Genomic DNA, 123,543 nt, shown 5'->3' on the forward strand with positions numbered 1-123,543 from the left:
CCGGGGGAGCAGAGGAAGGGACAGAGCACATGCAGGGGTCCTTCCCCACCACATTAGTGAATTGCTATGCCTGCATACAGTGCTATAGAAAGTAAAGGCAAACAAATACCTTGCCCAGCCTCATGCAGCAAGTCTGCACATTAGACCAGGGGACTTCACATGGAAGGCACTGCACCACTGCAACGTATTCGCTAATGACCTGCTAGATCTCCAGCCCGTAAGGCCCAAGCAGTTAAAAAAATACACAAGAGATTATAGATTCACTTCAAAAGAACTTTTTTTTTAATTTAGAAATGCAGTTATATACATAGAACAATTAAATTAAACTTTGTACAAATATTAAAATACTATCTTCACACCCACTGCAATGTACAGGATACCAGAAAATATATATAAAATAAAGCAAAATAAAACCAATTGAGTGACATCCTGCACAGCGTCAATTATGGTTTTGTTTTTAAATCCCACATATATATGGAGTACCATTCTGCAAATAATTCCATAGTGGTGCAATTCAGATAAAAAGAAAACACATACAGGAAAGAAAAGATTAATGTATAAAGGCATTCAAGCTCCCCTGGCATTTGCCTCAGCAACTACCAGCAGTCTACCCACCGCATCATAGGACATCTGCTTCACAGACAACTTCGCTTTGTTTTCTTTTGGAAGGAAACAAATTTGAGAATCGGAACTAAAACGTTTTCCAGCACAACTCAGTTGCTTCTGTCCTTGTTTACCCCAGGACAGAAGCAAAAGCACAGCTTATGGAACGCATATGCAGAGCATCAGTAAAACCCGTTCTGGTGGGCACAAATATCCGTACATCATTTGCAGAGGGCTGAGTTTGGAAGCAGTGCTGAACACAGGACCCTGAAGAGAAGTGCGGGAAGTGGCGTGCTCTGTCCTGGTGTGGAAGGGCAGGAGGAGGGGATGAAGGATTGAAAGGGGGCTTATTTCCTGTATAAAAATATGCCTTAAAATTAAGCCTGCTCTAGGAAACCTCTCTGCGCTTTCAAAGCGTATCATAGAGAATAAATGTTTTCTAATGAAGTTCTTCTGCAAACAAAAGTGTTCACAAAGAGCAAGTTCAATCTGCAGTTCCCTGGTAAGGACTGAAGGGTGAGGATGGGGTGAGGCAGGATGTGCAAAATGGATAGGATTTATTGCATTTATATACAGAAACCAGAAAGTGAAATTGATTTAATTAGTTATCTGGATAGAGTAATAAGGCAGATTTTATTTTTTTAAACAACTGCTATCGGAACAGTAAAACCAGGTTTTGCAAATATGCTCCAAAAAGGTCAACAAGGAAATCTCAGTGTGTCCAACCAGTTGTACGTTAATATATTTTTATACAGCAAGCCTGCTGGTGTCTGCTAAACCATCTAAACAAAGCACAAGCTTCCTTACAACCCAGTCATGAATGCATTGGCCCATTAGCCTGCAGCATACCTCTGTTTTCTGTCACAGCTCTTCCTTACCCCCCACCTTGTGTTCCCTTTTCCATGCTGCAAATGACTTAACCATCCCAGATTGTTTCCAATGGCTGAGCCTGTTGCTCTCTTAGCCCCACTCCTCGGTATTGACCCAAGTCATCCACCTCTGGGAGCATCTCAGGATGTTTCCTCCCAAAACAAGTGGAACAGATTTCTTCCTAACACACCTGACTTCTCTGTGTGCTCAAAGGCCAAATAAAGGCTTCAGATGCATTGAAAGAATCACCACACCAGAGCTGAAAGGCCAAGGAGAAACCTCAGGGGAGACATCCAAGGAGTGAACAACAAGCAGCATGCCTGCTGAGTAAGCATTCTTCTACACAGCAAGTTCCCAGGTGGTTAAGAATAAAAATGCATTAAGCTCTTCTCCCTCCCAGTCTCATGAGCTCACACGCTGCAGCACGTCCCTCCTCCCGACTTCATTTTTTACCTCTTCTACAGTTAATGATGGGGAGGTGTGAGCTATTTAAAACCCGAACACACAAAACCATCTCTCTCACCAATGCCGCTGACCTCCTTCAAGGTGGCAGGAGGCTCTGACACAAATCGTTTGAGCTGAGCTTCATGATGCAGGTCCTGACAGGAGACTGCCCCGCTTCCCCACGGGTTACTGTCAGCTTCACTTTCTGGTTCTCTCAGACTGGTCCAAGGTCTGCAACGCTTGGGCTGTAAACACTGCAGGAGGTTGCATTTTATTTATTTTTTTAAAAAACTATGCCACTGAAAGGGAGCAAGGAGGTTTTTTCTATGGCACATAGTACTTTGAATTTCTGAAATGCCCTTTTAATTTTTTAACCTATCAGACTCCAAAAATAACAGTGCTATTTTTATTGTTCCAAAGTAATTAAACAATTTTAATGTCCTGGAATATCACAGGATCCAGCATGTATGACAGAACATGAGATGATTATGGTCCGGAGCGTTAAATAAGGAAAAAAGCCTCCCTTTGAATTCTTCTGCCAGACATAGGTGGGAAAAAAGGGTAAGGAGGCTGAAAAACCCCAAAACAAAATAAAAGAAAAAAAATCATTTGCTGTGTTACATCTTGCAAGGCTGAGTCCCTGTGCTCCCCATCCACCACGGCGAGATCCAGGCTGCATCCACCTATGGCAACAGCCAAAGAGGGCACACTCTTTGCTCAGAGGTAACGAACACTCCTGAGATAGAGCAGAGCTCACGACTGAGGGATCTTTAAGCCTCAGCCCTCGCTCCCGTAAGTACAGGACTGTGCAATTTAGTTTTTCCTAAATCTCTGCCCAAAAGACTTCCCAATCCTTCAGCCTCCACAGAATTAAAACATGAATGAGTAACAATCACTTGATGATCAGTAGTGAGGCCTTGCTCCCCCTCCCCCTTGAAAAAAATTGTCAAGCAGACATCTCTCAGGTTCCTCCCCAGCCATTCTACCTCATTTTATATGAAAAGAAATTCTAAAGCTGAGGACGTGGGCAAGAGGAATGTGATGCCCCCAAACTGTTTTCCATGTTCTGGCTTGCACGGGTCCTTGGGGCCTGTTCCCACGAGTGCTGCTGCAGGGGACAGGCTCTTCTGCAAGCACTGGAAGCATCAGCTGGTATTACCAGCCAGCACAGCAGAGACTGGCCTGGGAGCTGCTGGTTTACCCTCTCAGCAAGCCAACAGAAGCTGCCTGTTTATGCCTGATCACAAGATCTATGCTTGCATATTTCCCTCCACCTCCGCATTTCCCCCCCTCCTTAGTAAAGCCATTTCCCACAATTTCTATAAATGAAACAGAATTAAAGCACTCCCTCTTCTGTGCAGCTTGCTTCCTTCTCTTCCCCACCCAAATTGAATTTTCTCTCCCAAACTGGCAGCTGCTTGCTCTACAATAGCAGAGAGAGGAGGCAGGGCCACACGGTACGTGCTTTCTGCTGGCGGAGCAGGCACTCGTCCAGGGCAAGGTCAGGCCTCGGGATCAGCTTCCAGCTTCGTTGTGGGATTCTCCCACCAACCCGGTGCTAACACTGAGTTAAAGGACTGTCCCTTGCAGAAAGGCAGCATGTACCTGACTTCTACACCTCGACTGCTGAGGGTCAGTTTGAGTAGACAGGACCTTAAATGCATAAAGAGCAACTCCTGCTCCGAGATGGCTAGGTAGCAGGAAAGAAGTCAGGTATTCTTCCCTCTACACTCCCTTACCACTACCCTCGCTCAATCCCTCTGTCTGCCCTGATAAACCAGTGAATGGGACAATTTGCTCAAGCTTAGACCATTTCCAAGGTAGGAGTTAAAAACTAAATACAAACGTTCCCAGGCTTGTTTTCTAAAATTCCAGTAGCAGATGCGTAAACAACATTTCCCACTACAGTGCTTGAAGCTGAGACACCGCAGCCCGCTGTAAAACAACGTGGGATTTTCACCATCCAAACCGAACAAAAAATACCCAAACCACCCAAATGGGATTTATCAAATCCTTGTGTTAATGCAAGGTAACATGAGCAAAAGGGAAGAAAGTTTAAAATACTGTATTTTTAAATTAATAACATCCCTCTAAAACAAGGATAGGGAAAATAGGATTCTTCCACCCACAGGCACACGCTGTCCCAGGTGTCCTGGGATTTAACAACTGATCAGGAACAGGAGCAGCGGGTACACGGCTGGATACTATGGCCAATCCCCATTTCCAGGAGCTGGAGCTAAGCCACAGTGATTTTATATATAAAGGTGTTGTGTCACTTTTACCAAATGCTGTGACAGTATGTTCCTGGAGCAACAAGGATGAGGATAGTGAGGATCATAAACCAAAAGCAAAGCAGCAAAGACAGCATCCCTATTCACCTGTACATTACCACATGATGTGTAAGGCCATGACATTTTGCTCCTTCAACTCAAATAAAAATTTAGCAGCTTCTCACAGGGCAAACACTTCCCCGGTTACTTCAAGACAGTTATGACAAGGTACATGCATCTAAGAAACCAACTCTTCTTGCTGAAACCAATCCCACGGAACGGTGTCCAGACCTCCCTGGTGAAGAACCTTACAACCACCAGAATGCTTTTGTGATTGGATCACCTATCCCAGACGAACGTGGCTTCCTGCAAAGAGAGAGTCCTGTTAACAGCAACCAGGATATTCTGACCTGCTGTAGGTAATTGTGGGGGGCAGAGGTATACATGTTTTCGGATTTTCTTTTCCCTGCTACCAGAACTTGAAACAATCTTCAAAACTTAGGTTCAGGAATAAGCAATGGCATCCTCTGGCACTGCTGTCAATGTAGCCAACCTTCCCTCACAGCAAGAGGCGTATTTAGGAGAGACTTTGTATATGCTGCTTATCCCTAGCCACAAGGAAGAAGCCCCTCTCTGTGGGCCCACTGAAGCCCATTAGGATAAAACAGCAGACTCTCGCTGTATGAAGCTAGGAAGACACGCTAGCCTCTGAGATGGTAGCTACCCAGGATTCAAGTACCACGGTACCTAGTGTGGCTGGAAAGGTAGTTTGGGATTGCACCAATGGCACTAGGCATTCACTACCTACAGGCATTTCTTCTCTTGACATTTTCAAACACCTGAACCACTTCCAGATTACATCTCAAAAGCGTTACCTCTGCCTGAAGATGTGACCAAAGGAACCTAAGCTTCAGTGCAGAACCACCTTAACTGAAAAAGCTTTGAGACACACAGCTTACTCAAAAGAACAGGGCCACAAATTTGGTTCCAGTCCTGATGCCTCAGTGAATGGGGCTAATTCATAGTTAACACAGGGCTGGTTAACTGAAAGTCACATCCTCCAAGCTTTCTGGACCCTGCTAACCACTGGCCATTTTCCAAGGCTCTTCTACAACCTAACACCAGGAGCTCTCTGGCACCAGACCAAAGCTGAAGGGGTTGTTTTATTGGCAGTGCAGTCCCAGTCCCAGCTTCTAGAAACACAGCATAATCAAGTGGGCTGCACGGGTAGAGGAGGAAGGAGGAGACAAAAGTGATTTTCAGGAATGGACTCCTGCAGAGATGGTTTTTGAGAAGGGAACAGAGGGCATTCCTACATGTTGGACTTCTCAGCCTTCAGCGCTCTAGCAATTCTCAATGAACTGTTATTGCACAGCTAAGTTGTCACACAGCCTATTCTCATTTGAGGCGCTTCTAGACATCACAAGCTGCCCCTTAACTGGGATCCCTCCCAAGCCCCGCTTCAGTCCCAGTGAGGTGTTTTGCCCTGCCCTACCTATCACAAAGAGGATGCTGGAAGAAGAGCCTATATAACATATATCCATATATATAAATTGTGTCTGCACCCAGTGAGCAAGTGGTTTTAGCCCCTGCTCTCTGGGCAGCGGAAGGGCTAGAGAGGCTGATAAACTGCAACAAGCCGGTGTGAGGAGGAGAAAGGCACAAGAAAAGAGCAGCTCTTCAGAGACTGCTGTCAAACATCTGGCTGGGGGAGAGGAGAGCTCAAATCCATTCTGTTCCTTGAGCCCCTGATGCTGATGTAATGGGGAAGCCAGCGCTGCACCAACTCCACTGGTGCACCCAGGAGGCAACCTGGCGACATCCTTTGGATCTTCAGCTGAGGGCGTCTCTGCTTGGAGGTATCCAGGGCACAGCTCGCGAGGACGGGGAAGGCTGCACAGAGTGCTTCTGTCCTGAAGGCAGAGGGAGGGGAGGAGGAAGAAATCCAAGAGGGAGAAGGCTAGACAAACACAGCAGGCCTCATGCTTCCTTCAGTAAGGGAATATCTGAACGGTGGGGAGAGAAGAAAAAGAAAAAGTAGTCAAACTTTTGCAGTTCAACACACACCAGAAAAACTACTGTTGAAAGCAAGACAGGCTCCCACTTCCATAACGCGATAATGCAGTGGTCTTCCTGTCATCACAACACAGCAGAAGGGACCTCTGGAGGACTCTGCTCCAACCTGCCCCCACAAGCAGGACCATTGCCGGCTCCAGCCTTGAAAATCTCCAAGGACAGAGATTCCACCACCTCTCTGGGTGCCCATCTGGTCCTGCACTACCCTCATAGTGCAAAATATTTTCCTAATGCCGAATCTGTCAAGTTACAGCTTGTGGCCATTGCCCCATGTTCTATCATCTGGCTGAGAAGAGTTTGGCTCCATAGTCTTTTCAACTCCCTGTAAAGTAATTGTAGTCAATTGTTGGCGTGGCCCTCAAGCCGCTTCTTCACCAGATTAAAGCAGCCCAGCTCCCTCAGTCACTCCCCACAAACCCCTGGCTATCTTGGCAGGCCTCCAACAGAGCCTGTCCAGCTTCCCCACATCTCTCTTGAACTGGGGGTCCCACAAGAAGATACAGTATTCCCAGTAAAGCCTCACCAATGTTGTTTAGGTGAAGGTAATAACTTCCCTTAAGAATGACAGTTTCCTTCTTTCCCATGACCTCATCAATCTTTTAGTTCCTCAAGATGTCCAAGACACATTTCTTACTGTGACAGGGATGGTTGAAAATACAAGCATCACACTTGCCTTTATCCAACTTGAAGAAATGCAACCTCCTCCAGTAGCTGCAGCTTCCTCATCTTTGAGCCATAAGCACAAGCTTTATGGTCTCCTGCTGCAAGGGGCAATCTGCTATTGTACAACAAGCCTTAGAGGCAATACATGTTTTCAGGCAGTGATAAAAAAGACATAGTGCAGAGGCAACATCCTCTAATTTCTACACTGCAGACTTTTTTTTGTTAAGCTTCACTTTTGGATTTCTGCTGTTTATGCACTTGAGGTTTAATGCCCATCTCAGGACATGTTGCCATTTCCACCCTGTAGCGGAAATCCCCTCTAACTGTTTTTATTGCAAGGGTTCTGGGTGGTGTTACTACGGCTGTAGGCTTGACACCATGGAAAGGAGAAGTTCTGCCCTGAGCTATCTACAAGCCAGTTACACTTCTTGCCTAAGACACAGCAGTCTCCGCAGAAGCAACCTTAAGCTGCAGCTTCACATCAGCTCTGGCACTGTAAAGCCACTCCTTCAGGGCAGAACAGAAGTGAAGAACGCAAGATGCACTGACCGTTTAACAGACTGGCCCCTCTGCCCTGTACAGTAAGTTCAAGCACATCCCTTTTAGGTCTTCCTGCATGCCAAGGCTGCAGCACTGTATGCAGGAAGCTGCTTACTAAAATAGTCTAAAAATGAAGAAGCCCAAACATCACAAAGGGTTTGTAGTGCAAGCATATCCTCCCACTCCCACCAACTTGTTTTCCACAAACACAGCTATTTTACTGCATTTGCACTGTGACGCTGGAGGCTGGCATTTCTCTGCAAATCCTTTCCTAAGACAAGAAGAGTGAACAGCAGAACCTCAACAGTCTTTCCAGACTGCCCTAGGCTCCCAGTCTGAGCGCGCCGCATACTTCAGAAAAAGGTATTAAATACTGCTTGCACATCTAAGTTGTGAAACATGCCATGGAGACTGGGACATCTCTTCTCAAAAGCTCCTCTGGTGCCTGACATAACATAGAGGCATTCCTTGCCATTTTCATCCTAGGTAGTCAACTGCAGAACCTACTCTTACAAGGGTCTCATTCAGTGCTCCTTGCCCAAGTCACGTACCATCTGTATATTCCTCGGAGGAAGTGAGTGATAAGAGGCTCTGTATGTCACTGCTTTCTGAATCTTGGACCTCTTTGTGTACAGGTCTACTGCTAGCCATGCCAGCTACCCAGGAAGAGGTAGCAGCCTGATGCACAAGAACAGTTTCAGAGCGCTGAGAGCCACTGGCTTCACACAGTCCAGAATGTCCGGGGGCTTCATCTTCTCTTTCAAAGCTATTGTGAGCCCCTTGGTCCTGCCGCTGCATCTCTCCGGCTCCGTTCTGCCCAGCTCCCTCCGAGAGCACGATCTGCACCCGGGAGTCCGAGGGTGGAACGCAGTTCCCCGTGCTGCCATACACCGCTTCTTCATAGGATGGCAAGGCCACTTGGACACCATCCACCATGATAGAGACCTGATCTCCAGACACACCTTGGTCTCGCCTCAAAACAAGAAACAAAGTGTCAGGGGGGGAGAAATCAAGTTGAGCATTTATATTTTTATATATATGTTACCGAGAACTCCAGTAACCTTCCACAGCAGAACTCTAATTCTCAGCATTGACTTATTTAGGGGAGAACAGACAGAAACATGAATGGTAGTTTAACAAGGCCAAGCAAGCATAGCCTTGCAGCCCTTCTGTGAATTGCCTAAACATGAGCAGGGGCTGTAATTCACAGTGCCCAATGGATTTAGCAGCAAGAGCTGAAAAGGTTACAATGCTTCCCACCTCACCTGCCTCCATAGCTAAATCTGACAGAGATCATGATGCAGAGCCCTCTGCTGCCACAGCCAGCAGATAAAAAAGAGCTCTGACCACCACTGATTTCAGCTTGTTACACTGCTATATTCTGCAACACCCAGCGCTGCCTGTTCTGCCACCTTTGCTGCTGGCAAGATAACCTCTGGCGGGTGGGGCAGACAGCTCTTAAATGGGCACAATGTAAATCACCTAGCCTCACGAGTCAGAGTCCCGAGACCGAGTTTTTCTTTTCCAGTGGTTTGGACTTCTTCAGAAAAGAGCAGACTCCAGGACCCCATCTCTCATCCTCCCCGCTGCTGGACAGCCATGCCTCTGCTCTTATTTAAGGAATACTAGTAGCTGGTTTGGAAGAGAGGGTCCACAGTGACTTTGTTGACCTCAGCTGGCAGCAGTGTTATGGCTGGGTCCCTCCTCTCATCCACAAACCCAGCCAGGAGGGTTCTCCTCCCACAGCAGGGAACAATGGCAGATTTGCATGTGTATCTAATCAGCAGTACTGCCTGAATTCGTGTCCATAGGATGTCACAAACAGACTGGGGGAGATGCATATATATATATATATATACACACACACACACCCAGACACATACTTCGGTAGCTATCCAAGGCTAGAAGAGGCAGGAGGTTAATCTATAGCCAGGCTAGTAGGGATCATAACTTTTCACATTCAAAGCCAAGGAAAAAGAGCAAGGAAACGATAGCGTGTTAGAATGGGGACTGCAGCTGGGTATCACAGACCACCATTTCAGACTACTGCTGGACCATGGGGCGGAGGTGCCACTGAGATGATTAAAACAGGAGCAGAGAAGCGAGGAGTTAAGTTGCTCCAAAATGAAGGCCTAAACCAAGTACCTTAATGGGTTTCTGCTGCAAAGAAACAGGATGCCTCTGAGCCCCTTCCAAACCCCAGCTATGCTTACCTGCTATGATGGAACGACTTCAGCTTTGGCTGCAGCAAAACAAACAGCACAACTAAGAGCAGAATCAGGGCGACAGAGCTTGCTGTGGAGGCTACTATGGACAGTGTGGGTACTCCAATTGTTGGAGGAGAGTCCTTTTCTACAAAACCAAGAGGAACACAAGGTAAAATGATCCACTCCCTTAAATCACTGCCATAGGGAAGGAAAAACATCCACATTGCCTGCTCTCAGGAGTTACACTTGGGTGCACAGGTGAGGAGACCAGGTTTCCCATATAGTCAAGGCACACCAGCTATCTCTTATAGAGGACAGTTCAGAGCTCAAGCTGACACGTCTCCATCAGCTGTAAAGGGAATCTAAAATAAAACATGCACATACAAGGGTCCTTTGGAAAAACACAAGGCAAACAGAAAAGCAGAGCAAGCAGGCCATGGGAACTGACAGATGGTGAAAGGGTCATGTTATGTATAGACCTGGCCGAGCAAAAGCTAAAACGTCCTGATGTCACCAGCAAGGCCAGTAATTGTCTAACACAATAAGCAGGATATTTTAGGCCAAACAATAGGAAAAGTTCCAAATAACAGGTTTTCTTGGCTAATTGAACAGCCTCCCAAAGGAAGGGGTGGAAGTCACCTGGCTGGGTATATTTAAGATGCAGCAAGTATTCAGTTTCTCTCTCACACAAACATATACCAGGGAACAGAGAGGGAAGGCAGATGTTGCTTCAGGATGCTGAGTTTTCAGTGTTAGATACATGTGCCCTGTTCACATTACTTCTTCATACCCTTCCTCAGCTGTGCCATGTGACTGTAGAGGAACCAATTTGGCTTTTAAAGGTCCCTTGCAAGACAGGAATAAATTGGGAGTGGAGAGAGAATGGCCTGGAGCTGGTATTGCTGAGCACTGCATATCGTGCCTAGAATGCTACACTAGGCCTTTTACCTCCCTAGAACAAATAACTGTCTGCATACATGTTGCCTCTGTCCCTAATTTATGTCTTTGGTAGAGATCTGAAAAACCTCACCAGCCCATCGGCAAATACTATCGTGCATTTCACATTCAGGACATTCCCATGTATGCAATTCCTCAATTCCTTTTTGCTACATTCAACACATTCTTTGGGAGCACAGGTCTCAGACTGTGGGGGGATGCAGGACACACGTGCAGGTACGGATGACAGGAAGAAGAGCATGCAAACAGAAGAAAAAAAGCTAGAGGACCACCGTTTTTAAGCCTACAGCCTGAAATCTATGCCCAAAACAGGCAAACTGGCTTTTCAGCTTACATGCATTTCCTGCATCTTCTCTCGGGGTCAAACCTATTGGTTTAGTTGTTTTGAACTTGTTTTCCTGAAATTCTTCAGAAGTAGCTTGACCTCTCCCCAGGGAAAAAAACAATGTCTGGTACATTTTTCCCTATGGCAAATAGGGTTGAGTAAGGATTTCCATTTTCAACATTACTCAGGGCACTTTGAGTACACTGACAGGGAAGAGGGTAGGCAAATAGGGGTGCTCCGTTTTCAGCATCAGTACACGATGCTGTAAAACTGCTCACTACCCAGGATACCTCCAGCACATTCACCATCTCATATTGCAACAAGATGCTCACTAACTCATACAATAAACTGCCAAAAGGCTATGGGGCTGACCGGCTCAGAGCTACACAAAACATCTGATAACTGCTATGGATTTCATTTACTCTGTATGGAGCAGGTGACATCTTACCCATTACCAATCATTTTAAGACCTACTGCCTTTCTCTCTACAGTATTCCACCTCCTCTTCCTTTTAGCCCCGTGAAAGAGACCTGCTAGTTAAACCTCAGCTGTCTCTGACCCTAACCAATTGTTTCAAAGCCTGTGCTGTGAAAGCAATGGCTTTTTCACTGGTCAGACTTTTGAGGCCCCATATTTTTGATAAGACCACTGATCCTTCAGGATGCTAAAGAAATCCGAGGGATTTCTGCTCATTACAACACAATCCCTTCAGCCCTGATGTAGACCAAGTGCCACCATGAAGGAATGCCACCCAGGGAACACTACCCGCAATAGCACAGCTTTGTTCTCCAGCCTGGGTGCAGCAAGGGGAAGGGGGACCGCTGTGGAAAGGAAGCTTATGCTGAATTTGAAAAGCCTCTTCAGTATCTAGTAGCTGCCAGGTAAACTCCCAGTTCCCTTCCTTATACATCATAGGAAGGGGCTATTGGAGTGGCTGTGACAGAGACACTGAGAAGACAGTGTCTCTGGGACAGGACAAGATGTTCCAGAGATCATAGGTATGCAGTGAGCTCTATAAAGAGCTTGAAGAAAGTGCTTTTCTGTTTGCTTCTGATTAAGCTAACAAATTTTGCTTTTTGGATTATGAGACCTAATTCTGGAATGTACACCTTGCTGACTCAGGATGACTGAGCAGTAAGACTATCAACAAGCCAAACCTGAAGAGGGGAGGGAGTTCTCCCTTTATCCAGTATGCATGCTTTTAAAACCAGAAGGGCCGTAGGCAAACTAAGAGCTGTATGATGAACATTTTCCTGCAAACCTTTTTACTTTCCTGCTTTGACAGAAGAATTCCTTTTCAGCTGGGAGAGACCCACAAAACAAAAGCTGTCCATTTCCATTTGGAGAGAAGCAGAAATCATTTGTCAGCAATGTCCTTTCCTGCCAGTATGGTGAAAAGCAGCACCATCGAGCTCTTTGCTACAGGAGGCCAACAGTTACTTAACCTGTTTGCAAGAAAGATCGGCTCTACATACACACGCACGCGCACAAGCAGACAGACGGGTACACCACTGAGGGAGATGTACTGTCAAACCCATCAGAAGCAAAACCAGACAGCATGGAAAATGCTTCAGTTAGGATCTCCCCCATTTCTGGGATGAGAGCTGTCAAAATAAGCGGCTCCACAGAAGTAACAAGTTGCCTCCTTTATACTCCTTTTCATGGGTTGTCTCCTTGCGTGAGGGACTCTGAGCCTACATCTGATGGGCTGTTACAGAAGAGACATTTTTAATAAAGAGCTGCGATTGTGAGCCGCATTTATGAAATTGCTGGAGCAATGAGAGGCAGCTGTATGAACGTCCTCAGCATCACACTGACTCAGTGTTTAAGGATAATTTGAAAAGCCAATGGAAGGGCAATTCTGACTGTCCCACTGGAGTCAGAGAGCACTCACCCGGGCTGAGCCTGCAGCTGACTTCCATGGCTGGGTTCCACTCTCCATTCTTGCAGGTCAAGTATTTATAATCTCCTTTCAGCATGTAGCCTTCGACGCACAGATACTCTATGACACTGCCTGAAGTCAGAGGGTTGTTGCAGGGGCTAGGGTGGCATTTATAGCCTCCATTCTCAGGCTGTGGTGGCTGGGGACAATCTGGAAAAAAGAAAAAGCATCATGGAGGATATCTCAGAGGAAGACATCTGTTGCACAATAGATACAGCACATCGGCAGACTTCCACCTACGAACACCCACTAAATTAAGAAACTACCAAAACCGAGAAGAAAGACTGCTACGCAACAGCAGAGAACACTGCTCAGTTTCACCTCTGATAAGTCTTCTGTGATTGCTAAACACTGCTTGTTATCCCAGTAGTACAATCTAGTTGGCAGGCATCAAACTGGTGATATTTTTGAACAGTGACACAACAGAGATTCCACATGAGAGAGGCCCAGAAAATCCTTGGTGCTATCTTTTCCCCACAGCTGTTTCACTAGAGACTGTGGGGAACCTAACAACCAGGCTTTCCTATTAGCCTGATACGGAAAAAGCATGAGACCTCCTACTGGAACGAATGAAGAATGCAAACACCCCACTGTACTATGGGTACAATGTCAAGGTACAGAGCTGCCCCAAAAGGCACCCTGGACGCCTGTAAGAGCACATTGATTTTAGCTATTTTACATAGATATACCACCAACAGTATGGGGAACAGAGCCTTGCTGCAGTAGGACCAAATATTCTAGCCTATTTTTAAAAAGGAGTTAGTTATATTACAAAGACATTTCTAAAAAACCCTCTGTTTACCTATGTCAAGTCTGGAGTGGTAAAGGCACTTTACATTTCTCTTTGCATCTCTCCTGACTAGTGAGTATGGACATAGCACATGCCAGAAATTTTCTTGCAGAATTTTCAATAGCCATTTAAATAAAAACAACAAACCACAAATGAGGAAACTGCACTGAAAACAGGATATTTGTATTGCTTAGAATTTCATCTCCTCTCGCAGGTCACAGTGACTCTGCAGAACAGCCCCAACACCCCCCGCTGATGCCACGTATCTGCCTGCCTGAAAGAGGGAGAAATCTAGATTTTTCCCGTTAAATCCACATCAACTTCCCAAACTTCGCAAAAGAAAAGACAAAGATCCCTCTTGAGATATTTTGGGGCATGGAAAACCTGCCAACCCACCCACCCTATTCCATCACAGCATGGTGATCCAGGCCTGCCCTTAAACCCTAGAGCACGCATTCCCACATTCTGCCTCTAAGTGCCCCACTTACTGTGGGACAAACAGCAAGAAACAGCTAGGCAAAGTTCAAGTAACTGGATTTTGGGCAAGATTTAAGAAGCAAAAGAAAACTTGAGATTCATTCCACTGTGGAAAAATTTGCTACATTGCTGCAGTGCAATTGACCCTTGAACCTAATCACATGTGTGAATGCATCATAGGTAGTGCCTTGTAAATGCCAGTAAACCCCGAGATGAAGTGCTGAGCGAAGCCAAAAACCTTCTGGTACGAGTTCTGCCAGCTTTATAACTGCAATTCAATTTACTTCTTGAGAGAAAAGGTTAACAGGAGTCTAAGTAGCAGCTTTTCAAGAAGACTTTGTTCTTGAGGAGATTTATTCTTAAATAAGCTTCAGAGAAGCCACTGTCCCATGCCTCATGAGTATTAACTGTTGCCTCTTCTGTGTTTATTTTTCCTTTCTGCAATAATTTCCCATTTTGTAACCAACATTTTAACCCTTCGCCTTATGAGGCTAAAACTTGCTTTCATTTCAAGCTTGTCCAACACTTAGGGTCAGCTGGGATCAGCTGAGGCGACAGATTCATGGCACATTTCACATTCAGGCACATAGACAAATGCCCTGCTTCATCTGCAGCCCAGTAAATTGCAAGGACCCATTTGAGTGCCAGAAATATTCTCAGCAGTTTAACACATACCTCTCTAGGCAATTGTAGAGAGCTGTGGGGAAAAGCTACTGTTGCTACAGCAGCTGCCAAAACCCAGGAGTAGAGAGAACAACTTCCCTACACCTTTTTATGCTACAGGAGGTACCTGGAATTGCTTGGGAGCCACGCACAGCACCTTTCTGCTAACTGATTGCAGCAAACAGAGCTTGTTCCCTCTGTTCCCCCTTCTCCTGAGCCGTACCCACACGAGGCCATTGCACCAGGAGCCCTGTTGGACTAGGCAGCAGCTCACTGTTCGGTTCCCCTTCTATTGTAAAGTGGTGGCACTTTACAACCACACTGATGAGGTTTCTGAGTTATGTACAAAAATCAGCCAGCCAACAAGAAACAAGCACTCATTTACACTGCAGTAGCGCTCTCAAAGGCTTGGAAATACCTCCGCCATCAGTTACCTACAGAACCCTGACCTGGCCTCCTCGCACAAGGACTTCAAGAGAAGATGCACGGCTATGCAACTGCAGATTGGTTTCCTCCTCACCTCCACAGGCCACTTGGCCCACAAAAGGAGAGAAGCAGCTGATAAGCATGTTCAGTCAATTGTCCCTGACTTGTCCTCTTCACACAGGAGGAGACTGCAGAATTAGTCACCTCCCCTATTTTTTCCCCACCTCCTTAGGTCATTTGGCATCACAGCATCCACGAGCGTCACACGTATTTTAAAAAGTCATCTTCACTGTGACGGAAGAACACTGTTTATGTGCTGGGGAAATGGATAAAAAAAAAAAAGATCTGGATCAGGCAGCCAGAACATCAACACCCTCCACCCTCAACCTGACTGAGCATCTCTGGGCAACCCCAGCTCTCCTGGAAGACCACCTGAACTGTCCTTTGCAAGGCAGCCTCAGGGGAACAGAGCATCTCAGAGTCTGCAGCTTTGGAGAGGGCTACTAGACAGCGCTGATGGCTTTAAAGATTGCTGGAGGTGGCCCAGGCAAGGGTTGGGTGGGTAAGATGACAGACTGGTGGTGCCTAAAAACCCGAGGAAGTCAAACACCTCTGCTCCCTGCTGGACCAGCTCCCTTTCCCTGGCATCTCTGACAGAGCTCAGCACCTCTGCAAACCAGGGCCCAGCCCAGCATAACACAGGCACCCAGAAAGCTTGGGACAGACAATGCAGCTTTCCACTACAATGACCTGTTCCCAAGTTTTCAGTACCCTCAGCTTTCACACACTCCATAATGGGTTTCTTCAATTGCCTCCACATGTGTGCTCTGAACTGGGGCTAACAGAAGAAAAGGCAGAGTCTGATTCTGCACAACCCTTTATCTCAAACAGCAGCAAAGCTTATGCTCTGAGTTTGGAGCACTGGTATACCCACAGCAATACAGAACCAGGCAGAGCAGCCCATTTACCACTTTTGACAGAATAAACCACTGACACACTGGGGTGAAAAGAGCTGGGGTGCCAACTGCTACCAGAATGCGTATTCAGAGCAGCCTGCTCCTGGCTACACTTTGTAGCCAAAAGGTGCAGATGGATGGGAATAGCTGCCTGCGTGAACTGTCTATTAGCACTCCAGAGCATGGCTGTGTCGTGACAGTTTGGTACTGGGTTTGGGAGCAGCCTGACCCAGCTCTCCTTCCAGCTCACACTTCAAGTGGGCTGCTTGCATTTAACCCTCAGTAGTGTTTGCATGCTGCTGTGTGGCCCAGCCCCAGGCTAGAGTGTTGCTGTTTGGATATTACTTTGGCACACTGATGATTTTTGAGGCACGTGAACTAAACTGTGGAGGAGGGTTTTTCAGTATTTCAGCCCCAATTAAATCTGGGCAGATTTCAAGGGACACAGCAAAACCATGACCCCCAGATTTACTCCTTCGAAGTTTCAAAGGTGTGTGGCACATAGTAGATACACTGAAGCTTCCCAAAAGGTTACAAAAATTCCTTTAAATTTGTGGGACACTTTAAGTACGTATATTGTAACAATCGACCCCCTTCCCAATAGCATCAGCCTAGACTCACAATGGCACTGGGTTATATTTGAAATACAAAGAAACATGCAGGAATTTCATCAACTCCCTTCCCTGAAACACATGTTCTTGGAAGCATCCCAGAGCTTACGAGACATCTTAAAACAAATGTTCACATCAGGCAGGGAAGAGAAAGAGAGCCAAGTTACAGAAGTTATCAACTTCCTAGGGGGGTTACTGACATCCTAGGCTTGCAAACCTATTCCCAGCATCTTGATTCATCAGGCTTTGAGGACGCACAGAAACAGTGGTTTTTAATATCGCAGCACTGTGTGCGAAGGGGGCAGAGCTCTACTCCCAAAGGCCCCGTTCCTAAGAGGTACTGAAGTTTATGACATCTCCCAAGAGAGCTGGTTCTCTGCCAGCACACACTGCTGGAAAACAGGAAGGAGATAATAACTGACAAGAGGTCCAAACATTTTGAAAATCACTGAACTCTGTTCAGAGGTAAAGAAACTGTCATTTCCGGATTGACAGGCAGAAATAAAGTTATGCACTGGAGTTTCTGCAAATGCCATTCCAAAATACTAGGTATTTAATATATAGACAATTTTTTATATACAAATGAAAAAATACTAAGCCAGTATGCACCTCCACCCAGTTTCCCATCAAATCATCTGTAAGCACCATATTTTTCTGTGTCTAGGTCACATGAGAAAATACTGTCCTCCTTCAAGGAGGGTTAACTGCTCTTATGTTCTTTGAATAGCTGTTACCAACCTGACAAAAAGCAGCACAACACTAAGGAACCTCTTTTTTGTTGCAACCGCAGTGTCATCACATTGTACCTTCACCAGCTCCCTTTCCCATGGCTCCGCTAGTAGCGGCAAGCTCCACTTGCTCTCTCTTCTACCAAATTCACAGACAGCTGTGAGGGGTTGGAACATGGCTTCTTTTAGAGATGGTAACAGCTGCAGTTGGCCAAACTGATTAACCTAATCACCAAAGGATGAAATGGATCTTCCATGTCCTGGCTGAGCTGAAGCTGAGCCATGGTCCTGAACACTGACCTGATGCAGAGCCACAAAGCCTTTCTAACATAATGTAAAAACGACACAAAACCAAGCCATGGTCACAGATTATACCACAGATGGCAGTATGTTGTATTTTGTGTGCTGACATAAAAGTGAGGGTTTTATATACTCAGAATGTAAACCACAGGAGCACAGTTGAGCCTTGATCTCTATGAGTGAAATTCAAAGATAAGCAGAAGTTTTCCAAAGTCCAAGCAGGATGAGCCTGTTGTGGCAAGGATCAAGTACAATACACTCCACTCACACATACAATGTAAGATTAAAACATACTTCAATCTGACTGGATAATTGCCACAGAATTATAAAAGCTCCCCAGTACCAACCTTCTTTGCACAGGCACAACACCCTACAAGAGGTGACCGAAAGGCACCTCTCTACAGTCGTATTTGCTTGGCACTGCACATTTCTTTTTTCAACTAGTAAGACTCCCAGATCCTAGCAGGGGTCTTGCACCCCTTTTTCTGCACCAAGCACCTGAGCTGTATTTCAGTCACTCACCTCTTTTGCTGCCAGTCTGACCACACAGAGGTGAAAACCAAATCCTCCTTAACTGAGTGCATTCTTGTAAGAAAAAAAACAGAACAAGACAACTACTAATCATCATCTGCTACAGTACATAACTGTAGGTTTGTAACTGAGGGAGAACAAACCATTGCATTGCTCACCTTATGTGGGTGGACAGATGGATACAACATTGCTTAACAAAGGGATGTTTTGCACTGAACATCCAGTAACTTTTCTTCTACTTCTCCACAGCAAGGCACAAAGGTCACTAAAGCTAGGACAGGAACTGTTTTGACAAACTAAATTTGCTGTTTATATGAGTCAGGCCCAAATCCCAGCAACTCCAAGAGGAAGCTGGACTGAGTCTCAGGTAAATTCCTCACTGACTACACAAGTGCTCTAGCATGTTTGACCATACTCAGAGCAGCATCAGAGGAATCTCACATGTCAGTGCCGAAGCAATTTGGATAGACCACGACTGCTCTGCTAGATCCCTGGAACACATGCCCTGTTCAGATATGTTAACACACCTTTCAGACATATCGCAACTGTTGTGGGATGTAACGACTGGAAATAGAAGATCCTAGGCTCAGTACTTCTCTTTCCTCATCTACAAGATTTACTCCATTTAACCACTATTATGAAGACTCACAGAGGAAAAACATCCTATAAACAAAACCCACCCTCCTGATCTAACAAGATGAACATTCCCCTGGCTAGTCTGGTTAAACCTGTCATGATTGTCTCATGCCAGCATGTCCTGCCTGGCGAGCAAACACCTTTGTGAAGCAGAACGCATAAGCACCCAGTTAAACTGTCCCAGTACTAGAGGCTATTTCCTTCATGCTGTTCCCTCTGAAGCCTCGTCCTGTCTTTCTTGTGCTACCTTGACTCCCCTACAGTAGGATTTTTGTGGAGCAGCTTAAAAAAGGTTGTTGTGCCTTAAAGTATATCTTTTTGTTTCTTTTCATATATCCTGTCACACAGGAAGGTTCCCTCCTGGTCACAGTCACTGCCTTTGCCTATTTAATCTCTTCCAAGTTGTGCTCCAGTGCATTCCACAGTGGCAAGGAGTACTTCTCTGTCCAAGTCTCCGGTTCTGCAAAACACCGCCACCTTTATTCTCTCAGCCAGGACTTGCCACTAACCATAGAAACAGCCCATCTAGAAAAGCATCCAAAATAAACACAAGATATTCCCATCTTCCAGTTACTTGTCCCTGCTATGGAGGCCTCTGATTTTCAACTTGGATAATTCGTGCGTGTGCATCACTTCAGTACAACAGAAGGAACTGCAAAAGCTATTACTAACTTCTGGCTAGGACCTTCAAAAAGCCCCAAACTCCCTAGGGCACCCTTGAGAGTAATCCTTCCTCTCTCTTCAACCTTCCTTCCTCCCCTTCTTCTCTTCCTCCCCTCTTCAACCTGGGTCCTGCCACAGCTAAACGGGTGGTCTGAAACACCAGCTGCATCTGAAGCCTTCTACAGAGACTGTGCATTTTCAGCATCTCAGACCTGAGGTTCAGGTTTAATTAACACCATGCTGAAAACAACAGGGCCAGGTTCACCGTTTCTCTCCAGTTAGTGCCCTGAACAAGCTTGCAGCAACAGGTTTGGTTTTTTTTTTCCCAGTTGCTATTTGTTTGTAAATTCATACACAGGGCTTCATCATTTCTACACAACGCTTTTTCACAATAAAAATGTGACAGCCTGACACAGCCAGCTAGACAGAGGGCTAGAAGTGCAAGCCAGAGAGCAGCAATAATGCTCACTTTTGGCTTCTAGAGGGTCTGGCAATTCTAGCAGAGTGCTGCCCATGGAACCCACTCAGAGGTGACACTGAACATTAGTTTCACCTTAGGAAGCAACTGAATGAATTTGCTAGCAAGAGCCCTGGCCATATTTGCTAATAGGAGAAGAGACATTGTTTTCTCTTTGCAGAGTTTCAATTCTTGCCAGCAGGGCACTACCCAACCTCTCCATTAAGCTCCTTGTTGTTTAGTAAGCTAATAAGGAAACAATTTACCCCACCCTTAGCCCAGTTCTTGGATCTCTTCTATTTATTGGATATACTCCCAACCTCTGTCACCGGTACTCAAAGAAGCGTGAATGTGACCCAACCAGATAATAGTGTCACTACTGTCCTTAGCCACAGCAGCAGGGTAACCAGCCAGAGTTGCCAAGCTCACTTAGCAGCTTCTTGAGCAACAACAAAGGCCTCCCAGTGCCTGCAGACAGACTACAGTGCCTCAGCTTACACCTAACAGAACACAGTCCAAGTTTTCATGCAAGTAAAATTTTTTTTTATTTTTAATAACCACTTCTCTAGGAGGAAAAGCTGTCTCAAACCCTCCCATATTTGCAAGGGTAGGACAGATCCCTACCTAGCATATGATGAACTCAAACCCCACTATATACCTAACAGAAAAAAACCTAGAAAAGCGGCACCAAAACTAAAGGCATGCATACAACTAGCACACATGCCATTTTCAACAGCGAGCACTTATTTTATAAACCCTTCCCAACTAGCAGACAGGAAATTCACTGTCCAAGTTAGCTGCTTTTCTCACGAGAACTTCACCTCTTACGCCCTGAAGAGTTTCGGCTAAAGGTGGTTTGCTGCCTCGAGGACTTAAAAAAAAAAAAATTAAATATATATACACACACCTATTTGATTCAAAGAGCATACAGCTACCTATCAGGCCCCTCTAACCCAAGCCTCCTGCTGCATTGCTCTCTAGGTGAGCAGGGGAAGATTAGCACAGCTGCAGTGACACCATGACTGGAGAACAAAAAAATTCCACAAGCTCCTCTTTGGGTCAGGATTTTTTCCTCTTAAACCAGGGTTTTCAGTCACACATAACATTTCCTTCCGCCTGAGGCAGGACTGGTGTTTGGCTCCAGGAGTCTTCTGCGGAGAGGGAGGTGATGGGGGGACAAGACCAGCCAGCTTTGCTTTCAGTGTGAAATCCAGACAGGCAACATTCTTGATTTCCACCTCTTCCCTTGTACACACAAACCAGCCTATAAATAGCAGAAGCCACTTTGGAAGCCCCTCCCTCAGCAGCAGTTTGGTTTTAGTAAGAAACAAGTCTGTATCACTTCATACCCTTTTTAGACTAGCTACGTCAACTAAACACCATCTTTTACCAAAGCAAAAACCACTTCCCAGGCAGCTGGTCTGCAGAGAAAAAGCACCTAGATAGGCTTTGATCAACAGTACTGCCTCTTCCCCACCCACACCTTCCTTCCCGTTGAGAAAGCAATGACAAGGGGATGCGCTTTAGTGGTAGATGCACAAGTGGTACATACAAAAGCAGTCACCTCCACCCACATGCTCCAGCTAGTCAAGAGTGCCAGCTCCATTTCTGAGCGCTAAATACCTTCAGGTTTCCAACCAGTGATGTTTGCCTGGATGCACTCAAAAGCTTTCAGCACAGCAGCTTCCCACTATGCATCCCCTCTGTTCCTGCATTATCCTCCCCAGTCCGAGCGTTTGGATTAATACCAATATTAGGCTAGGAAATGGCTCATCAAGTATTCCACGGGTAAATGTCACTGCTTGTAACAGCAGGTCTGTGCTGAACACGAAGAGCCACATGCTTTAGACTGGGGTTTCTCTTGGCAGGCTGGCTCTGAGAAGCACAGCAATGACCTGCTCTGGGTCATTCTCATATTTGAGATTCTACCCTCTCCCGACATCCAGCATCTTGGGGACATTTCGGGGGACATTTCTTAGCCCACATAATTGAATTCCAACACAAATGTCTCCTGCAGTTATTAGAAAGCCTTCTCCCTAGAGGACAGGTGGGTCCTTCCCAGTGGAGGTCAAGTATGCTCTGCTCCCCTTTCAGATAGACCAAGGTGCTAGTGGTTTTTTTTTTTTTGTTTATTGCCCACAAGTGTGCTAACCTGTGTGTTTTAACTATACAAATACAGCAGCTGCAGATACATCATCTGAAACGGGACCCAGATCAAAGCTATCCTCTGCCAGCTGGAAATAGTTGAGAACTCGATGTGTTTCTAGCCACAGATGGCATCACACCATAAAAGACAGATTACCTGATGCCCAGGTTTTCCACTCATCTCTAATTTCTGGGGTGGAGATGGGGACTGGAACCAGGAGAACAGATTTGGAACCTTCTCCTTTTCAGTGCTCTGGCTTTCTCTAGCACATGAGCAGATGGGTCATTTCCCAGAGGGACAAACCCGAGATGCCAGCTGCTGCCGGGGCCCAGTCACAACAGCTGAGGCTAAAGGACCTCTTTATATTTTACTTACAGGAGGCAGGAGTCAATAAAAGGCCTCCATTGTGAGCACACACACTTCTTGCCGACCCTGCCCCTAAAATATTTTAAGCCTTCCTGAAAACACACTGTAAAACATAACCCTCTTTTGGGCTCTGTGTATTAAGCAGAGGCCAAAGTCCACTGAAAAATAAGCTTTCTGTCTTTACTGGCTCCAGATGCTCCTTACTCTGAAGTCAATGACAGAAGAGTAAATTGAACAGGACTGGAGCCTTTACAGGAAAATTACAGTTTCCCTAGCAAGAACATACCCTGAAGAGGAGGCTTATTTTTCTTTATGTCATAATGTGGGTAAATGAGAATAAACCAAAGCAAAGAGATTTGTATATATAATCATATAGCTGTGCATGTATATAATTAGACACAAGCACTTACACTGTGTACAGTAACAGGCACCCCTCACACAGCCATCCCATCTACACCAAAACTGCCTTTTTTTTTTTTAGGGCAGGGGAAGAAAAAGGAAGAAAGAAAAGCCTCTAATTGCAGCCTTCCACCAATGCAGTCACCATCTGGTAACTCAAGAGACACATGGAGCAGAATTATCTTAATTAACATGTTACAACAGTATTTAAAAAAACTCTATGCTTATTAACACTCAGCTGTGATTAGCCAACCATGGAGGAAGCCTGCTAGCACAACATTAATTATGGGTCTTGTCTGTCTTTCTATTAGAAATATGATTTTTTTTCCAGTGGCTTATCTCACTCCTAAAAAGAAAACCATTAGCATCAAAGCTTGCTCTAAAACGCAAATTCTATTTACATTCTACAAGAGTCAAAATGTTTAGGCTATATGAAGCTGCCACTGGTGCTTCTAGAGTGCTACAGACTGTCTTGATATAAAATGTACTTTTCTCTCTTTGCCCCTCAGAAAGCTGCGCTTCAGTTAGACAACTCCCTCTCTCACTGAAATTTTAGCAGAAAAATAAGTTTTATGCCTTTTAAGTTCCTTTCCCCCTCCAAAACAGGAGCACAGACTTTGCGGGATGCTAGGCAGGGAAAACCAAGACACAAAATCCAGGGCTAACAAAAGAACCACATCCATGAAAGGAAGATTTCTGTGATGGAAAGCAGCAACCAAAACACAACTGCACTCCAGCAGCAGATTTGCCTCCCTAGAAGAGTGCTACTCACTATGACAACTGTATTATTTTCCCTATAATAGGCCCACCTGTAATGCACTCCCCTCATATACATTCCCAAATGATTCAGCCTGACAGGCTCTGAGACTAACACTGCCAAGTTTTTCAGACTTGGCTCTGTGTTATGTTTGCACGGGGCCGGCTGCAGCAGGACTCTCATCTGCACCGGGCATTCTGGACATCAGGATAACACCAAATCGTAAGACAAACCTGGTGCTTTTAAACAAAGCCAGGATTGATAAATTCATTCCGGAAACCTTAATGAGAAGGGGGAAACAAACCGGGAACAACTGCAGAAGTGCTTTTAAGATCTTCTGATAAAGCACTCTTATTGTTGTGCGCACGCACACACACACAAAAATAAATAAAAATTGCTGTTGGTGATGTATGTGGAAGCTCATGCAGCTTGCTCAGGTTCAGTAAGGATGAAGACCGGCTGACTGGTACTTTACAGCATCCCGTACTGCCAGGACAGTATAAACAATTTGCATCCAGGCCGCACAGTTGGAGCCAGCAGTACAGTGGCTGCAGAACAGCCAGTTTAATGCAGAAACCTGCTCTCCCCCGTGGGCACAGCGCAGCTTTCCAAGTGGCACATGTTTCATTTGCTTTTGTTTTCCAAGGACACTTCCAGCCTCCCCATGCCTTCTTCCAACCACTCCATAATTACTTCCACATGTTTGGAGAAGAAAATTAAGCAAGTGCTGTAACAACACTTCATATAATTGCCAGGGTCCCAGATTCTGCTTTTGAAACCCAAACCCACTGTCATAAGTAGCACCCATATAGTTTTGTGCGTTTCCTTCCCCCTTCAAAAGTTTGATTAAGAGGGTCCCCTTAAAAGTTGCCTATGAGTTTTAGTTTGAAATTCTTATTATTAAGAAATGTAAAGAGTCCAAAAGTGTTCGCCACACTGGGCAGAGGCAGCTAACACTCATCAGGGGCCTCTCTTCTTCTCACTCATCCAATTCTAAATCTTACTTTATATTGCAACAAGGAGGAGATTATTTAAAAAGATAAAAAAGAATTGTCAAAGTAATTTGATATTATTTCAAAAAAGGAACAGGCAGCTGCACAGGAACTTATAGCACCTACCATGTAGCGGCAGGTTAGTAGAAAAGGTATTAGCATGGCATTTGAACTCAAATAACATCCACTGTCCTCGATTACTGGTGCTAATTTTAAACTTCAACTTCACTCTTCATACGGCTTTGATTTCTCATCTTGTCCCTGCTCGCCTCTTTCCAGAAACCTACAAAACTAGAAATTGGTCTCAATTCAGAGGTAACCTGCACATTTACCCTGCTGTTTCCTTGGCTGTTCCTAGGTGGGTTTTCAATTTGAATACAGTAATACCCCAAGGCTGTCTTTTTAGGATAAAAGCCTGACACACACTATGGGCTCCGGTCTCAGAGCCATCTGGGTCTTCAGCAAAAACAATGAGACACAATAGGAAAAAGCATGTTTCAGATTATCAGATATTCGTGCTGATTTTGGACACCAGGTTTTGACAGGACAGAGACAACTGATTTGTGCTGACTGGTCTGTAAGTCCTGACTGAAATAAATACAGTCCCTCTATTGATGCTAGGTGAGGACATAGGGGAAACATACCTTCAGGATACAGCAGAGCAAAAGTCATCTCTACCAGCAAGTGACAAGAGGCCTGCAATTTAGCAGTGCCTCAGGAGGCTTAACTTGCCTGTGGATTTCCATGTGACTACAAAATACTTCCATTCCCTAAACTTCAGCCTAGTACGGTAATCAGGTTCCGTTCTCCAATAAGGCCTTAAAAGTTCTTGCTATGGCAGTCTCCCAAAATATGTCCCTGTTGTGGGCTTCAGCACAGACACTCAAGCTCTGGATGACAAGTCACCTAGCTGGTAACACTAGCAGTAGTAGGAGTCCATTGCTCTCCTTCCACTGGAAGATGGAACTCAGGCAGTTCACCACTAACCTACACAACTCCCAGCTCCCCCTTACCCAAGAGGTCAGCTCATGCCTACCTTCTAACCCCAGTTCTGCTATGGTTTATTCTGAGACTTGACACAGGTCATTGCACAGTCATGAATCTGCTCAAGAGGCAGTCCTAAACTCCGAGGGGACGTGGGAATCTCTGAAGTAAGAATTTTAGAGTTTAGAACAGAGCCCTGTCCTCTTACATGTGCATGGAAAGATCCCTACACTAGCCAAATCACTTTAAAGCCCTGCGCCCTGGTAGGCCTCCTTCGTTCACTAATGAGCCTTTTGCAGCTGATTCATTTTTCATCCCTTCAACAGCAGCAGCTGTTGCCTCTGACTCAGCCTATCCAAAAACTACTAATTTGGAAGTTTGGCCAAGGCTGATCTAGTAATGGCATGCACACAGGAGATCACTTTGTGCTAAGCATTGTTCCACTTTCATCTGTGTGGAAACCGAACTGGGAAGCTCAAAGCCCTAGGTTACTGAAGTTTCCCTCTGCAGTATGTCTACAGACAGCTTTGCTAAGGAAAGCTGGGTAAGGACAGCAATCCCAAAACCTCAATCTGATACATCAACACACACCGGAGGATACTTTTTCATCCTGCCACGCCATTTCTCTTCTGACCTTTGACTCTGTTCAGGACCATTGAACATACCAGAATCTAATACCTGGGCAGATTTGTTTATCCTTTAAGAATGATTCATCTCTGTCATGGGACTCATCAGAACAAGCACTCAAATCATTTAGCACTGGCTAGGCAGAACTGCAAAGAGTTATTAGTCCTGTCTTGCTGGAAAGCCTCTCTTAAGCACACTTCATATTTTCACTCTAGATGTGGTTAGGTTAGCTGTAAATATTAAGTCATCTTTTCTGCCAGCTTTACAGGAGATCAGCATCACAAGCAACCTCTCTGCAGAGCCTGGCAGGAAAACAAAAATAGCCCCACTTGAACACTCCTCAAAGTGGGAGGCACCTCAAACTAGAGTGAAAGTACTCCACATGGCAAACCTAGCTTGCTCAGAGACCACAAAGTCTTAGAGCCTACCAGTTACACTGCAAGTTCAACCATTCTCAGCTACATTTTCTTGAACTGATTAGCTGATACAGACTCAATCCAGACTCTAATACTTCAAAATCTCTAAGACACACAGAGTGAAGTTGAAGAACTAAGCTTCAAAGCAAAGTAAGAAGTTTCTTCTACTACGAGTTAGCTGTTATACACCTTTCTAAATTGCCCAACACTTCAACAGTGTTGGACAATTTAAGAGCTAGCGAGGTGATAGCAGGAAAGGTGGTGTCAGACCCTGTATAACCTGCACTAAAACTTAACAGCTGCTCAGTATGTGGTCTTCTCTACTTACTGGCAATGCAAGTAACTGGAGAGTGGTTTTTTGGAAAGAATGGAGGGAACCCAGTGAAGCTATCAGTAAGCTTGCTTCGTGACTGGAGTGTGACTAGCAAGAGGCATCAAGATCTGGTGGGATGCTGCTGCTACTTTGATTTACCGGTCACAGAAGACACCATCAGCTCTGGCAGAAGACAGTCCCACACATTCCACCCACTCAGATTCTGCTGGGGATCAAACAGCACATGGAAAGTAAATGGCAACTTAGTATAATCCTTACAAATGCAGTGTGTAGAAGAATTCAGATTTTCAGTCACCTCCTTTGAGAAGACTGTCTCATTATACAGATGTAATAGCTTCAAAGTGTTTGTCTTCATACCTCCATTTTCCCAGTACCTACCAACAGCTCTAAGCAACTCAATGGATGAATTAGCAAATTGCCTAACAAGATGTATTAGCAAGTTGTCAAAAGCATACCTAGCAGCAACCATGAAGTCTTCCTGTCTGTCTTTCTAGCTCCTCGTCTCAGACACCCACAGGGTAAACAAAGCCAAACCGAAACAAGCCAGGATTGGGAAACGGTTCAAAAAAAACAAGCTCCTTTCACAGCTGGCAAGAGAAGTGTTCAGAAAAGATGTGTAGAAGGAGTTCTCATCCTTTGAAATACTACTTGCCCTTTGACTCTCTCACTATAGCCATTGGAATCAAAGCACAGGCAAGTCAAAATAGCCAGCTGAAAAAGCACGCAATAAAAAAACAGTTAGAGGTAGCAACTGCCAAGACAGGACCCATTTGTAGCCCTAGATGCCTGACAAAAACATAAGAAGAGATGAAATACCATTCCTTCCATTTGACATAAAGAGAGATTATAAAACATACAACCCAAAACCCCACAGTATAACTATTTTCAAAACAAAATCTTCAGGAAAGAGACCAGATCTCCTCAAGGACTGCTAAACTTCAGTCCTGCCTCTCTGCACTTCACTGCTTTTGAGCAACAAGAAATACAAGACTGTACATATTCTTTGCTGCTTATTTATATTCCCTGGTAACCTAGACAGGTTCTTTGTCCTGTAACAATTAAAATACCAAGTTAAAGCATTAAAAAAAAAAAAAAAGGGGGACGCAAACACTCTCATAATGCTTTATTATGGGGTTGCTTTTGCTCCTTTCCTGCTGTTTTTGGAGAACAGCTGGCCTGACAGATGCTCAAGAGCCTTGGAGACACACAACTCCAGCTCCAACCTACTGCCACAAAGCCAGCCAAAACACATCCCATCACTGACTTAGAGGTTATGGATCCTTATACCAGAGCCTGAAATTTTGAAGCGGGAGACACCGCAGCTTAGTGGCTGGAACCAAGGCCGAGGCACAAGGGACCTAGGCCTAGAGACATGCTCTACCGATAGCTAACCTGATGTTTTGCCTCCCTGCCTCAGCTTCCCTCTTCGGAGACCTTTCCTGCTTGCCTTTGTGAATATATGGTTTCAGGTGGTCTGGAGAGCCCAATGTGATGATTTAAGGGTCCTTGTCACCAATATAATTAATTTCAATGAGAAAGATTTACAAATTAATTTGATTGCTTTAATATTCGTGTCTTCTGTTTCTATACAAGGAAAGCCAACCCAGATACAGGATTTCACAGTTGAGTAGTTCTTCCACACAGGTCTTTCTGGCCAGAAATTTACTTCAACCTTTATTGCCATAAACAGGACTAACACATGGCTAGGGACACATATGCTGCGTCACCATCTTGCAGTGTTACCATCTGGTTTTAACTCAGTGAGGCTCCTTTTGTGCCAGCTGTTTTATGTTATTCATTACATTTCATTGTTTCATTTATTGTTTTGAGGCACTTATTTGCTCAGCTCTCTCACGTGCCTTCCTTCAGCTACATCTTATCTATACAGCATCATCAGTCATGTCAGAACAGTTCTTGCTAAACCAGCAAGAGTATTTCTCAGGGCAACATACAGTTAACTGGATAACAACAGTGTGAAAATGCTTGCTTGAGTTTTGGCTGCGTAAAGTACACAGAATCACACCTCGAAGATAGCATTTTACCTGGATCACTCTTGATTTCGACAGGCCAAGCCTGAATGATACTATTATAATTTCTTGCCAGCCAGACCTTGGGGTCTAGGACACTGCCTTATTGGAAAGAGGAGACCGTTGCAGGCCAGTTTCTTCCAGACAACTTAGCTGATCTGCAGATGCTGCTACAAAACCCTGTTTCCTTGAATACCACAAGAACCAAAGCAACATGAAACCATTTTCATTGCTTCTTGTCCTATGCACTTTCCAGTCAGCATTTACAGCATCAAGTTGGAGAAATTTCAAGTCCCTCTTCAGATTCTTACAGTTTTGCCTCCTCCTTCCTAAAATCCTACTGCTTCTCCTCACAGCCATCTTGCATCAAACATGCATGAGAAAATTCCTGCTCAGCTCCAACATTCCCTCACATCAGACAATAATTTCAATTCCTGTTTCAACTACCTAGCTCCATAGAAGAGATGGTGTGGTTAGCTGGGGTTTTGGGCAGCATGTGTTGTTTTTGTTTGGGTTTTGTTTTGGTTTTTGGTTTTGTTGTTTGTTGTTTTGGCTTGGGTTTTTTTTAAGCATTTACCTGCAAGGACAGTTTTTGTACTTTTCAGTGATATTTAAGTAAAAATGTTAGTGGATAACAACAGTATCCACTACATTACTACTTGCTCCTTTTTGTCTAAATTGTCAATCCAGCAGCACAACATTTCAAATTTGTTTTCAAGAGGTGCAGAGCCATCTTACCTTCACTGGGAGAGACAGAAGACTTATCAGAATAAAATGCTAACTTTATATTATAAAATACCATTATAATAGCTCAATTCTTTGATATTCTGAGAAATAGGATGAGGTGGGAAGGCCAGATTATTCCAAAAGACAAAAAATTGTTTAAAGGAAAAATTTTTTTTTTTAGGTTCATAATTCCCTAGAACATAAAAATCCCTTCCACTACTCTAGTCAACACAGAATACATCTCATATCTATAGACACTGATATAGCAGACAGATTTCACAACCACCTTCTTCTGACCCAGGCTTTGGAAGGGAAATATTAAGCAAGAGCAACCAAGACAGTAGGAGAAGTTACAGCCCGTCAGCTAAACACAACAACATAATCTTTCCCAAACCATGCAAGAACAAAGCAGTTTCAAGAAGTTCCTTATACAGAAAAAAAGCATTTCAGATGCTCCCTGGGGAAGAATGCAGTAGAGGAAACTGTTGCAGCATGCCTGAATGCCACAGGAAGTGCTCTGCTGAGCACAAACGGGGAAAAAATTCATGAGCATTCCCAGCTTCTGCAGAGCTGGGGCCGGAGCTTGGAAGAATGCTAATAACACCCTGGGGAGTCCTCACACTCACACAGCTGGACCCAGATCTGCCTCCCACGTCATCACATGAACGTATGTGGCAGGAAGCAGGTATCCAAATCCCAGTTCTTCCCCAGTATCAGTGCTCCCATCTAATACCCCCTCAATCTATCAAAAAAACCCAAACCAAAACAAAAAAGCATCTGTTTTTTTCCAGTAAGAGCGCTTATACTATCAAAAGCTTAAATCAGGGGAGGACAGAGGTTACACTTTTTGCTTTCTTTTTCTCTGTGTTCTCTCACCAGAGGCCTCAATGTTACTACCACCGCCAGGGTAAAGTTTCTGCAGCTAGATTTCCCTCTTTCTACAGATCCAACTGCTGAACCTGCCTTACGCACACCTTTCCGGGTCTCACTAGGCTTCTGCCTATCAAGCCTGGCTCCAACCAGACATCTACAGGCCCTGGGCACTAACTCAGCAAGCCCCATTTCTGCAAAGAGGCAGCTCGCAAGCAGATCGTCTGATACTTTCAAGAAAAAGCCAAGGTCCACAAGATCCCTCAACACATAGGGCACCCCCTATCCTAAAAGCTGACCCCATGCATGTTCCCAAGTCACTTTTTCAGGGAGTTGAAGCAAGCACCTCTTGCATGCGGCTCCCCAGACAGAGGGTTCAATTCAGGCTCAGTTAGTTCTGAGGCACTAGACATCCACAGAGGGCTGGTAGATATGGCACAGGGCCTTCAGGAGACCTGTGCCCTTCCAGAAAGGCAGCTGAAGGGCAGGCCAGATGTGCAGGCCACTGACTCCAGCCCACTCTCAATCACTGTGTCTACATCTGAACACTTCCCATGTTACCTAATTCAACATCCCTACTGCCATTTCTAGACCGTCATCCAGCCTTACCTCTGCGTCCCCTACAGAATTCAGGGTTTCTCTATGCTCCATGAATTCCCTGAACTGCAAAATCTCTCCTCCCCATTTAAATAGACGATTCACAAGTTAACGCATTTTTTCTTTCTCCCTGCAGCAGATGTTCAAATTTCTCCCATCGCACCCTCTGGATTGTAGTTCAGCAGAGAGGCCATAAACCACCACGCGTTACGGCCAGATGGAGTTCACCAGTTGACACAAATGAAGACCCCAGACACAGCAAAAATAAACAGTACACAGATAGTGCCCCTACACCAACCGTTTCCAAGATGTAGTAATTCTATGCCAGGCTACACCATGATGTCTCTTCAGCTGCTCAGGGGAGCTGAGTCTACCAGAGGGTTTGGTGAAAATGCCCTGACAGTGCTTATAGGTTTTTTTGGTAGTGGAGTGAAAGCTTCCCATGTAACTTTGAGATACTTTTACTGTATGGTTCAACCTCTTGCCAGTTAGTGAAGTTTCTCACACAAAGGAAACGGAAGCCCCAAAGAAATGATGCTAAAAGTAGCAGAAATGCTGCCCCTCAGAGACACACACTTGGGACTCTCCCAACTGTGTATGTAGACTCCTTGAGAACACTTAAACAACAGATACGGATATCTTATGCCTGAGAACTAGTGGGAAAAAACAGCAGGGAAGCAGATTATTTTGATGCTGATAAATTAGCGTCCAGACAGTAAAACAGAGTTCAAGAGAAAAATCAGGAGTCCATTTACTAAACCTATCAGTTACTGTTCTGTAACTGATCTCTTTTTCACACCAATATAGAGAATTTCAGAGAACAGCACATGCATTTAATTAGGAAGAATAAGCATTACAGGGGTAACAATGTAAACAGAAATCAGAGAGCTCCAAACCAAAACTTGATCACTTGGGTCAAGTTTGCTAGGAACACATGGTGTCTTGAACATATATCATCTAGGAAGCCTATGGATCAACAGCAGGTATTACAAAGCCATTCTGATACTAAAGACAGAAACAGTATCTCCTTTACCCAGAGCTTTCCTGGTTTTGTTCGTTTGTTTCCCCATTTCCTCCACGTGCTTGGGGAAAATGGGATTTGAAGTCTTTTATGGGAAGGAAATAACAGAAAACCCACTGTCTTACTAGTAAGGCAACAGGCACTGCAGAGCTACGTTTAGCAGGCAGCAGAGAGCTACCAGGACAAGAGGCAGTATAACGATTCCACGGCTCCTTCTTTCAAACTTCTGGTAATTTTCCTTTCTTTCAATCTCCTCCATCCCCGTACAATTTGCTCAGCACACGGGAGTTAGCCCTCTCGCCAGATACATCCCATCAAGCACAGACACTGTCAGAACTTTCTTCCTGTTGCCAACACAATTATAGTCAAAGGCTATCCAAAGGCTGTTGCATTCAATTTCACAGTGCTGATCATGTTAGACAGCCTGCAGCGCCATCCTTTATTCTGCCCCTTGTCCACCCCTGCCTTTCCTATTCACTTTTTAGAAAAGGCTACTTTAGCCACACTTAGGATCTAGGATGTTACTCGTAAGAACAGCTATATTCTGGCAGTTGACATGGAGAGCAGAGGACAATACTCCTAGGAGACAGCTCAGCCTCATTGAAAAGTGGCTCAAGTTTGGGAAAGAAGGGAGAAGCATTAAAAATATCTACTTCCCAACTGGACTTCCTCATAATAATTTGTATCTTTCGTCAGGGTATTAAGGAATACTGAACAGCCTGATCAAAACTCAGTTTCTCTGTGTCCTGTCCTCCCAAATCAGTGCTCCTCCTCCCGCATTAGGGCACTCAACTGGAGTTTGACCACACATCCTCCAGCTAACACCACATTCCCTCTGTGTGTACATTGAAGAGCCTTCTAAAACTTCACAAGAGGATCTTATGTTAGGATCAAAGTACAAAAAGCCCTTTTCCAAAACCTCTGCATTAGATCTTTTCGCCAAGTACCCAGGGATTTCAAAGTTACTGTTTCTAAAATACATGTTCAAGACCTAGCACTGCCTAGAAATAGATTTTTCATTCTCCCAATGGGTTACCCAACAGCAAACCTTAAAATAGGTTCTCAGTTCTTAAATGGATGCTGCTGTCATGCAAAAGGTCATTTTGTGGCTAAATACACCATTATACTGTGTCAACTCCCACCAGAAGTAAAGGTAACTTCCCAAGAAGTAAAAACATAATTTAATGTCTAGAAAAGGAGGGTGTTCCTCAAAAGACAGCTCTTCTCCACCCTCTTTTTCTTGGTATCTTGCCTGAGGACAAAAAGGGCAAAGGCCTCCCAAGCCCTGGGAAAGATCACCTGGATTATGACACTGGATTTTTCTTTTTTCCCCATTTTTCTTCCTAGTCAGTATGGCTGAGTGGAAAAGGGAAAATTCCCTTCATTAATGAGGTGGGTGGAGGTGTCTATCTTACATTAAATGCCATGATCTACTTTCATAGCCCTGCCCCCACAGCATCAGAACTTAACGCCGTGAACACAAATCACAGCAACCTAGTTATTGCACATCAAAGCTGTCACTGTCACTCTTATTCTCAGGGTGGAAGAGAATCAGACAGTTGACATTTACTCTTTAGCTCTCAGGGTAAACAGAAACTAAGTCACAATATCTCTTCTGCTGCTCCAGAAAAGACACCAATCCCACACTATCCTGCAACAGCCGCACTGCCAGGCCTAGCATCCCTTCTGCAGTAACTCCACAGGGAAGAGCGAGCTACCCAACTGCACCTGTGTTTTCCTCTTAATAGCTGTGGTTTTTGAAGTTATCCCTTCCTGCTCCTCTTAAACTCCTTATCAGCGATGAAAGCCACCCCAGTGTGTAGAACACACTCCAACAAGAGCATTCCTCCATAACAGAGGCGGTTTGTGATCATATACCTTCTTATTCAGGGGCACATACCTCTACCAATTACAGAAACTGCTTGCACTGGAAAGCAAGAACACATTTAAAGCTCCATTTTAACACAATTAAAGCAGTTTGAAAGTAAGAAGCTGTTGATCATGCAGCACGCAGAACTACATGGACTATTAATATGTGTTCTGAAGACCACTGCTTAGAAACTTCTAATCCCAGTCTAGCACATTTACTAGCAACAGATTTCCAGTCTAGATTCTACAAAAAGCTCCCAGAAAAGTAGTTTTTTCATAATGCTCCATTCTGAGAGGAGGTCGTGCAACTGCAGGTACAAAATTAGGACTTATTAAGGGACCTGGCACTCCTCAGTAAAAATGGTTAAAAACACTCGAAGACAAAGTTCACTGCAATGGGAACATAATGTGGAAATCCTCTTGAGCAATCACAGGCTACTAGACTGAAGTGTGTTCCTGTCTAGAAGCACAAAATACCTGCACAGACAGAACTATGCTGTAGTCGAGGAGATAGCTGGGGCTGCAGTAGCCCACAGGAACAGGAAGGATGGTTTTGCAAGAGGTGCTCCTAGGACAAGAACAAACAGCTACTTTTGTCCTACAGCATCTGTATTGGCTCCAGTCAGGGGACATGCTTGTTCCATGGCTGAGCACCTGATGAGACTTACCAAAACATGGCATGTTGCTTTCAAACACTCGATGACTTGACAAAAAGGGTCACTAAGAAAACCACAAGAAACTGCCTCACCATTGCTGCATAAAACTGCTTTATTAAGCATGCTATTTTCTAATAAATCATGCCCTGGGAAGCCCTCACACCGGGGCTCACGCTAATGCTGAAGATAATAGAAAAGCTTGTTGCTACTGGGCAAACTGAGAACACAGAAGCATCTTTTCCAGGTAAAATTGCAGCTAAAGAATTAAGCTTCCCTCCGTCAGGATTCAGGGCCCAGCCAGCTCTGGCAATGTGTCTGTTCTCATCACAGAATTGGACAAGCTGGAAATATGAAGCTTTCTTGTACTGCTGGTACACTTTTAATACAGATAATTAGTATTGTCTGGGGGTACATACCCACCAAGAGGGAGCGAAAAGGCATATGGCTCTACCCTGCCTTCCTGAAACAACTCAGAATGGGCTGCCACCACTGCAAATTGTTTAAGGGAATGGATTTGTGCCTTCTTCCAAATGCTGCCTCAGTCTGCTTACTAGTCAAGTAACCTTTGGAGAAAGCTAGCTTCAGTCTCTCTTCATGGATTTCCAGATGTTACTCAGTTGCTCTGTTACTCAGAATAATCTCATGTTACTCAGTTGTCATGGGAATTTTGCAGCTCTCCTTCAGTACTGTATTGCCTGCAAATTTAAGCAGCAGGATTCTAAATCCCTCTTTCAGATTGTTAAACACACTGGGCAAAATTTACAGCAGTGCTTGCGTGACTTGAGACATCCTCTCCCAACTGATTACGAGTGGGACACAAGCACTTTGGAAAATTTCATTTGACAGTAAATGTATCTGACATCAAAGCCATCCCACCAGATATCTTCCCTAATTTAAAGAAGATGCGATGCTATTTTTCTTTGCTATTACTTGCTTAGCTGCCATATCACTTTATAAAAATCAGTTTAAGCTGACAACAGAGCAAACAATTTAGTGGAAACTAAACTATACCATCAAGAAGGGAGGAATTTCTGACACAAGCTTTATTATACAAAGGTCCTTTTCTGGCATTCTGCCCCATCTCCTTTCTCCTACCTCATGTACTCTTGCTGCTTGTTACACAGAATCCCATTACTCTGTTCAGCCATTTCCCTTCCATATTTGTCTCTATTTTATGCTGACAGGAACAAAAGGAAGAACAACTTTATTATAAGGATCTATTTGAAAGTCGGTATCTCACTTGCTTCCCTGCATTTAGAATTGTGTCTTCTTGCCCTGGTTTCTCCCCTCCCAGTACATCAGAGGCATATTAATTTAGTTCTCTTAACATCTACAGACACAAAGCACTTGCAACGGGGGATACAGCAGTTAAGTTCTTACTCATGTCTTCAATTATTTTTACTGAATTGCCTCTTCTTCTTTTAAAATTTGCAGTCTTGTTAAAAGTACATTTGAAAAAACCCACAAGTTTGCTACTAGCTATTTCCAAGTAATTAAATCCATTAATCCAAACAAGGAGCAAAGGAAATAAAACTACTTTCTCCTTCATGCTTTTTCCCCCTCCTCTTACTCCATAAGAATTAGAAATGCTCTTATCCCACTATATGTTATGACCAGCACTTACTCATTCTATTTTTTTGCTGCCCGTATCTTTCTCTTGCAAGCCTTAAAACAGTAATTGCCCTGAAATTGGAAAGAATGACAGAGGGTCCCCCCCCAGTAAACTTAAAATTCGATCAGTCCCTCAGAAACCAGGCTGTTCATTGTTTCCTGCATTCTTAGTTCCTAGGTTTTTAGTTCACAGCATTCAGATTTACAGTTTTAGTTTTCCTCCAGCCTGCTTCCACCACGATGCTGAATATTTCATTTCTATCATCACTACCAGAAAAGGTGTTTTGAAAAGAGGATGCAGAAATTCACACATCGGAAAACCAGTCCCACAAAGATGCACAGTAGCTAAGTTTAACTGCAAATTCAAAAGTCCGTGCAATTAGAGCTGGCTGCACAGCGACTCAGTGACTAACTTCCCAAGGAGACAGCTGGCAGATTTGCATAGCTGTGTCTGCTGGCGGGTTTGCAGAAACAGGAAAAAAAGGAGAGGACAAGACAGAGTGACCATAGCGACTTGCAGCTCTGCCACCCTGTGCTTTCTGTCCAGCTCACCTGAGGCACAGGGCAGCCAAAAGCTCCACCTTCGCTCAGTGCAGGTTCAATTGAGAATCTAACATTTAAGACACTCCATCCTTGTTGAAGTTTATAGACAGATGTGTGATCTACAGAAATAAGCAGATTAGAACAGGCCTGGAGATTGGCAGAGTTAGAAATACGCTGAATAAGCACACACACCTTGTCAGCAGCCACCACACGCCTGGAAGGCCTTCCACAGTTCTGTTTTCACACAGACAAGTTAAATGCCCCCCTTCCTCAGCACACCAAGTACCCTGCGCCATGTTTACAGAGCAAACTGTACTTCTGCTCCTCCTCGATGCCTTGAGGGACAGCTTATCTATAGCCCAGGCCTGCCACCTCTCTCAGGAAGAGCTACGCAGTTCTTCCAGCCGGTCTCTGGCTGTTTGTCCCCATGCAGGAGCCGTCACTCACCACAGCAGGCCCAGCTTGTGGCTGCTTCCAGCAGCGCCCAGAGCAAGGGATGGCCATGACTCAAGCCAGCACTGCTTTGCAAAACCACTTGGTGAACCACTGCCTATGTGAACACGCAAGAGAAGTCCTTATGGGCACACGCAAAGATTAAGGTGTGTGAACACTTCAACCTATGCATATAACAACATCTATTCAAAAGACACCTTTCCCTTCTTATTCAACAGTTCAATACACACAGCACTAGCAATAAGACTCAGGATGAGGCTCCAGGCAACCGCTAGCATTTTCTGCTACATGCCCTCCAACCGTGCTCACACAGTCAAGCCAAGGGGCTCCTGTTTTGGACATTGTGGGTCAGCTACTAATTTTAAGGCCCATACCTGGTTGAAGAGGTTGCACAAAGTACTCTTGCCTCTCTCTGGTAGGCAAACAAGACAATTCCCTTTGTTCTCTTGCCCCAGGGACCAGATGACCAACCTGTCTGGCCTGACCCATCATTTCTACAGCTAATGGAATTGGAGAGGAGATAGGAACCATGGGGATTTTCCACTAGAGCCCAGCGTAAGTAGGGCCTTAACTCAAGTTTCCAGCACAAGCAACATCAGAAAGGGAAAGTGAACTTAGTGAAAAACTTAGTGAAAAGCTGAAAGATCAACTGAATACTGATCCAAGGTGAGGGTAACGCAACAGAGTTGCAGGCGTTAAGTTTCACTAGAGGAATTTTTGTTTTTAAACAAGAGCTTATAAAAATACAATCATTTTCCCAGTGAACCACCCTGAAATCCTGTGCCTGGGCACAGAAAGTGTTTTTTGGTACCACAAGAGGTGTGGAAGGCAGACAATGAATAGGATGCGTGTGCTGCCCATTTCCTTTGGTTGAAAGACACGAGATAAAATAGTATAATTACCTTAACTTCTTCCTGTAAGCATGACTTCAGGATACTTCTCTAGCATACAGCTGTGATCCCAACACATCAATTTAACTTTAATTTAACTTTTCCATTAGGAAATTCTCAGTCACTCCAAATCAGCAAGAAAGAATGTTATCAGTGACAACTTGACATCTACCAGTCCACATTTAGGCCAATAAACAACCAGCTTCCTCACAACAGCAACAACCCGCTTTTAACATGGTATGGCCACCTTTACCAACCCTTCAGGAAAAAAAAAAAAGAGCAGAGATAGCCAGAAAGCAGCTTTTCAAGTAACAGCCAAAATATCCTCCCCCCAGAACCTGGGGGCTGTGGTAATCCCCTTTTTGAAATGCTAATGTCATTACAACCATAGCACCAGAAGACAAGCAGTGGTGCCTGGGTGACAGAGCCTCCGCTGTGCCCTTACACAGATGATTTAAGCTGGGCCTTTTGTAACTCTCCTCCCCAAAGCTCCCTGCCCGACATCAGGCTTGACAGGAGCTGCAGCTGCCGTCCGACCCTCCCGAGGAGCAGGGGTGGAAAGATCAAGCTGATGAATTCATACGTGCAGGGCGGGGGTCAAGGCGCAGCAGCCGTACACCGCAGCCTTGTGTTCTCCAAATGCACACGCGAGGACAAAGATGGGCTCAGGGAAGACTTGAAAAAAGGCAAAGCAAAAGGTCCCCAACTGCTTTCTTGCTACCACTAAGCAATTGCACAACAGCAAAAATAGTTACAGCTGGTCATTAGACTCAGCACAACAGATACTGGTATAGGAGAGCACGGCTCAAAGAAACTAATCAACATAAATATGTCTATCCTCACAATCCCAGGAACCAGCTCAGCCTCGGGGAGGAATCCCTCCCATGGAGAAAGCTACTCCAAAGGGATAGAGAGCAGTCAACTTCCCTGCAAAAGCAACTGGAACTAGTTGCTGTGGGGAGATAGGAGACCAGACTGGGCACCACAAGTTTCATCCTGCCACCATGAAATACATAACTAAGAGATGGTTACCAGAGGGCTTTCTAGTTTTGTTTTCAATTTAGTGTACAGTTTTCATTGCCCCCAATACCAGTCAGGGAATCACCAGGGAAAACCAACTTCAAGTAATGATTCTGTTTTAAATACTACAGGATTTGCTGCAAAAAAAGTTTTTCCTACAACTTATCATTTCCTGCCATCTCCCAGAGAGCCTCCCACTACAGGAGAAAAGGGAGACCATAACCACAATGGCTGAGAAGTAAATCAAGCTAAGTTTTACCTCAGGTGAAATACAGGTAAATAACAGACCGAAACAACATTTGCCATTCACAAACACTGCTGCGTTTACAGCAACTCCCACTTCACTATGAGATTGGGTGAAGCTACTCTAACACCACAGAAATAATACGTAAGAGCCCCAAATCTCTCTGCTGGAAAAGAAACAGGAACTATTTCACCTTGAAAGTTCAGTCACCCCACTGCTGCTTAGGTGTTTGAACTACCTACAGAGAAGTATCTGCATTTAACGAGGAGGCCAGCCTCTACTGTCACAGAAAGAAGAAAGGTGACAGACCACTCTGGAAAGGGAGATGCGTTTGTTTTTGTTTGTGGAGGGTGCACACTGGCAAGCAGCTTTGAAATGCTGCCACCAAACCCAAATAACTTTTAAATGAAAAACACAAAAGCTTCAGTTCTGCAGGCACCATCCCTTGGTGCTACTAACTAACCAATGTCAGGAGAAAAATTTCCTCCATTTAAAGCAACTAATTAAGTTAAGAGTTCAGCAGATGGAAACAGACTAAGTGATAGATGCTTCCCTGCTGTCAGAGGATGCAGAACAGACATTCGTTTTCATCCTCTCTAATCACTCCACAGCGCCTGACGTGGCCAAGCATGAAATACTCCTGACCTGCCTCAGACAAGCGTCAGGTGGCCAGAGGTATGTGGTAAAATAGTTAAGTCTTTGCTCACCCTGACTGTAGTCAGAGAATAATTTCCTCACAACACCCCTAATTAGCAGCTTCCACAAGTCTCTCTTGGTTTTACTGACAGCAAGAATCAAGGATGCTAAAAGCAGCCCTATCTGTGTACCAGCTGACAGGCTGCAACATTCCCTTTCCCCCATGCAGTCATACCACTGCCCACCCAAGGACTCAACTCTTATATGGGATCAGCTCATGACTGGAAAGAGCTGGTTAAATTGGGACCAAACATGACCAAGGCAACACTGACAGGAAAACTAAAGAAAAAAAGAAAGAAAAAGAAATAGTGCTCTGAAAAGGTGCTCCAGCCCTGAGGAGTCTCCACAGCTGGAGGCACATGCCAAGGGGCAGTCAATTCTCCAGGGTGCTAGAGGAAGCAGAACTTCTCACAGGGCCTAACCTCTTCCAGCAGAGCACCCACACTGCACTTCGAGTGTGTTCACCCACCAGAGGCACCACCTCACACCAGCAGACAGCGATCTGGTCACCACTGCATGCACCTCCTCTCCCACACGGCAGAAGTACGCTAACAGTGCCTGAGTGCCAGTCTTGTGATCTGCCTCAGACCAAACTTGCCGACTATTTGTTTCACTGCTGCTTCAGTGACACAACATTGAACATGGATCCTGTACCAATAGAGAGCTCAGCTCTCCCAGCACTGTATTCTCCCCCAACTATTCCAAAAGTGGAGTCTAGCTTACTAAATACCACAGAGGAAACAGCCACCATCAAAGCACAAACTGTCAACTTAAAGATAACATTTAAGTATTTGAGAAGTAAATGCAAATAAAGAGATTCAAAGTGGGAAGGCCCGAAGGTTAAAATTATGCTAGCTCAAGGACATCACATGTTTATGTCACAGCAAGGCTCATTTCTGCTTTGGGCTACTGGCAATAACATTTGCAACAAGACTAGCTTGTTGGGAAAGAAAAAGAAGTGGAGAACTAAAAGAATACAATTGGAAAAACAAACTTGCCATATTCATGGATTTCACTAAGACTTGTGCTCAAAGGCAAACTCATCACAGCTTGTGACTACGTTCAGATTTTGCAGCTTATGTATTAAAAATGAATAATTTCCTCAGTTGAAACAAAAGTGGTGGTTGAACCTAAACACTCAAATGATAAAGCCTTTATCTTTTCTTAGTATCTTGCAACCTAAGTCAATTACGCCCAAGAAAGTGTTTACAATGAAACCTGAAGGTTGTTCTTCAGGAGCATTCAAAGGTTACTTTTGCTAGGGAAAGCAAAACCAGCAACAGAATGGAAGAAGTACTAGCTTCAGGATAATACAGAGCATTACAGTTATGGTCCTTTGCCTGTGCTAAAGAGAAGTAAAGATGTGCTGCAGCATAATGCGAGGCTCAGCACAACGCTGACAGTATTGGTCCTTTTCAAGAAGCACGTCAGCGGGTCTAAAACTTGAACTACTGGAGACAGGTTACACAGCAGGCACATTGCCAGGACTCAGAGTTTCAAAGTTAGCTGCTCTGAAGGTAGGGGTGGAATGGGCCAGAGGAAACATCATTAAAAACCCACGCTTGTCCCCTCCCAGCCAGGGATAAATCAACAGGTGTGGTTTTTGTACGACACACCAGAAGCACATTCCTAAAGGCCTCTTCAGCATCAGGTAAGTCTCCTGGAGATAAACCTCCAGCGTGCTGGTGGTCCGCAACAGAGAGGCAGCACCAGAAGTCCCTAACCCACTCTGATATAACTTACACAGTGACACACAGACCCCACCTGGAAAGCATCACCATCAGCAAGGAGTGATACCTTGGTGTTGACAAGGATCCAGGGTCTAGCAGCTTTAATAGGTTTATCTTGTTTACAGGAAGGGTTCCTTTACAGTGGGTGTATCAGCCAAACAAATGCAGGATGGGGGAGAAGAGCAAAGCAGCTTTTAACTATAAAACTGAACACAAACTAAGAAAAGCAGAACCTTCTGAGAAAGTCACAGGTATTTCTCTAAACATGGCAGCAACTTCCACTTGAAATTCTTCCCTATGTCTTGTTTCACACACAGTTGCTATATGGTCTTTCACAGTTTCTCTCCCCCCCAGATCCCCAGCCATGATGTTAGAGCACTTGTAGGCAGACACAGCCAGTGCTCCCGTAACTGACATCTTCACCCTGCTCTGCTCCCACCTTCGGAAGATTCCTGCCTTGAAGCTTCAGTCGCTGGAGGGCACACACACTTTGTAACCCTCAAGTCCTCAAACTCTCTGTCAGTGTCTCATTAGTCAGTCCTGTTGCATATAGAAAAGCCTCAAAAGCCTGATGTTGTAAAGGCATATCCTACATCAAGACACTCTTACCTAACCATTAAAAAAATAAACACACACATATATATTTTTCTACTAAAGTCCTCCCTCCCAAGGCCATACTATTCTCAACCATTCTAATCTGATTGCATAACTAAAACACTACCTTCTTTCAGGACTTACACTACTTAACCACCAAGACACTAATTTGGCTTTTTAAACCATCAGGATCTTTCACAACTCCACCTGTGGAAACCTTTACCTTCCTGTTTTGCTGCACTCCTCTGTCCCCCTCCTCTCCTTCCTAGAATCTTATTCTCCCCCAATCCTCATTCACCTTCAAGCTATTCTGCCACCTTCCTACAAATCTCCATTTGCTTCTAGTCCTTTTCTATGCCTGAAGAGTCTCCAGATAGCTCCATTTCCTTCAAAATATTCCAGTTCTACCTAAAACAAAAACTTCACCGGTTGTCTCAACAGCTGATATCTCTGCTGAAAAAGAAGCAGAAGAAAATGCAAAGTTGCCTAAACAACAAAATTGGTAAGATCACAAAACAGTTTTACTCTCTTTCTGATGCATAGTTTTATGGGTGCCTAAGGGTACGTCTGACATGAAACTCGCTATACACCATGTTGGTATTTTCCTCGAGACATAGAAAATGTTCCTTCAAGACAGAAAAGCAGCAGCAGCCTCTGGCTTTCTAGTCATGACTCTGCATGTGTCAAGCCTACCATGTTTCTTCCCTGTCCGTGGGTTGAAAACTCAACAGAACGTCCACCAGAGGTGCTTATCTCACTCTATAGCAAGGCAACATTTTTCAAATCAGACATGCTTCTCCCTTTACTGACAAAGTAAAAGATGTATCTCAAAAGCAGCAGCAATGTTTCTTTCTGCTCTCAAACAAGAAAGATTTTCCCCATTGAATTAAGATGACTGGCTAGACCTAAAATGCTGAGCCTGCAAGATTTAAAGATGCTCTTTTGTTACACCCTACTGTTCAATTCTTTGGCTTCTGCTTCCCCTGAAATGCTTCTTACCTCGCCAAGCGGATAAATGCACTTATCCTTGCATTCATGGCATTGGCCCTATAGAGAAGGAACACAGGAGGCATCTCCATCCAGCACCAGCCAGGCCAAGGTACCCAAGCAGTGAGGGAGCATCCCCACAACATCCCTCTTGAGATTAGGCAGTCTTCTCAGCACAGGAACTCCAAGAGTTCCCCTCCCCCTTCCATAATAAAAGGATCACTGTACTAGGCTGGGCCAAAAAGCTCATTTTTTTTCTTCAACAGTTTAGCAACAAGCCCCATCTAGCCCAATCCACCTAGCACATCCTGCAACTCATCTAAGCAGCCCCATACCTAAGGGGTTACTTCAAATCCCTTCAACGACATCTGGAAGCAAGCAATTCACCAGTCTTCCAATGCCAATACAACACTGCAGAAGCAGAGCCTCAGGGGAATTCCTGCTTGCAGAGGAAGACTAACACTCCCCAGAGGTTTCGTTCATTAAAAGGAAAATGTTTTTTTAGATGCAGATCAGTGCACACAGATAAGCAGGTACAACCTCTTGAGACAATGCCATAATCCTGTCACTGGGTTCCAGCCACCCTCACGAAGGTACAAGCATTTTTGAGCTTCCTGTTCAAGTGCCTTCAGCGCCCTACCTTCACTCTTGACTATCAGCAGCTTGTTATCAGCAGTGTTTTAGCAGTCCTCATCTAGACACAGATTGCTGGCTTTAACACAGGGCCTTGACAGATTCAGCCACAAAAGCTGAAGACTCAACAGTCTACAGCTACCTACCTTGCCCTACCACTTGTTTCCCCCTTATCACCCACGTAAGCATGCTGAGGACATATCTACTCCACAGCTTTACATACCACACACCAGCTATTCCAGCAGTATTTGCAGTAACAACCCAGGCTGAAGTTTGCCATAGTTCCAGAGCAAATTTACTTCTTGTTCTGCCATCCCCACTGCAGAGTCAGTAATGGCTAGCAGCATAACCAGGAGGTGGTAACTGCTTGTGCTGCTACAGTTAAACATAGGGGCTGGAGAAGCAGTGGCAGACATGGGTTGCACAGAAAAATATTCAACATATCCTAAAAACATAATGCCTCAGCTGCAATGGTAACCAGTTTAGGACTCAAAAGGAACAGAAGCAGCAAACCAATTGTCAACTGGCACAAAGTGATAGCAAGCAAACTTTCTTCTGTCCCACTGTCAGGACTTTTCCCATGACACTAGGAACAAACCCAAACTCTTCCCAAATGATTGGCTCAAGCACATAAAGAGGAAGGACTCAGTGATAGAAGGAAGCTGCATAAGAAGATAGACTAGTCTGTACCTTCAACCTAGCGGGCAGCAGTCATCAAGGGACACCAGTCAGAACCTGGACTGAAGTTCACAAATACTTTCTCTTGAAGAACAAACCATGCCATTTAGCACGCCTCCTGCTTCCCTCTACAATGAAGCTCCTACCAATTTCCATCTTTCTCATTCTAGCCCAAGAAGCTAAGGTGAGTTGGAACGGACAACTCTTGAATTATTTCTTAAAGTAGCTTATTTTCCTGCTAGCAACCGTGGCCAAGAATTGAAGGCCCCTTAATACTAGGTGTGTGTGATACCAGTCTTGCCAGGAGTAAAATTCAGGCATTGGATAAAAATCCAGGATTCAGAGGATGCCATCAGCTCATCTCCCACTCTCTGAAGACCAAAATTTGGTAGGTGGTAAAACCCCCCTCCCACACCTTTAAATACTTCATTATGAATCCATTCCCCTCAGACTCTGTTCCTGTATTCCGTTTTTTTGGAGGAGAGGGGAAAGTTCAGACTAAGCAGACCAAATTTCAGAAAAGATTTACGCAAAATTTTACACATTTAGAACAGATACAGAAGCCAAATATGCTTCCCGATTCCTCCCAAAGTTATGTACATCCAGAACATGCACACAGGAAAGATTTTAGACTTTCTCTGAGCACAGGAGATGAAAAGTAGGAATATCCAATGGAATATATCCAGAGTCATGCTCTGTGATGAGATGTTCACCTTTTTCTTGATTAAAGGAAATAAAAGGTTTCTTGCCTCAGTTTGCCCTCCCTGTCCTCCCAATCCTCTCTGGCAGCCTCTCAGAATTCTCACAAGCAGCATCTCTCGCTGCATTTTAATGAAATATTTACTCTATTTGTTTTTTCTTGAGTCATTTGAAGTTAAATGCTATAGAAGGCACAGAGATCCCTTCAAGCACAGTGAAACATATGAAGTTGATCTCCCTCTCTCAAACTGAGGGCAGTCATCTTTCCCAAATACAAGGGACAAAAATGGAAGCGGGGCATAGAGATGGATCTCAGCCTATCCAACACAACAAAAGTATAATGGGAATCCTAGCTCATAGCCACTTATATTAACCAGTAAGACATCACACTCATTTCTCATAGTACAGCAGTGAATATAAATCTACTCACATGCAGGTCCTTTGGATTTGCTGAGCCAACCTAGGACAGACAAAAGGAAATTTCAGGATTACTATTATGCTTGCTTCAATTCATCCTTCAACCATTAGAACTGGTTAAAATTAAACAAATTCTGTGGCTTCTTGAGATCCCTATTACTCCCTTCGAGCCAGTTGCTTAAATGGCACTGCCTGGATCAGTGTAGGAACAGTGTGAATATTATTTGAATAGTCTTAATTCTGGGCCCATCCGCATTTGCTTCCTAGCCACCTTTGCGGCCTGGCCATTATTCTGCAGCTCCTCACCATGCTCTTCCGTACCACTTTGCTCTTACTAAGCTCTCCAAAGTGACTGGAAAGAGGAATTGCACCTGAAACTGCTCCCCCTTCTCTCCATGGAGAACTACACACTTCTTTGGGCTGACACTGAAGCATGCACACTTACATGAAGCATGCAGGTTAGAATCAAGATCCTCTGCTCATTCACGACACCTCCCCACATTTCTGTCTGGCCATGCAATGTTATAGTGTCCTTGTTTTCATGACCATTGAATTCATCCCTAGCTGTATAAACGCCTTCCTTTCAGCTGCATAATTAGAGACAAAGGAAACGTCTGCTTTGCACAGATTCCCAAAGAATAGGAACAAGTCTGAATCTGCTCAATGACTGGAGTGCACTCTAACAAGCTGTTCTACGCAATGCAAACAAATACCAGCGGTATCCAAGAGCTTCTGTGCAGAATAACCTTGGCACTGAAAAGACCTTAGAACAGCAAGCAGCAGATTGGCTGATTTGCGTCAGAGACAACACACAGGAATGAAGTCGTTTCAGTTTATTCAAGCTCAATTCATCATTTTAATGGCAATCCTAAAAATTAAAGAGCTAGCTTTATAGCATTTCACATGTGATCAGTCAACAAAAAATCAGGCTGTGTCTAAAGCTAAATGGACTTAGATTCACCAAGCCTGCATTATTATTAATTTTTAAAGGTTAATATTTAAACTCTGTCCTTTATGGGTATTGATATTTGCTTAATTCAGGATGTTTAATCCTTTTACCAACACCTTTACATGCATTTCCCAGGACCAGGTGATGCTATTATCAATAATGAAAGGCGCAACCTATGTTTTGATAGGTTTCTGACAGAGCTGGTTATGAATCCAAGAGAGATTACACCATTTGGAACACAAACGATAGGAAGCTTTCAGAGTATTTTAGAGACTACGTGTTAAAATTTAATGAACAACTTATTCTGATCCACTGTCATCCTTCCAAAAATAGCCTGGCCAGACAGGAGGACCATTGTGAATGAGATATAAACACAAGGCCTTTGAGAGCTTGGGAATAACCTTAAGGGCCAGAGATGGGGGTGGGAAATCACAGCAACAAAGAAAGCATGGAGAAGCATTATCTGTAGAAAAGCAGACAAAATGGTTGTTATTGCTCCTCTCCATCACTTCAAAACCTCCCCATCTCTATTTACTAAGCACTACGAACTGGCTTTTAGTTACATTCCAGACAAACCCTCAAAGAAAACAGAAGAGACAGATTAAGAACTAAGCCTCAGCACCTCAGGTCCTTGCTTTCTAAGTCTCTTCGCCTGCTCATTCCTTCATTATTTCTCCCAACTAACCTTGGAGAACTTGCCGGATGGGGAAAAAAGGAAAAAGGTACAACAGTGATAAAGCTCAAGAAATATTTCTGAACAGCACTGAAGTTTCCATAAATCCTCCTCTTCTGACATAGCTTCGTTGCTTGCCCATCACCAAATGCTGCATTTGTTTTGTGTTAAAATATGTGCAGCGGTTATTTTTATATTCATGGATATCTTCCTGTGAAAAGGGAGCAGCTTCCCCAAATTCTGCAGTGTGCTTAGTGACTAAGCAACTTATCATACTCATCTCATGGCACTCCAGGATATTTGGATAGATTGCTTGAGACAAAGTGCTGAAGATTTTTCTTAAAAATCCATGCATAAATAAAATCAATTTATTACCAGAGGACAGACCAGATGCTTGCTGACTGGAAATGAGTCTGCCCTCTGCATTAACCACGTGGCAAAGAGAGCACATTCCTGCCCAGAACATGAATATATCTCTAAGCCTCCTGGAACTCAAGCAATAGAATTTCTAAACAGCAAAATTACTGTAATACAATATACATCATATGGTTTTAAACAAATGAATCACAAGCTCTGCTTTCTCACTCAGAGCTGAGCCAGCCGTTGTCTCCATGCTTGTCTGTTTTTTTGAGAACATTCTTCAGCTTTTGTAGCAATTGCGAGCATGTCATGTTGGCCCTGCATTCAAGGCAAGCATTACCACCAAGAGATTTAATACAGTCTCTTGCTTCATGTTAACATCGCTTTCCTCTGCCTGCTCTGAACGATTTTACTATGTAAAGTAATAAAGTGAGGATGGTGGGGTGGTTGGGGGACAAAGACGAGGGAAAGATGATTTTCCAAGCGCCTCGCCAGTATTCTTTGTTTCTCCATCTGGCTCTCCGCTCCTCAGCTGACTTGCTCATTAATGTTACTCATGGCTGGTATGCTGCTGCAGGTGCAGCTCTCCGGGACCATGATGCATCGCTGAGCGCCCCCATCCCTCCCAGCAATTGACAGTTGGGTTGCTACCTCCCAGTCTCAGAAAACCGGCACATGGAAGTGCTCCTCAGCGAGCCCTTCCCCTCCCCCAGGATTTTTTCCCCTGCACGTCTTACCCTCTGCTATGATCTTGAGCTCCCCTCCACATGCACTCACTTTCTCACTTCCCCTGCAGGAAATGGTTCATGCCTAGCCACTATAATCCTATTTAGCTGATGATCTGACTTGATCAGTTTACCACAGCTGGTTTCAGGTCCTGAAGCAAAAGGAACACTGAAAGGGAAACAATGCAGAACCACTCTTGGGTCTTCCAACATGCTTAACCAGTGTTTTTGTTAATGTGACTGGATGCCTCAAAAATGATACTAAAAAGGCTTGCCTGTATTGTGGCTGCCTTTCCCCATCCAGCAGCCCCGTGCAGCACAAGGCATTTGCATACTGATTACAGACTCAGCTGAAGGTGCTGCAGTGTGTAATGGGAGTCTCAGATGGGGATGGTGCACTCCAGCCCCAGGCTGGGAGGCATATCTGACAGGCCTACATCTGAAATGAGGCAGTGACATTATCACCGATAACAGCAAGACTGGAAAAAACAAGGATAGACCAGATCCAAAAAGACCTTGTCCCTTTTCCACTCTCACTATCTGTTCTTGCTAATTTGTCACTCTCATGTGTGTCACCCCCACCCCCCATTACCTGCAAAGCCAAAATCAGGCCAGGAAGACATAGAAGGTCTGGGATATCTGATTTCAGCAGCCTCTCCCTTCCAACTTGAAGAGCCAGAAATACTAAAAGGAGATCAACTCCTCCTCAGCAGTTTCCAGCACCAGCAGACTTTTCCATACAGGATCACCTCGGCTTAAGTGCATCTGGCAACTAATATTTATTCTGCTCTACCACACAGAGGCCAATTCAAGCTTCACTGATGTTGAGGAGTGTTGATCATGGGACATTTTCAGGTGCCACGGTATGTCAAATAAATAGGACTTTTTAGAGTTATGTCAAGAACCGAGGTTTTGTTTTCAAAGGCAAGTTATTGTTCTACATTACAACGACTACTGAAGTCAAATGTACGTGCCTTTTTGGGATTAACCTCCTTCAAAGTTCTGTGCAAGAGCACACAAAGTTATTCCCTTCCATCCCATGCCACTGATGATCAGGCATCCCTCTACAGACAAGAACTACATCATGGCTGGTCTGAGAGAAAAGATGTATTTCAGGGTATACTGGGTAAACAAGCACATACTCACAAGGTAGTATATGATGTGAAGTATCTGGTATATTTTCTTCTTCCACTCATTTCTAAAAGGCAGATCCCCTCATCTCTGCTGAGATTTTACATATCATCCCATTGCACTGCTATTTACATTATTCACAACACTTGTCCATCAGATAAACATCAAGAAGTTGGAAAGGGGAGAGGGAAAAACTCAAGCTGCAAAGAGGATCTAATAAAGGGGTGCAGTTAGCTGGTGCTGAGGTGTCAGAAGATAGCACACAAGGAAACACTGAACAGATTCATCAGCTGTGCAAAGAGCTGAAGACAGTCTGTGCTTCCAAAACTACTTCACATGAGCAGTTGCTACAGGGCATACAGATAAGAGTGTCTACATGAGAATCTCACTCAACCAAAATGTGGTCCATGCTCGAGACAGTCCAAGTGCCCCCAGATGCTGTGAAGGGATGAGAATGGAGGGGAAAAAAGCTGGGGGAATCAAAATGACAGGGTAAACGACAAGCACTTATTTACTAATATGCAAGACTTTCAGTTCAAACACTGCCCTCTGCTTAACAAGTAGCAATGTAATTTTTCTCATGAGTGCTGAAAGATGTGTACAAATGCATCAACCATCACCAGCTTCCCCATAAAAATATAAGGTCACCTCCATACCTATACATCTCCCCCTCCCTGCAGCATATGCAAAGGTTTCACTTACCTGTGGCCTGTGCTTCCAAGATAAAGGTACCAAAGATAACTAGCAGAAGAAATAACCCATGGCTAGTCAAGGCAAGAGACGATCCTGTGTTGCTCTTTGGTGCTACCATTCCATGGCACATCTTTTACCCACAGAAGTTTCTTTTTAAAAAATTCCCGAAAGATCTGGTTGATCAGGAGCACCTCGGTCTACAAAAACAAAGACAAAGAAAGACAGAAACAGTAAGTTTTGAGCCAAACACCTATAACATCTCAGGAGGGGAGGAAAAGGGGAAATTCAGAAACAAACAAGAGCGATCTTTTGCATGTTCTAACATTTAGGAATCTTACCAAGTATTCACAGTTCACAAGGTAACAGGAACAGAAAAGGCAACCTTCCGCATAGGAAATACTAAAAGGAGCTGCATTATAGAGACACCAGAACTTTTCACTCACCCTCTAATACTTCAGGTGTGAAGACTGCCTAGCTTACAATTAATTTTAGCTTTTCCTTTCAAGACAACGCCAGAGGATATAGCGTCCGGAGAATTTGTTTCAAAATAACTTCAAGAGAGCCAGCCTTCCTACACCCCTACCACCTTTCAGAAGGTCTCCAAGACACCGCAGACTGTTACTAGACAGCTAGGATAAATAAATCAAATGCTTCTTCAGCCACCTGGAGAGGCACAGCAAACCTGACAGCCAGCCGGCAGGCAGGCAAACACACACTTATGAGGAGGAATGTAGAACAGCTTGCAAACCTCAGGTATAATGTTCTGACAGTACAAAGCATAGCAATTAAAACTGCAGGATGTGACACTGCTCATACCTGAGGACTGAGGGATTCAGCCACAGCCTATCAGGCATTGTCACAGCAAAAACAGACTCATACACAAACACACAAAGTGCAGCTGGGAAAATCAAGAAAGCACAAAGTCGAACCCCTATTTTTAATAAAGGAAAAAGACCCAGCAGAATATATGTCCCACCAACCTAGTATGGTTTTAGCCTGCAAAACCTCCAATGGTAACTCTGGACCTGGATGAGTAACAATGGCATGTGTAACTCCAGCGCTCATGAAAGAAAGTTGGGACTAAAAAAATCTGTGTGTACTGGTTTTACAAAGGAGAAAGGAGAAAACTGGGATAAAGACAACTAGGTGAGTGATGGAATAAAAAAAACAAAACAAAAAAACCCCAAAAACACCCAAACAAAACACACACACAGACATGTTTCAACACTTATATCATGCTATTCCTATATACAAACATCTAAAGCTCTCAAGGGGGAAAAAAAAGATTTGCAGAAATTAATGTTTCTTTACACTTGACTACAGGAATACTTTTAATTTTGAGGTAAGCCCCATTCAGCCACAGCTTCTTCAGCTAAATTGATATCCATTCTGACGAGGGATTATTTTTTTTTTGGCCAAATTTCCCATAGAAATTCAAAACTGCTGGATAACTCCAAACAAATTTGAGAGGTGCAGAGGTGGGTATCGTACTCTTTCATACCCTGTGAGAACATATGGGAGACCTGGGTTAGTGCTCCTATTACTAGGGAAGGCAGTATGACTTTCAGATCCTTAAGTACTTCTGAGATGAAGTCAACACGCCAGCACTGACCAGAGAAACACACAACTCAAACAGCCACAACTCACATTTCCAATTACTCAGGAAAAAAAGAAGCTGCATTATGGGAGGGTATACGTAGATTTGTCATTAAACCTGGAAGTCATCCTAGTGAAAAGAGGGTTTCCTTAGTTCCATGTCACTACTTCGCTCATATTTACTTCACAAAAGGGCTATCTTTAAAATTTGGATCTTTCAAGTCAATTAGTCTCTACCAAAGAAGAAGAATTTGTCTGCATACACCCCCGCCTTGAAATGTCATTTCAAGATGACATTTAAACTGCTACGTGGCAATTCTGGAGCTGATGCTACAATAAACTCTGGGTCTGCCCCTTTTGTTTCTTGCTTCATTTGGAGAGGAAGGGAGAGAAGTGAAGCTATCCCACTCTACGCCTGTAGAACAGCCTATAGATTTCTCACGTATTCCACAGACGAGAAGCCAATGCTTTGTTCCCCAAACTCCTACCATGCAGAAAGGAGTAAGGATGCTGCCACTCATCTGCTAGAATTCCTTCAGCAACAATTAGACCACAGAATGAAAAAAATACTCCTCTGTAAAGAAAGCCAAGCCAGCTAGTCTGTACATCTGCCCCCTCCTCTCAAATCAGATCTCCCGCATGAATTTTAAGTTCATATTCAATTGGAAGAGGCCAGCATCTGGCCTATACTCCAGGCCAACAGCTGGCTGCTTTCTTCTAAGTCACTGCTCTACACTGAATTACAGCTCTGACAAAGCAATGCACCATCTTCAGCAAATAGCCCTTCTGATTAGATCAAGACAGGTCTGTCATCCCCATTCCAATTTAATGCAGCCTCATTAGTGTAACAAACTCTGCAAGTCTTGCCAAGGTATCTTTTAAAGTTGGCCTTCCCTGCCCTTGGAACAGTGCTTGCCAGGTGACATAGCAGCAGCCAGGAGAGGTAGGGAAGAGGGCGTACAATTATCATAGAATTTGCTGAGCCGCCTGAGGTGTGCTACCTTGCCCCAGAGGTGTTTTCCTCTCCCAAAGATTGCACGTGGAAGCCAGCAGTCCAATTCTGGTCTCTGAACAACAACCAAGTTAGAGATACCTAAAACAATAATATCTTCTGGGGGAATCAATTATTGCTTATTCTCGATTCACTAATAGATTGCTCCAAAGCACAACACTGTTTCTCTCCTTTCTTCTAAAGTCGGGCATGGTTTCCCCATCTCTTTTCAGCTACCAAGTCACTTCAGTCCCAGGTTATCAGGGATCCTGTCTGTCAGAGGCATGGAGCTACCCCACAAGGAATGCTGTAAATTGCCGCTGCTATGCCTACAGTAACATCCCACTAAGCTGACTGAGTTCAGTGTGGGATTTGAAGGAGACACAAAGGCAGTAAAACCATTTAGTGGAAGACAGCATCGATAAACCCCTCAGAATTGTTAGGAGACAATGGACACAGGTACTGCCTGTGAGGATCCTCCCTCGGGCTTCAGCCAAGTTATAAAACTTGTTCCCAGCCTTGACCTTTCCTTGGCAAAATTAGAAGATGAAAGAGACTCTGGCTAGATAAGAAGGTATCCTTTCTTCCCAGAGGGGAGCTGGTGGTTGGGAAGCTATTTAAACAGACGTTCAATTCTCTGAAAGTTGACTGTTGTTTTAGCACATTCCTTATACCTACAGCTCAGGGGGAAGCAGCTTTCATAACAACTCTTCAGGCCTCCACCTCCAGGAGTTAACTGGAGTGCACTGTAGAGCACACACGTTTGTCAGAGACATACTCTCAGGGAGATAGCTTAACAATTCATGGGTTCATGTGAATCAAAACGATTCCCTGTTTACACACAGCATTAAGGAACGGGCTGGTTCCTTTAATGGATCCTAGAAACAATGAGACAGAAGCCATCAGTAGCACAAGTATACAGAGCGAGGACACTTCAGACCCATTTCACATGCCACAGCCTGGCTGAAGGGTTATGGGAGCATTAAGTTTAAACACAGATGTTTTCAAAGATAATATTTAGTATAGCCAGCAGTTCCCATAAATACAGTAAGGAGGGGAGAAGAGATTCTTCTCTGTAAACAGTATGTCAGTCAATAGAAGTATTTTTTTTTCTTTCTTTTTAATGTGTGCTTTGAAAGACACCTACTAAATAAAGATAACAAAATAAACTGCCCTCTGTGGCCACAAAGTCAATAGTCACACCCTCTCAGGGAATGCTGTCAACAAGGGAAAAAGTACTCATTGCTCCTGGGTTACAGCCATCCCCAGCTCTTTCTTTTCTTGAAGTCTTGTCATCAAGCAACCTTCCCAGTAACACTTCAGCATTAGTCCCCCTTACTGCATGGCCAGCCCTGCTCACACAACAAGCAGTAGTTCACTTCTACGTGAACTCCCTGAAGCAGGCATCAGCTTCCACTGAAACCACGCAGGCCAGACTTTCTGCTCGCTGTTTCCAAAGGGGACACACTTGCATATGGCAGGAGGTTTTTCTAAGCTAAGCTGTTTGGGGACCTCTGCCATTTATCTTCTAGACCTTCAGAAGCTGCCAACTCATATCCCTTGATCCAAGATCCCTTCGTAAGCATGTGTACATTTTCCCAGGATTATGACCAATTTTCTGATTTTTCCCCATTTTGTCACAGCAGGACTCCTAGGTCCCCATGGAAAAGTGTTCTTTGGAAAGTCATATGCTCAGGACATGAAAGAGAACCAGATTTGGGTAGTTCTGGTGCACCAAGGACATGGGATGTCAGGGAGGTGGATGGGACAGTCTTAGGCTCTCCAGTTGCTCAAGATGCCTAGCACAGCTATGCCCTGTGTCACTGTTGCTGGAAAACAGGTCTTCAACCTGGATTCTTCCAGTATGTTTAGGGAAGCGTTCAGAATGTTTGGAATGCTACTGGCTTGCTGTTAAATACCATACTTGAAACTTGCCAGAAGAAAATTAGTTATCCTCATGCATATCAGAAATCTGTTTTATCCACATAGTTTCCCCCTCACAGAATAATACTCAGAAATTGTTTGCTATCTCTTGAATGCGCACAGCAAAGATCTTGGCAGCAGGATGAGTGATGGGTATGCACAGCATACCTTTTGAAAGGCTAAGCACAAGGATTGTTCTTGCCTCATGGTCATGCTGCAGGTGGAACCTGATGTGAGCAGTGTGGTTCAGAGGATTTAACCTTCACCCTTAGTTGCTGGTTTTGTTGTATCCTTATTTTGTCTGCTTTCAATGAGCAGTCAAACTTTAAAACAAAAAAAAGTCATCCTCTTGGCTGCTTAATAAGAAAAATTACAAAAAAATCAAGTCCAAGTGCCAGAAGAGGAACAAAATCCGTAATTCTATTTACTTTCTGCAGTTAAACCAGTGTAATTGAAAGCTTTTAGAAACAGAATTGTATTTTTAACATTTTGGGATAACTTCACAGTTCAATTAAACTGTTCAGTTAAACTAGACACAAAGAAAAAAACAAAGTATTTAAAGTTACCTGCAGGCAGTTTAGAAAATCTTAATCATCTGACTTTTCAGCACAGCCAACTCTCAATTATCCAGGATAATTGGAAAAGGTGGAAGAGGAAGAGAGGAAATAAGAAAAAGCGAACAACCCATGTAACACTCCACACACACATACACACAGAGTAAACAGATGACTTAGAACATGTGTGTTTGGTAACTTCATTTTACACTTTCATCTTCAAATTATGAAAAGGCAGATTTCTGCATAGCACAGGTACAGCATAAAGCAGAGGGCTGAACTGCACATATCCCCTGCTACAGAGAGGAATCACTAGGGCAGACTGAGCAGCTTATTCCAGACACTGGAGTCAGTGCATATCCTCCTGCAAACCAAGACCTGAGTGCAACTTGTAGTGGGACCTGAATTGCTGGGTTTCCTTCCTCATACCCCAGCTGTGCCACAGGGTTTGGCTTATGACCTGCAAATTCAGCAGTTTCTTTCACATAAATATCTTGTTTTAGCTTTCACCTCCTCTCTCTCATGAAGGTTTCTAAAACACCAGTGCAATTGTTGGTGATGCACAACTCCTATTTTCAAAAGGGACATTAGAGTTCGCTCAGAAAAAAGCTTGCTGGACAGGCTAAATTCTGAAATCCATTTTAATCTCTGATAAACAGCACGTGCCTAACTCTCCACAGCCCCATTAAGGCACACTTAAGCTTCAAGCCAGGAAACTGGATTTTTCACTACTGGATAACCAGTCCCTTACAACTGGGAAAGCCATACCAACATTCCTACCCCAAGTGAATAAAGATTCACCAATTTGCATAGCTTATTCCCCAGCCTCCTCCCCTCTATCCTTCCTATCACAGTCTAAAGTCCTGTTTGCATCTAAATCATGCTTTTGCACCCCTCCCTTGCTTGCCTCCTTATCTCACTTGACGTTCCTCAAGAAGTCATCCTGAGGTTAGCCGAGCATATTCTTCTGTGGGCTAAAGGCAGGGACCACTTCCTTCCTCCATCTATTTCCCTTCCATGCCAACAGTTGGGTGCAAGCCTTTGTAGATGAGCTTCTTCCCTGCTGCAGCCCAAAGAGAAATGCACAGCAGGCTCAAAGATATTTCTGAGTAGACCAAACAAGCTGCAACTCCAACAGTCCCCTTCAGAACAGACTTTTCAAGGTGTGCAAAGAAGAGGTGCAAGGCTGCCAAGGGGGAAAAGGGGTGGTATTCAAGTACCCTTCGCTGCCCACTGCATGATGGAAACTCTGAAGTCAGTTGTGGATTAACCCCAAATGGTTTACCATTCCTCAGCCCAGTGTGATGCACAGGGCAATTTTTAAGCATAACAAGGACCCCAACACACTGCTGCTGCTCAGGACACCTTGCTTGCCAGCTTCTTCTGTTCCTAATTATCCAGCCAATGAAAATGAACAAGAAAAGAGGCCTAGAGCCTCTTTAAGAAACACTTGTGCACATTGAAAGAAGATGACACCTCAGATCCCAATCCCTGACCCCCAACAATTTTCTATGCAGAATCCCCTTGAGAACCACAAGACATATGTGGGCATTTTGAAGACATTTTGTATGGAGGATGAATTCATTGGGCATAAGTCAGCCAAGTGAGGGGCTCCTAGATCCCTCAAGGAAAACCAGGGCAAGCATATTTTCACTGCACACTTTAAAAGCCCATTGCTCCATCATTGTCAGACATAGTTCACAGATTTGCATCGCCTACAGTCTAAACGGCCATGCTTTTGCATGGTATATTGAAGATTTAAGAACCAACCAACCAGCCACACTGGTCTTCTAAGCAAATCTGTGCACTGCAGCAGTAAATTCCATTTTCACGAGACAACATCAGAGTAGGCCTCCAAAAACGTACTTCAATTCAGGACCAACTGCGTCAGACACCCAACTGCAGAGGACAAATTGTTAGCAAGGTACCCTGACATATCGGCATGTAGCAACATTGTTTCACATCATAGCCTTTAAGCCATAAGATGTTTTTTGTTCAATTGACTTGCTTTCCCATCCTGTGACAGTAAAGAGGACACCACAGCAGTTTGCTCTAGGACCTGGTTTTCATTCTTGTAAATATCATTCTCATACTTTCAGAAACAGAGTCAGAGACAAATTGTTAGAAACAGTCTCAATCTTGTGAAGATCCTTCCCCATTTCCAAGTACTGTGGTTGTCATGCCAGGTCTGACACAGTCACAGAAGGTTTGAATTTTATGACTGAAAAAAAAATATCATCCAATTTTCCTTGCCTTGGTAAGTCCGAGAGAAAGCCCTAGATATCATTAGCTCCCCAAATTTTAAGAATTTTCCTTGAAAGTCAGAGAACTTCACTGGAAACTTTTTCTGTTTTACTCGGGAGGAGGAGGAAGATAAGAGATCAAAATCCAATTGTCCTTCCAAATAAGGAAGGAGAAGCTAGTTATGGGCAGGCTGTGAACTTCCAGGCACCAGTAGGAAGGAAAAGCAGAGCCGTGGAGGGGCAGGGTGGAGAGTTTGACAGGGTAACGCACACAACTCCAATGCATGGCATATTTCTGTGCTATTACAAAAATGCTTATAGCAATGGGGTCACGTCACCAGTGAATGAAGAGAAACCAGTCATTAAAAAAAAAAGTGCTGGATCTGCTTTAAGGGATTTTCTTTTTTTTTTTTAAAACATACTGGCATCCATGCAATCTATGGGAGAAAGTAGAGACTGGGGGATAGTGGAGAATACATCTCACATGCAATCTTTCCCAGTTTTGGTGGGGGGTTTTTTTGTTTGTCTAAATATGTCTTTATTTGGAAAAGCATTCCCTTTGGAAACTATTGTTTCAGCATTTTTCCCCTGCCGCACTGCATCAGAAAGGCTAGGTTTCATACTTTCAGCTTTAATCAGTACAACAGCACATTTACAGAGGACCATATGCACAAAATGTTCCAGAACGCTTTCCAAAAATAATAAGTCCTAAAAAAGAAAACTCACAGTAAACTGAAATGGCTTCAGGGAAGGAGAATAAAGAAAAGCTGTGCAAAGGCAGAACCTCTCGAAACCACATACAAGCTTTAAATGTTACTTTCAGTAAGAACAGGGTTCTCGAAGCAGCACTGGATTGGTAAAGTCACCTGTATATCCAGGATGCTTTTCTCAGCTGTGTTAATCTGTTTCAGGGAATGCACCACAAGGCCCATGTACCATAAAGGCTTATTTTATAATCCCTCACTACTAGAACATACTTCTCCCCATCCTTACCACTTGTTGTGCTTTCATTTCAACTGATGTGGCTAAAAGCATCAGTCTGCTATACACGCACCTGCAATACCACCAGGCAGCACAGCCATTTGAAGAGGACACCCATTTGGGAAATCTTTTTCCTATCAATGCCCTCTATATATAAACTTCAGTGAACTAGTCTGACATTGAAATAAGGAACTATACTGGAAGATGGAGGCAGTCTTATTCTTAAAAGCACAGCTGTGAGACACAACTCAAGTTTAGAAGCTGCCATCCCAGATATGAAAACATCCACTCACCCACTTCCAAGGGATGACGACAATTGCTGTGCAGTGCTTATTGTTTGTATCACAGTTTATATAGAAAGTTCTCCGCAATAGACATGTTGTAATACCAGAACCTTCCAGGCTAACAAATCCTTGATGTTTGGATGTCTGTCAGCACAAAGGTCTTTCAAAAAGATACACACGCACACACTCTGAGAAATAAGACTGCCCCTTAAGTTCTCTGAAAACTTCATCTTCCAAATGCCTAGTATCGTTGACCAAACTGAGAAAGTTAAAAAGCGCAGTCTGAAATTCTGGTTTTGACTTTAAGACTGCGTTTGGGATTCTAACACAGCAGAGAACTGCTTCAATAGATCTCAATAAGGGAGGGAAAAAAAGCAGGCCTTCAAAAGGTCTCAGCACCATGGCTCAGTTTTGTATCTATTAGAGCACTATTTCCCTTCACTTTTCTTTTTTAGTAGCAGCAAAGTTGTTAGATGTTTCCTATTGCTTATCCTATTTAGGATGCACTGTGCTAACATCACAGATGCACGTGTATTGCCACAAACCCTCACTGTGGCAGAGACCGATCACAGCGGCACTGGGCACGTTTCACTCCACAGAGCCCAGCCACATCACTCTTGCCAGCGTACAATTGAAAAAGGAAAACTCAAATTTTGCGTCGCCATTCAAACCCCTTGCAGCTAAACCTGTAGGATGACTAGCACACCGCCTGCACGCAGACCTGCTCCCATGAGGCCATGGTTGAGGGCGGCTGCAGAAGGTGGCCCGAGCAGGCTCCCCAGCTAGGCACCCTCACCAGCAGCAGGCACACCAGCATCCACCCCAATACTCAACCTAAGGCTTTCAGACTTTAGGCAAGGTGCCATAAATTAATCTCAAAAGTCAATACTCAAGGGCTGAGAGAAGAGGGGGGTGGGAAATAACAGTCCTTACAGCTTCCTTTCTTTTAAATCACTCTCACAATTACCAGCTCACAGAGAGCACACATCACTGTGCAGAAGACCCCCACAGCCTTTTCTCTCTAACTGGCTTCCCTCACAGGCTATGCTTAATTTGATTTTCTAACAAGGCATCAGTTATAATTATATTCTGATTTGAGCAGCACAAGGTAGGAGCATCAAGCCAGAGAGGCAGTCCAAGAAGGATCGCTGCTCGTTACCTGTCATTGGGGGACATACACACATGCCACAAGGAGACCAAGCACTCCAAGCAGAATCCCCAGGACAGGTTCCTTTCTAATAGGGTGGCAAACTGGCTTCCTGAGACCTACAACCACCATTCAAAGGTTGCATATTAAAAGATTTCCACCATTAAATTAGGGTGGGAGAGAAGCATACCAGAAAAAAGAGTAGAGAAGTAGGAGTCCGCAGAATAAAACCTGTCATAAATAAAACCTGTGATTTGCATCTCAATAGAAGGTCAAGTTGAAGCTTCAACTTCTCCCTCACTTGACTCAGTAACATTTACACTTAACAAAGCATGACTGTTTGTGGGGGGAAAAAAAAAATTAAAAAAAATCTATACGGACACTGTTTGCTAGAACTAGAACAGCCCAGAGGTGGGACCCAGGATGCTCTGACCTGCAGCAGGAAGGGGAGCACACCCACAGCCTCCTGCACCCATCCCGCAGCACCTACCCTGCAAGTGTCACAGGGATGGCCATTCCTCAACTCCCCGAGAAGGGGCCTCTGCCCAGCCGCTACCAAACAGAAACTCAAAGAAAATGTTAAGCAAAGGGTCTTGAGGCAGCCGAGGAGCACGGCCTGGTAGTAACGGTTCATTCAGCAGCTCTCAGCACCTTGTTTATATAGTGGCAATGGTTCCTCAGCCTTTACTGACCTGTAGTCTAGTCTGCTCCTTGTACATCAGCGCTGCCCCTTTGCAGAGCCAGCTGGGGTTGAAGCCTGTCCCTCCACCATCCGAGCACTTAGAGGCTCGCACTGCTGTCTTGGCTGAAGGATGACTCCTTGCTCCTGGTGACTAGACACCCCCATGCTGCTGCTCCCACACTCACTTTGCAGCTAACAGTCCCCTCCACAATGCTGATGCAACTTTCAGGAACTTGTTGGGGAAACTGGGTCCTTGCACCGGCACAGATCTGGGGCCAGTGGAAGCAGCAGCTGGGGAGAGGTAAGAAACTCCCACCTCAGCTTTGCTGCCCAAGCCTATAGTGTATGGAACCACTCTCTGACTTAAGCGAGCAGCCTGTACAACATGCTGGACCAAGTAATTGCACAGGCTTCTGGCTCCTAAAACCAGCTCCATTTTCAATCCACATTAAAGTGTGGCAGAAATAATTTACTATGCATAAAGATGCTCTAGATCTAAACCCTCCCCCTAAATCAGGGCTCCGAGCATCCTGGTTTTGATGCAGATTAAAAGCCAGAAAGTTGGGTGAGAGTGCTCCACAATAGCCAACGGCAAAAGAGGCTTGTCTAGTTAGAGGAAGTCAAATGAAATCAAAGCTGAAAGAGGGGAAAAAGTTGTACAAAGCAGGACAGCAAGAGTCAGCAATTTGCTCTGGCAGTAAATCTTACAGTTTCGTGCAACAGTGAGAAAGGCTACGGAGTGCTGCTGCATGCAGGCAAGAACCACACACCTGCCAATGCTAGGAAGGAGATACACCGAAAAGTTAGAGGATACAGGTTATTTAACCTTCTGCCTTGCACCTTGGCTTTTTCACTAGATGACCCAGGACTGCAAAAGCACAGCTAGACTTTGTTCCATCTGCCTCAAAACTCCAGGGAAAACCCTCCCAAAGATCAGATTCCCTCCCGATACTCACATGTGCAAAGACAAACCCCAGATAAAGCCACAGGCAATGCCTCTTTACCACTGGGACCAGAAGCTAGAGGTGAAGCATCCTGCCAGTGATCTGGGCAGCTGCCTCCCTGAAAGCAATACATACTGCCTGCTGTCCCTCAGCCAAGCACACTGCTCCTGGGTGCTGCCTCCCTCCTGGCTCTAGTCATAGTCCTCCATCCCCTGAATGGGCCAGCTACCAGGCAAGCTTCCATGAAACACAAGTAAGAAGAGGAAGAGAGTACAGAGTCTTCATTGGATTTCTGCATTTTGTTACTTCTCCAGCGTGCTTATATTCAATGTCAACAGGCCAGGCACGGGAACATAAAGGATACCACACACGTGCTGCTGTCTCAGGCACCTCTTCCCCACACTTCTCTTGCACACACAGAGCTGAGAAGTGGAAGATCCTTCCCCATTCCCCCTAAAAAGCACATTTTAGAGCAGGCACATTTAACACTCCGCTATCTGCAGGGTAGGGAACAACTCTGCCAAGCCACTAGCAGCTAAGTGAATAGTACATCCACTTGGGAAACAGGTCATTCTCTGCTTTGCTTGGGGTTTTGATGCGTCTCCAAGCATCCTGTGCGAGTACACTCAAGACATCAAACTATTTGTCAAGAAAAAACATTCTAGCACAGAATTCCCAGTGACCTCTACTCAGCCCCGCAGGAAAAGCACAGCAACTCCGGCTTCAGCTGCCTTTTAAGGAAGACTGATTTTTTAAATTTTTTTTTCCCCAGACATTTTGCAAATAAATATGAAGGTCCTACCACAGCCAGTAATCCTCAAGCAATTTCCTGTCTCTGGAGACAAGGTTCCCTCAGAGTGAATTCATTAAATAAAGGTTATTAGAATTGGTATACAGCAAACTAGTTTAAAAGTTGTCCTCTTTATGTTTTTACCTGTAACACAGTGCTCCAAGCAGCAGCACAAAGAGATCAGCTACAAGAGCTTACAGGATAGCAAAATTAATATGCAAAACCCACCAAACTGCGAGATGAAGATTTAAAATTACTTTCAACAGCAGAGGATTTTCATGTTCATTTAATCTATTTTCAAGTGAGTTTCTCAAAGGGAATTCATCCAATCCCTTTATTACTGTACTCTTAAGATTAAATTTGTTTTCCCCATTTTGTCAATCTGACATGCAATTTAGTCTTTCGAGAGTCAGCAGTTGTCCTCACCAAAGCTGTTCTCCTTTTGCCTTTGCAGTCTAAGACTTTGCTGCAAAACAGGCTATATCCATTCACTCCATCCTCCAGTGTTACCAATTTCCTTTTCGTCTGAAGCCAAACATTTTAAATAAAAAACATATAGAGACACAAGTGTTAGGTGTGTGGGGGGAAGCAATTAGCCTGATACCAGTATCAGAAATTTGCTCAACAATTCTCTGGCATCTCTTGATCAGACAATAGGAAGTGAAGTAACAGCACTCGAGCAACAGTTTAAAAGAAACAGAGCGACCACTTAAATTAAGGCATGCTGTACAAATAAGAAAACCTGTATCTTGCAGAAAGGTCTAAACATCAACAGATTGGCAACTGTCTCATAAGCACAAGTTAACTGAGCTTCTCTTTCTTATCCACAAGAAAAAAATACATCATGCGAAGCTTCCAGAAAGGGTCCCTGCATAGGAACTGACAAAGACTTTTTTTTAAGCTAACCTCACTTCTCTTCACTAAATGCACAGAGAAACAACTGTGAAAAAAACCCAGATGTCATCGGTAGCTCCACCTATGAAGTTCAGGGAAAGATTGTATTGTGAATGTCAGCAGCAGTATCCAGAGGAGCTGGTGGTCCGTCATTTGCAACTGTCCAGGCTTCCATCAGCATCTTTTAAAAGGCCACTTACAAGCTTAATTTTGTGAAAAGGCTAGCCTCCACCTGCTTTTATACACATTCTAGCTCACCTAAAACTGTTCTTCTGCGTGAGCTGAACATGACATTTCACAGATGTAAGCAACAGTTGGCTCTGGACAACAATCTATCTTCTTTGTCTCCCTTTGCACTTCAGGATCTACTCTCCTTATGAAGGAGGGAAGTGGGGGGAGGACAGACAAAGAGAAGCCTGCATTGTGGAAAATAAATAGCTCCATTAAGGCTCCGCAGGGCACTGTAAGGCACATTTTGAGGAAACCACCCTTGTTACAGCATACTACAGAGCACAATAGCTATCACAAGCCCTTTCTCCAACAGCCACATCTCCTTCCCTGGCCTCTTAGCAACAGTCCAGCAGCCTCCACATCCCTCTCCAGCCCCCCCGCCCCCTCCAAATCACACTCCTCAGAGGCACTTGAATATAGCTGCTGGGAGTCACTGCAAAGGCTGCTTCACACCATCCCTGCAAATGGAAAGAAATCCCAGTGAAATGCTGTTACCCGCCTTTGTGAAAGGTAGGACCACCTGCTGGTGAGGACAGAGCCCAACAACTTACTTCTGAGAGACCAAGGTTAAGTTTCATCTTCTCTGCCAAGCACAGCCATGCTTTAGTTACATCAAAGGCATCAATAGTCTTCACTAGTTCCCTGCAAACAAACCAAATCTGAAGAAGCTAATTATATTTAGGCTACATTTGCTATGAAACAGATGTAATAGGGCAGGAGTTTCAGTTCTTTGAAGAAGCATTCCCATTCAGAAATCTTTATTTCTGACCAAAGAAAGCTGTTGGGTTTTTTCACTGGGCCAACAGCAAGTTTCAATCTCAGAACTCTGCATCACATGACATAAAAAGTTACTCTTCTCAAGAGGCAAAGGCTCTCAGGAGGGAGGCCTCTGTAGAGTTGACGGGTATACCCTCAACACCACCATCATCAAGGGAACACAAAACTATTCCTTGCAAACACTGCAGGTACTTCCATCTGCAAGGAAAAAAGCAGAGCAGGTGATGGTCTGCAGCGTCCACGGTTGCAAGATGCCCAATCCCAAATTTTTGCTTTCTTTCTTTTCTGGGGAAATAAGCTTGACCATCGGACTTCCTAACTGCAGGAAGGACTCCTGATCTCATGAGAACGAAGAAATGCAGAAAGAGGAAAGAACCAGCCTTGTGAGAGCCATGTCATTTCAGAGCCTGGTAATGCTCGATGCCCACTGCACATTCCTGAGAGCAGGCTATCGAGCTCACCTACAAACCAATCATCAACAGATGACGATATGTAGAGGGATCCCAGTTCACTTCTACAAGTGTTGACCCAGGCCTCCACACAAAACGCAAAAGGTTTGAGACTGGTGAATTAAGACCTATGCCAGTAATGTGAAAGACACTGCAACAAAAGAAAGATCCACAATGTACAATGAGACTCTCAGACTTCGCAGAAGCCTAAAAAAAGTTGAGGAGGAGGCTGGAACAGGGGACATGCGTGTTACTGCCTTAATATCATCAATATTGGGAGGGTCTGGTTCATGGAATTAGCCAATGTTAAGGGTTGGAATTATTTTTTTAGATATTAAGAAGATTAACCCAAGGTCTGCAAACACCTCCATTTCAAGAGGCAAAAAGGAATCCTCTGCTTCTTTAGACAAGAAATGCTTTAATCCCCATTTCCTAGACAGAAATTTTTTTCCTCCACTATTATATGCCAGGAAAAAAGTATGAGGGGGAAAAAGGGTATCAGGGGAATGAACCAGTCTTGTAGAACTTCAGAGGAGTGATTAACATAATCAACGCTTCTTTTTAAAGCCACACCTGAACTGCGGGCTGCTTTGTATAGGTGACTTGCACAAGAAATCATTTACCAACGGTCAAACCAGAGCTCTAGAAGCCTTCTGGAAGGGTTTCGGCTTACCATCAGCTAGGTAATACAGTTATCTTGACTTGAGAAATGTCAGGCCTATCCCCAGCAACGCTTGGCTTATTCTCCTCACCTACAAGTAGCCAATAGACTTCAGGCAAGCCTGTTATTTCACTAGAATCAAGTTGGAGAAGACTAGTCTTTAAATAGCATAAACATGAGCAATAAAGGCTGCAGCTACCACAGGTCTATCTGGTCTGTTTTCTTATGTTTGAATGCTGAGGCACATTTTCTTAAATAATTGACAGCCACATGCCTCCTTACAGCAGGCTCTCCTGTGCCTTACATGGAAAACATTTCTTGTAACACACACAGGAAGAAAACGTTAGATCAGATTTTAGTTGTTGGATCTTTTCATGCTGTGCAATAAAAAGTCCACTGATCTCATGCTGCTTCTTCCTCTGCTGCATGCACCTCCCTCATCCCCTCACCCAATGAAAGCCTCTTGGCTGAAACATCATTTCTTATCCCCTTTTCTTTAGCACATGCTTTTTAACATCCTTTTCTATACATTACAGCTTGCTGCTGTGACTCACTATGGAAGTCACTGCAAGGAAAGAGATGCATGCAGGAAGCCCAGGGCACATGCCAAAGGATAAACTTTTGCTTCAGACAGGTATGTGACTAGGCAAAAAAAGCCCTTCACAAGCACTTCTTGCCTCATTAGCAGCAAAGGGAGGCAGAAATCCCAGCCTAGGAATCAGACCACACTGTGCTAGATGCTGTATAAACACAGAACAAAAAAGACCACTGCTACAAAGATATCATGAGCTACCATCGCATAGAGAGAAACCACTTCTTTAATCTGAACCATGACTGGTTCCCTGTGATCTTACTCTCACAGCAGGTTCTTGCTATATAACACCCAGAGAAATACAGAGCTATTTGGTCTACTGCAAACATGCAATAAAATATACACCACGCCTGTTCTTAATGCTTTCTTTGTTCATTACAGTGGATTCAGAAGATTGAAAAGGAAATTAAAAGGTCACTCAGATACATGAGCTATTTCTGTCCCAGAACATGCCAATAATTTGGCTCAGAAGCAAGAATCAAAGAGCAAGACTGCTTGGAAACAAGCTTCCCTCAAATTCTTACCAGTAAGTATTTCACTCCCTTTTTATTTTTGTAGCTACAGTCACTGACATGAGCTTGATACTTATTAATTTATAAAACCAGATTTATGAAAGGGGTAAAGACTAAGACTTTCCTTGCCAATGGCTGTCCCTCTCCAGTTCGCAGCTCTTTCTCCTTGTCTCAAGTCTTAACACAGCCTCACCTCTGCTTTCATTTCTTTCATTCCTTCTTAAGATTACTATCACACCTCTTTACCCTCTCTGCACACAGTCCAGCTCATGCTTCGCACGCAAGAGTGAGCCTTCCCTCTCCCACAGTTCCTTGTGCTATTTCCTCAGCTGAACTCATTAACAGTGTCTCCAGGACTTCCCATGACTGAAAAAATTGCCCCTGGGCTTATAGGAATGAGTTTGTAAGGTTTTGAGGGCAGTTACTTTGTGCATTTTGCAAAGGTCCTGTGTGGCTGCAGCATTAGCAATCTAGTGAGACTTGTGCACACCACCCCCTCGACAAGGGCTGAGCTGTGCTTTCACTTTCAGAGCTCAGTGCAGAGATGAGCTGCATACTGGTAATGGAGGTTATGTTCCTTTATGCAAGGGGTTATCACCATCCTACAGATACCTGCATCAGGCTTCCCTAAACCACAGCTGGGAACACAGGAATCTCCTGCTCCAGGGAAACAGGAGCAAACTGGCTCCTCTCCCATGCCAGATGGTACTTTCAGAAAGCATGCAGGTTTTGTGGTGGGGGTTTTGGCTTGTTTTTTTGACAGGGATGGGAGTGGGGTGTGTTTTTTGGTTTGTTGTTTTTTTTTTTTAACTGTTCCCCAGTTTAGTCATGCCTCCTTAAGAGACAGAACCTATGCACAAGCGTACTCCCCCTCCTTGGCTGGGATCAAGAGCTGCTGCTGAACCTATCTTTCAAAGCTTGATGCTAAGCCAAAGCATGCCTGCAGCATGGACAATGGGGTGTGGCAACAGCAGTGGGGAGTAAATGACAGAGCAGTGGGACAGAGAACACAGGTTCACTACATAACATCTCCAGTCATCTTGAACACTGATCTTGTCCATTAGAGTTTAAGCTTTTTTTTTTTTAGTTTTTTCCTTTTTTTTTTTGTTCAGAGGGTGTACATTCTGGCAGCACCTTGAAGACTGTGGCAACTTTTGTAATGCAAACAAGAACATTAAGAAGAGACCTCTGTCTGTTCTTGATGTCTTGGCATCTAAATGGCCTTTCCTTGCATTTCACCAGCCCCAGTGCAGCTGTTCCTCTTCTGATTAAGGACAAAGATGAAATTGCTGCCTCCTTGCATCCTTTTAACTAGCCCCAGTGGGATTCTCAGGGAACCTGAGCCTGCTCCCAAACATAGCTATCAGCAGGTTTCACTCCTGTTGTTTTGTCTTCTAGTAAGAAAAGCATTAAAATTTTAGAGCAATCTATCATAACTGAATAACTCTACCATTAATCCCAACATCCTCAAATGCACCCTTCCTCCCTCAAGCAGTCCTTTAGGCTTCAGTCTCCTACAGGAGCATATGCTTAAAACAGCGTGGCCCACTGACTGGCTCTGCCAAGGGGCCACACTAAGCTTGGAACTACCTGCAAGTTACAGTATTTTTCAGTTAAAGCTGCCTGCAAGACCACCTTGTCTCACTGAATGTAGCAACAAGCCCTCACATGATAAGCAGCACTGTACAAATGCACCAGCACAGGTGATTTGCAGCCCAAACAGGAAACAGCCAGCCCAAGAGCACCCAGACACGAGTCTTCCAGAAAGGACTAGCGGTTTCTGAGCACAGATGGGAAGGGCAGTTCTGTACTGCATCTTTCTTCAGTGCATGGTCTGAGGCAAACCCCTCAGGCCCTGAGATAATCACCTCCCCACCTCTGCTTCCTTCACCAGAAAAGACAGAAAGAATCCCTCCTCTAGAGGCTCATGCTTTCCCCAGAGGGGAATCAACCCATGCCACTGCCATAAGCCTTCCAAAGTAAAGCAAGAGACAACACATCAACAGACTGGTCAAAAGACCTGCTCTAGTGCCTCTTCTCAGTATTGCATTAACCAGTGAACACAAACACCCACACACACACACTTTGAACTGTTCCACAGTCATTTATATATGGAGAAAGCTGGTATCTGCATTTGCTCAAAAAGGAAAGACAAAACTAGTATTTGTTTCACCTTAAGCAATCCCATCACCGTATACCTCACTGAACTATGTAAAAAAGTTTTTTCCTTGTTAAACCATGGCAGCTTCCTTGATATTAACAGCAAATCCTCCTCCCCGTTCCAAAAATCTTTAAAAAAAAAGTCTACCACCACATTCTTCTTTGTTTGACACCCTTCTTAGTAAATACGTCAATACTGACACACACTTAGCTTTACACAGAAGACCAGCAGGCAGGGTCCCTGGACAGGGGAAAGAAAGAAATTTTGACTACGGCTAGATTTACAGGGAAAGGGGAAGGAGCTGTCTGTCTATGCCCAGACAAGAAGCCCGCAGAAGGCGTCGGTTCATAACCCCACCTGTTCTAGCTGCATGTATGAAAGAGTACACGCAGGTCAGCATGGCAGCGCAGGCTCAGCCAGCCTCTGACACTGCCTTAGGGCAACAGATCTCCAGTGGCAAAGCAATGGGCCCCTTCCCACATGAGGATTCCTAAGAATATGTGAAATAAGATTTATGAAGAGCTGAGTCATTCTCACCAGCAAGGACCAAAGTTTCTCTGAGTGTTGTGTCAAGTGCTTCATACCCCATGCAAATAAAGACACAACAGAGAACAACTCTTTGTGGGTGCAACCCTTTAATTCCTGCATCCAGACTGGGGGATGCCATGATCTATCTGGCACTCACAGACATTCGTCTGCTGCAGTCCACCACCATATGCCTACCCTCCCTTACTAAACTGGAACAGCAGCTCATGAGTACACAAGAGAACAAACAACTATACCGGCAGGGATATTATAGAAAACAACCGCTTACGTGCAAAAATATCCCCATTCTCTCACTAAAACAACGCTGCTCTGGGATACAAAGTGATGCAGATTTGCAAAGAAATTGCATTCACTAGCAAAACCAAACCAAACCACCACAAAGAAGGTGGGGTGGAACATTCTGGTTTATGTTGAAGAACAAAGTGCAGAGCCCATAAGTAACAGCAAAACAGAAGGAGAAACTATTCAGCTAAGCATACTGACCCAGAACGCAGGGTTCGGTTACCACCTATATACACATATGCATCAGATCCACAACCCAAGCAACATTTTATGCAGCCCCCACCTTATTTGTAAATGCACATTTAGAAATTCAGGGCAATAACCTGGTACACTGGAGCTGAACACTATTACAGCCCATTGCAGACAGGGTAGAAAGAAAACAAAGAATTTGTGTAACAAAGCAAAACACAGCAAGAGAGGAACATCTGCTACTTTACCAGAAAGACCATATGGTCGGTAACTGAGGTACAGAGAATGAGCTCATTCATATTTAAAAGCAAAAGTAATAGATCACTCCTTCCAAGATAAGAGAGAAAATGCCTGTTCTCCTGCCACTGTTCCAGCCCCATCATCCCCTGTCCAGATCTGGCTTTCTGAAGAACCAGTGCTGCCAGTGTTCTGGCCCAGTCAGTCAAGCTCAGAGCACTTTTCATGACAGGACAACAGAATGAGGAGGATGAGAACACTCCTGTAGGAGCTTTGCTTAGCCCTAACACGAATGTGGTTCATCCACAGCCCAGTCAGAGCTGCAACACTGAAAGACCAGTTTTGTCATGAGCAGATTACAGTAATGCTCTGGAGCTGTGAGGCATCTGGCAGCAGTAAACATGCTTAGCACAGTAAATCCCAACCGCTATCCTGAAGCCATCTTCAATTCCTGAAAGCACTGCCCAGAATTGCAACCAACACAGTTGGTTCAGATCAGAGCACCCAAGAACACGTCCTTCTTCAACAAATGTGAGGCCAGACACATGGCAGCCATGCTTTCTAATATCTTGTAGAACACAGGAAAGCACACTAGCTGAGAAAGCTTCTACTTCAGCAGTGCTATCCCACATATGGGTCTGCCATGCAGCAAAGTTGTAATACAGGATACAGAGGTCAAGAGGGACAATCTTAGTGCATCCTCATTCTCTCTTAAAAAAGAGATCAATAAGGTCTTTTTCTATTTGAGCGCCTGTTGGTGGGTATTATTTAGTTGCGAAAGTCTTGTGCAAGGAGGTAAGATCCCTGGTACTAGCAAAGCCCCTCAACAGCTGTCAAGATATAGCACACAAGTTGATTCACCTATTGTAAGTGTCCCTCAGTCCCGACAAGGTCTTGCCATATTTGCTGATTCTTCATTCTTCCCAAACCTGAATCCTCACTTGCTCTCTGAAATTCAAGTATTCACTTTGTCAATTGAGTTTTCGTTACAAGAGACGGATAGCAAAAAGGATTAGAAGGATTTTGCAGCAGTGCTGAGCAGCCTAAGCCACAAAGAAAATGCAGTAGAAAAGCCTGCTCTGACAATCAAGTGCCAGGAGTAAATAAAATGGAAAATGACAGGCCAGATTAACTAGTGCCAGCATTACTTCCCAGATCCATTCAGGTCACAACATATCCCAGTCTCCCCGCTCCATCCCTTTAAAACACTCTAGTCTGAGTCCAGGTATATTATTGCCCTGACCCACACATCTCACTTTGTATTCGCTCTCTGCACGTGGAAGGGAATTCAGGCAAGAAACCCAGAGATGAACAGTCCTACAAAAAGAGCAATCCACAAGGGTCTCCAGCAGAGCCAAGCATTTGCTTACAGGAAGACAAAAAGGCAGTCTCCCAGGTACCTGGTGTATAGCTCTCATGGACTTCAAGTCCCCTGCTGAGACAGCAAGGCTTTTTCAGCCTCCTCACAAGCAGTAAGGGGAAAAGCAATGCAGCACAGAAGAGACACAGACAGCAACTGTCTGGTTATCAGCCTCACAGCCAGAAAGTGTGAGAGAGAAAGAGAGATGCAGTAGCTTAATTGTAGCTATTGCCAGGCTAAGTAATTACCGAGAGAGGTGGCTAGCAGCCTCATCTTAGGACCAGGAACTTCATTTTTATGCTTATACAAGCCAGCTTTTGATGATAAGTTTGCAGAATGAAGTGTCATTTTTGTCTGTGTTTTGCCTTCCTTGCGTATTTCATTTACTGATGATCCTACTAGAAAAGGATACACTTTGCACCAGAAAGCAGCAGAAACAGTGCACTCGTGTGGGGTAGCAACCTCCTACAGAAGCTGGATGCAGGCTTCTGACACTCAGACTTCTATACACAGCTTACGTTATATTCTTATATAAGATTTTCCATGCCACCAGAAGTTACTCCCAATCAATTTCTAGCAAGATCTATAGTCTACGTTTCTTCCATGTGAAAAGGAAGATCTATTGCCAGCAAAAGCATCACAGAATTAAATTCATTTTCAGACACAGGGGGCAATCAATAGTCTTGGAAATCAGAAAGGCCACTGGGAGAGATTAAATATGGACTTCCATAACAAACATTTCTAGGCTTTTTTTCTCTCTAGTATCATTAACTCTTCTTGTGGCTAACAGTGATCAAACCACAGCAACCTTGTTACCGTTTTCAGAAAAGGTGGATTTTGTGGAGACAAACAAAATACATTCTTTTCCTGAGTGGAACTTGGGACAGCCTATCCGTTTTAGGATCACCTGAATCCAGCACTGGACATGGTGTCCCCTTCGCACTCTGGGGCATGAAGCAGTAGAAACCTGAGAAGAAAAGGTCAGAGCAGACCAGCAGTTATGTGGGTGACCCCAATGCAAGTACACAGGACTGCAGGAAGTGGCAGTGGCCAAAATGACTGCTCGTGGCACCTGTCCTCTGCCAAGGGTAAGGAGGCCGAGGGGGAAAGGCTGGTATTTCACAGGGCAGACAAAAAAATAAGTCTTTCACATTGTCTTTTCCCAAGTCTGCCTTCTTAGCTCTGTAGTCCCAACATTAAACTTCATTAGCAAGGAGAGCCACGATTACTTCCAGCTTACAAGCAGTTAAGCTTTGCCTCAAAAGTCTCACTTTGATCCTCATATTTGTCATCTATGCAGTAATTAAAGGATTTTTTTCCTCTGTAAATTAAAAGGAGCTTCAGGTATTAGAGATGCTCTGCCATGGCCTGAACTTTAGACTCATGATAACTCGGTTGCTCATTACCTCACATGGTGCAGAGAAGAAAAACAGAAGCATGGCAAGTCTTCAGCCCTGGGAAGAGCAGATTTGTTCTGTAGGATATCAAAGTGACCATACTTATGTCAATGGGCACACTATGATTTGAAAGGATAAAGTAACATTTCACCCTCCAAACTTTTTCATAATCTTACATGAACAGATGCAGAGAAATTTTTCAGGCAAAGGTAGGATTCCCCAGTTGACCAAGTCCTTTTAAATAGTCACTGCTCACTAGGCATTCAGAAAGCCCAGAGCAACAGGATTTTCTTTGTTTTCTGAACACCAAGTATTTCAGCTCTCCTGCCCAGTGAAGCCTGGCAAGGAAGTGCTTCCATTTGATGCAAAAGGAGATAAGGTCTAGCTCAGTTCTACTGCGGGAAGAGATCCCCAAATTCACCTTCCCCCAGAACAAAGAAAGCACACCCTCAAACTTAGGCATTTGGTATTTCAAGCCAAAGACCAGGACAAAGTATCTTGGGTTTTTGTTCAACAGAGATTCATACAAGTCTTCCTCTGTGGTATAGCTATCACTGCATGTTTGCATTCTAGATAAATCAAGTGGTTTACTTAATGCCCACTACAGCAAAATGTGCACCTCCACAGCCTGCAACACCACCAAACGCAGAGCAAAGCACTCCAGAGGCCACCACTGGCTCAGGGGCAGCAGCAGAGACCCCTCTCTGCTTCTTTCTACCTTAAGATTTTCCACCCGAGAACAGCATTTCCGCATTAAGACTTTGTTTTTCTTTCCAGGCCAGGTAGCAGCCCTGCGTTCCCCAGTTTAGCACTTAACCTGAGACCGAATGACTAAACGAATAAGGACTTCTGTGTCCGGCTACAGTAATGCCAATGCCTGCCACCCCACCCCGTGCAGTACATAAACTCTCGTCCTCCCCGCGGCCGCCCGTGCCCTGCACACGCACAAGGTCACCACTTCCTCATGTGCCAGGCGTGGCTGGCACAAACCTACACCAGCAGCTGAAAGCTTGGCAACCTTACAGCCACACATTGGGAAAACCACAACATAATGAAGTCGCGCACCACAGTGCAAGGCATGCAGCAGCCATGCTTTACACCCTATTACACTGGAAGTCATTATTGTGGAAGTAAATCCACATATCATTTTTACTTGGTGAGTTTTTGCTTCTCTACTTTAGCTCCTCTTATTCCAGAAGACATCAGAGAAGCTCACCCTGTGTTACAGAGGGTTACCTATAAAACACAGCCAAGTTATCCAAGTGCAAGTCTCACTCCAACAATGTCTTCTCCACAGAAATACCAAGGAAAAGGAATGGGTTTTAAGCTTTTAATACTAATACAAAGTAAACTGGATTGAATTTACTTAAAACTTATTTTACCAAACACAGCCTAAAGGCAGAAACCTATAGCCAAATAATAACACCCATACCCCCAGGGTGTACCACTAACAGCATGAGAGACTGCAGTGGTGTTTGAAAACATCGTGTTTGTAAAGATGGAAATGTTTTATCTATAATAAGACATGTATGTCCTGGAATACATGCTTTCCTCAGAGGGTGAAGGAGGATGGGAAGGGAGCGAGAGAGGTTGTCACATCTGGGCAGGCAAGTATGTTTTTACTTTATACAAGACAAAAACTCAAGGCAAGAAATCTTCCTCCCCACTACGTTAAACAAATGCAACAACTTCTCTTGAGAGGACACTTACAACCTCTTACCACTTCTTCCCAGATCTAGATTCTCCAAAGACAGAAATAATAATAAAGGGCCTCAAAGCCCAGACCCCAGCAGCCAGCTGAATATCACCTAAATGTGGATTTCAACACAGAAGCCTTTGCAATCCTCTTCCAAGCCTCCTGTTGTTCTCTGGCTAGCAGCAGTGATTTCGCTAGTTAGGAACCAAGCTCAGCATTTCTCTTGGGGCAAAGTCCCATGAGGGACACTCACCTACTACATATAGCCCAAACCATTACGCAATACATCCAGACCCACCCTTTGTATCCAGATCTACATAACTCGAGTGGCTGCTCTGAGCAGGAGGTTGGATCTATAGTAGCTCCAGAGGTCCAACCTTTATTACTCTGACTTTTCACAACCAAAGCTATTCCTTCTCACCAAGAAGCTAAGCGACGTCATCTCTTCTGAGAACTAGTTCCTGGACATCAGGAGACTGGTAGGTTGTGGAGAGGTTTGCCCTCCCAAATGTACTCAGATCATCACCTTCCTAGGAGTAGCTTCACATAAAAGAAACAGCCTAGTTCAGTTTTAACTAATTACATTTTTCTGTATTTTCATTTTTCCTACCTTCCTCCATCGCATGCTACTGGCCTTTAATTGTGATTGTGTCCCACCTGAGAGCACCGCCTAGCACACTGTAGATTACATCTCAATTACAGACAGATACATAGCTAAGGAAACTGATCTACCCTCAAAAATTAAGACACATATTGGTGTGCAAGAATTCACATGATCAAAATGAGCTCATCTAGCTCACTGCTCCATTTCCTGCAGATGTCCTCCCAGAGGCTTTGATAGGCAGGAAGCATGTAGAGAAGCCCAGGCAACAACTACACAACATTCATGTCACTATACAAAGCTTGCATTAACACTGCCTACACTAATCACCTTTCTTAACCTCCCCTGTTTTTTTTTTTCTTAGAGGCTAATAGAGCCTCAGCCTCCAGAGCTGTCAGTCTCTGTTCTCACAAGCAGTCTAAGTCAAATACCTTTCTCAGCATCAGATTCTTGGGTAGCAGGCAGTGCCACACTCACCAAGGGATTCCACATACTGTGTTTGCAATATTCTTATGTTCCTTCCCTTCTCCAAAAAGGGGAGAGGATCTCCGCTGTAGTCTTTCAAACATCAGGTACAGAGGGTGTAACAGCAATCACCCTCACAGCGCAAGTCTGAAATAATTCTACTTAATTCATGGGCTCATCCCGGTATAACTAATGAGTTAAGCCAGCTTCAAAAAGCCTGCTTAAAATATCATTGGCTCCTCCTTAACCTCACCTACCTCCAGAAATTTGCTTCAACTTGAAAGACAGGCTGCCTTCTACACTTACAGCAAATTCTACCATCATCATATACAACATTTTTGGCTCCATAGCCAAAAAGGAGACAGAGAAGACCTCAAAGACAAGAAAGGCTAAGATAATCGTTGAGTCTTAGAGAAAAAAAAAATCTAGACAGAATTTGCTGATTTTACATTTAATATTGATCTCCATGACTTGGAAGACAAAAAACCCCCTCTGCACTGTTTACTGTATCCATCCTAAAAAATGCACCACTTGTAGGGATTAAACAAATTGAGCACCCAGCATGAGGTGCTGAAAGGGAAAGAAGTGTTGCCTTGAACTTCTCTGAGCAGCTAGACAGTGCCCAGCTATACCTTCACAGAATTTAGGATACGCACATGCCCTTGTTAAGACACAGCACGGTATTGTCAAAGCTGAATAATATCCCTCAACAGCTCCAAGTACTACTTCAAGTAGAAAGAGGGTGCAAAATTCCCTTATATACTGGGAGCCTGTTAAACAGTTGGCATAAAAAAAGAAAAATCAATGTATGCTTGAGACAGCAGGAATCAGTTATGCAGCAATTAAATGCACAATGCAGGAGGACTATAAAATACCAGCTTGCTTTAGCAACTATGGTTGCTTGCCACCAAGTACCTCAGAAGAAAAAAAAAAAATCACATATCTCAAATTCAGCAAGGATTGTCTGGAACAATGCTTGGAGAGGCTGCAGCACGTGCATCATTCTGTAAGAAGCAGTACTTCTGATTCAAGTCCTCCTCTTTAGTCAGCACCAACCAACGCACTAGTACACTGTTGGAGATGGTGGAAAAGACCAGGCACAGGCACACAGATCAACCAAGGCAACAGAGATCGACTTACAAGGAGCAACCAGGACTATCTTCTCAGCCACACTGCCAGAGGTCAGAAGCATATTAGTGCCGGCTGTTAACATTCAGTGTCTCAAATGCTTCAACTCCTTCCAACTTCAGTTTTCAGGCCCTTTCAAAAGTCTTGCAAGTACAATACACATCTCCTTGTGCTGCCTGACACTTTATGCAGGGCAGCCTGGTTTTAGTTAAAAAACAAAAAAACAAAAAACCCACCCAAGTTGTTCTGAAGAATCTAGGTGTTTGCTGTGAATCATTTAAAACAAAAAACAACCTATTCTGCAACAGGCCTATCTTCAAGTGACATACCTCTCAAACAGGAGATTTTCTGTAGCAAGTTGTTTTTCAGATGAGTATTTCATATTTATGGGTTCATCCCAGGCTCCTGCTGCCATAAAACTGCCACTTTACCAACACAGAGGCAAGTCCCTGCCCCAAAAGTAAGTTACATATCAATAGCTCTGATGCCCATTATAAATAGCTGTCTCTTCTTGGGACTCTTAGAACAGATTTGCTGAACTAGAGAAGACTGCTTTCCATCACAAACTGCAGAGCCCTTCCTGTTGGAAAGGCAAAGAGAAGAGAAGATTTCATCAAGTGAGATGGTAGACCAGCTATAATGCCAATTTCCTTGAACAGCCACAGTAAGGACATTGGCAACACCCATTCCCCCAGCCATGTCTTCATTTTCATCTGAAGGACCCATCCTTGTAAAGAAGTACCTCAATCTATACATCCCACATGAACCCAGCTTGCCTCACGGAAACTGCTGTTTAAGGAGCGTATGGTCAGAGCCTGATCCCTACTACAGTCAGAGAGGAAATAGCACCCGCAGGTACTGCTGGGTTCCAACCTGCCACTCCAAGGTTAGGTGAGACAATGATCACCAGCTAGTTTGACCCAAGCACTCCCCAAGATGCTAAGCTAAGCTCTACCCGTAAACACAACTGGCTGTTAAGGTAACAGAGCTGGAGGGGAATCGGCCAGGGAGCACAAGGCTATGGGGGGGAATCTTCTTCCCAATCTCACACACAGCAAGTTGTTTGTCACATCAAAAGTCAGAGAGCCTTTTTGCGATGTGTTAGTTGATGACTAAGCTATGCTAGTTAAAATCTCTAGCTTCACAATAAGGGATAAATACAGATGAAAAATTAAAATCAAGAACTGTCTGTTCCGCAAAATATTGGGGGGAAGTGGGGAGGAGGTGGGAAGACACAATCGTCATAGGTTAAATGGAACAATATACTGCCTCCAGGATATGGTGGCCACTGAAAACCCGTCTTCCTTCCTCTCTACCAGAGAGTCACAAGGGTTAAGCTGGTCTTCAAGTTACCTTAAAAAAAAAAAAAACAAACAAAAAACCAAACAAAAAAATCCACTAAAAACCCAACCCACACTCACCTAGAATCCAAACCCTCAGTTCATACATAAAGAAACAGGCAGAGGAAGTCCCCTCTGGCCTCCTATCAGTGGAGCAGAAAGAAAATATTTGGGGAGAAAAACAGATCAATTTTGAATATTCTGTACTGTTTCCTTAATTTTTAATACCAACAATGCCATATGCCCCTGGAGTTTCATGCTACAGCACACCACTTGAAAAGGAAGTACTAACCTGGACCAAAAAAAAAAAGTCAAAATATATGCAAAGGGGAAACCCCGATATGTATGAAGGGATGCAGGTGAACACTGGCCGATCCCAGAGCAGACACCACTGTTATAAGCACTTGGGTTTTAGGTTTTCCACGTTACAAATGCTTCAACCAGACAAGGGGGGAACAGACAAGAAAGCGCAGGTTAGAGAGCGTTCAAGGCCTTATGGGAAGCTTTGCACAGGAGCTGTTCAGAAATGCTTCTGCCATCCTCCTTCTGTTCTCACTTCACAGGATAAAAATAATGGGGGAGAGGAATCCTGTGTTCTGTACTGCAACTTCTCGGTGGTCTCTCTCTCTCTCACACACGCACCCACACCATTTCAGGATAATTGTTTCAAATCACGAAAGATGAACAGGATGTTGAAAAGTGATAGAATATGAATAACTCTAAGTACAGGGCACTCATTCGCAGGAAATGCTCTGCATATGCCCATCGAGAGTAAAGAAAAGAAAGCCAACAATACATACGCCTTCCAGTTTTTATTTTTAGGTCATAAAAGCAATCACCACCCTGAAAATGAGCATTTCCTGGGATTTAACAACTGTTGGGTTAATAGTGCTAGGCAAAGGCAGTTATGCCTAGCCCATAATTTTACCCACATAAAACGTGTCACACTGCACCTATTAGTGATGTCTCTTCAGGATACTGTCAACAGAATCAACCTTAAAAAGCAACTGCTGTTTGGAAGTGCTCATAAACCCCTTCTCACAGCTAATGCTTCCATGCAGGTTCGCATCAGGAAGCCACGCTGGAGAGCCTTTGTAACACGCACTCCCCACCTGTGCACAGTCACTAGCAAAAAGGTAAGTTTCAGCTCTGGACCCCTGCCCCAAACACTTTAAGTCAGTCTCCACAGATGGGTGTCTTCTGATGGAGCCTTTCTCCCTCCTCCCCAATACCTTTTTACACACTTTTTAGAGCTCAGCTCATCTAGACATTATGTCTACATAGTCAAAAATTGTGCAGTTTGCAAAGAGATCAGATTTTTATATTGCCGCTGCAAGCCTTTTCCAATTCTGAACTAGGAAAAAAACCACTCTATCAAAATGAAACACTACAAGAGCATTGCACTGATATGCAGATGCTAGCTGTGCGGACACACTCAGTCTCTGTCTTCTAGGGATGTTCTTTAACTTACCTAAATCCCTCCTGTCCCTATATTCTGTACTGATACTAAAGAGGGTCTCAAACCACCCTGCAGAGAGAACAGCCCCTAGTGAAAGACAGCAAACTCCCTTACAAATTCACCCGAAGATCAGCTCAGCCAGACTCAGGACAGATTATCCACGGAGGATTGCCACCAACAATCCTCAGAGAACCCACTATCACAAATTGAACGGCTATACTAGGAGACCTGCTTTTAGAAGCACAAGGATGAGCTTCTCATCAGCTTCGTACTGCCAAGGAAAGGCTAAAGAGGCTAACTTGGTACACTTCTCCCCTTCCCCTCTTGATCTGCAAGACATTTTTTAACAGCTTTATCTGATGCAATCATTTCACATCAGACGTAACCAGTATCTTCACCACCACCCCCTGCCCTTTCCCCACAGCCACAAATAAGATTTAGTGAAGAGACACAGTTTTAATGGACTATTTTTTGTGTTATATTACATGCAAAGTTATATTTCACTATATACCTAGGCTTCAAGCTCCTCTCTCTACTGCTGTGCAGTTCGTCTTTAGACTGGGAACAGATCATTGGCATAAACCAAAACAATATATAGGTTGCATAGACATTCATCCTAGAAAACTTACAGAGCTCTTTGGACTAGTGACCAGAAGTTTAAATATCCTCTTTAAGGGTATTTAAAAGCATTTGAGAAATAATATATGTTTGCTCTGGACAAGGAAGGAGGAAAGAAGAGACAGAAGGAAAAATACCTTCTGAGTTTCAGCTACATGCCAACTTGCATTCTCTCAGTTACATGTCCCAACATGTAACAAAAGATGCCACTATATTAAAGTCCAATGTGTCCTGCATCAAAGTTATTTTCTTATTTAATCATACAAAAAATAAACACACACACACATATCCACCAAGATATCTATTTAACTGAAGTGTACAAGTACCACTCAGGAGCACCCAAAAAATCTCAACAGATTTAAATTAGCACTCCTAATGAGACCCCCTCAAAACTCAAGCCTTTGCACTCAAGGTAGCAGTTGCAGGAAACAAGGACAACAGGCCAGCACAGCAAGAAGAGTGGTAGCAAAGGAGCTTAATCAATCTAGCTTATCACTGCTAGAGGGATCTGAGGGGAAGAGGGCGTAGTCAGAGGAATTATCCCTATTCTGATTAGGGTCAGAACAAAGGCTCACATTAGTTTGTCAGCGCTAGGACTCCCCTAGAGTACTGGATAATAACCTTGTTGAAAGCATTAGAGGGATTTCCTCTCCACCCCACCCCCAATCTACTTCCCTTCTCTAAAGGGGGATAAAAGAGTGAGGTCCAAAAAACAGCTTCATGTTTAGTTCTCTGAAAGACATATCCAGGTAGTTTCTTACCACTAAAACATAAAATACACAGGTAAGATCTTTCTGTGATAGGTTTTCAAAGGTAACATTTGGGAGGAGGTATGGAAAAAAATCAAAACAAAACAAAACCCATTTTCTGTTCAAGAGAAAAGGTCAGACAGTACAGGTGGCTTATCGTGCATGCTTAACTCTGGAAGGCAGGAGTTCAACAGTTTCTATGGCAAAACCAGGGAATGGTAAGGGGATGAAAAATACAAGGAAAAAAACAGCTTTTGGTATCTGAACACCACAAACAGCAGGTTAGCAGAGGTGTCAGGAAAAAGACTAAGGCATGGCTACAAAGGAGTCAGACCCTAAGAAGATTTTAGAGCACTAGCTTTCAAAACAGGAAGTAATGCTAACAGTAAGTGGCTGTCTTGCTGCAGGAGGAGAACACGGAAGGCAGCACCTTCTGATTTTAGTCTACAGAAAAGTCACTGGCATTTGGACAAAATGCAGGTTTAAAAAGCAAAGAGTCAAGAAAAATAAAGTAATGGCATTAGCTTTCATCTTACCTGGTGTTGACACAAACTGGCATACAATGGTTGTCAAGTTAGTATGATTAAAGCGATGATTCAGTGACGATGGGTTGATTCACACACCTAGGAATGCACGAAAAGGTAAGTATTAGCGTGAATACATAGGGGATAAGAAGAGCAACCCTGTCACATAAAAGAGCTGGAAGGCTGAGGGGTAGAAGCAGCTCTATTATGTTTTTAGGACACAGGCACACAGCTATGCTTCAGGTAGAGGCATTATCCACAAAACTCAGATCTGGGTTTGAGATATACTGCACAAGTTACTCAAAACCAAAGAATATTCAAAACAACCCTCACACATTCCATTTAAAAATTTCAAGTATAAGAAGAAAACAGATCAGAGTTTCAAGCATAGCAGAGCGTTACTGAAAACATTTTTCAGCAGCACTCAAGCTTTGTTAATTTCCCCCCCCCCCCGACAGAAACTTCTGAGAAGTTACCTGAAATACACAGATTAGAACTGCATCAACTCCAGCCATCGGATACACACACTTCTACAAATAAAAATCTAGTGATCACAAATACTGCATGTACTTCCCAAACAAGTATAGGAGAAAGGAAATTTATTTCTATGATGCCAAAAAAACACGGGTAAGTTTTATCTTACCCCCCCCCCATACTCTTTTTATTCAGCATTAATACTAAAAATTCCAAGACTTAAAAAGAAAAGATGATTATTAATAAGGTAACCTTCTCTACTTGGGAAAGCACAGCAACCAACTGAGAACTGGGCAAGCTGGTCATCCAAAAGTGAAAGTAAAAGCTGTGCAGCTGAAAGGAATTTTTGTCTAGCCTGCTTAAAGATCTCCTTTGTTGTTAAAACATTTCATTGTCACATTTAAATGTCAGCTTTTTGAGTCTCAGAAGTGTGCAAGCCCTGCAAGACAGCAAACCAGAAACAGACTTGAGATGGAGGTTCTCACAGCTAATGAAATTAAAAGTAAACCTAGTAAACTCCTCTTCATGTCTCTCATTCAACTTAAATAATGACACACTTACCAAAAGACACAACCCCGATCACGCAACCCTGCTCCCCATACCCATGAAGCGGTTTTTAATGGATCTCTGTTAGTAGGCTTGTATGGTTTTATAGTCTCTGCTCACAAAGCCAGGACAAAGCCTGCGATGAGTCTCCAGCATATTTTTGTTGCACATCACAGAACCAGTTTGCTGCATTTCAGGATCACGCAGCTCTTCGCAGTAATGCTTTAGTTTTATAAAGACGTACTACTAGATTTTCCTAAGGGGAAAACAGGAGCCTCCCTCTCCTGAAGCAAGCAGCATGCCCTTTTTGGACTTTCAAAAGGAGTGAGGGGCCCTCGGAGAGGAGCTGTGTTTAAAGCTTTCAGGATGATCCCACAAATGGCTGCTGGGTCGCCAGTGGCATATGCGGCAGCAGATGGAGAAGTGAAGCTTTCATACCCTCTGAGCAACGCTCTGCAATTTTGACACTTCTCTTGAAAAGCAGAGATGTCAATCACCCTTCCAGACTGGTGTTTTGGCGCAGAAGGGATTCTCCTCAGGCTGCGTACGAACACCAAAGGATAACCTACACAGGCTATTTTGGGGGCAGTTTCTGTCTTAGCTTTCAGGTATAATGAATCCCCACGCAGCAGAGGATGATAAATTACTGTTAAGTCTTCTTCACTGCACATCAGCTTTCTTTTGCCTTTTGTCTCGTTAGAGAGCAACACATACCCAGTGTGCATCTTCACCTTCCCCCCGCCCCTCATTTAAAAGAGTTTTAATTAACATTAGAGCACCTTACTTGGTCTAACAAATAAAATGCCTTGTGAGAGTGATTGACACAAATGGGCTCCAATACCCAAAGGAGATTCTGGCACACCCCACAGTATAATTGTATTAGTGTGGGCTGCTTCAATATCTACTCCTTGAAGACTTTCCAGAAGTTATTTACCAAGAAGGAAAAAAACCAAAACATCTTAAACAGGTCAGAGACATTCAAGTATTTCACTAATCTATATATTTAAAACTACACATACAAACTATAGCTCCTGTCAAAGCAAGCTGCCTTTAACAGCTACTGTTGAAAATCAAGTTGCAAGTTTAGCTACTGAAAGATCTATATTTTCATATAGCGTAAAAATATCACTCTCAAGCTCACTTAACAGAAATTGGGGGTCTGGGGTTGGGAGGATGTTGTTGGGTTGGGGGGTTTTTTGTTTGTTTGGGTTGGTTTGGTTTTGTTGGGTTTTTTTTAAACAAGACTGATAACTTCAACAGGATTTCCCCTCTTAAAACTTATGCTCCCTTAAGAGTCCTGCAGAAAGAGATCCAATACTCCAACATAACTTCTTATCTATTTTGATTCCCAAACAAGATGCAAACTTGGTTTTGATCAGAGATTCTTTCAATTCCCACTCATTTTATTATAAAACCCCATTAAACCAATGCAGGAAAAAAACAGGAACAGCAGCAAACCACAGCAACATTTAATTACAAACCAGGAGGAAAATGAGTTGAGGGAAAATGTCAACAGCTTTAAAGTTTTCAAAATGGTTCTGAAGCTTTTAAAGTGTAAGCTAAGGAAGCCGTGGACAGAGACACAGAGTATTGAAACCGGTTCACTTCTGAGCATGAGGTTAAAATGGTGCACGTATCAGCCTAGCAAAGTTCAAGCATCTACAAGGAAGTCATTCCTGCAGCAAGTGAGTTTACACTGCTGGACTGAAAGCCATTCTAGTCCATAGCATAAATATGATGCAGCGTTTCATTTTCCACGTAAAAGTGTTTCCAGAAGCCAGTTTCCCTTTACCCTGCTCTACCAGCTCCAAAAGCTGTACTTTACCTTGCCTACAAGGTTACTGCTGCAGAGGTGATGACCAACTCATTCCACTTAACGCTCACTTATACCAGGAAGCAAATTCACTGCTGGGAGGGCTGGTTGCCAGGATAGCAGTTCCCCTCGGGGAATCACCAGAGTGATGAGACACATCGACCCTTCGCGCTGTGGAGAAGGTTCTCAGGGTACGCTCTGCTTTTGGAGCCTGCCCGCCGTTCAACACACAGGCAGAGAAAGCCAGAAGCTGGGGGAAGGGGACAACTGAAGCTGCAGGGAAGAGGTAGGGGTTTTATACCTCTAACTTCTGGTCCTGCAGCTCTTCGACAGTGTGAGCTTCCTCAATAAACTGTCTTGAACTATCACACAGAAATATCATCAGTTTAAAATAAATAAATAAGCAAGCAAACAACAGGCCAGGCTTCGACTGGTCTCTTATTAGCATCACTAGGCTCAGTTTGAAAATACCCCGTTTGCAGACTGCATCACATAGCAAGCCGTGCGAGAACACTAAGCTTCCTGTGAGAAAGCACTAGCTGCCACTACTCAGTAACAAAACAAACAGCACACAAATGGCGGGTGAAAATATTTCTTGCTACATACAAAAGCTCACCTCCTGAAATTTATAGGAAGCATTTCCACTTAAACTTAAAATCCATTTTTGCAGCTGCTCAGCAAACAAGCCTGCTAGCAGAGTCAAGGAAAATACTGTCTGCCTAACTACTGAACCACAAAGCTGGGTGAATTACACAGAAGGACTTGCAAAGACAGAGAGTGCTTCATCGAAGTCATCTACCTGTCCCTAACTACTACTCTCTGTGCTGGGGGTTATATTGTTACATCTGAAGTAATTCCATTTGTACCCAGAATAACTTCGCAACAGAGATTAAACATGTATGATGGCATTTCTAAAGACATGACACTTGTCATGACAACTAGATAAACATAATTACAGACTGCTGTATTTCTGGCAAGAGAAATCTACTGTAACCAATACCATATTACGAGCAAGCACCTTTGCTACGTATAGGTTAAGTTTTCCCTTTTCCTGTTCTAGGAAACACCTCTGTGTTCCTATTTACATACTCCTAAAGCAGAATTTAATCCCTGCTGCCTCTCCTCCTCTCCCCCCACCCCCACAGTCTTTCGGGCAAGTGGGCCCAGCCCTGCTAGTGAAAGATCACCTCTCTCCCAGCTAAGCCTGATCAGCTGGGATCAGCTGGTTATAGCAGCCACCAAGTGGCTCAGAGGGCAGGGGAGCTGCGGGGAGTCCTTGTACCAGGCAGAGTGCACAACAGGACGCTGACCGGGAAACGCTGGAGCGAGGCTTCCAAGCTACTGACCTTTCATGCAGGCATCGGCAGGCAACAGGCCTCTCTGGGAGGATCTCAGGTTAGCAAGAAGAGATGCAACTTTCAAAAGGAAAAAAAGACAGCAGTGGCCTGACACAGACTCTGCGTGCAGCATCAAACCTTCCTGGACTGACGGAAGCCAGCAGCTTACATCTGTTTTCTCGTGAAAGCAGAACAAGCAAGAGACATATTTGGGCGGTATAGCAGTAGATGGCTGTGGTGAGTGTGAGTGCACTGATAAAAAGCAGAAGTGATGCAACAGGAACAGCCGCAGACACAGAAACCCAAGTCTGCAGCTGAGAGATTGCACAGCTGAGGAGCTGAGGTTAAGTCCACTGCAGACTGCTCTGAGAGCTGAAACAATTCTCCAGGCAGGAATAAAATAGCTGAAAACAACCATGATCACAGGACAGAACTAATCCCATCAAAATCACTACACTACAGGCGGGACGCAAATTTAGTGACTTCAGTAACCATTGCTCGCTGACTCCCCGGGCAGCTCGTGAGCTCAAGCAGCCATTTCAGTCCACCTTCACGTGCTGCACTAAATATAAACTCTGCTGATAACTGTCTGGAAACTGTTTCAGCAAAGACAGGGTGCACTGAACAACTCAAGGACATTGGGCCCTCCTCAAAGACCACAGATGGTCAATTTTCATGACAAGCAGAGCGAAGGTGACAGAACCAAAGTCTCTGCTACAGTAATACCGTGGTTGGGAAATTTTCAGCCTCCAGATCAGTACTTTACCAGACCCGGACTTCACGGAAGCATCTGCATATTACAAAACCTCTTCAAAGGAGGAACATGAGGGCACGTGGGTTTTGACAACGACTTGTCTAAAAGGAGGTTATGGCTCCATTACCATGTGCTACTCTGCTCTACAATGAGGTGCAACACCGTAAAGTGGTAACAATCATCTTCGATTTTAAAAGCTAGTTAGATTAGGTTGCAGGTATTTCAGGCACATTTCCTTCACCCCAGTGGCCCCTTAAAGAAACATACCTTCCTACTTTCAGACTGTACTCTCTTCTCTAGTGGTCCATAAGACACTCATTTATATAACAGGACAAGCCAATTTAAAAGGGCAGATGAAACTCCAAACAAGAAAAAAAAAATTATTTTCTTCTCCAAGTTTTGCTTACAGAATCACTACCAGAAACAACATGCAAGTTATAAAGAGACAGAAGTGTGATCTGTAGAACTGCCAGTGCCACAGCTGGCCACCAGATTACAATACTGGAAAGAATTATTCTCTCTGCATAGAAATATATCCCCAAAAAATAGCATGGCACGAAAAGAAGAAAAGGAGGTAGACTTGCAAGGAGATTTATGACAGACACCTGAAGAAGAGGCAGCGGATGAAACCAACGATAAACTGCAGACACAAAAGCACTGCTCCTTAGAGCATTGGCATTTAATATGCAAATTCTCTCTCTGCTTAGGCGTTTTGCCTCCCTTTGATGTATACAGACAAGTTCTAACTAGAGATGCAGACTGGGGAGAGTCCCCTTTCCCCATTATCTCAAGTATTTTTTTCTAAGCAACAGTTAAGTGCTCTGAAAATAACTGTATCACTTCTGCTTCTGTTCAGAGGAGAAAAGAAAAAACCACAAAAAAAGAGAAGTATAAAAATTGTTATTATTAAAGGAGAGGGGCAATGTCTTCCCAGCTCTGACGCAGGATGCAAGCAGCAAGCTAGTGCCCGATATCTATAGCGCAGCCTAGGAGAGAAAGACAAGCTGAACAACAAACAGAGGACAGTAAATATACTCTGGAAGAGACCCAGATGTCTTGAGCTTAGTCCTAGCGCATGAAAAATTAAAGAGGTTAAAACCTCCTCTTAAGAACTTTTCTTCCCATTGTTCCGACCACGACTCTCCTGAACAAGCTGCATTGCTCCAGAAACCTCAGGAATTACGGTGACAACAGACTCCTGCCAAGAGAAGCACCATTACATAATAGCATTTATGGGAACACGCACAAAAAGCCACTAGGAAGCGCAACCAGACAAGTGCAAAATCCTCTCTGCCCATCAGCTCGGTTTAGCTCTCGACCGTTCCAAAGACGACTTCAGGATATTTTTAATGTATACGTTTACTTCCTCTCACCTCCTTTCACCCAACAAAATCTGTGTTATTGTAACTACACTGAGATCAAGTCCATTCCCAACAAGAACGTAACCCCCTTGAGAATAAGCCCACTGCAAACTACTATATTTGCATTAAATGTTTAAAAGAACACTACAAAAATGAAAAAGTGTGTCATTGTTTGCATTAAGTAAATATATTAGAAAGAAGAACTATTTATTACGGTATTTTTTCATCTTTTCATCTGTTACTCCATCCTAGAGATACTTAAAACAGTTCTTGTTTTTCAGTTCTCAAAAGCCCAGCGTGGCTATTTGAGTTCCAGGTCCTCCGGGGGACTTACGATGGATTTGTTACACCCATGTACAGGTTCAGCCTAAGCACTGCACGCGTGTAAAGGCAGCTGCCGGGGAAGCTCTGACCTTTAGGCACTGTTACGGCACCGTAACTAAGAACGCAAAGATGAAGCCCTAACGAACACGGAGTTCCTCACATTAAACCGTCTGCAGGAGTGCCTTCACCAGCACCTCCATCTCGGACACCACTTTTCCTCCGAGTCTCTCTACGCACCCGTAAGCTCTACTGAAGGAAAAACAGAAGAGAGCGATGCATACTTCTCGGCTGTCACTCTCGGGGTTTTTAAATCCTAGAGGTTCATCCCACACCAGGGAGGATCCACAAGCCTGAACATTCACTTTAAAGATCGCACACCTCAGAGAAAATCCAGCTCTGCTGTTACTGCCGACCGTACGCTGCTGTGACACGAGGGAGACGCAGGTACCACAGGTGACATTACGTCGCAGACCCGGCCGGAAAGCCCAGCGCCGACCTCCCGGGCGGGGAAGGGGCTCCCGCCGCGGCCCCAAGGAAAGCAAACGCCGTCCCCCGGCCACGCGTGCAGGGGCCGGCAGCCAGGCGGGTCTCCCCCTCTCCTCCCTCCCTCCCCGTGGGGGCCGCTCCGCCCCGCGCCCGGGGAAGCGCCGCCGAGACCTTCCGCCTCCGCCCGCCCCCGCCGCCAAGCCCTCCGCCGAAACACACGCTCCCGTGCAGGTAGGCGGCACGCTCCTCCGCACGCCGGGGCAGGCCCCGCGCCCCGCCGGAGTCAGGCCGCTACCCGCGCACCGGCCGGGCCCCCGGGCGGCCCCTCTGCGGCGCAGCCCCCGCAGCGGGCTGCACACCCTCCCCCGCGGCGGCTCACCGGGCGGCTCGGCGGCGGGTCGCGGGGCGAGGCCGGCGCCTGGCCGGGCGGGCGGCGCGGTGCGCGGCGGACGGGCGGCGGGGCGGCGGTGCCGCAGCGGTGGGGGCTGAAGGTCGGCGGCCGCGCGCCCCGGCCGCCCCGGCGTCTCGCCCGCCCAACGCCCCGGCCGCCGCCGCCGCCGCCGCCGCCCGCCAGGCCCCGCCCCGCCCCGCCCCGCGCGCCGCCAGCCGGGGCACGCGGGGCGGGGCGGGCCTTAAAGGGGCCGCGCGGCGGCGGCTGGCGGCGCGGCGCGACCGGTGGGGGGCGCTGCGGTGCGGTGCGGTGCGGTGCGGTGCGGTGCGCCGCGCCGCGCCGCGCCGCCGTCCCGCCCGCTGCCAGCGGCCGCAGGCGCGGGTGGGAAGGGAAGGGGAGCGGGGCGGGACCCCGCCGGGCGAGCTCCTGGCCCGGCCAACCGGCAGCTGCCGCTTCTGGCTTACCAGCCGTAGCTAGGCCGTGGGAGCCCGACCGCGAGCAGCGACTGCAGTTGCTGGAGGCCTGCGGGAACGCTGCAAACCCCCTCCCCGCGGCGCGGCGTGCTGGAAAAGCCCAGCCCAGTCCGCTGCTTGCACGGACACGTGGCGCTCGCTCTCGGCCCAGCGCCTGGGAACAACGGCTGTGAAGGGAGCTGGAGCCCTCTCCGGCCTTCTGCCGCTCTTCTCCCGGAGCAGGAACAGCTCTGCGGCAGCAGGGGAGAAGGCTGCTGCAAAATCCAAGTCGTTTCCTTGCGCTTTCAACCCTGCATTCCCAGGCTGAGGGGTTTATCTCACAGTGAGATGCCCTTTGCCTTTGCCGTGGCTGTGAATCACATCAGAACCCGAGCAGGGGAGAGGCTCTGCCATTAGCATGTCGCTGTGAATGTACCACAGCAGCAGCACAGAATCCGTGCCGAGTCCCCCTCAGCAGCTGCTGTTTCAGAAGATGTCCATCTGCCAGCCTGTTCCTTGCCCGGTCTCCTCCGCTTACCTGCTGGCAGCCCCTTCGGCTCCCCTCCCAGCCGGACCCTGCTGGTGGGAGGCCTGCGGAAGCGTGAGGCACACCTGGCTCCGTCCTGCTGTGCAGCACCAGCAGAGACAGGTTGTTGGCAGGAAGGTCCAAGGCTGAGCCGTTGCTGGAGGAGGAGAGCACGCTCACAGGGGTTTGGTGCCCGCAGGTGTAGGGGGAAGTTCTACACCTTCTTGCCACCTCCTCTCTCTTCATCTGCTATTTACAGCCTCTCCCAAGACAACGCTTCTGTATCCAACAGTGCACGCAGGGAATCGAGAAGGATCTCTTTCTTTGCTTTCCTTTCTCTTCCTTGAATTAACACTTACCTTCTATAGATCTGCTATATTATTCATATTTTGCTATGGAGAGTGAGCTGTTCTCCCTCTTACATGGGGGGGAAGCATATGTAGCTCTTCTGGAAAGGTGGAGGGAAGTTTACTTTTCCTATTTTTCTGCAATAGCACAGTGATCGTTCATGGTAGAAGCACATAATAGGCTATAGAAATGGCTTACCATCACTTGATCAGATGTAGGAGATGAATACGGTACGTGACAAAACATTCCCTATAAATACTCCCCTTGTAAGCACTTCAAAACCAAAAAGCAGGAAAAAACTACATGGTCATCCGGAAAACATGCCTGAAGGCAGGAAGGAAGAGAGTGGGAGCTAGAGCTGCACACAAACCTGCCGATTCACACAGCCGCTCTTTTTGTGAACTCTTGGACGTGGGCCAATATTTTCACTCTGTCCCTTCCACCTTTGCATTTTGCTCTGGTTTGACCCATTGTTGCAGCTCTCCTGGACCTAGAGGAAAAGTTCGGAAACCCACACACCTCTGAAAAAAAAGAGCGGTGAGGAGGCTGCCACGCCGCGCCCTCTGCTCAGAGCGTTAACGCACACAGAAAGGCGCAACTCCTCGCAAATCCTCACTAAAATGGCCTCTCACTGGTTCACATTTTCAGGTTCAACCAGTTAATGTTCTTAGATATTTAAAGGTACTTTTACATTTCTGTGCTATACTTTGTTTTCTTAATTCTCATGCATACATATTTCTCTTTATAACTGTATCAAGCTGTAATAAAAGACACTACACTCTTCCTTTGGGGCCTCAGATACACTAATGGGACTGTGCTTGGTTTTTTGTTTATCGTGGAATCACAGAAATCAGCATTTACAGACTATCTTATATGTCCAAAGTATTGCACAGACATTAACTAATGCCTTTTATATCGGATTTGCCATACTGCATCAGACCACCGATCTGTCTAACCCAATATCCTGTTTCCAGCATTAGCCAACAGATGATGCTTCAGAGGAAGTAAACGCCACCAACTGCCCCCAAAACAGGTACTTCCCTCTTCACAGCCCAGTGCCTGTGACCTACCGGTTCCATTCTTTTCAGGCTCCAGGTTCTGAACAGGAAGGTGAAATATTTTCCCTTTATTACATGTGTCAATAAAGGAAGATCAGGAGCTGCCACCACCAGAGCGACTCTCCCCCAGGTGAAAAGCTTATGGTCTCAACCCAGGTATTTTGGCACAATTTTCCTTACGTTTAAAGGCTTTCAGGTTGCTTGAATAGAAATTAAAAGAAAAAATTCACTGAAACATTTAATTTTGGGTAGCAGAAATTTTAAAGCATGAAAGCTACCAAACTTCACCGGAAGGTCGAAGCACACTTATTTTGTGCAGCCCCATCTGATTAAACAATTAACTTCTTATCCAATGGTTATTGATGTTGCTTTTATTCCACAGAAGGAGTATTACTATCACACGAGTCTTAGCCCATCAATACGCTCTTTCCTGGTAGAGACGCCGATGGACATTTGGTCAGGCTGCGACTCGCTGGCAGGAGGCCGGGAGAAGAGGGCGGCCGATACATGGGGGCAGTGGGGCACCCCACGCCGCGTTTCATCCCAGTCCCCTTGGCAAACCCGCAGCAGTGGGATGGCAGGGAAGGCCGGGCTGGAGAAGCCACGCTTTACAGAGATACAGAGCATCTCTCCTAGTGCAGTGAACACACGCTGTTCTGCACACCTTGATAGTCGTCCCCCCCGGGACAGCTGCTGCCCTCCAGATCCAGACCTGCCACTGGATTATTCAGATAAAAGAAACATCTTTTTAATCCCAGCCATGAAATTCTTATCCTCTCCTTCAAACTGCTGAAAGCCCTTCACATCCTCGTGATAACAAATGGTACCTTTCACCCTCACACACCCCCCTGCCCATTCCTTCCATCCTGTGATGGACTTCACAGGTTATCGATGTCTGTCCAGGCACCACATATCTAACATGACCCCAATTTCAAGTTAATTTTCCTTCTGAAAGAGAAGTCACAGATAAAATATGATTCCTGATGGTAGTGCTCAGCTGGAAAAGGTCTCATGACAGTCTAAGCACTATCAGAGGAGAAAAAAATAGTCTAAGAGGTAACGTTACCTCAGGCTGTGAGGTAACATTGCACATTGCAACCCATCCTTGCTCATGAGCCCCTGGTAACGCTAACATCCTGTGCGACATCCTCCTCCCCAACGCTATGTGCTCCTGCAGACAAGGAGGGAGTGCTGTAATTGCTCCATGCCATTTGCTCTCTGCTCCGCAGAGCTGCCCAGCCAGCAAGCTGAAAGACTGAGACAGCTTCATTCCAAAAACAAGGTGCCACAGAGACCCTTCAGCACCCAGCTCAGTCACCAAAGACTTTTTGGCTTCACAGGGATCCCTCACAAACCTTTTCTCCTTAGTGAGACAGCTCTGAAACTCTTACTAAGATGCAGGAGAGCTACTCACCTTTGGCTGCTTCCATCAATCCCCCATGTCCAGATTCTGGTGGGAAAGCAGGTAGCTGGCATCACACCAGAGGTGCCTTTTGTTCCTTGGAGCCGGCAGCATGCCAGGCATGATTCTAGCAAACAGCATCTCCCACTTGGGTGTACACGACAGCCACACACGCTCTTGCTCCTTTGCCTTCTTGTTGATAACACCTATGTGACCTACTCATTGGCAACTTGTTTGAAGTGGGATTTGTGCAGCAGTAAATCAGTTTTTAAGTGCTCCTGAAATCCCCACAGCCCATTAGCCTCCTGTACAGTTTACCTCTCCTGTTTTGCTTTGTTTTCTCCCACTTCCTTCTGCACACATCTCCTGTTCTGTCAGCCCTTGGTTACACTTCCAGGATCATATGCTGGAATCCATGCACATTTTTCATGTTTAGCAGGGCATTACTCATTTATTAATATTCAGAGTAGATGTAAGTAGAGAAGCTCATCTCCAAAAGACTGCTGAAGCAACATGGGAAAAACAACAGTAAAACAGAAATCTTGGCCCACCACCCACCTTCCTACCTTGCTGAAGCACTCCAGAAGCAGAGGGGATGATGCTGAGCCCCTTGTCTCCAAATCCCTTTAGCCCTCACTCTGTACAGTTCATAGCCTGCTGATAAGAGACAGGTGAGGCTAAACCAGGCTACGAGCATCATCCCTGCCATGACATTTCCCTTCTCAGAGTACTGCCAATATTGACTGCACTGAGATAACTTCCCTTTCTGTGACTTGAAATGCAGCGCGCAGTTGTGGAACAGCCGCTGAGGCTGTGACACCATCGTGGGAGCCAGAACACCCAGCTTGCAGCCTGGGAGCTTACAGGGATTTGGGTCTTGAAGCTGTACAACATTTGTTCTGTACATACAGGCCTGTACCAAAGGAGCTCGGGGGAAAAAAAAAAAAAATCATCTCCTGGAAACTACCCAGAGCTTTTCTCTCTGAGGGAAACAAACAAGGCCTTAATTAATTTTCTTTCAAATACAGCAAATTGACTTCTGCTCCAGTTGTGCTAGATTCAAGCCACGCAGCACAATGGTATTAATTCCACTTCACTTAAGGGCTGAATGTTCAGAGCAAGGAAGAGGGAATTTCCTGTAGGTCTTGCTCATGTTGAAGTCAACTACTAAACTACCTTGGTTTTCACAGGAGCGGCTTCTTCAGAGCCTGCGTTTCTGAGGTTGACTGTGACATGCCTCTGGTTTAGCGCAGCAAAATGCAGGATACATTGAAGGCACTGGCTGAGCAAGTTGTCTGGTCCCTTGCCTATTTTTAAAGATCTGCCACATCCTGCCTCAAATTTCATTTTACAGGCTCAAAGATCGAAGCTCTTTTAGTGTCCTGTCCTAAGGCTAGCTTACTGGTTCGCTGATCATTCCAACTAGCTCCGCTGTCTCAGACTTCATTTAACCTTTCTTAACACCGAAGTCCTGCCTGCAGGATTTCCTAACACCGGAATAACATGCAGCATTCTGGACACGGTCTCCTCGGTACCTCGCAAACTGGTGCTGTACTCCCTCATCTCTACCAGAGATACTTTGCCCAATAAACCAGAAGATCACATTGGCCTTCTTAGCATTTGCTTCATATGGGTAGCTCAGAGCCACCCTGCAATTGGTACCTAACCCTAGAGATGCACCCAAATCCCAGCAGAACAATTCACCTGGGCACAGTGCCGCTGTACAGCAGCCATCCCGCACGGATATCTCAGCGTGGTGTTCTACAGTGCCATGGATCTGTACCAGGTTGTCCAGCACCATCTCATGACTCCCATCCCTACGCTGTGCTAAAAAGCCTGAGAGATGGAGGTACAACAAAAAAGGTACAAAGCCCAAAGTACTCAGTCCAGTGAAACTGTTCGCGTAAGCAGAGAAACTGCAGAATCTGACTTATATACACATATATGAAACACCAATTCTACAAAACTGGGAAAATGTCCATCCTGCCTCCTTTAGTATCTGTTCAATGATACAGTAGCTGTATCATTGCCTGTGGGCTACACTAGAGAGGTACAGGGGACCCCCTCTTGCTTGTCTGAAGACAAGACAATGTTTAAACAAGGCTGAAGGACAAGATCTCCTTCATTGTAAAATCCTGTGATTTATTTAAATTACCTTCCAACCATCTTGAGATCCTCCCACTGCCAAATTTATCTAATATATTTAATATATGGCTTCATTACCACATTGGCTATGCACCACTTAGGGAAGATGCTATTATTCCTCTTTACAGATGGAAGAGGGAGGCCCAGATCCCCAAAGATACCCAGTCATAGCATTTATTTAGGTAAAAAAGTGACAAAGCAAAGAACTGAACCTGTTCCTCAACCCTTCTTTCTTTCCAATGAGAACTTCATGTTCCAGCTTCTTCTGTGAAAAGCAGCCTGGTTTACTCTCAGCTTCTCCTTTCATTGTCAATTTTGAAAATGAAATTAAGAAAGTCAGTCATCTCTTGACTTATTCTTCAAAATGAAGGGTAGCTGTAAAAATCTTTCTATTGCGCAGTAGGTTTTTGTTACAGGACATTTGTTAACTTCTTGGATTCCCATCTGTTCTTTCCACATGATATTGCATTGTTTGGCTACGTATAGTGACTCTGTACACCTCAAGGAAGCAGTAAATATTAATTTTCTTTCCTTTCTATAAAAACTCAGCCCTTTTCAAGTTGCAGAGCTGCATATTAAAACTACTGTCTGCTGACTTTCATATTTTCTGAGGCAACATCTGGCATAAAAACTGGTTGCAAATATGATCAGAGTTAGGAAGATTTCCTTCCAGCAGCCTTCCAGCTGGCTTTATTCCCAGATATCAGCCCAACGGAAAAGAAAAATATATTTGGCACTGTCTCCAGCTGCAGTATCTCACTCTTCAGGTAGAACTGTTTCCCTTCCCAGGGAGGTTTTGATGACACGGGATTCAGATGACAGGATGTGAACCGCACTGGAACTGGTACGGCCTCCGGGGTTCAGGATGGATGCTCTCTGATGCCTAAAGAATTAGGAATCCCAGCCTGTAGAAGAATAATAGTGTTTATCCCCTCCAAAGTGTAAACATACAGATATAGATATAATTTTGAGGAATTCAAATGTAATCCTGTCATTATGGGTAGTAGGCTTCAGCTGCAGACATTCGCCTGTAATTAAGCAGAACTATTCATAAGAGGGGTTGGCTGTAGTCAAGGCAGACTCGGTAGCTCAGGTTATTGTTAAACAGTGTTAAAACAGCAGGGGCAACTCAGCCCTGGGCAACCGCCTCGCTGGCCTCATGTGGGTGCGTGATGCAACTCAGCCTGTGTGTGAACGCTCTGCCTCCGTGAGTGCAGTATTTGTCTTTCAGTTCTGAATTCTGGAGGCAGGCATCATGGGCTTAATGCTTCTTTGCCTTTCTCCTCAGGCCATAATGCACATCAATGCAGGCTGAGTGCAAAGCCCCCATATACCTTTTTTACGGTCCATACATATGGCTATACAGCTAATGAAGCGAGGAAGGATCCAGCTCCCAACTCCTGACCCGTCTCTCATGCTCCCTGCTGCACTTCACTCCCAGATGAGAGCAGAAGCAAACAGCAAATCTCTTCCTTCTGTCTACGAGCTCCTTGGCACAGTACCATCAGGCAAGAGCGAGTACAATCTAGGAATGCAGAAGTAGCTCATATTTAGACCAGAACATTAAATACTATACCCTGGAAAACTGTATCTTGGTGCGGCTTCTGATAGGGAAAGGAGGAGTGGTGTGAGATTTTTGCAGTTCCCCTAAAAATAACTAACTGATAAAATCCATACCATGGTCAAGGTACAAATCATACAGGAAAAGAAAAAATCTCTTACTATTCAGCTAATAAACACCTCAGATTAGTTAAAACTCAAATAACTTAAAATCTCCAGTCTTAATCTAACAGTTTATTCTGTTTGGTTGCACTTTGCATTTTACTCCCCCTGAAGAGCATCACCAGTAATGTCATATTTCCCACTGTTCTTCAATAGCTTCACGTTGTGATTTCCAGGCTGTGCTAGAATAAATAGCGCAGCTTGGAAACTGAAGCAGCATGCAAGACTGATCATTTGCTCAAAACCAACAGTTTTCAAGTAAATGAATGGAATGTAATTGCTTTTCAGCTTCAGCTTGAAGATGTAACCAGTGTTAGCGTGTAATCTTCCTGTTGAGTTTACACTCAATGGCACATGCTTATTAGAGATGATTCTGGGTCAATGCTTACTACTAATCTTGTAGTAATGGGGGTAATGGTTAGGATCCCGACCAGGGATCGGAACCCTCTTGTGCTAGGTGCTGTACACAGCTATCACAAAGGCACTCCCTGCCCAAAACGAACTTTCGGGCTATGGCCTAGTCTATATCAAGGATACTTCTGCACACAGGACAATGAGGTCTGTCCAAGCTGGATTTGAGCGAATGCTGAAAATAGTAAAACTCAACGGAAAAGTTTGCTTTTTCTTTGATGAAAAAAGCAACCCACAGTATTTCTATATGGATAGTAGCTCATGGAGATGTAGTTTGTAGTCCTGCACGGACCACTCCAATGGTGTACTCTGACCTCTCATATAACAAAGACTTCCTCATACTAATTTCTGAGTGATTCATGTATTTGTTTACTCCATCTTAAGTTTGCTCTATGACCCTGGGGCCAAATCTGTCTTGCACATGTCCTCCATGTGCAAGGGCTCCATAATGCCCTCATGACCCATGAGCTCTCCATTAGAAGTGAAGCCTGACCAGGAGAAACGAGGTTCAGCAGCATCTTGGATTTGGTATGGGCCAAAAATATACCAGTATTCTAATTTCTCCAGAAATAACCGCTGATAATGGAATATCCCTAAAAGCAAATAAAATCTACTTTCACATCTATACTTGTTTCCATGGAAATATGCAGTGACAAGGTTTTTTCCCTTATTTTCGAAATTTTCTCTGCCAGCCTACCATATTTTTTAAGACAGCCCTGGTAACAGGTATTACCCAAATACAAAGACTACTGCAGATGTGCCAAACTTGCACAAAGCCAAGTACAGAGCTGTTTATCGTAACCCCAAGAAAGCATCAGTGCAGCAACACTGCTGCCAGTCCTTAATGCATAGAGTGTCAATTGTCTGGACGTCCTTTCAGCCAGGGACCAACGTAACCTTTCATTATTGAGGACCAAGTGTTTTTTGGTGAGACACCAAACAGCAGACACCATAGTGTTAACCAGCAAGCTGAACACTAATAACTCACTGCCAGCACAGTTCATGTGCTGGCCTTAGACTCCAGCTTTATATTAGGCTGAAGGATGTAGTATTTGTAGTACAAGTCTGTCCCCAGTGGCTGCCAAACATTTTGCTTCTGGCAGTAGCCCTCTGCATTGTCCCTTGCCATATGTCGCCATTTCCAGCTACCTCCTCACACCCCGTCTCTTCTCTGCTTCCCCACTCTGCACATCTGCCCAAGCAAGAAGCTCCATTTCTCTAGAGACTCATCTGAAGTGGCTGAGGCCCAGCTACAGATGACAACATTAAGCAGAGCCTCTGGGCTGCGAGCAGTGGGGACAGTGCCTCGGCTTTGGGCAGTTACTTTGAAGTCGCTCAGGGTGCTGCGTGCTCACTGGAACAGCCTGGCAGGGGGCTGCAGAACAGCGCCTGCGACCTGGGGAGGAGGGAGGCTTTGCCTGCATCTCTCGGGCAGGCAGTTTGTGGCAGCAGAAGGAGGAAAGCAAACGCCCATCCTGCTGCCCAAAGAGGAAGGGAAAAGCAGGCCGTTGCAGGGCTGCGTGCAGAGCAGAAGCAAGGAGTAACAAAAGCCAAAGGCAAAGCACAGGAGTGTATAAAAGGAGCCAAGACTGAAGTCTCCTGGAGGAGGACTTTGGCTTTTGTCAGGTTGTTACACTGACATTGTGGCGTGCTGGGTTTCAGTCCTTGGCTACCAAGCAAGCCCAGCGTGTTCAGCATTAGCTCAGAGCGGGCTGCAAAATCACTCAGGTGGAGAGGCTGCAGGACTGTAAACAAAGGAGTATGGCATGTGGCAAGGGCCTGTTTAGAGGGAAGGGACCAAGGGTATCATGGGGATGGGACCTTAGACCAAATGCCTCATTAAAGTTTTAAACTAGTACTTAAACTATCCAGCTGACAAAGGAAGGCTGTGCTGGAGAGGCTCTGGTGTGTCTGGGAGGGGTGCAGAAGCTGCCTCCAGGCAGGGAAGGGACACGCTCATCCTCCTGCCCCTTGGGAAGGCACTGCGTGCCTATGCTCCATCTGCAGTTAGAAAGAGAAGGACGCTGTGCCTGGGAGATAGCAGCAGCCTGTAGCCTAAAAACTGTCAGAGGGCTCCTTAGTCTCCTCTGCCCAAGGCTGTCATCTTCCCCCTATCCTCAGGGCTCAGGAAGGAGCAGGAGTATTCTGGTGCAAAACCAGGAGGAGTCTAAACAGGAGTGAGTAGGCTGAGAGCTGAAGTAGCTACACAATAGCCAGGTCAGGGTCCTCCCAACAACAATGTAAACACAGCATAAGAAAGAGAGAGTAGAAATTGCAAACGAGATGGAGACAGGATTCAACATGGAAAACAAAAGCTATTTAGCAAGGAGGAAATCATTCACCAAGTAACGTTCCCCATGGCAGAGGGGGGAACAGTTCTGGAAAGTCAAACTGTGTTGAGCAAACCTTAGGAGAACTAGCAAATTAGAGAAGGGGATGTGAGGAGATGCTAGAGAGGAGGAAGGCAACGCACTGGCATCAGGACTGTACACGCAGCTACCCTGTGCCAGGCAGCATGGAGGTACGTGCTGGGCAGGAGCCCCCTGCTCAGCTCAGGGCAGCAGCTACCGGGAGAGCCTGACACACTGGGAGGTCAGAAGAAAGGCGACAGCTTGCTGTGCAACTACAGGGGATTGATTTGCAGTATGTTTTCCTTGGCTCTGAGGGGATATGGAAACAGTTTGCAAACATTTGTAGGGCATAGACCCAAGCAGGAGGGAGGGCAAATTACTTACTAGAGAAGGTAAAACAGAGAGAGGAAAAACTGAAGCTGAAAGTAACTGGTAACATTTTACCAATCAGCTCTAGCAGGTTGTGAAATAGCTCTCATGAGGAGAGCAGGGAAAAACCCAGGTACAGGCAGTTTTAAAGTTGGATTGGAAGAAAGTAATTAATAAATGCGCAACGAAGAGCATACAGAAGAATTTGTTGAAGTGACACAAATATTTGCACCCCCACAATCTGTAGTCCCAATTTTCCACTGCCCTGCATCTCTTGTTATCATTAAAGCAATGCAAAGAAGGAAAATGTTTATTAAAGCAGGAGCGTAACCTTATAGTACTGCTCCACCTAAGCGTGTAGATTTCTAAACATTTCTAGCCAACAGAGAATTAGGGTTTTTAATTGTGTGTGGGAAAATGACTCACTAGCAGTGATCCTCTTCAACTCCTCCAGAGATCTCCTCCTGCCCTATCCCAAATCTCCTTTAGTCTTGATGAGGTAGGGATATAACTCCATGTTTGGATAGCATGTGTTAATGTCTCCTAAAGTCATATCCAGCTGCTTCTAAAATATCCCGATAAATCCCCCACCAATTGCATTTGGGAGAGCACTTACGGGACTCCTAAAGATCCACAAGGAAACCTGAAAGATCAAGGCCCAAATACAGCCCCACTGCAGGCTGAAACAGCAACTTGCCAAAAGCCCTGAGAAGCCCACACCTTGCCTGGCATATACACTTACTGGCTTAATATTTTCCGTGAGGGGGGAACACAGCCATGGCTTGACACTTATGGTGCTGCAGCTAGTATTAATGCTTAGACCTATCAGCCAGTGAGCTGGGCTCTTCAGACAGCAGAGAGCTGTTCCCTGGCCTCAGGATTTTTCACATAACTAATTACCAAGCTTTATAACCATCCCCTGCAGACTATGATGATGATGAATGAATGAGAACAGATTAGTCAATATGGTTTATTAGTGGAGCTTGCCCACTCGCTGTGGATGCATCATTACTGTGTGCATTCATCAGCACAGGGATGAGCACAATTCAAAGTCTTTGCCTGTACAATATGAAACCACAACCAACCTGCAGCTCTTCAGCTTTCTCCCAAGGACTCCCTAGGCCTTTCTTGGTCCCTCTGTTGTTCTGTATCCTTGTCCCGGGCCATCCTGGAAGTCCTTTGGTGAGTGCCATGCCCTTCCTTATTAAAGCAAAGCAGATTAAGCTGCGCCTGTAGAGGTTAAATGAGAAATTGCTGAAAAGCACTGAAATCGCAACACAGTGGCTAATGGTGCGTTTGCTACTACTGTCCTCTGCCTGACAAAACCAGAGTTGCTCCGCTATGTGGCACAGGTGCTGCGCAGCTCCACAACCTGCAATGATCCCCTTTTTGCTGAACAGTATTTCTAGAGCAGGGCATTCCTCAACCACACTGGGACTGTTGAGCCCAGGATCCCTGTAGAAACGGGGGATCTATCAAAGTAACTGAAACCAGCGTGTTCAAAGTGGGTACCTGCCAAGGTGTACTGTATTGCCTATAACATCGCTCTAGTTCCACCCCCTTGTCAGTCCTGACACATCCCTGCAGCAAGCAATAGCTTGCATTAGCACTAAAGGGAATAGGGTTTCATGGCTGGAAACTGCTTTGCACTGAAATTTGAGAGCTGTGCCTTTCCTTTCCATCTCTGGCACGAATTCCCCAAGCGGCCCAAGGCAGGCACCTTCATCTCCCTGCGGCTCAGTTTGCCATCTGTAAAACTGGGTTAGCATCCCCTCCTCCTTCTTACACCCTTTTTAGCCTTACTTATATTAACTGTAAATATAGATGGGCTTGTTTGTGTGCAGGCACAGTGCAAAATAGGGGGCACGACCCTGGAAGTGCGCGAATATGGGGAAGGCCTGCACGGAAGGATGCGTGCAAAGAGAAGCAAGTGCATGGAGGGGCAGGTGCACGGAGGGACGAGTGCACGGAAGGACGCCGGGATGGAGGGATGCGCACACAGGGATGAAGGATGCCTGCAGGGAAGGACACACCTTGCTGGCCGGGCGTTTGCCCACCGCCCGAGCCACCCCCGGCGCCGCTCCTGCCGCAGCAGCGCCCGGCCCGGCCCCTCGCGGTGGGGGAGACAGGGGGCGGGACCCCCGCCCGGCAGCAGCAGCGCTACCCCCGGCCCGGCCCGGCCCCGCCGCGGGGCTGCGGGGCGGGTTCCCCCCGCGCCCGCCTCCGCCCGCCCCCCGCGCGGGGCCTGCAGCGGGCAGCGCGGGGCGCCGCAGCCTGCGGGCGGCCGCCGCCGCCCCGGAGGTGGGGGCGCCGCGCGGGGCTCGGGGTGCCATGGAGGAGCCGTCGCCGCCGCCCGCCTGATCCCCGAGGCTGCCGGCACCGAGACAAAGCGCGGGGCTGTCCGCCGCGCCCGCCCGGTGAGTGCCGCGGGGGGCCGGGGCGGGCGGGGGGCTCCGTCCTGTGCCGTGGGCACCGGCCCGGGGGGGAGGTCTCGGTCCCGGTCCCGCACCCAGCCCTGCCTGACACCCCCGTGCACCCCCATCCTCATTCACAGCCCGGACGCCCCCGTCCGCAGCTCAAACGCCCCCCACCCCGAACACCCCCGGCTGCCGCTCTGCCAAGCCCGGTGCACAGCAAGCATCCTCGTTCATAGCCTGACCACCCGCCACCCCACAAACCCCACCCCAAACTCCCCCACCTCTGGCCCAGACACACGCTGTGCACCCCTAGCACCCCCATTCATTGCCAAACAAGCCTGCGTCCACTGCCCAAACATGCCGCAGGGACTCTGAACACACCCCACGTCACCCCAGACACCCCCATCACCCCCAACGCCCCCACGCACACCCCCATGCACAACCCACGCACCCTAAAGACTCCCCCATCAACCCCTGTGCCCAAGCCCACACTCCCAACACCCCCACTGACCGCCCAAACACATCCCCCCACCCCAAAACCACCCAACTCCAGGCACCCCTACATCAAACACTGCCCCCCCTCAAACACTCCACGCAACCTGTCCCCCTCCCTCCACAAACACACCCCAGCTGCACTCCCCCGGGGCAGACCCCGCCACCCCTCTTCAGCTCCTCCTGCCCGCCTTGCCCTTGCGCCTTCCCGGGGAGACAAAAGGGGTCCGTGCGCCCCGCTCGCCCGCCATCCCGCTCACCTGCCTCTGCTCTCTCCCTTGCAGGCTGAGCCATGGTGGAGCCGCCGGCTGAGCCTCCCCCGCAGCCCTGCACGGCGCCCGGGGGGGCAGCGGCGGCAGCGGCGGGGGGAGAGCCGGCCCGTCCCGGGGAGCAGTCGCCGCTGCTGCACCTGGACCTGTACAACTTTGACTGCGCGGCAGCGGAGGGCAGCCGGTACGTGCTGACCAGCCCGCGGTCGCTGGAGGCCTGCGCCCGCTGCGCCGTGCGGCCGGTGGAGCTGCTGCCGCGGGCACTGGGGGAGCTGCTGCGGGAGGCCCCCGGGCGCTCCATGCGGGTGGCCGCCGGCCTATATGAGGCCTATGAGCGGGAGCGCCGCCGCAAGCTGCAGCAGTGCCGGGAGGAGCGGGAGAGGATTATCCGGGAGGAGAAGAGGCGGATCCTCGCGCCCCTCAGCAGCCTGCCGCCCTCGCCTGCTGCCCGCGTCACCCCCCGGGCTGCTGCCACCTCCACCACCACCGCCGGTGGGCCCCGGCCCCATGGCGGGGGGAAGGCCGGGGCATCGGGGGGCACCAAGGCCAAGAGCCACTCCCTGGACTCACTGCAGAAGCGCCGTGAGGGCAGCTGGGGCAAGACCTCCTCCGAGTCAGGGGCCTCATCCTCCTACAGTGGGGAGAGCCTGCGGGAGCGCGGGGGCAAGGGGGGCGGCCGGGGCCGGGGGGGAGCCACCGCCAGCGACTCCCTGCTGGGGCGCAGCTTCAGCCTGGGTGACCTCAGCCACTCACCGCAGACTGCCCAGAGGGTGGAGAGGATCGTCAGGGAGGTGAAGAGGAGGAAGGGCCTCTTGGAGGTGCCCGAGAGGGACAAGAAGATCGCGGCACTGATGATCGCCAAGCACCAGGAGGCCAGCCTCCTGCGGGAGCAGCGGCAGGCGGCCCACCTGCAGTGGGACAGCCAGCGGCGCCTGGCAGAGCAGCGGAAGGAGCAGGAGGAGAAGGAGAAGCAGAGGGCCCTCCTGCAGGGCCAGCGGATGTGGGAGAGCCAGGTGGAGAAGCGGCGGGGGAGGCTGAGCCAGGAGCAGGAGGAGGCCGCCCTGCTGAAGCAGAGGCAGCGCCTGGTGTGCGAGGAGAGGTGGCGGGAGCAAGCGGAGAAGCAGGAGCGGCTGCGGAGGGAGAGGCTGGAGAGGGCCGTCCAGGAGGACAAGCAGAAGAAGCTCCATCAAGAGCACAACCTGAAGGCAAAGGAGGAGGGCAAGAAGGAGCACCAGAAGCGAGAGGAGCAGCTCCTGCAAGAGAAGCTGTCCACGGCTGCGCAGAAGAGGCTGAAGAAGGAGGTGCAGCTGCAGAAGGAGAAGAAACTGCTCAACCAAGCAGAGAAGCTGAAGCATGAGGCCTTGCTCAAGGAACTAGCCAAGCAAGAGGCAGAAGAGAAGGAAATGTTGAAGGCCTCTCTGGAGATGAGTTTGACCAAGGCTCAGGAGAACTATGAACAGCTAGTGGAGAAGAGGAACCAGGAGCTGAGGGAGAAGGCCAGGCGGGAGGACATGCAGATCCAGAGAGCCAAACTGGCAGCAGAGAAGAAGGAAAGAGAGCAGAAGGAGCACTTGGAGGCCCTGGCTAGAGAGACAGAGAGAAAGCTCCAGCATGCTGCCCAGGTGGCTGAAGAGGTTGTCCAAGAAAAAGCCCGCAAAGTGGTCTTGAGCCGCCTGGAGAAGGAGAAGGTGCAGAAGATGAACAAGCAAAAGGTGGAACAGTATGAGGATTTACGGCGCAGGGAGATCCTCCTCTCTATAGAGAGGAAACTGGAGAGGAGCGAGCAGATCTTCAAGGAGAAGAAGACTGTCTTAGAAAATGCCAGGTCTGTCGCTCGGGCCTCCTTCCATGTCCGGGAAAAGGTACGGGAGGAGACAAACATGCGCACCTTTGACAAGATGGCCTTGGAAGCAGAACTGCATGCCCACCTGAATAAGAAATGAAAGATCTTGTCATGGATGAGTGGGGATACATCACCGGTTGTCCATCAATGCATCAGAAAGCTCCTCCACATTAACATTTAAAAAACAACAACAACAACCAACATCCACCCTAATTTCTTATTTTGGGGGAGCAGGGTACCGCACAAAAACATGGCAGCTATTTCACATACTTTTTAAAATGTTTTTGTTCTGGGCGTGTTTTAAGGACTGACCTCAGTCACTTTTACAGAGGGGAAGCGAGTTTTTGTGTCCTCTACCCCACAAGCACACGTATTTTCTCAGAGAGGGCTGCAGAAGAAGTCTGCTTGAAGCCTGTGAGTTACTGATTGATTGTCTACACTGGAGCTGACTACAGCTGCACTCTTCAGTTGGAAATGCAGACAACAGAGACTACTGACTACTAGAGCCTACTGACAAAGAACCAAAACCACCCCAGCTGATTCTGGCTTGAGTGACAGGCAGCTTGGTTTAAGTAACAGGACTGCATTTTCAAAGCCACTGCACTCCCATGCCAAAGGTGAGGAGGGCTGGAGTAGAGAACACCATATGCCCCTGGGTGTCCCTCACCCGCTGCTGGTGCCGAGCAAGAGAAAGCACAGATCAAGACTTCGTAACACCATGTAAGTAGATGTTATGATGAGAGCTGGGCAGAAGCTGTTAGAAGTGCTCACAAACACAACTTCACTTTTGCTGTTTGCAACTGTTCCCCCTCCCAGTTATCCTCACCCCTCCTTTTCCAAGATTCTCATACAAACATTGGTACAATTTCTTCTTTTCTTTCGGAGGTGGGGGGAGAAGGAGAGAAGTTTGTGGGCAATCCACAAACTGACGGGCACCCATGCAACCCACTTGTTCATTAAGATACAAAAGTGAGTGAACCTGTGGAAGCTGGTCTTTGTGGCAAACATGCAGATCCATTTGTAAATGGAAATCTGTAAACAGATTGCACAGAGAAATTGCTACCCTCAGGAATTCTCAGAATTTGAGGAGACCCTCAGCAACCCTATGCAATTTGGCCTGCCTTGAGCAGGAGGTTCGACCAGGTGTCCTCCAGAGGTCCTTTTCAACCTAGTGGTTCTATGAGTTGCTTACAATGAGACATTCACCCAGCTCTTATCATTGTCTACTGAGCAGGGCAGCATTTGTCTGTCCACTGGTGCTAACAGTTGTATTCTTATATAGGGCACCAGAAAGAATAGATGCACAAAATAAGGTATATTACAGATTCTCTTAGACGAGGGTCACGGCTTTTTTATAAGTCTAACTCAATACTGTTTAGAGGGAACTGAGTCCTTCTGCCATTAATGCACTGGAAATGTGAAAAGCCTACCTACACCCTATGCACAGTATTCAAGTAAGACAGTGTTCTGCTCCAGGTTTCCACATTTACTATCTGCTGGGTTGCGGTTATGAGCACGCATCCAAACCAGGCACTTTCTGCTGTTTTTTTCTGGCTCTGGGCAGTGCCAGCTCTCTGTTCCACCATCCGTGACGACACGCTGGGTTGCTGTGGTGATGGCATTGGACCTGGAGCATGGGGGAGAAGCAGCAAGAACAGCCAGGATCTTGTTTCCTTGCAGGTGTCTCTGACATACAACACCGTAGAAGAGAAAACCAGAAGAAGGTTGACATATGGCACGGACGTGCAGTCCTGCATGCATAGATTGCTTACCAGAATTTCCCAGGAGGTGACAGCAGGTCAAAAACCTCTTAGAAGGCTTTAAGGAAGGTGTTAAATGAACAGCAACAGCAACAGTTGAGCAAGCACACCCTGGTGCCCTGCAAGGCTGGAGACATTATACAAACTGTTGAAAATGAAGCAAGTAGGGATTTTCTTTGATTTTGATGGAACTTGCTCTTCTTTGAGTCATGGTACAATTGGTGCTGTTGAGGGCAGGCAGCATGAAAGTAGGAATTAGGGCACCTGAGCGATGTTTGCTTCGTCAGCCATTGGCTCACTGTGTAACACCAGGCAAGTCCTCAGGGGCTGGGCTTGCTCCTATTAATATAAACGGAAGCAGAGTCAGGCTCTTGGGATTGCTGGGACTCGCAGGAAATAGTAACACTTGGCTTGGCAAAATGCTTCAAAGACTTTGGACAAATGATGCTAACAAAGCACAAAGTACTATTTTATTATTTATTTATTTATTTATTTGAGTGGTTATTAGAGTAAAACATATCCGTCAGTGAAAAGTGCTAATTAACACCAAAATCTAAAAACATCGGTAGCTGTGGGAAGGACAGCTGCGTTACTGTTTCCAGCTAGGAGTCTGTCCCCTCACCCTTGTCCTCAAAACAGCAATCAGTTTGAACAGTGAAACCAATCCTGCTGTAACACTGGACAAGGTCCTTGATAAAAAACAGTCGTCTTCACGTGTTGTTCATTCTGCAGTGGTCCATGTGTACCTTCGTAGCTGCAAAGACCTAGAAAAGAGATGCCCAGTGGCCCAAATCCTGCACAAAACTTCCCTTGCTTCCTGGCAGCTCTAGAGTTGGGATAAAACCTGTAGTGACCCCAGCATAGCCAACATTTCATAGAATCATAGAATCATAGAATCATTGAGGTTGGAAAAGACCTCTAAGATCATCGAGTCCAACCGTCAACCCAACACCACCATGCCCACTAAACCATGTCCCTAAGCGCCTCATCTACACGTCTTTTAAATACCTCCAGGGATGGGGACTCCACCACTTCCCTGGGCAGCCTCTTCCAATGTTTCACCACTCTTTCAGTAAAGACATTTTTCCTTACATCCAATCTAAACCTCCCCTGGCGCAACTTGAGGCCATTTCCTCTCGTCCTATCGCTTGTTACTTCAGAGAAAAGACCAACACCCACCTCGCTACAACCTCCTTTCAGGTAGTTGTAGAGAGCGATGAGGTCTCCCCTCAGCCTCCTTTTCTCCAGGCTAAACTGTCCCAGTTCCCTCAGCCGCTCCTCATAAGACTTGTTCTCCAGACCCCTCACCAGCCTCGTTGCCCTTCTCTGGACACGCTCCAGCACCTCAACGTCCTTCTTGTAGTGAGGGGCCCAAAACTGAACACAGTATTTGAGGTGCGGCCTCACCAGTGCCGAGTACAGGGGCACGATCACTTCCCTACTCCTGCTGGCCACACTATTTCTGATACAGGCCAGGATGCCATTGGTGTTCTTGGCCGCCTGGGCACACTGCCGGCTCATGTTCAGCTGGCTGTCGACCAACACCCCCAGGTCCTTCTCTGCCAGGCAGCTTTCCAGCCACTCTTCCCCAAGCCTGTAGCGCTGCATGGGGTTGTTGTGGCCAAAGTGCAGGACCCGGCACTTGTCCTTGTTGAACCTCATACAGTTGGCCTGGGCCCATGGATCCAGCCTGTCCAGGTCCCTCTGCAGAGCCTTCCTACCCTCGAGCAGATCAACACTCCCGCCCAGCTTGGTGTCGTCTGCAAACTTACTGAGGGTGCACTCAATCCCCTCATCCAGATCATTGATAAAGATATTAAACAAGACCGGCCCCAGTACTGAGCCCTGGGGAACACCGCTCGTGACCGGCCGCCAACTGGATGTAACTCCATTCACCACAACTCTCTGGGCCCGGCCGTCCAGCCAGTTTTTGACCCAGCGCAGAGTCCACCTGTCTAAGCCGTGAGCCGCCAGCTTCTCTAGGAGAATGCTGTGGGAGACAGTGTCAAAGGCCTTGCTGAAGTCCAGGTAGACCACATCCACAGCCTTTCCCTCATCCACTAGGCGGGTCACCTGGTCATAGAAGGAGATCAGGTTGGTCAGGCAGGACCTGCCTTTCATGAATCCGTGCTGGCTAGGCCGGATCCCCTGGTTGTCCCGCTCATGCCTTGTGAGCACCCTCGAGATGAACCGCTCCATAATCTTCCCCGGCACCGAGGTCAGGCTGACAGGCCTGTAGTTCCCCGGATCCTCCTTCCGTCCCTTCTTGTAGATGGGTGTCACATTGGCAAGCCTCCAGTCGTCCGGGACCTCCCCCGTTAACCAGGACTGCTGATAAATGATGGAGAGTGGCTTGGTGAGCACCTCCGCCAGCTCCCTCAGCACTCTCGGGTGGATCCCATCCGGCCCCATAGACTTGTGAGCATCCAGGTGGCATAGCAGGTCATTGACTGCTTCCTCTTGGATTACGGGGGGTTCATCCTGCTCACCGTCCCCGTCTTCCAGCTCGGGGGGCCGAGTACCCTGAGGATAACTGGTCTGCCTGTTAAAGACTGAGGCAAAGAAGGCATTGAGTACCTCAGCCTTTTCCTCATCCTCGGTGACAATGTTCCCCCCTGCATCCAATAAAGGATGGAGATTCTCCTTGGCTCTCTTCTTGTCATTAATATATTTGTAAAAACTTTTTTTGTTGTCTTTAACAACAGCGGCCAGATTGCGTTCTAGCTGGGCTTTTGCCTTTCTCATTTCTTCTCTGCACGACCTAACGAGATCCCTGTACTCTTCTTGAGTCGCCTGCCCCTTCTTCCACAAGCGGTAAACTCTCCTTTTTTTCCTGAGTCCCAGCAAGAGCTCCCCGTTCAGCCAGGCCGGTCGTCTTCCCCGCCCGTTCTTCTTACGGCGTACAGGGACAGCCTGCTCCTGCGCCTTTAAGACTTCCTTCTTGAAGATCGTCCAGCCTTCCTGGACCCCTTTGCCCTTCAGGACCGTCTCCCACGGGACTCTCTCAACCAACGTCCTGAACAGGCCAAAGTCCGCCCTCCGGAAGTCCATGGTTGTGGTTTTGCTGCCCCCCCTCCTTACTTCACCGAGAAGCGAGAATTCTATCATTTCATGGTCGCTAAGCCCAAGACGGCCTCCGACCACCACATATCCCACCAGTCCTTTCATCTTGTTTGTAGCCTTTGGGGCTGCAGAGAAAGCCTGCCAGCATGGATGTGAGGGCTCTTGCTCCCCGCGGCATTGCGCTGTGGTTGAAGTTCACTGCTTGATCCATTTAGCAGAGGGCAAGTGGGGAGAGCTGGGAAACAGCAGAAAGAAGGCAAAATGTGGTGGGTGAATGAGCAGACACAGTCTCTTAACTGAACAGCAGTTTTTCCCTAAATGTCTACTGCAATCTACCTGAAGGCTTTGTCCAAACCTCCCTCTGACAAGGCATTTCCAGTGTAAACTGAGAATGTTTTACAGCCCAGGAGACATGTCTTGGCCACTGACTGTAATTACACCTGCTGCTGACTGAGTTTGACACCTTGGGGCTACAGCCGAACTCATCAAAACACGCCAACGTGGTGGTAATTGGATTGGCAAATACTATTCCTATACTGTACAGTGTGTGCATCTCAAGTTTTGAACGTGCAGTCTAAGAAAAAAATATTTTTTTTCAAATGATATTAATCTGTGTATCGTTATTTTTTATTTCTGTAGTGGTTCCAGTCCAAAGCCTGTGAAAGTCAAAGGAGTTTATAAGTTGTTTAAAATTGCGGCATGGAAAATTAAGTCAGCAAGTTGGCTGGAGGCATGGGAGGTATTTCTTGGGTCTGCTTATGCTTCTGTTTATTTGAAAAGGAGTTTTACTGCTGGATTTCTGTGGGAACAGAAATTAAACCCTGGGACACGTGTAACGGCCCTTTTAAGTGAGGCTTATTTGGTGTTTTTGATATTGAGCTGCAGGCCAGGGAGAACTAAAAATCAAAGCAAGCAACATGTTACCTCACAGCTCAGAAGTAGATCACGGCTTATTTAGAGCAGAGGAGCAACTGATGACATTTGGTTAGGTCCTGCAGAAAGGTAACTTAGACTGGTCCTCTCCTGGGATTAGGAAACACACTTCAGGCTATTGCTGTATTATAATCATAAGGTTATAATAAAGACTTTGCTTCTAGGCCATTTGTGTGCATGCCGCAGAATGATCACTAGACCTTGAAATACCTGCACTTTAAAAGCAACAGTGACAAAAGGTCAATTACGAGGAAACTTCTGTGACCGATAGCACATCTTAGATCCGGCTAGCATCAAATTCCCAGGTTTCAATTCCTAAACACTTGGAGTCTAGCTCTAGGTTTCACGTTGGATCCCATAGATCTAACGGAACAACTCAAAATCTGGATCCAATGCCACTAAACATTCAAATCTAAAGCCAAACACTGACATGTGGACACACCTCTAACCCCACTTGAAAACCACTGCCCTGCTTACTACTGCCCATTGACTAGGACTACTGCTAGAAATTGACCTGCTAGAAACCACTCTGAACATTTACAGGGTTTCTGAAGTTGAGATATTGAAACATTAGGGAGAAAGACTCCAATATAATTTAAATGTTCTAAAAGGAATTATAGGACCAAGTCCTGGGATTCATTTTCAGGTAAAACCCATTATTATATACGAATGTTTTGCATAGTGACACAACATGACCAAGCACACAGTATCGGAAAAGAAGAGTCTGTCACACTGTTGGTTGTGGCAAAATAAGACAAGTAATTTCAGAGGCCGCAGAACTGTGCAGCCTGGTTTCCTTGGCCGGGTGCCCTGTGATTCCCACTTCAGTGAAACCAAGGCTGCAGGATGAGTTCATCTAGCATTAGACATTAGAGAACTCACACATCGGGGAGAACCATTGACTAAAGAGCAGCTCCTTTTGCCTGAGCTCTGGATGAATCTTTCACACATTTTGAGTGTTCACAGACTATCTTGTTTATGTGGATTGTCTAGTTTTTACAGCATCTGGGCTAAAGCTGGAGCCCTTCAGTGCCAGTGAGAGTGCCAACAATCTCTTCTGCGTGCTGCCTCTTCACACAAAATTCATCACTAAAACACGATCTCTCTGTCAAGGTTGAATTTGCCAGACACATTCAAAAGCTATTAGGAGGAGGAGCAGCTGCACCACCACTAGTTAATATTTTACAAGGTATTTTTTAACCCAGTTTATCACAAATTCTTTCACCGCATGGATAAGAGATGTGAGGATTGGATTTCTCGCCTTGGTTACCTACTGTGTTTCTCTTATGATGCTTATGGAGCTCCAGACTCATTCTGTGCTAAAATTTCTCCTGATGCCAGGGGAATTCTGTTTGCTAAACAAATGCTGAATATGCAGAGCACACAGGTCTGAGAGGTGACTTATTTTGGTGTGCATGTCTTTACTAAGCCAAGCCTGGACAGGGAGACATGGGAAACACAGAATTTGCAATACAAAGCTCATCAACCACTAGTTTTCCAGAAGTTCTGCTAAGAACAGCCCCAGAGCCACCTCTGCTAGCTGTCATCAGGGAAGTGACTGCTTCAGGGAAGTGACTGCTTCAGGGGAGTGACATTTTCTGCTCCCTTACTGACCTCAGAGAGAGCCAGGCTGACCACCTCCTACCTGAGGGCAGCTTCTCATCACTACCAGCTGTTACATCAAAACAAGAGATTCACTTTCAGCTGTGAGAGTTCTTCCTCTGGTGGTGAAGACAAAAATGTAATAGAATGCCATTTTGCAAGTCTTTTTTTGTTTTGTTTTGTTTTGTTTTTCTTCTTAAAGCAGATGCAGGGAGGTATAAGGACGAGACACAAAACTCAGATGCAGTGCACTACAGGTGACGACTGTGGCTCTCTTCACACACAGTTCTGCTTTGCAGACCTGAGACTGTGCTGTTGTCTAGTAGAGCAGCCACCACATCCGGGAGAGCGGAGGTGCTCTGGGAGGGATCTGCCTGCTCTCAGATCACACAGGCTCCCTTCAAACCATGCAAGTTTAAGCTCGTTTAATGCTTTGCTGAGTCAAGGTCCTAGGGAATGAAGTTTGTTAGAATTGGACTTAGCTGTGATAGTTGTAAAAGGCGGCTGTCAGAGGCAAAGAAGAGAAAGACACTGGCTTAGCCCAGTCCCTCTGGAAATGAGCCCTGTGACATTTACTTTGCAGCACAGTACAGGCGTGTTCTAACGTGAGCTGATGGAACCCCAATACAACTCCTTGTGGGAGTGCAGCCCCACAAGCCCTTGGCAAGCAAGTAGCACCCACTGTAAAGAGCCAGTACTGAGGCATGGTAAGAAAATCATAATGCTGCTTCTAGGCACGAGGCAGCTCTGCCCTTCTTTTTGGTAAGATGTTACTAGATGGTGTTTTGAAGGGAAAACGCTGGGAAGAGGAAAAAATGCAAAACTCTTCTGTACAAGATACCTGGAAACACATTCTCTGTTTATGCAGAGCAACCAGCACTCTGGGGAAGGCCAGTGTTCTGGGCCTTCATAGTGGGATATACCCCACATCCCGTATGCCTCTCAATGCTAGGGCATAAAAAATTCAATTCTAGGTCTGACTTCTTTGTCCTTAGCCCATTCTTTGAGCATCGCTCTTCACTGTGAAACACGACCTTGTTATTGTACGATTCTAGTCTAAAAGGACCCAAATAATTCTCTGGCAAGTTTGCACTCATCTCCTACATCCCTGCTGTTTAGCAAGAAATCCCCCGCATTACAAAACCACTCTGGCAGTAAGAAATATCCTGTATTACAAAACCAAACTGCCGGTGCTATTTTGTTGTTACGGGCTTTACACAGCTCCCCGCATCCAATCTCGGGACCCGGCTGTGAGGTAAACTAGTTATTGCCCCCAGCCTAAGTACGGGAAAACTGAAGCTGAAAGAACTGATGTGACTTGCCCCGGGGCCATGCTGGCGCTCTGTGATCTAGCTGGAACTCTCATGTACTCCCTGTTCCCCAAGCAGCCCTCTAATTAACCACTTCTGGTTGCAAGGGAAGGATGTCCCTGTGCCCCGGCTGTGGCAGCTCCTCTGGCTCCTGCTCTGCAGCTCGTGCTTCATGGAGGATGAAGGTTTTAAGGTGCCAGCCTCCATTTCTGGGCATTGCCCCTGAACCTTGAAGTACTTGAAGGGTCCGTAAAATTTCTCTTTAGGCTTTCAAATGAAGAGCTTGAAGGTGAGTGGCACAGATAAGGCTGTGCTGGGAGCCTGGGACAGAGGCAGGGCAGGAGGAAGGTGCATCAGCAGAAATGGGCAGGAGCTACAGATGGAAATGTTAAATGAAAGAGCAGGCATGGACTGAGGATCCTTATACCATCCTGGCTGGCTAGAATCGCTTATATCTATATGTATAACAGCATACAATAACACTTTCTTCCAGCACATGAAAGTTACAGGACCCAGTTCATCCCATTAGTTACCTCCCTAGAGCCAGCAGAGTTACTCCAGGAATGAATACAGCCTAGCTATATTAACCTTTTTATTATTTATGTAAATCACAATGCCTTGGGATAGGTTATGCTTCCAAGAGCCTGGTGGAAATTTCCCCCTGCCTGCACTGTACCCGGGCAACAGGATGGGAGGGTCACATATCATTTGGTATTTTCAGGCACGGTGATGAGTTTGTCAACACCCCGTGCTGCATGCTGTGTTCCTGGGTTTTTGCAAAGCAATGTCTGCTTAAACAGCACAGCCCAGCCGAGGGGAAGAGCAGCTGGCACAGAGGCACCTTGTCAGACAGCAAGCTAAACAGTGGGGAGTGAGAGATTTGGCTCTGTGTCTGTTGGATGCTACTGGGAATGTTTTGGTTTGTAAAAGGGTGATGGGATAATTTCTTCTCTTTTTTAATCACCTCCAAAGTAAGCTGTGCTATTTTTGACAATTATTTAATGATTTATAAGAGATGGGAAAAGAAATGAGGAAGGGAGCTCAAAACACAGATGCATAGGTAAAGCAGAAAGACATTTTCCTTTCCCTCCTGAAAAAAGCCCTGAGCATTATGCCAGCAGTTGAGAGTTTTGTGAAGTGCCAAGTTGCATGCATTTTGTTAGACCCTAGGAGGAGGCCCACTCTGTTCACAAGCTTCACTATCTGTGTACCTGTCTCCTGTCCACACTGAACGAGACAGGCTTCACATTTACCTTCCAGTAACAGCTAGTTCCTCAGACTTGAAGGAAAAAGTGAGATCAAAGAAACACAAGGTGAGATCCATGAACAGAAAGGCAGTATTTTCACTGTAGAGGGACCACTACACAGCCATCCTGGGTGGACTCAGCCCACATCTGACATGAAGCCTGACGGAGGAGTGATACTTTGCTCTCATTGGGGGATTTCTGCAGCCCTTGCCCAGACACTAAGAGCCTCTGCACCATTTTCTGCTCCCACCAGACTCTAGTTGTCCTTATTTCCTAGCCAGTTTGGCCCTAAGGCTCCTGCTCCCATTGCCTACACCCGCAGCTTGGTACCTGGGGAGCCGGCCACAGGGTGCAGCCAAGTCTCTACTTGTCTGTAGAGGCTTCAAGCCAACTAATTTGCCCTGCTCCTCCTTAAACTGAGGCGTGCCTGTGCATGAGCAACTACAGGAACTGTCTGAATCCGAGCTTTGGGCCTTTGGGTGGTGTAGATTGAAAAACCTACAGAAGAACTAGGATGTTGTGAAGTAGCAAAGGGATGCTACTGTTTGATCTTTAAATAGCAGCACCACTGCTAATTTGCTTCCCTTGCATTGCTTTCCCAGACAGTGTAATATGAACGGGGCGAGCACTAGCAACACCAGAAGTGATTAGGTGTTTGCCCTCCATGCTTAGACCAGTGCTTGGCATGGGAAGTGGTGCCCCTTCTTGCATGAGAGGGAAGCTTTCCTTTCTGCAGCCATCATCACCTGCGCTTTGGGGTGGGGTTGGCAGCCTGTCTAAAATATGTCCACCTTATCACCACTGCGATGACTGCCAGTGAGGTGTGGATATAACCAAGTCAGTGTTAGACTAGCTCAGTCACCACTAGCAGTTTAACAGTGCAGTGTCTAGGATGGGCTAACAGGTCCAGTATTCTCCAGCTTCTCCTTATGGACTTTTCAACACATCCTTAGCTCTATCAGTAAATTCATAATTAACTTATATAGGCCTGCATGACCTGTCATGACAGAAATTTTAGACATATCTTAACAGCTCCGAGTCATGACATTGCTTTTTCTGCTAGCAGTTTCACCTACTGCCACGCAGGAGGAAGTAAAGCCAGGGAGGATTGCTTCAGTGAACCAGAGCTGACCTGCCTGGTCTCAGAAAGTACTAGGCAGGTAGGCAGGCCGAGGGATCCTTCAGGGCTTTATGCAACACTCGTTAGAGCACCTGACATCTTAGGTTTGCTGTGGATACACTCCATATCACTTTGCATGGTAGCTGTCACTCCAACTCACATCTCTTGGGTGCTGCAATTCCTAATGTTTTCCAGGCAGACGGCACTCTGTCTTGTAACAGAAGTTTTCTGTGATTCCTACAACATCTCAAAGAACCTGCACATACCTCTGTGCACAGTCAGGTATTTCAATGCATTTTATTTGCGGTTCCATCAAAAAATTGTGGAAGTAGAGATTCCTGAAGGCGGTGATGTGCAAGCACATGGTGACAGCTAGCACATTCCTGTGCCACAGCAGAGATGACACCACAGCCAAAGGAAACCTGAGGCTGGGGGTTGTTTCCAAGGAGGGCAGGGACCTTCTGAAAGGGAAAAGACAGATTAAAGGAGAATCATAATCCTCAAATATGCAGTGACAGCATGGGAAGAGAAGATTGCTCAAAAAAATAGGTCTCCCTCAAGAAAGATAGTGTCTCACCGCTGGCAGGGTGGATGTGGGCTCATGTCCCCATCTTCTCCTTCTCTGGCAGGGGCAAGAAGCAGAAAGCAGACAGACAGCTGCCTGGGAGGATGAAACCTCCTAGGTCAGACCTTGTCAGTCAAAGCTCTCACTCTGATTTCACTTGCAGGCAGGACCCTAAATAGCACCAGGGGGACTGGGCTTCAACCCTCAATGACTTGTACAACCCTGAAACCTGGTCATGCATCCACACACTGATGCATTCGGTGCACTTGTTTGGACATTAAGGCAGGCTTGTGGGGCTTTCCAGTATGCCAGCTGGATGCTTCATAGCCATATCCCAGCCACGACTTTGAAGCAGCAGCAAAGGCTGTATCTCATCCTTCCCCAGCTTGAGTCAGCAGGATTAACTGGTTATTCAGGACTCCCTTCCCCCATCGACAAAAAGTGGAGGAAAAATAATTATAAACCTTCTTTTTATATATGCCAGCTAGCTGACAGGATCAATACACAAAGGAACTCCCTGATTTCTGACATGTGTAAGCCCTCAGACGACTGTGGTTTTTTGCACCATATGGATCTATCACTTGATAAAATAGTGCCCTAGGTAAGCTGGTGGTTTTCCAGTCTGCCACCAAAGTAACTTAGGATGATAGGCATATACATCCACAGTTTCTGTGCTGTTGCCACTGTTCCTGAGGTCTCCAGACCTATCGCAAGCCGCTGTATTTTTGCAGCCCCTCCTGCCCCACCTCCCGGGGATCAGCTACCAAAGGGATTAAACATGGCGTGTTATCTACTGCAGTGGCTTAATCGCTAAGCAAAGCGCTCATCCCATGACCGCAAGGTCAAGGAATTATCTTCCTGACAGATAATGCAGCCAAGGCTTGGAACAAAATGAGGAGCTGAACTCTGATTGCAAGTCCATAGGCCACAGCTTTAGTGCTGTTTCTAGGAGAGTAACGCCACTAAGATGCTATGAAAGTGCAGTGTGACTTTTCCCACCTGCCCTGAGATGCTTCTTGGTGGCAGGGGAAGATAAACACAGGAAAAATGGTATTCAGCTTTATGCATACGTCACCCTCCCATAAACACCCCCTATGCCAAACCTGTCCCTCTGAGAGCTTTTGGTTTTGATGGTTGGATATATTTGGCACCGTGTACTAAAGAGAGAACATTACACAGGAAGAGCTTTTAATAGACTGTGAAGAACTAACCGAGCACTAAGTCTGGGTCAGAAAAGAAGTGACCTCAGGGGAAACACATATATCCAGAAATACAGTTTCAGAGGGCATAGGTCCTGTGCATTAGTTTCAGTAGAAGGTGGGAAGTCCCGTTCCCATGCAAGCTAGCCTGTTGGGGCAGAGCTGCAGGGTCTGCCAGCCCCACAGCTCAGCGTGCACAGGGGCAGCCCCACTGGGCTCTGAGAGGGCAACTGAAGGCATCGGTGATAAAGCTCTTCATTCAAGATTTAATATAAAGAATCCAGCTCTGCTGCCACCAGAAAAGAGCAAGGAGAACTCCTGACACAGAGAGCTACAAAACCAGCTTCTTAGTAGGGGCTAACACAGGGCATCAGCCCCCACAGCTTTGCTGTGAGCACCTCAGGACCTGCTGCGCACATCCAGGCAGGATGAGCCACGGTCCCCTGCCTGTTGGCTGCCCGAGATCAGCCCCGTTTCATAGATGGGGAAGGCATAAACTGAGATTACAGAAAAAGGCAAAAAGGCTGAGAAGATGAGGCTCTCTACCCAAAGCTGGATGATACGAATAGCTCCCAGCTCCCCAAGTGACTCCTTTGCGGTCATGTATATGACAGTAACTGCAGAGGAGGAACCCTATCTCTCTGCTTTAGCCAAGAGCCCAGGTCCTTAAGACTCTTGTTTGAAATTACACATGCGTTAAATCTTCCTTGCTGCACCTTTCAAAAGCAGCTAAGCAATCAAAGGGCATTTTCCCACCTCCCTCAGTACGTCTCGCCTTTTGCAGTCCAGCTGCTCCCTAAAGACCATAGTTATTATCATTTGTCTGTGAAATACCCACAGCCTGCAAAGTCTGTGTGCCTTACCTGCGAACATCAAGGGCCACCCTGCAGCCAGAGGCGCTGCTTTCCTCTGTCTTCCCATCAAGAGGTGCTTCCCACAGCACTGGCATGGGACACGAGAGAAGCAGCTCCCAAGGCACAAGATTAGCCCAGAACCTGCTTGGCAAATTCCACTGTTACTTTCAGCTCTGAAACATGAAGGGTTTGCCCTCCATGCAGACCAGATGTGGTTTTGCAAACCAGATGGTCAGATCATCTTTGAGATCTGCATCTCTATTAAGCTTGGTGGACAGAAGTCACAACTGTGGGGAGGTGGGGGAGACAGAGCAACTGCTGACACTTCATTTTCTTAGGAAAGCAAGCTAGATGGGCAGGTTGGTAAGCTGAAGCTTTTTGAGCTTAATGTGTTGTGTCCAAAGAGTGCGTGTCCCCCAAAGAGGAGTTCACTGAGGTTACATGTGTGCTGTTCATCCTTCTGGGGCAGGGCACAGACGTCAGTGCCCTTTCCAGACACACACCTCCAAGAGCACAGGAGAGACACAGAGATATTTAAACAGGCAGGACTAGCAGGCGGAATAAGTAACCTGCCTGCCCTGCAAGGGGCCTGGATGAGCTAGCTGCAAATAAAGGTCCTTTTTCCTATCTCTTATCTCAGGCAAAGATGACAAAACCCCATGGTGCTCCATGTGGAAAACAGAGTGCTAATAAAGCTTCGGATTTTCCACTTGGCTGCTGCTCCTCGACTCCCTTCCCTTTCCCACCTGCATTTCCCTGCGGCTTGGGGAAATCTGACACTACATGTATTTCTATATTGTTCTTAATTAGGAAAAAAGATCCCTCCCTCCATTATGAGTCTCTCAAGAGCAGAGACAGGGGGCACTTGCGTTTTGAGAACTGTCTGGCTTGCAGCCTGCCAGGGGCCCTGTCTCCTCAGCATCCCTCCCACGGCCGCTGTCCCTGAAGCCCCAGGATCTGCAGCCACCACAACCCAAGCCTCAGAGCCACTTTGGGCATAGCAGAAAGCCGGACAACCACTTCACAGAACCACATCTCAGCTCTAGAGCACAGATCTGGAAGGGACCCTTTTAACCACATGGAAATCAAGCACTGCTCTACTGTCCTCTGTGTGCTTCTCTCCACAGGGATGTCTCTGCAGGCTGCAGCTGGGTATGTATGTACCCCAGAACTTGTTCTGGCCAAGTTACAAGCTGCTCCCCAGGAAGGGCAATGGCTACACAAGTTCACCAGGTCAGCTGGGGGATGGCATGAGCTGCCTTCTCCTCCCACAAAGCTCCAGCCTGGCACCTCTGCTTGGACTAGTTTTCCTGTTTCATTGAGCTTCACCTCTTCCCTACAAGTAGACTTTACTCATGACTTCTCTACATCTCCACCATGCTCCAGCTGACAGCATGGCCACCAAGAACAGGATCATCTCTTCCAGTGGATTCACCGGCTCCCAGCCTCCAAAGGCTACAGCAACTAGCCTGGATAACAATATCTTCCCCCCAAAAAATGTTCCATATATGTTTAGATACAAACAGACCTTGGCAAATGTATGTAATTAAATACAACCCCTCCAGCAGTGAGTGTGAAGAGCCTGGGCCAGTCACTGCTTTCCTTCTTTTCCCTATTAGTGGTGCCAGCTCCTTTAAAAATGGTGTGGCCTGAAGATCCTGCTGTGTGAGACAGGGTCCCTCACCAAGCATCTTGGTTCCTCTCCTTCCCCTTTGCTCTGGTGCTGCCAGCTGGGTGTGCCAGGTTTCACCTGGAGACCCCTCTGCCTTCCAGCTCTCTGTGCACAGCAAAGCCATGGAGCCCTGCCAGCCCATGCACTCCCCAGCTGGCTGCTGCTGCTCCCGAGCACCTCCTGGAGGGTCTGTGCTGGGGCATGTTTAGGTGTGTGTTGGTCTAGGCAGCATTAATGCAGACGGGGAAATCCCCAGTAAGTGCCAGAGACAATGTGCCGCAGATCTTGTTCCCAAGCCTTTCTTGCCATAGATTAGAATAACACTAAAATTCACCCAGTGATAAGTAGGTGAAACGTACTCATCTGCGGCAGATGGGAGAAGAGATTAGAGACTGTAGTGGTCTTTCCTAACCTTAAGCTTTTTAATAAATCTCTGAAGCTTAAGGAGAGAGGAGATTCCATAAAATAAAATCTGATTTGCCTTTGGTGCAGCTGTCCATCCAAAGATGAGTACCCACATCCCGCTTCTGTATAATTCACATTTCTCCACACACAGCCTCCAGAAAGTGAGCTGAAGTCACGACCTTACTAACATAATTAGCATCCATAACGTGGCAGGCTGTGGTATTTGGGCTGTTGGGATGGCAAATACTGATCCATTTCTCCTTAGAAAGGAGACGGGATTCATTTCATGTTACCTTGGAAACTCACACCCTACCACAGCAAACATCACCTGGACAGGCAGAGAAAAAGCAGAATATAGTCCTGTCTGTACTACTGTCTCCTGACCTTATACAGCACGTCCTTCTTCCTCCATAATTGATGTTTCCTGCTGCAGAATCAGCCACGGCTTCTGTTTCTCCAGCTGTCCCATTACAACAGTAATAAGTGCAAGCCAATTATTCTGCAAAACAATTCAAATGTATTCATTGCCTTAAATCAGGAAATCTTTCTTTATAACACCACCTCTTCCTTGCTGCACTGCAGCTACAGAAACTCAGCAGCACCCTCCCTTCATCTTCCCCACGAGCCCCCTGTCTGGAGCACACACACAACCTCCTCCAAGGGCAAACACAGTTACTTGTCTTCTTTTCCGTGACATTCAGAGATACTTAAAACATCCCCGATGCATGTAAGAGTGATATGTTTCCAGGGCTCTTAGGATATAGTTGTATTTTGTTAAATCATGCAGATAGGAAAACGTTGAGGAAATTTCTGGCATGCCAGCTGTCTGACCTGGCTTATTTACATGATGCTAGTGCTAGGAAATGCACTAGTTTTATAGCCCTCATGATTTGAGACTATTTATCCAGAGAAAGACAGCAGGAAGGAAAAGGTCACATCAGGCTTCCTAGAGCTTCTAGAGCTCAATGATTGTGATGATGATACGGTCGAGTGTTTATGGGTAAGGATGAGGGGGAAGGCCAACAAGGCAGACATCCTGCTGGGAGTCTGTTATAGACCACCCAACCAGGATGAAGGGGCAGATGAAGCGTTCTACAAGCAGCTGGCAGAAGTCTCACAATCACTAGCCCTTGTTCTTGTGGGGGACTTCAACTTCCCGGATGTCTGCTGGAAACACAACACGGCAGAGAGGAAGCAGTCTAGGAGGTTCCTGGAGTGTGTGGAAGACAACTTCCTGACACAGCTGGTAAGTGAGCCTACCAGGGGAGGTGCCTCGCTCGACCTGCTGTTTACAAACAGAGAAGGACTGGTGGGAGATGCGGTGGTCAGAGGCCATCTTGGGCTTAGCGACCATGAAATGATAGAATTCTCGATTCTTGGTGAAGTAAGGAGGGGGACCAGCAAAACCGCAACCATGGACTTCTGGAGGGCGGACTTTGGCCTGTTCAGGACGCTGGTTGAGAGAGTCCCGTGGGAGACGGTCCTGAAGGGCAAAGGGGTCCAGGAAGGCTGGACAATCTTCAAGAAGGAAGTCTTAAAGGTGCAGAAGCAGGCTGTCCCCATACGCTGTAAGAAGAACGGGCGGGGAAGACGACCGGCCTTGCTGAATGGGGAGCTCTTGCTGGGACTCAGGAAAAAAAGGAGAGTTTACCGCTTGTGGAAGAAGGGGCAGGCGACTCGAGAAGAGTACAGGGATCTTGTTAGGTCGTGCAGAGAAGAAATGAGAAAGGCAAAAGCCCAGCTAGAACGCAATCTGGCCGCTGTCGTTAGAGGCAACAAAAAATGTTTTTGCAAATATATTAATGACAAGAAGAGAGCCAAGGAGAATCTCCATCCTTTATTGTCACCAAGGATGAGGAAAAGGCTGAGGTACGTAATGCCTTCTTTGCCTCAGTCTTTAACAGGCAGACTGGTTATCCTCAGGGTACTCGGCCCCCTGAGCTGGAGGACAGGGATGGCGAGCAGGATGAACCCCCCATAATCCAAGAGGAAGCAGTCAATGACCTGCTACGCCACCTGGATGCTCACAAGTCTATGGGGCCGGATGGGATCCACCCGAGAGTGCTGAGGGAGCTGGCGGAGGTGCTCGCAAGCCACTCTCCATCATTTATCAGCAGTCCTGGTTAACGGGGGAGGTCCTGGACAACTGGAGGCTTGCCAGTGTGACACCCATCTACAAGAAGGGCCGGAAGGAGGATCCGGGGAACTACAGGCCTGTCAGCCTGACCTTGGTGCCAGGGAAGATTATGGAGCGGTTCATCTTGAGGGTGCTCACAAGGCATGAGCGGGACAACCAGGGGATCAGGCCCAGCCAGCACGGATTCATGAAAGGCAGGTCCTGCTTGACCAACCTGATCTCCTTCTATGACCAGGTGACCCGCCTAGTGGATGAGGGAAAGGCTGTGGATGTGGTCTACCTCGACTTCAGCAAGGCCTTTGACACTGTCTCCCACAGCATTCTCCTAGAGAAGCTGGCGGCTCACGGCTTAGACAGGTGGACTCTGCGCTGGGTCAAAAACTGGCTGGACGGCCGGGCCCAGAGAGTTGTGGTGAATGGAGTTACATCCAGTTGGCGGCCGGTCACGAGCGGTGTTCCCCAGGGCTCAGTACTGGGGCCGGTCTTGTTCAATATCTTTATCAATGATCTGGATGAGGGGATTGAGTGCACCCTCAGTAAGTTTGCAGATGACACCAAGCTGGGCGGGAGTGTTGATCTGCTCGAGGGTAGGAAGGCTCTGCAGAGGCACCTGGACAGGCTGGATCCATGGGCCCAGGCCAACTGTATGAGGTTCAACAAGGCCAAGTGCCAGGTCCTGCGCTTCGGCCACAACAACCCCATGCAGCGCTACAGGCTTGGGGAAGAGTGTCTGG

The 123,543-nt window shown here is 46.0% G+C and overlaps 2 protein-coding genes across 7 annotated transcripts; one reads left to right on the top strand and one right to left on the bottom strand.

The window, feature by feature from the left end:
• Window positions 1–259: 259 nt before the first annotated feature.
• On the bottom strand, window positions 260–103,287 carry SUSD6 (sushi domain containing 6). Of its 6 annotated transcripts, XM_076344795.1 has the most exons (9): window positions 103,091–103,286; window positions 101,007–101,151; window positions 81,664–81,750; window positions 50,658–50,845; window positions 46,131–46,160; window positions 12,850–13,047; window positions 9,680–9,818; window positions 8,018–8,439; window positions 260–6,193 (listed from the first exon to the last, which is right to left on the bottom strand). In XM_076344795.1, exons 4-9 carry the CDS (start codon window positions 50,776–50,778, stop codon window positions 6,168–6,170), a joined length of 936 nt encoding a protein of 311 aa, XP_076200910.1. In that variant the 5' UTR covers window positions 50,779–50,845; window positions 81,664–81,750; window positions 101,007–101,151; window positions 103,091–103,286; the 3' UTR covers window positions 260–6,167. The 6 variants fall into 6 exon arrangements, with proteins under 6 accessions (XP_076200910.1, XP_076200915.1, XP_076200911.1 ...); XM_076344800.1 differs by lacking the exon at window positions 46,131–46,160 and having other exon boundaries at window positions 103,091–103,287; XM_076344796.1 differs by lacking the exons at window positions 101,007–101,151; window positions 103,091–103,286 and adding an exon at window positions 89,126–89,181.
• Window positions 102,274–107,728, top strand: CCDC177 (coiled-coil domain containing 177). The gene is made up of 2 exons (XM_076344794.1): window positions 102,274–102,338; window positions 103,115–107,728. The coding sequence occupies exon 2, from the start codon at window positions 103,123–103,125 to the stop codon at window positions 105,040–105,042; it is 1,920 nt and encodes a 639-aa protein (XP_076200909.1). The 5' UTR covers window positions 102,274–102,338; window positions 103,115–103,122; the 3' UTR covers window positions 105,043–107,728.
• The last annotated feature ends 15,815 nt before the right edge of the window (window positions 107,729–123,543 follow it).

Source organism: Aptenodytes patagonicus, chromosome 7, assembly GCF_965638725.1.
Source record: "Aptenodytes patagonicus chromosome 7, bAptPat1.pri.cur, whole genome shotgun sequence".
Lineage (NCBI taxonomy): Eukaryota > Metazoa > Chordata > Aves > Sphenisciformes > Spheniscidae > Aptenodytes > Aptenodytes patagonicus.

What these genes read in the sequence shown, in the direction of transcription:
- CCDC177 (XM_076344794.1), top strand. Translation starts at nt 103,123, where the DNA reads ATGGTGGAGCCGCCGGCTGAGCCTCCCCCGCAGCCCTGCACGGCGCCC.
- SUSD6 (XM_076344795.1), bottom strand. Translation starts at nt 50,778, where the DNA reads ATGTGCCATGGAATGGTAGCACCAAAGAGCAACACAGGATCGTCTCTT. An exon ending in CAAATCCAAAGGACCTGCAT is followed by an intron (nt 13,048 to 46,130) that starts GTGAGTAGATTT and finishes TCTTTTTTCCAG; the next exon opens with ATTGTCCCCAGCCACCACAG. An exon ending in CAGCTGCAGGCTCAGCCCGG is followed by an intron (nt 9,819 to 12,849) that starts GTGAGTGCTCTC and finishes TTGGTTTTGTAG; the next exon opens with AAAAGGACTCTCCTCCAACA.